General features: G+C 45.1%; 4 protein-coding genes across 33 annotated transcripts in view; 2 read left to right on the top strand and 2 right to left on the bottom strand.

The window, feature by feature from the left end:
* Nucleotides 1-816: 816 nt before the first annotated feature.
* PCF11 (PCF11 cleavage and polyadenylation factor subunit) lies at nt 817-21534 on the top strand. 3 transcript variants are annotated; one of them, XM_028725964.2, is made up of 16 exons: nt 817-1496; nt 5924-6049; nt 7741-7929; nt 8224-8433; nt 9900-10957; nt 11132-11324; nt 11412-11862; nt 12102-13819; nt 14827-14950; nt 15430-15549; nt 16470-16584; nt 17316-17499; nt 18497-18652; nt 19199-19291; nt 19971-20006; nt 20430-21534. In XM_028725964.2, exons 1-16 carry the CDS (start codon nt 1251-1253, stop codon nt 20646-20648), a joined length of 5238 nt encoding a protein of 1745 aa, XP_028581797.2. In that variant the 5' UTR covers nt 817-1250; the 3' UTR covers nt 20649-21534. The 3 variants fall into 3 exon arrangements, with proteins under 3 accessions (XP_028581797.2, XP_028581800.2, XP_028581798.2); XM_028725965.2 differs by having other exon boundaries at nt 818-1496; nt 14827-14935; XM_028725967.2 differs by lacking the exon at nt 8224-8433.
* A 3255-nt stretch (nt 21535-24789) lies between these two features.
* On the top strand, nt 24790-44608 carry ANKRD42 (ankyrin repeat domain 42). The gene is made up of 12 exons (XM_028725968.2): nt 24790-24965; nt 26408-26574; nt 27202-27309; nt 29256-29375; nt 30557-30692; nt 32455-32655; nt 34997-35122; nt 35808-35913; nt 36884-37053; nt 38931-39057; nt 42219-42366; nt 43985-44608. The coding sequence occupies exons 1-12, from the start codon at nt 24941-24943 to the stop codon at nt 44132-44134; spliced, it is 1584 nt and encodes a 527-aa protein (XP_028581801.2). The 5' UTR covers nt 24790-24940; the 3' UTR covers nt 44135-44608.
* Nucleotides 44609-46215: 1607 nt separating this feature from the next.
* On the bottom strand, nt 46216-61190 carry CCDC90B (coiled-coil domain containing 90B). The gene is made up of 9 exons (XM_028725970.2): nt 61035-61190; nt 58514-58633; nt 57956-58059; nt 53170-53271; nt 50626-50667; nt 50438-50509; nt 50277-50330; nt 48894-49008; nt 46216-47697 (listed from the first exon to the last, which is right to left on the bottom strand). The coding sequence occupies exons 1-9, from the start codon at nt 61105-61107 to the stop codon at nt 47642-47644; spliced, it is 738 nt and encodes a 245-aa protein (XP_028581803.2). The 5' UTR covers nt 61108-61190; the 3' UTR covers nt 46216-47641.
* Nucleotides 61191-105514: 44324 nt separating this feature from the next.
* The window catches only part of DLG2 (discs large MAGUK scaffold protein 2), a 901719-nt gene continuing 864324 nt past the window's right edge, over nt 105515-142909 (bottom strand). For 17 of the 28 annotated variants that reach the window (XM_028725975.2, XM_028725977.2, XM_028725973.2 and 14 more), the window contains 8 exons: nt 128695-128794; nt 122164-122205; nt 113904-113954; nt 112274-112375; nt 110632-110804; nt 109928-110037; nt 106928-107019; nt 105515-106662 (listed from right to left, as the gene is read on the bottom strand). In XM_028725975.2, the coding sequence (XP_028581808.2) occupies nt 106556-106662; nt 106928-107019; nt 109928-110037; nt 110632-110804; nt 112274-112375; nt 113904-113954; nt 122164-122205; nt 128695-128794 (777 nt within the window). In that variant the 3' untranslated portion in view covers nt 105515-106555. Of the gene's footprint in view, nt 106663-106927; nt 107020-109927; nt 110038-110631; nt 110805-112273; nt 112376-113903; nt 113955-122163; nt 122206-125975; nt 126022-128694; nt 128795-142909 lie in introns of all 28 variants that reach the window. The other 11 variants (XM_028725979.2, XM_028725981.2, XM_028725990.2 and 8 more) reach the window with 3 other exon arrangements.

The raw sequence follows: 142909 nt of genomic DNA on the forward strand, positions 1-142909 counted from the left end.
GTTTGTCCTTAGGGGAAAATGAAATGTATTTGTGTATCCAAGGGAGTTATCACATTACCAGGACGTATGAATGTCAACAGTAAGATGGCAGCATTAATCTAATTCAGAAATCAATATTCCGTGAAATAATTTGGACTTTATGGAAAGCCTACTTGGGCCTATTTGAAATTACTTTAATTCACTGGTTTTGCATTTGTATGGGTAATGAGTTTACATTGGCTATCAGCAAAAGGCATCCAAAATATTAAGCAGCCTTGACAAAACCTCAGCAAATGCCAGTAACGGTTCCTAGTGTGGTGTTTTCTATACAGTAGTGCGGAATGTAGCCTTGTGACTTTTATTTAGGCCCCAAAAGGCCTTCATTCCCATAGCAACAGTTGAGCAACCGAACGGACCAATAGGAAACGAGGCCTCCTCGCGCGGCCTTTGACCAAACAAGTTTAAGGGACGCCGAGCGGGAGGGGTGAGCGAACCCGCCGACATGCAGGCGGAGAAGAACAAACCATTCCCAACGTCACATTACTACGAGGAGGCGGGGGCTGTATTCGGAAGGCCCAACCAGACGTCAAAAGAGATAAAGAGAGGCGGGACCGCCGCGCCCTCAGCGAATCCGCGGCGCGCGTGGAGAGCCGGGCCAATCGCGTCTCGCCTGGACGCCGCTCAATCAAGCGGCGAGCCGAGGGAGGCGAGGCCCAATCAGAAGGGAGACTCCCTCCTGCTCCAATCAGGATCAGGCTCGGGAGGCAGCGGCGGCCAATGGCGGCTCGGCCAGCGAACAAAAGGCGCTTCCCCGGCGCTTTTGCCCGCCCCCGCCCCCCTCCGGCGCAGTTTTTCGCATGACGCAACGGTTGGAGCCGGAGGAAGAAGGCGTTCGCGAGCCGCGGGAGCCGCCGCCATTTTGTGCGTGCGTTTGTGAGGCGAAGCGGGTGGGCTGAGAGAGAAATAGACGAAGGAAAAGCGGCTTGGCGGAGGAAAACGGCGGCGGCCTGCGAAGCTTCCTGCTTGACGAGGACGCGGCGGCGCGGAGGATGAGCCAGAAGAGGCCGGCAAGGGAGTAGCAGCGGGCACCGGCGACATCGACCAGCCGCAGGGGCGGGAGAGAGGCGCTTAGTGTGTGTGTGAGGGGGGGAGAAAAAGCAAAGAGAGAGTGAGGGGGTCGGCCTGTGTTCCCCCCCTTCCTTTTTCTCTTCTCCGGAGGGGCTCGGCCGTTCCCCCCGCGCGGCCTCTGGCGTGTGGGGGACGAGAGAATAATGTCGGGCGGCGGCGGCTCCAGTAGCAGCAGCTCCAGCAGCAGCTCCAGCGCGGCCTCGGAGGGGCCCGTGGGCGGCGGCGGCGGCAGCAGCAGCGGGGAAGACGCCTGCCGCGACTACCAGTCTTCGCTCGAGGACCTGACCTTCAACAGCAAGCCGCACATCAACATGCTGACCATCCTGGCCGAGGAGAACGTGCAACACGCCAAGGACATCGTCTCGCTGATCGAGGCGCAAGTCGCCAAGGTTTTTATACACTCTACGCCGAATACGCTCTCTCTACCTACCCCCCCACCCCCTCTACCTACCTAGCTACCTACCCGCCCAGGCTCCTGCCATAGCTCTAGGGCCAGATCTCAGCAAAAAACCCAACCCCCACCCCGCAAACAAACACACCGCCATATTATTTTTCTAGACCTCGTGTGTGTGTGTGTCGTGTGTATGAGAGGAAAGAGTTCAGGGATTTTCCCCCCTGGGGTTAGTGGCGAGAATGTGAAGGGGAAGGCATACTAGGGATCAGGCCTAAGGAAGGAAAAGCAGTGGGGGAAGGGGTGGTTGGGTATGTTGCGGGAGGGGAAGGCAGTCAACGGCCTTTGGCGGTTGGGGGGGTACAGCCAACCTTAATAGTATTATTTATTATACTTAGAGAAGGAAAGGTCAGAGGAGGGGTTTTTTTGCGGGAGGGTGAGTTTATTTACTCACGCGCATTTTAAGAGCATATGACGATCCCGTGGTGTTTACTTTAGCCCAAGTACCTCCCTCGAAAAGAGGCTGCGGCAAATAAAAAAAATGGGCTCGAATTTTTTTACAAATAAAAAAGCTGCTTGCTAGGAAGTCGGAGTGGGGAGGGGAAAACCCACGCTAGTATAGGCTAAAAGCAGGTGAACGTGTCAGCCGTAGCTCTTGGGGGATGGGTTATGGTGGGGAGAGCTCTGGATCTAGTCGGATTGGGGGAGCTGCAAGGAAGTACTTGGGGGTAGCAAGAAGGTGGCTTTGGGATTAGGACAGTCTGGGCATTTTGAAATTGTGGCAAGGGGAATCCCTCCCAGCTTTGGGAATAAAGATAGGGCATAGGTTTTGAGGAAGGCAGCATTAGAGAGGTAGGAAAAGATCTAGGTGGAGCTGGATTGAAACAGAAGGAAATATGTTAGCTGAACATAAAGAGGAATATTGATAAATGGGATAGGGATGTGAAAAGACAGTGAAGCATCAGGTACAGCCTTCAGAATATGGGGAAATGAAAGAGTCTGGTAGAGGAAAGTCAGGTGTGTGTTGGGGGGAGTGCCAGCTGTTTATTGGCAGTAGCAGAGGGTGCAAGGAAATCTGGAAGAGCACAGCAAATTTGAATGTAAGGCCTGATTCCCTTCCCTATTCACCTCCTCAAGCAATTCAGGAAATGTTTGTTGGGTTTCACAAGCATGCATAAACGAGGCATACAACATGGCGGCCTGGCAGTGACTGTGCAGCAATAGCCGTGCTTTGCCCTGCAGTTTGTGCCTCCACAAGTAACACGTTTCAAGTTAGCTGTACCATAATATTTTGTCATTTTTCTTAATCGTTTAACAGTAATCAGGCTAAATGAGATAAAGCTTTACAATCAAGGATTCCTTTATATCACATAAGCCCCCTTTATTTTATTCTGTGAAATAGAAGATGTTGGGGTACTCCTGAATTGCTCTGAGTAATAGAGGTATACCAAATTAGAAGGATGCATGTGCCTGTGTGTATGATCCACTCCTTGTTAGAGCAGCCCATTCATTAAGGCAGGGAAACAAGCGTTCCACCCTGTCTGAAGGAACCGCAGCTGCCTGTACAATCCCAACATGGCGCTGGTGTGGCATATGATACAAAAAGAAAGAGTAGATTCCCAATCCAGTCATTTTCTGATAGAAGTCAACTGGCTATATGTGGTTTAGGTTTTATAACACCTTTTCCCTGGGGGGGGGGGGCTTTCAAACCTTATTTTAAATAGCAATAGAGTAACACATCCCTATTCCAGTTAATAATCTCAGTTCTTGCTCATCTTCCTCTCCCTCCCACCTCCCTTGGCTTCTTCTAGGTTACTGGGCTTTTTAATTGCTAATTTAATCAGGGGTTTAAGATGATTTAAAAGTAAAGTAAAATTTAAAGGTCTAGTAGGGAAGGCTGTTTAAAATGTAGGTTGGTTAACTACATCATATTCTCCAGACACTTTCCCATACTTGTGCTTATGTTTTCAGTTTCTCTGTTCATGACTGGAACTACGTAACGCACTATCAATTCCAGTACTGTTATCTTAGAGTGGGGTGAGGGTGGTTACATACCCCTTAAGTGTATTTAAAGATATCTACAACCTGTGCTTCTAATTAGATTTGCCTAGCTGTCATTAGTGGCCAGGATGAAACAAGAGATTTGAGTTCTCTGAAAACCACTTTTGAAGGAAAGTGTTGTCTGGGGACAGTTTCTATTTAGTGTAAACCAGAGTGGTTTTTATTACATTTTTAAATAAATGACTTTGAAATGTGTGACTGGTATTCCTAAAATGTAAATAAAATGTATGAAATATGTATTTGTCTTTTTATTTACCGGGTGTAGTGCAGAATCTGTTTCCAAGTGTTAAATTATTCTACGGCCTGGGTACAATGGAGTTATGAGGAAGGCTCAACCTTTGGTGAAGTCCATCAAAAATACACAGACCCACACATTATCAACACTCATTTATGACGTTTGAAGGAGTGCAGCAAGCATTCTGTTGCAAACTCTGGGCATGGTTTCACTGCAGATAGGCTTGAGGTTAATTTACCTTCAGTTTCTTAGTGGTTTGTGTTGCCTTCCTGCCTTCTGCAACTGCTGGATAATCTCTAACTTGGGTTTGTCTCTACTTGAGGGGTGGACCTCCAACATCTCACTGCGCTTTCTTTTAGAGACTAATGGGTAACTGAAGTATGGTTCGCAAAAGTGGCATTCAATTTGTTAAAAGGTGGGGGTTGCTTCCTAATTCCTAAAACCAGATCCTGTTACAGGCTTGCTGCCTTATTTCACTATAGCTTCACATGTTGTTTTCACACCACGTGTGAGCATATGATGACATATTATACAGATGCAGCAGTTTTGCTGTTCATATTTAAAGATGGAAAATAGAACATAACTTTTGGGAATAAGAACTTTAAAGTCAGCTGTGTTTCCTTGCCAGCTGTCCTTGGAAGCCTGAGGATAACACATACGGGGTTTAAAAAAGGATACAGGTGTCCCATGTGCTTTCCCAAGCCCTATTGTAGCGCGTAAAATCAGATCTCTGTACATAGCCCAGTTTTCATTTCCAAGCTGTTGGGGAGTTAATCCTTACATGCCCTGTATGCCTTGTCTGGTGGTCTTGTGTTTCATATGAAGGCATACTTCCCACCATTATTATTTTGTCACTATGCAATTTGGTAGAGGCCCCACCTGGTTGAAGACTTGCTGGTATAATTCTCCCTTGAAGCAAATTACAGATGAAATGGTTTGCATATCTTTGTGCATAAAAAACTCAAAGCCACACATTTTAAGGGTGCAGATAAATCAAGGGTGGTTCAGGTTTTCTCACAATTTAAAAAATAAGTTGCCAGAGTTTTCTGCAAATTTCTTCACAATTTAGTGGGGAAAATACTAGTTTTAAGGACAGTCAAGGACAATATCATTTGGACAATGGAATTTTTACAGTTATTGCAGACCCTGTGAGTTGCCAGATGTTAAACTGCACAGAAATACTAGCTTTTTTTCTAGAGTAGTTGGGTGGTAAATGGGAATTAAGTTACCCCTGTTGAAACGGAAGACAGTTAATAAGCAATTATCCTTCCCAACAAGTCTTTATAAATACACGTTGATGCTTTCTGGAAGCTTGCTGCCGTTTCCTGATATGGATGAGACATTAACATTCATTTTGAACAGAACTTGAGAAGGCTTCCATTTTCTTTGGACATGCAGCCACAACGGCACACAGTTTGCGCTGCACGGACTTGGGGCCCGTCTTATGTATGGCGAAAAAATCCAACTTGGCTACTTGGGCATTGAAGAGTGTCCAGACTTGAAGACTGCCTTCCGTGCCAGTCTTTGGTTCCAGTTATAATCCCGACTATTCAACACCATAGCTTCATTATGGATTTATACTCTTCTTTTTTTGGCTCGGGTTGGATGGTTTGAATATAGCTTTGAGAGCATCTGAGTCGAATTGCTTCAACTGGTCAGACTTGGTGACATAGCATTTTTTCTGGATTGCAGCAAAGTAACTATTCCAAATATGGCTCACTCAGACATCGATATTCACCATTGGTCCATGCGCTTGGAATCCCCCCTCTTTATGGGACTTGCAAATCTTTTAAGTCCTTCTAGAGATCCCAGCAGAAGCTAGTGTGTGTTTAAATAGAGTATAGTATGGTTGGTTTGGATACCCCTAACCATAACATGGGCCAGTTCTTTCTGCCATTGCAGAGGTTGAGTATCCCCTCCTCTTAAAGAAAAACACTCTACCAAATAGAGCTAAACTCGGGGGGGGGGGCGGTGTTGAGCTTGTTAGCTTATGAAAACAACCTTTTACATAATAATTGTTCCAAAATAAAGATATGGTGGGTTGGGGAATGGTAACTTCTAAATTAAAAGAGAAATCAACATGTTTTTGTTATAACTAAAAGTCTCAAGTTTTCTTCTTATTACTCCAGGCTCCTTCTAATGAGAAACTTCCTGTTATGTACCTTATGGACTCCATTGTCAAGAATGTTGGGAGAGAATATCTTGCTGCGTTTACTAAAAACCTAGTTGCAACATTTGTTAATGTGTTTGAAAAGGTATATATACATATATATGTGCTTTTATAATCGTTTTCAAATTTGTTGCTGTATAAATAAATAACTTGACACTCAGTCTTGGGTTTTCTTGGGTACTAAGTGCAAAGAATGCAGTAGGACCTTTCATATTTAGACTATTCACACTCCAGTTTTATTAAGAAAACAAGGTTTTTAAAAAGTGTAGCAGTACATAGTTGGAAATGTGTAGAGCATATCCAGAGTGAGAAGGCCTGTATTAGAAAACTGCTTGATCTTTAGCTTTGCCATTTATTATAATGCTGAACTTTTCATGCATAAGATATTTTAGCCTTGCAGAGAAATCAGTGACCTTGTGTGTGTTTGCATACACTCTTTTAACACTTCTCGTTTTGATTATACAATAAGTTGTGTTTTCATTCATTTATAGTAGTGTATGCAAACATTAGATACTTAAATGGAACCTGCCTGCCAAGAATTCTGAAAGTTTATATTTTGATAATGAGCACCTTTCATTATCTCACTCCCAGCCTTTTCACTTCTGCAGTCTTTTTATGTTCCACTTTAATTTCTGAGCAATTGCTTGTGGCTGGGATTTCTCAAACTGGGTTGGCCAGAGGATTGGGGTGTTTTTTTTAAAAAAACACAGAATGCATATTTATAATTTTTATGTGAACAGTTTTACATAAATCATTAAAGGAAATAAGAATATGCCACTTGAATTAATTAAGTGTTCCCCAGTGCTGTTTAATAAAGGGTTGGAATTGCTCAAAACAATTGGATTAGTGCTTGCTTCCCTTTATCAAGTTTTGCTTAATCTTAAATCTCTTAATGATATTCATAAAAATTGAGACAAACCCTTGTGAGCCTGTTTAAGCCATACATACTTTCTGACTGGTAGTATGGAGCTTTAGCTGGAGAAGAATTAATATATTTTGAGACAAGATTGAGCTATTTAACAGCCTAATCTTAGGTGTTTTTGCTCAGTCTATCTCAGCTTCAGGATTTGCTTGGGAGTAAGTGCATAAGATTGTAGTATCAATGCAGTAGTCACTGAATTGCCTGTATTGGGTTTATATCTTTACCAGGAATAGTAGATGCAGTATGAAAACATTGGGAAATGAAAATATCTTGGGAATGGCTTGGGAAATGAATATCTGGATATTGTGATATTGAACTTGTTCTGTGAACTGCCTTGATGGTTGAGTTGGGATAATATAAAATGTAAAAATAAAAAGATACCATGGCTGTGTCTATAACAAATGTATATGGTATTGTGCAAATCACAATATGTTGGACCTGGGGGCAAGTACATCACGGTACTGGCAGAAGCTGACTTCTATGTCGAGAAAATGCTCCAATGAGGGTCAAGGAACCCTGCTGAATGGGATAGATTGTGCACAGGGGATTGAAGAAATATGGTGCAGCCCACCTCATTCAGTGTGATTCCCTAACCCCATAGCATTTTAGGGAAATCGGCTGCTGCTAGTTCTGTTAAGTGTGCTTATCTCTTGATCCATCCCGTTACGTGGAGGCCCACAGTCCATTGTTCAGCTGTGTGCACCTGATTTCTGCTAATTTCAGTGGCACTTCAGTACACACAAATGAGCAGGAGTACAGCTTTAGAACACAGTATCTGGTCTTGAGTTGTAGAAAGAAGCATAACAAATGTTTTATTAATGTAACAAGCCATAGAATTGTTCTGTTCTTCTTAGGTGGATGAAAATACTAGGAAAAGTTTATTTAAATTGCGTTCCACGTGGGATGAAATTTTCCCTTTGAAGAAACTCTATGCCCTTGATGTCCGGGTGAATTCAGTAGACCCTGCTTGGCCAATTAAACCGCTACCCCCTAATGTGAATACTTCTAGCATCCATGTGAATCCTAAGTTTTTAAATAAATCGGTAAGTTTCGACAACTAAATGCTGCTTTAAACTATGTTTATATGAGTTTGTGTTCAGGCCTCTGAATTTTGCATGCTTTGAGGTGACAAGGACTGGTAATGGTAGGGATTGTACTTTCAAAACAAAAGGTGAAAGCATTAAACTATGTTAAAAGTCTGACATTGCTTATGCGTTCTAGTTTAAATGTACAATAATGAAGAATTTTAAAATAATGGAACATTTTTAGCTTCGAGTTAACTGCTGGTTGCTTTGCCCCACAAATAAGAACCGTGTTCTTTACCATTTTCTTGGTAGCCTGAGGAACCACCTGCACCTAGCCCTGCAGTCTGTCCTCCTCCTGTGTCCTGTTCTGCTGTGTCCTCTACTCCAGTTGTTCCTGAAATACAAAAGAATTTGACTCAAGAGCAGCTAATAAGACAACAGCTACTAGCAAAACAAAAACAGTTGTTAGAACTTCAACAGAAAAAATTAGAACTGGAACTAGAGCAGACTAAAGCACAGCTGGTGAGTAGGATAGAAATGACTGCTGTAGCATGTCGGCAAGCAAAGCAAAACATGACCAGTGTTTGTCCCTAGCCCATTTCAGTTGTCTTTATTTGGTGGAGCCTTTGTAAGACTATTACATTTCTTCATTTGATTGATCTGTGGGGCAAGCCGCAATACAGATTGTAACCTTGCTTTCATACGCTCAACAAGTTAATAAAAATAGGAATAGGTTTTTTCTACCATGTTTTGAGGTTATCATTAATTTGGACACATGGTTTAGCGCCCTCCACAAAATACACATCAGTCCCAGCCAGCATAGCCAATGGCAAGGGAGGCTGAGAGTTGTAGTGTAGCAACACCTTCATAGAATCATAAGGGTTGGAATGTACCCAAGGGTCATCTAGTCCAACCCCCTTTGATTCAGGAATCTCAGTTAAAGCATCCATGACAGATGGCCATTCAACCTTGAGGGCACAATGTTTACTACCTCTAGTGTCGTGGTAAAACCTATATGTTACACTTGGTCCGTGAATCGCACTTCCGTGTATAGCAAATTCCACACCCCTGGCTGTTGTTTAGTAGAACCCAGGGCTTGAGATTGGGACCATCACATTGTGAGTTTTCTTCCATGCAAGTGAAAAGCATTGACATCAAATACATGACCAAGGGATACCCCACAGGTATTTATTACCGTAGCAAGTGTCACGTATAGACTAGCTCACAAGTAACCACAAAATGGTTTTCTTCCGGAATCAATTTGTGTGTGGTGTCATATTTTGTGATGTGTTAATCTTTCATGGTTTGCTTGCGGTGTAAACCTGCAGCCCTCCAGATGTTGTTGGACTCCCAAGTCTCATCAGCCTCAAGCCAGCATGGCCAATGCTCAGAAATGGTAGGAGTTGTCTCAATATCTGGAGGGCCACATGTTCCCTGCCCTCCCTGTTTTGAAGACAGGATTGCAGAGCATGTTCTAATGCCGTCAAGAGGTTTCTATACTATGTTTATGTCGGCTACAGAAATACCGTTTATGCCCTTTATAATTTATCAAAAAACTAAAATGGTTTAAAAATACGTATATTGGAAATACTGCATAATTTTCCATCATCTTATAAGGTAATGAACGTTTATTGACATACCTTGTAATTATTGACCTTCAGTGAAGGAACCTAAAATTCCCTTACAATCTGAGATAGGAAATGATTAATATATTCTTTGACACATTCACAGACATCATGAGTATTCCAAGAAAATTCTAAAATAGAGAGGCTTATCCAAAAAGCTAGTAACTTATATGCCTTTTATTGCAAGTTCTCTTTTCTAATATGTAGGTGCATTCTTATATATAATTAGAACTCAAGAATTAGTCCATACTTTCAAACCTATCCTTGAATTTTTATGCTGTACAGTAGGTAAGAGAAACATTTAAGGTTTTTTAAGTGCTAGTGTTCTAAATACTTGCTTCTTTTTATTACCTTTTGTTTCAGGCGGTTTCTCTTAGTGGTCAGCAAAGTGGATCCAGCTTGAGTCAAGCATCTGTGAAGCCACATGTTCCACAACCATCTCACATGCCAGTTAAAACTCCTCATCAAGTTTGTCTGCCACCTGAAAAAAGCCGTCTCTCTCCACTCCATGATGTCAAAACGGCCAACAGAGATCCTCGTCTTAATAGAACAAGTCAACATTCTTCCCATTCTAAAGATCAAAGTCATAGGAAAGATTTTACAGTTAGTCCAGTCAATCAGGCTGATCCAAAGGTCAGCAAAACACTACAGGCTGAAAAACAAAGTACATCAAAGCAAGAAAGACAAAAACAGAATGAGAAATCTCAAAAGAAAGAGTTTGATCAATTTGATTCAAAATTGAAGTCTCCATCTCCCTTGCAGAACAAGCTGCTTCATGCTAAAGATACTAGAAACCAAGAAAGTGAGAACACCAGGGTATCTGAAATAAGCAAGAGAGATCCAAGATTGAAAAAACATCTTCTAGAGAAGCCAGATGGTAAAGATGATGATCTGAAAGAAAAGAGGAGATGCATGGAGAGAAAAGACAAAGAAGAGCATAGACCAGTCAGTGGTAGAACCAAAATAATTAATGGCATTGTCCAAAAGCAAGATCCCAATACTGAAGAGTCAGAGAAACAGGTTGGAAAGCTAGGAAGGTCGGGTACCAGGAAAAGGTCACGTTCCCCTAGATCTCGGTCACCATCTTCCCATTCTCCAAAACGAAGAGACCGGAGGTCACCCAAACGACGGCTCAGAAGTCTCTCTCCTGGACCTAAAACTGCAAAGTCTCGTGTGTCGGGACCAAAGCAATCCCACGCAGAGGACTTTGGGCAGGGAATACGGGAAGAAAGGAGCTCTAACAAAAGGAAGCAGGAAGTGAGAGATTCAAGGAGGCCGAAGAAAACTCATGAAGACCGACCGCAGGAAGGAATGAACTTGCATTCTTCAAAAGCAAACTCGGAACCTAAGGAGAATGTGGAGAACTGGTCAAGTTCCAAGTCAAATAAAAGGTGGAAATCTGGTTGGCAAGAAAATAAAAAGTAAGTTGGCATTTATGAGGCAAATTTAATTTGCCATCGTAGGTATAGATCTGAAGTTGCTGCCAAAGAATAACCGTGTTGGTATGATGCTAAAGTAAAAGTGAAATAGTTGTTTTTATCACACTATGTTGGGAGATTTTGTCAAGTTAACATTCTTGCTTCTGTGGATTTCAGCCCCCAGCCAACTGAAGAACACCAAGGACTTTCTAAATCACCTCATCAGAGGCACAGGGACACCTGGGCAACCAGTAGTAAAGGAGTTACATCACCTCGCACACCAAAGCAGCAACATAGATTAAGTGTGGATGCGAATTTGCAGATTCCGAAAGAACTGGACTTGGCGAACAAGAGAGAGTTACTTAAGAAGGTAACATGTATTAACTTTTTATAGATTCACATATTCTTTCCTAACAGCCTTCCAAATTTAACTCTTTAACGTTTTCTCTTGTCACAGGCTAATGAACAACTGTCATCTGGAGAAATAACGCAAGATGAGTTTCTTGTTCTGTGCCATCAGATTCGCCAAATTATCCAGTATCAGGAAGGAAAACACAGGTGCAATGTGTGGGATAGTCCCACAGGTGAAAAGGGAATTTCGAAAAAGAAGCCCCTGTTGTCTGATGCGGATTTAATATATCATGAGCATAAAGCTAAGCTAAAAAGAACGCAAGTTCAGCATTCATTTCAGAGACTCAACATGATGGATCCTGAAGATATTTTACTCGAGAGACACTTGAATGAGACATTTCTTTCTGGAATGGATTGTGAACAAACAAAAAGCAAATCGGGGAGTCAATTCAGTGAAAGATCAAGGCGGCATTCCCCTGTTGGTAGTAACAGACCATATTCTGAAAATTCACCTCATGACAGCCGGAGAAGACACGATGAGTCCAACTCCTCCAAAGGTACAAGGAGCTTTGAGAAAAATATCTCCATTATCTGTATTATAGTTAGGGAAAATCAAGAAACTAAATATTTTCTTGGTTATCAGTAGAAGTGCAGCAAAAATATACTGGAGTTTTCAGGTTTGATAATTTTGGGGAAATACTTCTCACAGTGCTGTAGATTTGCTTTGTATACTACGCTTTCTATACTATACTACTGCCTTCAGGCAGTAACAGTGCTGTTTTGTTTTGTTTTAAAGGTATTCGAGATGAGCGGAGGTCTCCATTCAATGAACATTATAAGAGAGCAAGATACGAAGAACCAGAGAAACAATTTACTGAGAATACAGGATCACGATTTGGGGTTTCGGATGGAAAGCAAAGATTTAGTTCACTGATGGAGGAAAGATCTCATTTTGAGGGCTCCCCTAGACATCCTGGAACAAGGGCAGGTGGAGATGGGCAAGGAACTCACTTTGAAGGGCTGGCTAATGCAAGTTCTAGAATTGAAGGACCACAACCACAGACTAATTTAAGGTTTGAGGGGTCCCTAGGCCAGCCAGCATCTCAGTTTGACGGGCCCCCAGGACAATCTGGAGGAAAAAGTTCTCTGTTCGATGGACCGGCACAGATGGGTGGTGGTCCCTTGAGGTTTGAAGGGCCCTCAGGGCAAGTTGGTGCAGGGACTGCTATACGGTTTGAGAATCCTATGGGACAGCCAGGGGGAGCATTGAGATTTGAGGGGCCCGCAGGCCAGTCGATGAGTGGTATAAGATTTGAAGGGAACCATGGTCAGCCCTCAGGTGGGATAAGGTTTGAAGGACCTCATGGTCAGCCATCTGCTGGGATTAGGTTTGAGGGACCACATGGTCAGTCATCTGGGATCAGGTTCGAGGGACCACACGATCAGCCTTCAGGTACTATGAGGTTTGATGGCCAGCCTTCTGGTGGAATGAGGTTTGAAGGTCCACATGGCCAACCTTCAAGTGGAATAAGGTTTGAAGGGCCTCATGACCGTCCTGTGGGGCCTCATGGTCCCCCAGGAGGTGGAATGAGGTTTGAAGGCCCCCATGGCCAACCTATGGGGCCTCATGGTCAGCCAGCGGCTGGCATGCGATTTGAAGGACCTCATATGCAGCCAATGGGACCTCTTGGCCAGCCAGGAGGCAATTTGCGCTTTGAAGGTCCACATGGACAGCCTATGGGTCCGCATGGGCAGCCAGCAAGATTTGAAGGTCCTCATGGACAGCCTATGGGGCCACATGGGCAGCCTTTAGGGCCACATGGTCAACCAGGTGTTGGTCCCAGATTTGAGGGGCCTCATGGTCAGTCTGGGATTGGTCCCAGGTTTGAGGGGCCTTCAGGCCAGGCTGGAGGTGGACTTAGGTTTGAAGGACCTATTAACCAAACAGGGCCAAGGTTTGATGGTTGTCATTCAAGATTTGATGGTCAACCTGGTCAGCCATCACTTATGCAAAGACTGGATGGATTACATGTGCAACCTGGTCCAAGGTTTGAAATGGGCCCTGCTCAGCAGACACAACCTCGGTTTGATGGTCCTCCGGGTCAGCAGATACCCCAAAGATTTGATGCACCAATACCTCAACGGTTTGAAGATCCTAAACACCAGCAGGCAACGCGATTTGATATTCCTCTTGGTCATCAAGGTCAAAGAATGGAAAATGTAGCTAATCATCCTGCCTCAAGACTCGAAACACCACCTTATGGACAATCTGGCCCTTACAATGAACCTCCCAATCAGCCACCCTATAATGCGCCATCACAAGGAATGCAATTCCAGAGAACTGAGCAAATATTTGATAACCCGCAAGGACCAAACTTCAATGGGCCACCTGGTTCTGGAGCACAGAACTTTCCTAACACTATTAACAGGGCACCGGGACCTTACTATGATGACAAGAATCTTCAGTATGGAAATTTCAGTGGTATGACGGGAAATGTTCAGCAGCCTCAGCAGGTAAGGGGCTTTCAAGACTTAAATTGATCATATACTTGTTCATATATAATATGCTTGTTCTTTTCTGCATGTTCAGTAACAGGAGAGTGCTTCATGTATATGTGTGTGTAGATATAGATATTTGTTCATGGCAGGTAGGGCTAAGTTAGGGTTGCTATTTTAGAAGGTGAAAATGTGGACTCAAAAGTTGGGGGGGTTGCGGGGGGGAGTTCAGTTTTTGTTGTTTTTGGCCAAAGTTATTGAGAGAGAGAGAGAGAGAGAGAGAGTAAGGGGGGAAATCAAATAATGATAGTCAAATTAGTTATTATTACATGTATATCTTAGGTTTCCTCTAAGGAGCTATGGGTGGCATAATCCCCCTTGCCATTTTATCCTCACAAGCAACTCTTGCCTGACACTTAGGCTCAGCTTAACTTAAGTCACCCAGTGATCTTCATAGCAGACTGGGAATTTGAGTCATGGTCTCCCATGCCCTAGTCCAACACTCTTAAGCACCAGCGGGCTTGTATAGCTCTTGGAATTTGAGGTACTTCTTGGACGCACAACGAAAGCCAATATTTTGCTAACGTATTTAACAATATGTATATAATAACATATACAATATATGTATATAATAGAATATACCAGTTAATAGAAAAACCTGTTAAATGGTTTACATAAAATAGTACAAAGTTTTAATTAAAAATACAGATCAAATCAAACTTTAAAAATAAGTAGATGTACTAAAATTTACCAAATAAAGATAAAATGAGCAGTTTTGAAAGAAATACGTAATATTAATATAGATGGAGCACTTTGTCCCAGAAAGTGGGTTGATTTAATCTGGTTTTAGTATTAATGCTTAAAGTTTTATTTTTATACTGTTCACTTCATTGATATTTTACTTCTGTAAAATAGAGTCGTGCTGTGTTGTAACTAAATGCAAAACCAAACACCATTCATTGATTTGGACTTTAACAGTGAAATAGCTGAATATTCTGACTAAAACAGCATTTGCCTCTTGGCAGGTTCCTGTTATGTCGGTAGCATCTACTCAACCTGTACCTTACAATCCAGGGCAGCCTCTCTTAGCAGCTCATGCACAAAATCCTGGAAGCTTTGTCCAAAATCAACCAGGTCAGTATTTAAAGGGTGAGTTGTTGTTTTTTGTCCTTTTACTAAAATGTTTATCAGCTGCCAACGAGGCAGCTGTGGAGAACCTTTGACATTCCAGATGTTCCTGAGCTACAGCTCTCATCATTCCTGACCATTGGCCATGCTTGCCGGGGCTAATGAATGCTGTAGTCCACCAATATCTGGAGAGCCAAATGAGATTTTGCATCAATCCTGAACAAACCTCAGATTTGCCAGGGCTACTTCCCTATTTACTATAACCCCAAAGTTACTCAACTGGAGCCATGACAAAATAATGGTTGGAGTTGAGGAGGGGGAACCAGGTGCAGAACAGTTGCCACTTGGTTAGGGAATGTTATCTACTGTATCTCATGAGCTATATCCTGAAATAAAAGATAAGGAAAGGGAAAGTAAAATGTTTTGGACTGTGAACCATATGATCTTGTTTAAGTCTTAGAGCTATTTGAAAGTAGTGTCATTTTTTGTCCCATTTTTAGGGAACGCTCCGCTTTCCTATCCTGATAATCATCTTGGACAACTTGATGTAAATGAATTATTCTCAAAACTACTTTCTACAGGGATTCTCAAAGTTTTACAGACTGATTCAACTTCAGCTCGTAAGTATAACTTTTACCTTTTTGTTCTGTGAGGAATAGTTAAAATGTTAAAGGCTGTTATGACAGAAGCTGGTATGTATGATACTACATATGTTTTGTCTAAGCATCTTGCAACAGTTAATGGGTTTAATAGCAGCTGCTGTTCAAAATCAGCAGTATTGACCTCCTCCTTTGCTACTCAGAGCTGTCTAGATTGAGAAATAGATCCAGTGTATCCTGTTTTAAAGGCATATAATTGGGAATAGCTTTTGTGTTTTGCTTTTTAAAGTCAAGATACAAAGTTGGAGGAATTGAAAGAAGTTTGCCATGTGTGTTACTAATAAAAATAATAATTTATTTGTACCCCGCACATCAGACTGGGTTGTCCCAGCCACTCTGGGCAGCGTCCAGCATATATAAATACATAGTAAAACATTAAAGCTTGAAAAGCTTCCCTGCCTGCAGATGTTTCCTAAATTTTATATAATTACTCATCTCCTTAACATCTGATGGGAAGGCATTCCACAGGGTGGGCGCCACTACTGAGAAGACTGTCTGCCTGATTCCCTGTAGCTTCACTTCTTGGAGTGTGGGAACTGCCAGAAGGCTGTCAGAGCTGGATCTCGGTGTCCGGGCTGAGTGATGGGGGTGGAGACTCTGAACCTTGCTATAATACAGGGATGGAGAACCTCTGACTTGCGGGTCTGGTTAGGCCTGCCAGACCATTTCATCCCGGCCCCCCTGCTTGGCACCTGGCGTCAGTTGATAGTTGTTTTCTGTGGAGCGCTTTGCACTTCCCCGTCCCCTGTTAACAATACAGTAATCACTAGGGACAGAGAAGTACTGTCGTGTTTTAGACCTGCCTGCTTTAATTTGACAACGATGCAGTTTTGAAAGCACACGCTTTGGCCCAGTACTGACAACGTACCTCATTTGTTTAGAAGTCAGTGAAGTTTCTGCCCAGCCAGCTCCAGAGGAGGAAGAGGAGGATCAAGACCAGACTGAGGATCAAGATGTCCCAGATTTAACTAACTTCGTTATAGAAGAACTAAAACAGTAAGCATATTTGTTGGGGCGGGTGGGTAACACAGAATGTACCTAGGCATGTCATGTTGACTTAAGTAAGCCATTTAACAGTTTTAGATCAAACTGTTGATCTAACTTGAATTTAACTGTGAAAGTCAAATAATTGCTGTTTTAAGGACAGTGAGAGTGCTATATTTATGTGTGTGATAAGTATTAAATATCACTTTGGTATGTCAAGCCTATTAATTAAAGAATTCAGAATTAACCACTGATAGTATCTTGGGATTTATAGGTCTCTGATCTAGATAAAAAGGTTTCAAGGTTTATTGTGGGCCTTTTTAAAGTTGTGTGACAGCGTCTTGATTCCTAATGCAGTTCCATATACTGAAAGTGCTGACTGGCTTCTTCCTGACACATTTATTCTCTCATTCATGGATGTGCATAGCCTGCCTTATTTTCATGAGCTCCCAACCCCAGCTAAATGAACAAGACCTCTTAATTCTTGAATGGGAAAGGTGTCCCAAGTTTTTTCTTAACTTAGGCGGCAGAGTTCTTAGTCCTCCTGCCCTAGAGCCTGTTCCTTAGCATGCAAGTTACTGATTGGTGCTTGTTAAATTAGAAATTATTTTAGCAATCTTCCAACTTGAAAAGTGTTTTGTCTTGTATATTTGCTTAACAGAATTATTTGAAGCTTGCATGACTTTTTCTCCCTAAACTAATTGCCATAATCTGCTGCTAACTAGTTTCTGACTTGTTTTCAGGCGATACGATAGCATTATAAACCGGCTCTATACTGGCATTCAGTGTTACTCTTGTGGAATGAGGTTCACCACTTCACAGACAGATGTATATGCAGACCATTTGGACTGGCACTATCGTCAGAACCGCACGGAAAAGGACGTCAGCCGGAAAGTCACTCACAGAAGATGGTACTACAGCTTAACGGTAAGTGACGGCTCAGTCTGTTTCACCTCAGGGTAGAGAATTAATGTTAAATTTATTGCCTGCCCTGTTCCAAAGGATTCAGGTGCATAACAGTAAAACAAACTACCAAGATTATATGCACTTAAAACAGCATGAGCCTTCAAACACCATCTTAAATTCCCTCTCTGCTTCTGAAAGCTCAGCTTTCTGCAGGCACCGAGTTCCATTTGGGCAGTGCCTCTGCCTCGAAATGTCACCAGATCCCTCACAAATTGTAGTTTCGATCCTTTTTATAAACCTTCCCCTCTTAGATCCTTGAGGGCACCTACTTCCTGTTTTATAGTAGTTGCCTGCCTGTGTTCTGCCTCTGTAGCTTCCTGCTTGGCTTCACACACTTTTCTCCCTATATTGGCTAGTGTGGGAGCAGCGTCACAAGTTTGCCCTCTGGTGGTCAGATGTCACAGTGCCTGCTTCTTAAAGTCTCGTGTTTGCAGATGAGTTTTCAGGAACTTCTTTGCACTTGCAGGGGTTAAATATTAAAACAAAACAAAAAATGGAAATCAGAGATTCCTGTGACTAAGGAAATAGTCATACAGAGATAAATATTCTTCCCTTGCATGCCTGAATTAATTGTGCACAGGTGTTGTACTACTGGTAGACTTTGGCTTAAACAAACGTGAGTGGGTGGACTCTGACATCTGTGCTGCACGTGAGATTTATGAAAAGCTTGTCACTAGGTGAATTGTGCACGCCCTTCAAGTTTAGCGTATTGCTCAAGAAGCTCTGACGGATTGAGGATTTTTAAAATGGTGATGGATTAGTGGTTTTATGTTTTCTTACAAGAGTAAGGATTCGAAAGACTGTACCTTATATGCTGTGATCCTGATCCTAAGAAACAGAACCAGAGAGGATAATTAAAAGATTTGTGCAGAACTGTATTGTGGAAAGTTGGGTGAGCAGAGTAAAAGATAGAACTCGTAGGATCTTAAATTGGCCTTGTCGATATTTTTTTCTTTAGGACTGGATAGAGTTCGAAGAAATAGCTGATTTAGAGGAACGTGCAAAGAGCCAGTTCTTTGAGAAGGTGCATGAAGAAGTTGTGTTGAAAACACAAGAAGCTGCTAAGGAGAAGGAGTTTCAAAGTGTCCCTGCCGGCCCAGCTGGAGCAGATGAGGTAAGCTGCCCCTGCTTCTTGAGACTGGCTTGACTCTGTAGAAATCCTTACTTTTGTTCCTAACTATATTTCCAACATTCTGCATTAGATAAAGATATGAAGTGTGCAAGTGTATTTTATTTTTAAAAATCTACTGCGGAAGATAACTCTTTCTTTGTAGATGCAGGTTTATGGTAAGAAGGATGAGTTGACAGCAAAGCTCTATAAGCTAAATGTGAATTCACCCAAACTTCCTGATCCCCACCCCCAGTTCTTGAGAATCCCTTTTAAAACATTCCTATTTATTCCTCTTAAGGAATTTGGTTGTAGCAGTAATTTCAAAAGCATGACCACTATGGGTTGATACCACTTCATACATTTAAAGAGCAGAATTTCGCAGTCTTAATATATTGATAATAGCAAGGCACAGAATTGTTGCATTTATACTGTACTTGCCTTTTACTTGTCATAACTAAATGAAATTACTCCTCTGGTGAACAGAGAGTAAAAGGACAAGTGCGCTGTTTATGTAAATACTGCTCTTTTAACTGCTTTCCTACATTTCAGAGCTGTGAAATCTGCCAGGAGCAATTTGAACAATATTGGGATGAGGAGGAGGAGGAGTGGCACCTAAAAAATGCCATTCGAGTAGACGAGAAGGTAATGTTGAATATATATTTGGTGGCAGCACCGAGGAAAAACAATGACTTTGACTACCAGGTTTTGGCTAAATAATCTTTCGTTTTGTGACTTAATGAATTTATGACAGCGTAAGCTTTTGTGCATCCGATTAAATGGACTAGTCCACTAAGCTTATGCTACAATAAATTTGTTAGTCTTTCGTGTGCCCAAGACACACTCTTGCTTTTGCTGCAACAAACTAACATAGCTGCCCCTCTAGAAATGGTTAAATGACTGCACTTTTAAAGCAAGCTGTGCCAAACACAGTAAAATACAGTGGTACCTCAGGTTGTGAACTTAATTCATTCCGGAAGTCCTTTCTTAACTTAACATTCCCTACATAGGCTTCTCGCGACCTGGAAGCAGATTGCATTCGTATCCCGGGGCAATGTTCGCAACCTGGAACACCTACTTCCGGGTTTGTGGAGTTCATAACCCGAAGCGTTTGTAAGCAGGACTGTTCATAATTCGAGGTACCACTGTATTAGCAAATGGAGGCCGAAGACTTGAGTTTGTGCAGAAGAACTATAGAGTATTGTGTACAGTGACTTTAGTGAAATTTGTGATTGTATGAAAAAGAAAGTTGCATTTGCTTTGCAGTGTATTCTATGCCTTTTAAAGTATGTAGATATTAAGATTGATTGTCTTCTCTCTCCAGATATACCATCCGTCATGCTACGAAGATTATCAAAATGTAAGTGCATTATTTTCTGTAGGTTTATGTATCAGATCTGCTAAATGTGTTGGTTAGGTTAGTCTTTAGATTGAAAAAAATAGAATGTTGTGTTTTAAATGTGCTGTAAAGCACATTCATTCATGTAAAGAGGAAGATATTCAGACAGGCATCATTATTTCCAAAGTGTGGCAAATAATAAACCAGCTCTTCAAAATAATATTACTTAAAAATAACAATAACAATGAATTTGGGTTTGATGGCTTTAGGTTGCTTTTTAAAAACTCTTCCTTCTTGCTTGAGTTAGATGTATCATCACAAAAAGCATGCCTATTGTGGAAGCAACATTTTACACCTGCCACTTTCAAATCATGTTTTAAAAGCTACCATTGAAATGTTTTGGTAGTGCAAATTAATGTATATGGTGTTAATTTTTACGTACAGACCTCGTCATTTGATTCAACGCCATCTCCTAGCAAGACACCCGTAGAGAACCCGCTAAATATTATGTTGAATATTGTTAAGCAAGAAGTACAGGACTCCTGTAACAGTCCCAAGGTAAAAGAAGAGCCTGAGGATACGCCTGCTGATGATTGTATGGAGGGGAGCTCACCCACATTGGCCGAAATTAAAACAGAGCCTGAAAAGGTTGAGTCAGTTTAAACTAATTTTTTTCTATTCCAGGGAAGAGCTGCTGTGTTCTAGCTGACTCTAGAAGGCAAATAATTTTTATATGAATAAAGTGTTCACTTGGGGCAGGGCCCCAGCTGCTTATTTGGTTAATAAATACATTTTTGTATTTGAATTTCTTATTGCCTGCACAGTGTCAGGTGTCTATTGTGTGGAAGTTCTGTAGAAGGCATACAAAATTTAACAGGAATAGACTGTATATGTAAGGAAAATTGTATGATTTTTTCATTTGTGGAAATGTAAATTATAAATAAAAGATATTTTTGCTATCTATGGAGTGTAATGTTTATGCACACCATCCAATAATAAAAAAGTATTTCGGTTTCGAACGTGTTTTAGATGGAATCGAATTTAGGCTTCAGTGTAAGCCTTGTGCTTAATTAAATTGACTTTTCAGTGGAAATTGGAGATGTGTTTTCTTTTTTCTTGGTGTTGGAAGAAAGTTTGTTAAGGAGAAAACTGCTGTTCCAGAGGATGTTCCTGCAAACATTGGATTGCTTTTCTTAACCTGCATTCACATCCATATGTTTAAAATGAAAGCTTAGGAAGGATACATAACAAAATAACGTTCTTGACTTCGGACACGTGCCAAGATTTCACAGCAAAACCCAGGGTCAGCTTGGGAGCAAAAACAGATTCAGATTTTCCTAATTTTTTCAAGTCATCGAATATACAAGTGCGTAGTACAAACCAAACCAATTTTCTTTGGATTTTACAGAGGAAAAAAAAAACTAATGTACGATTGCTCGGTTGCAACATGGTTAACATTTTTTGTTGGTTTATAACTTGGGTCTAGATAGTAAAGAATTGCCATGAGATGTTAATATTTATTTCGTGTAATAAATTAGAATGAAGCATATACCGGTGTGAATCTCTTTATTTCATGGGTTGCTTTGAGAAAGATTGTAAACATTTGCCTATAACGACACACTGAATGTGAACAGGTGTGTGCCAAATTCACTGGATGTATTTTAACCACTGTTTTGAACATAGAAATGCTTCCAAGTTTCAAAGCCTCAAGGCCTACAACATGATGTAAAAGCTCCTGGAAGTCAGGAACTCCTCTTTTTTTATGAAACAAAAACTTGGAAGTAGCCTAGGGGAGATGGGGAAGAATTTGATTGGTACATTGTTGCTGAAGGAAAGGGACGTACAGTTTCAGCCACATAACTTGCCTTTTTACTTTGCAAGATCTTAGCTTTGACTTGTCCCAGTGACTGAAGAAATTAAATTCCCACTGCTTTGTGCAGATAGTTCAGTTCTGCTGTGTTGTCAGTTACTTAAAGTTTGAAACCTCCAGGAATGGGCAAAGCTAGTCCGTGCCTTGTGAAAGCACCTTTGAATGTGGCTGTTTCAGATAGCCACTAAATCAGGGGTCAGCAACCTTTTTCAGCCGTGGGCCGGTCCACCGTCCCTCACACCATGTGGTGAGCTGGACTATATTTTTTTTGGAGGGGGGGGACAAATTCCTATGCCCCACAAATACCCCAGAGATGCATTTTAAATAAAAGCACACATGCTACTCATGTAAAAGCACCAGGCAGGCTCCACAAATAACTCAGAGATGTATTTTAAATAAAAGGGCACATTCTACTCGTGGAAAAAAACATGCTGATTCCTGAACCGTCCATGGGCCAGCTTGAGAAGGCGATTGGGCCACATCTGGCCCACGGGCCTTAGGTTGCCTACCCCTACACTAAATCTTGCAGTGCTCTAGACTGGTTAAATTCAATTCACTAAGGAGATGTACTGGAATAATCTAGCAGTTTAGATCTTTAAACATTTCTGGCACCACTGCATATAAAAATGGCAATGGGCAGCCACCATGCTAAGAAAGGCATGCTCTCCCCACACACAGGTGTACTGTCAACCTTCAGAGGGAAAATTTGGAAGCGAACTAAAACACATCGCACAAGGATCGGAGGAAATCTCAACAGGGACCCACTGAAATCAGATTAAGTCTTCTCTAAGATCTCCACAAGTTCTTGCTGACCCACTTCGCCAAGGATGAACGATAATGGCTTTTGTTTATTTCTTCTCAAGCCAAGCCACAATTCTGCAATGTAAACAGCCGAATCCTGTTTCCTGAACACGCTTTGCTCAGAAGCTTCAGTTGTAAAAGCCAAAATTGGGTCCTGGTTTTCTTTTATTTACATATTAAAGTGTTTTCATGCTGCTAAACGGTGAAAACATCAGGGTGGTATAAAAAAATACAAAAAAATACAGATAATCATTAAGGTGACTGGTTAATGAAAAACAGCTAAACTGCAAAGTCCTGTTGGTATAAAAAATATTTTAAAGGGATGCCTGAAAGTCAAAAGCAAAGGATAGCAGCTGAACCTCTGCTGAAAGTGTTCCAACGGCATGGACCAGCGACACTAAATGCCCGACTTCCGGCTGAGGCGAGTAGGGCCTCCGTAAGACCGCTAACAGTGCTCCTCTTAAAGTTTCTTGGACCCAAGTTGTTGAGAATACATGGATGCCACTTTATACTCTTAGCACACATGGGGAAGAAGCTGGCTCAGCAGAGCATGAGATTCTTAATCTTGGGGTGGTGAGTTCGAGTCCTACCCTGGGCAAAAGATTCCTGCACTGTAGGGGGTTGGACTAATGACCTTCCAAATCTACAATTCTATGATGCTACAAGCAGGGTTCTGCCATTGGCCTTGGGCAACTGGCAGCCATCTGTGGTTGCCCCTCTCAGGTTTAAGTTTTCGCCAAGTCTCGACTCTTGTGTGTTGGAGGTGACCATCACAGCAATAAGAAGAGGAGAAGAAGAGTTTGGATTTGATATCCCGCCTTTCACTCCCTTTAAGGAGTCTCAAAGCGGCTAACATTCTCCTTTCCCTTCCTCCCCCACAACAAACACCCTGTGAGGTGAGTGGGGCTGAGAGACTTCAAAGAAGTGTGACTGGCCCAAGGTCACCCAGCAGCTGCATGTGGAGGAGCGGAGACGCGAACCCGGTTCCCCAGATTACGAGACTACCGCTCTTAACCACTACACCACACTGGCTCTCGCATAAGGACTAGGAACCTATATATTTTAAAAAGCTGGACTTGTTTGGGGTGCCGACTACAGAGCTCAACACCCAAGAAGGTCTTAGAGGTGACTTAAGAGAGGCATTGGACTTAATCTCACCAAACTGTACCAGTAGAGTTAGTCTTTTAAGTCTCCCATCAACTGACATCAAAAAGGACACAGTCTTGTGGGGTGTAGTAGTTAAAAGAGTGTAGGGCTAGGACTGGCAAGACCCGGGTTCAATTCAGCCATGAACCCTAGGCAGAGCACTCACTCTCACAGGCTTATTTTGAAAATCAAATGGGGGGGGGGAAAGGTGGGGGTGTGAATAAATAAAACGGGGTGTTATTTGCAGTACTAACAGCGTTTTTAATCTCAGAGTTGGGAATGAAGTAATGAAAATAAGCAGAAAAAGACAATATGGGGGGGGGGGGTCATATAAACAACAATTCTGTGGGAGGAGAGCAAGCAAAACTACGTGTTTTGTTTTGGCCTGGGCTGAAAGGTGTCTTTGAACCATGATAAAGCCTCTTACTTGTCCGGACAGAGGATAGGGGAGGAGTTGTGTGAGTGTGTGTTTATGACGCTGACAACATTTGCAAGAACAATTATCTGACCGAAACAAAGCAAAACTAATCGGCTTCGGAGGGCCCCCTGAATTTTGGCACAGGTGCAAAAAAACAACAACCCACCTGCGCATAGCTGTCAACTTTCAGATTTGAAAATAAGGGATCAGCAGCCTCACTTGTCCCGGGGACAGTCTACAGGATATCTAACAATCTGGAATAGCAGCGGGAAGTGGCACAGGAATAAGGGAATTTCCCACACAAAAAAAGGGAAGGTTGACAGCTATGCACCTGCAGAGCTTGTACTAAGGAGTGGTGGAGAAAGGAAGCCCCGTACAGGTGAACCACCTGTGATCATTTGGCTTTTCCCTGTAGGGGTTGAGGCGAGGAAATCGACTTCCTGTCCCTTGACTAGAGAAAGCTATGCTTTTGCTTTGCCTGAGGCTTAGCTGGTGCCAACGGATTCCCTTTCTTGCTCCCCACATCTTCACACACACACACACACACACACCCCACAGCTCCCCTGAGCCTAGGCAGCAGGCCAAGGGAGCATCGCAGGAAGTGTACACTGTCTCCATGGCAACGCTTCTGCAGCAGCAACAGCAAAGGAGCTAGAAAGAGGAGGAAGAAGGAGGCTGAGATAACTGAGGGCTGGGGAGCTCTGCCCTGAACAAAACACCATGCCTGATGAGGGTACCCCAGCGGGTGAGACCTGCCTTGTCTTCCTATATTTTGGGGTGTGGGTGGGCAACAACCCCAAAAGATCTCCTCCTCCACGTCCTGTTTTCCTACTCTGTAGAGGGCTACCCCCTTTTGGTTTCCCAAAAAAATTCCACCTCCTCCTGTCAAGCTCCTCTGAGCATATTCAGAGTGCGTTTCCCCCTCTGTGGATCGATTGGTTCGCTATGTCTCTCTCCCCCCCCTTCAAAACAAACAAACCCTGCTATTAATTACTGCTTTGTTGGCTCTGTTACAGTAGGTTGTAGACAATGTTTGTCCTATTCAGAGGAGGCCCATTGAAGTTAGCCGTGTCCATTAATTTCAGCGCTGAGAAGGACAAACTCTGGATCCACTCCTTGCTTTTCATATTCTCTTTGTTAAGTGACCCTAGAACTCCTAGATGCTGAAGGGCAGTGGAGAAATTCATGAACAAAATAAAAAAATAAATATGTGAGTCAATAATAATGATTTTTTTAAAAAATGGACCATTGGACAAAGTGTGCCAATGGATCTCCAGAACCTGCGGCTTCCAGCAAGAAACTATGTGTGCCTTGAGCATGTACAGAGTGTATCCCAGTGGGGCATACACTTTCCTTTAAATTCTCTAGCATTAGAAAGAAGAAAAAAATCCAGGAAACAAAAAACAACAACACTGTTCTCTTCGCTGCAATTCCACACCACTGATATGGACTCTCCGATGGTGGAGCCTCCTTCCTTGTAGGTTTTTAAGCAGAGGTTGGATGGTCGGCTGCCATGGATGCTTTAGTTGAGATTCCTGCATTGCACGGGGTTGGGATAGATAGCCCTCGGGGTCCCTTCCAACTCTACGATGCTACGATTTTATATCCTTAGTTGTAGGTCCGACAACTGCTGCTACTACTACTGCTACTTAAAATAATAATAATAATAATAATAATAATAACAATAATAATAATAATAATAATAATTTATTATTTATACCCCACCCATCTGGCTGAGTTTTCCCAGCCACTCTGGGCAGCTCCCAATCGAGTGTTAAAAACAATACAGCATTAAATATTAAAAACTTCCCTAAACAGGGCTGCCTTCAGATGTCTTTTAAAAACAAGATAGCTGCTTATTTCCTTGACATCTGAAGGGAGGGCGTTCCACAGGGCGGGCGCCACTACCGAGAAGGCCCTCTGTCTGGTTCCCTGTAACCTCACTTCTCGCAATGAGGGAACCGCCAGAAGGCCCTCGGCGCTGGATCTCAGTGTCCATAACAATATCAGTCACCACCACTACCACCACTTCCATGAATTCTGTTGAAGAATTGAGTCAAAGGAAAGTTGGGCATTCATCATGGCTTGACAACGGCCACCGCTGAATTTTGCCCCATTCTACTGTCTCTCTCCCCGCCCCCCCAACTGTGCTACTAAGTGAGTAGGGGGTCTGTTGCTCTTCTCCAGAAGCTCCGAAGAAGAAGCCCAGGTTCAAGAGCATTCATGATGCAGTCAGAGCTGGGAACGTAGAACAACTTCAGGAGATGGTGAAATGTGGAACGAGCATTAATGAAGTGGATCCGGTCTACAATTTTACACCCTTGCATTGGGCGGCCCATTCTGGGAGCCTGGAGGTAAGAGATTGTCCCAAGTTACTGTGAAGGGAAGAAGGGATATCATTATGCAGTCTCAATTGACCCTACTAAATGTCTGAGAAAACAACAAAGAGACCTATGGCTTTGCCAGGGTAAAGACTGAGGGTGCGTACACATTATGCCTTTAAGGTTAAAGGTTAAGGACCCCTGGACGGTTAAGTCCAGACCAAGGCAACTATGGGGTTGCGGCGCTCATCTCGCTTCAGGCTGAGGGAACCGGCGTTTGTCCACAGACAGCTTTCCGGGTCATGTGGCCAGCATGACTAAACCACTTCTGGCGCAACAGGACACCATGACGGAAACCAGAAACGCCATTTACCGTAGCGGTACCTGTTTATCTTCTTGCACTGGCATGCTTTCGAACTGTTGGTTGGCAGAACAAAGCAACGGGCGCTCACTTCATCACGGGGATTCGAATGGCCAACCTTCTGATTGGAAAGCCCAAGAGGCTCAGTGGTTTAGACCACAGTACCACCCGCGTCCCTTTAAGGCACATTCAGAGCACATTATTTCCTCAAGGAATTCTGGGCACTGTAGTTTAGCCCTTTTGCAGAGCTGCAATGCCCACCATCCCTTACAAGGGTTGCAAATCTGTTGTCCTTGCAGTGCTTTCAGTGGCTGCTCTGGAATGGAGCTGATAAGACGGCGGTGACAGGCCGAGGCTGGACAGCGGCTCACCTTGCTGCCATCAAAGGTCAGGATGCCTGTATGCAGGTAAGCATCTTCGTTCACTCATGATTTAGGCTGGATTCAGACAAGGGGGTTTATAAACCCCTTCTCGTTTCCCATTTGCCACTGTTGTAAGCTCTGGGGTTTTGGTCTCGAGTGGGTGGATAGACAGAAACGCATCTCCCTGTCTCAAAATATAACGCTGTGACGATGGATAGCAGAAGATTCAAGGCAGATTAAAGAGAGGATGGCTTCACACAATTCACACATGGATGTGGTGGTGGCCACTAGATTTGATGGCTTTGTAAGTGGATTCGATTGGGAGTGGGGAATCTCAGGACCAAATGTGGCCCCCCAAGTCTGTCTATCTGGCCCTTGGTACTCTCCCTAGCCTATGGTTACCAGACATCCCCGTTTCCTGGGGACAGTCCCCGGATTTACAAATCTGTCCCCGGAATGTCCCCAGATTTCATTTAATGTCCCCGGATTTATATTTTAAGTGTTGTAGATTTATTAGTAGGGAATGAATGGTGCGTGATTGGTTCAACGGCACAAGACACATCATATGGGGACTTCTGGTGAGGCAAAATGGTGGATGCCACAGCAGCGAGCAACTCCTGAAGCCAGCCAGAGCCAACTGCGCTACCAGGCTGGCTCCGGGCTGCTGAGACTGCTGCTGCCCCCACCACTGCTGAGGGGGAACCGGGGACGCCCGCCGTGTCAACTGGGGCAACTGCTCCCCCCCCCCCCCGTGACCCAAATCGAGCCAGGAGCGGGAACACCGGGCCACCCAGCCAACAGCCCAGCAGTACTCTGGGGCTGACGCAGGGGGAAGGAGGAGAGGAGGAGAAGGAAGAGAGAGAAAGAGGAAGAAGAAAAATGAGGGGAGCCCCGACCTTGCCGTGCCACTGAGGACAAGAGGTAGGAGAGCACCGGGAGGGCAAGGACCACGTGGCTGAGCCCAGGCCCGAGCTGAGCCTACTCCACAGCGGCTAGCACTCCAAGAGAGCAGGTCAGGGCCCAGAGGAAGGCCGCACGACAGAGGAGAATTTGGAAAATTAATAAAATGATATCAAAAAAGAAAAGAAAAAAAAGAACAATATACAGCTACCTAGAATCATAGAATCATAGAGTTGGAAGAGACCACAAGGGCCATCGAGTCCAACCCCCTGCCAAGCAGGAAACACCATCAGAACACTCCTGACATATGGTTGTCAAGCCTCTGCTTAAAGACCTCCAAAGAAGGAGACTCCACCACACTCCTTGGCAGCAAATTCCACTGTCAAACAGCTCTTACTGTCAGGAAGTTCTTCCAAATGTTTAGGTGGAATCTTCTTTCTTGTAGTTTGGATCCATTGCTCCATGTCCGCTTCTCTATCTTGCTTTCTTATGTTGTAAAATGGACAAAGTATATAAGAAAACTCTTGAGAGTCCCATGGACTGCAAGAAGATCAAACATGTCCATTCTTAACAAAATCAGCCCTGAGTGCTCACTGAAAGGACAGATCCTGAAGCTGAGACTCCAATACTTTGGCCACCTCATGAGAAGAGAAGACTCCCTGGAAAAGACCCTGATGTTGGGAAAGATGGAGGGCACAAGGAGAAGGGGACGACAGAGGATGAGATGGTTGGACAGTGTTCTTGAAGCTACCAGCATGAGTTTGACCAAACTGCGGGAGGCAGTGGAAGACAGGAGTGCCTGGTGTGCTCTGGTCCATGGCGCCACGAAGAGTCGGACACAACTAAACGACTAAACAACAACATAAGAAAATAAGAAGCACTTTGCTGGATCAGGCCAATGGCCCATCTAGTCCAGCAACCCATTCTCAGAGTGGCCAATAGGATGCTTATGGGAAGCCCACAAGAGGGGTATTCTTTGGTTACTACTGTATAACATCAAAGTGTCTCTACTAAATGCTATAATTCAGGTTAAGGAATTTGTGTTTCAGGATCAAATCTGAGACTAGGAACTTTGCTTTGTGTATTCACAGTCCCTTCTTCTTCATGGAGTAGATCTTGGAACTCAAGATGACCGAGGCTGCACTCCCGCCCATCTGGCAGCGACCCACGGGCAGTCATACACTTTGCAAACGATTCTGCGGAGTGGAGTAGTAAGAAAAACACTCCTCTTGCCCTTCCCCCGCTCCTCTCCTGAGGATTGCCATGCTTCTATTTCCAGTGACTCACTTATACCTTTCTAGCCTGCTCTTCCTCTAAATGGATCTCAAAGCACTCCAAAAGGTCAATCCTTTCCCCCAAGTTATCTTCAAAACAACCCTGTGAGGTAGATTAGGCTGAGAGATCATGACTGGCCAAAGGCCACTCGTTGGTCTTCATGGCAGAGGGCCAAAGTCAACACGATGCTAACCATGCCACGTCAAATGCCATGGTTGTTTTAAAAATTTTAATAGCCACCAAACAGGAGACCCGATTGTCACTCGAGGAGAGGAAAGAGTTAAGTCTTCTGCCTGTTACTGTGCCCCCAATGAAAATGATCTCTTCTTGTGGCTAAAAGGTGTTACTGGAAATTTTTGCTGGGACCTTGGAAGGTGGGGGTGAAGAGGAGGAAAGGGTTAAGCCTGCTTTACCTAACTTGCAGTCCTGGCGAAAAGTCTGGCCCTCCTTTGTGATTAATAAGAACACCTCAACGGTCAAATCCAGGACACAGTCTTCCAGGCCGCCATCTTCCCGTTTTTCTCTCGCAAGAGAACGGCGGCCATTTTGGATGCCTTGATTTCATGCTGTGGTTTCCCCTTGGGGGGAAAAAGTCCTTTTTTGGGGCACAGCGTCCAAAAATGTGCATTTTGGGGTTCCGCTTAAGATTGCTGCCTTGTAGAAAGTGCTTTTTTGGGGGGCGGGGCGGGTCACAGCAGGAAATTTGGACATCTTGCTTTGGGACTTCCTGAAGGCATTTGGTTGGCCAATATGGGAAGAGGACTAGTGGCCTGCATAGTAATTTTAGGCACATCTATCAAGGCTTTTTAAGGGGGCGTTTTGTCCGGTCTAGCAGGACTCTTATGGTCTCATGCTCTGACCTCGTGGTGGAATGGGCTGTGACAAACTCCACTCTGTTACAAGATTATGGGAAACTCAATGATCTGGGGTCTTCAGTGGCCTGACCACAGTTTTGGGGGCAGGCCTTCCTCTGGAGGCTTAGATGTCAGGCTGAAATTTCCCATTTCTGGGCATGGTGGCATCTTTCATGCCCAAGTTCTTTGAGGTCTACCAACATCCACTTCCCCAACTTAAAATCTGGAGATTTAAAGAATCTTCTTTTCCTCTTCGAAACCAGGACGTCAATGTTTCTGACAAGTACGATTGGAAGCCGATTCACAAGGCTGCTTTTCACGGCCGGCTGGGCTGCGTCCAGCTTCTTCTTAGATGGGGAGCTACTTTAGATGATGTGGACAACAATGGAAATCTTCCAGGTACAGAAAGGTGGGGAAGATGATCATTGTAATGGACTGGGGGATAATGATAAGAGGGGAATCTCTTTGTTACAGAGAAACAGATAGCGAGAATAACCTGGGTCAGTGATGGTGGAAAGTGCAATGTTTCTATGCGTACTTTTTACAAAATTTGGGTCATATCCAATGCTGCCCCTCCACTTGTGCAACAGAATTCCACTTGGGTAATAATCTTTCTCCTTCTCTTCTCAACAACCCACAACAATTCATTTTCTTGTTGTTTGCATCCATTGGTCTCAAGAGACAATGGAGTGCACTTCCGGGGGTGAAGTCAAACTGCTGCATTAGCAGTACTGAAGTGATCTTGCCGGGGCAACAAGCTTGGCCAGTGTGTAGGGAGGTCCTGAGCTGCCCAGACGACAAGACTCCCATTTTGGCCTTGCTGATGTGGTCCAAAGGAAAGCAGTTCCAGACATTTGGCATCAGTTGGGATGCAGGAGTTGCTGGAAGGAGGTGTACAAGGCACTAACCAACCGTCTTAGGGACTTGGCTCCAGATTTGTGTAGGGCTTGATCCTTAGCCTTGTCTTTTGCTGAAGATACCCCACAAGGCAGCAGAGGTTTAGGATCTCCTAGATGGGCTCCCTTCCCAGGTTGATGAGCCTCACCTGCCCCTCATTTCTGCTTGTGCAGAAACTGGCTTCATAACCGTTGAATCTACTATTGGTCTTGTAAACTCCAGAGTCTATCTTTGCATGCATGGGAAGCCCATAACTCCCCGAGTGCTTGAGACCCATCGGCTACCCTCACCTAGTTTAGCCGGCCAGTCAGAGCCGTTTCCTGGTGTGTGGTTATTGTCGCATGCTGATAGCATCCAGGAGCCACAGGTGAGATCTGAGTGCAGGGGACCAAAGGTGGACAAATAACCCCAGAAGGAGCATGATGTGTCCCCCACCACATCCCACATCCTTCCCCTAACATCCCATACACCCCATTCAATTTATAGGTGGATGTTATTGCTGTCACTGGGAAAAATCCCATAAATTGTATCCAAGTGCTGGAGAATATGTTTTCTGTTTGAATATTATTAGTTTGCTGGTCTGTGGGACAAACTACACATAAGGTTAAATGAATTTTTGCATCTAATCTGCAGAACATTGCACCAATATGTTCCTCACTCTACTTTCCACTGAGTAACAGTGCTAATTGTAGTTTTAACTGTCACAGAGGTGTTTGTTTTTGTTTTTGTTTATGTTGAAAGAGAACATTTAACGCTGCTATTTAAAAGGTAAAGGGACCCCTGACCATTAGGTCCAGTCGTGGCCGACTGGGGTTGCGGCGCTCATCTCGCTTTACTGGCCAAGGGAGCCGGCGTACAGCTTCTGGGTCATGTGGCCAGCATGACTAAGCCGCTTCTGGCGAACCAGAGCAGCGCACGGAAACGCCGTTTACCTTCCCGCTGGAGCGGTACCTATTTATCTACTTGCACTTTGACGTGCTTTCGAACTGCTAGGTTGGCAGGAGCAGGGACTGAGTAACGGGAGCTGACCCCGTCGCGGGGATTCGAACCGCCGACCTTCTGATCGGCAAGTCCTAGGCTCTGTGGTTTAACCCACAGCGCCACCCGTGTACCACGCTGCTATTTAGTTGACTGCATTTTTTAAAAAATATGCGGGTTTTTAACTTGTAAAGCACCTTGAGAAGCCTCGCTGCCTAGAAAAGCAGTACAAAATAAGTCTTTTTATGTAAAAATATATTAACAGTCAAAACCATCTTCCTAACAGTTCACCTGGCGGCAATGGAGGGTCACTTGCATTGCTTCAAGTTCCTGGTGAGCAAGATGCCCACACTCCTCCATGCCTTGAAAGCCAGAAACGACCACGGGGACACCCCGGGAGACCTGGCAGAGAGGTTCTACAAGGACAGTGTGGTCAACTATATTGACGATCTGGAGAAGCAGAAAGGCGAATTGCAAAAGGAGGACTGTGAGTACCTGGTCATGAAGGATGGGCCATAGCTCAGCGGTGGAGCATTTGCCTTGCATGCACAAGGTCCCAGGTTCAATCCCTGACAGCCAACACACACACACACACACACACACACACACACACACACACACTTTATATAAACATTATATGTAAGGTCATAATAGCGACAGTAAAAACCTGTCACTGAAATTACTAATCACAGAAGGCCTCCCTAGAAGGAAGGTCTTTACACCATGATGGAAGATCATCAAGGAAGGGGCAAGGGCCAGAATTTCAGAATCTGGTAATGAACACTGAAAAGTCTCTCTTTCTAGTCCCAGTCAACCATGAGGTTTTTTGAATTACAGTGGTACCTCGGGTTAAGAACTTAATTTGTTCTGGAGGTCCGTTCTTAACCTGAAACTCTTCTTAACCTGAGGGACCACTTTAGCTAATGGGGCCTCCCGCTGCCGCCACGTGATTTCTGTTCTTATCCTGAAGCAAAGTTCTTAACCCGAGGTACTATTTCTGGGTTAGAGGAGTCTGTAACCTGAAGCGTCTGTAACCTGAGGTACCACTGTATTATTTTTAGGCCTATTTTATTGATACAGTCGTACCTTGGATCCCAAACGCCTTGCGACTCGAACGTTTTGGCTCCCGAATGCCACAAACCCAGAAGTGGGTGTTCTGGTTTGTGAACGGTCTTTGGAACCCAAACGTCTGGCGCAGCTTCTGTGGCTTCCGATTGAGTGCAGGAAGCTCCTGCAGCCAATCGGAACCCGCGTCTTGGTTGTTGAACGTTTTCGGAAGTCAAATGGACTTCTGGAATGGATTCCGTTCTACAACTAAGGTACAACTGTACTTATCAATACAATACCAAATACAAAGTAATTTTTTTTTAATAATACACTAAAATAAAACAAATACTTTAAAAATCTAATCTAAAAAGGAGCAGGAACAAAGAGAGGGCAAAAGGAAAAAGGAAAAGAAAGGGGGGAAAGAGAAAGAAAATGGGAAAGGATAAAAAGTCTTCTGGTTCTCTGTCAGCTAAATATAGTATTCACTCATTAACTATTCTACTTTCTATAAGCCAATATTTTTTCAGTCTCACAAGTTCATTTTCTCTTTCACGTAAAAGGTCCATTTGAAGTTTCTAATCCTTCATAAATATCAACAATGATTTTTCTCTTAAACACGTTAACTTGATCCTCTCATCTAATAATTTTTATCAACCATTCCTTCCGGGCATTTGGAAGACAAAAGAGGGTTGGCTGAAAGCTCTGAGAAGGGATCCTCGAGACTGTTAGCTCTTGTTATGAATCATCTTCCTCAATTGGTCTTAAGAACCAGAAGTGCCCGGAGTGCAGCCCAGGGCTGGTTCACGACATTTTGCCACCTGAGGCAAATCAGAAAATTGTCGTTTGTTAAGGGTGCTTCAACAAGAGGTGGCCGGAAATAAGGGCCCTTTCTACCCATGGAGATGAGGAGGCTGTCCCATAAGCAGGGGCATGCTGTGATTCCATGGGACTGAGCTTGAATACTAGGCTCAGAACTTGTCTGCAAAGGAGTTTAAAAGAGGAGCAAGTTTCTAGTCCTTCTGCAAAGATGCACTTGGAAGTGGGTGAGTGATGCTCTTGAAGACACAAGCTGGGTCGTTTATCCATTGACCGGGAGGACAAGTCTTCAACGTCCTTCAGTGACTCCCGGTGATTAGCAAATTGAGAATAAATTGAAGTGAAAACTCTTGATTATGTTCTGCAAAGTAAGAGGAAGTATGCAACAAGGTTTCATGCTGGGATGTGACAATACAGTCTCCTCTGAGACTGCTGTGTGTTTGCATTGTGGGTGATTGAATATTAAGAACATAAGAAAGACCTGATAATGTGGGCCAAAGAAAGCCTTCAAACAGGACCTGAGTTCAACTTTCTGGCAAGTGGGATTCAAAGGCACACTACTTCCAACAATGGAGGTAGAATATAGGATTTGTGACTAGCAGCCATTGATTCAGATGTTATTCTAAGCCATATTCACCTTGGAGGCATGATTAAATCACACCCTCCCAGCGAAAACTGATCAACTTGCTTAAGTTGCACAGATCAGAGAATCCAGCCTTTCATGGATTGCCCGGGCTCCATCACCGGGCTTTCTAGAACTCCTTTTTCCAACCTAGTAAAGGTAAAGGGACCCCTGACCATTAGGTCCAGTCGTGGCCGACTGGGGTTGCGGCGTTCATCTCGCTTTATTGGCTGAGGGAGCTTCTGGGTACAGTTTCTGGGTCATGTGGCCAGCATGACTAGTGGAGCTCTTAAACTGCTACTTGGAGGGCTACTACAGCTCCTTCTGTTGTCTCTCTGCATAGATTTAGCATTTCCAGGCCACGATGCTGCTTTCAGAGGGGACGTGGACACGTTAAGAACCTTGCTGGAAAACCGTATCATCACTGTTAATGAGAGGGACGATCAGGGATCCACACTCTTGCACAAAGGTTAGTGGATTTCATATTGCTGTTCTCTTCCTACCGAAATCATTCACTCCTGTTTTCATAGCGGCTGCATTTCTGCCCTTCTTGCATTTAATTTCCCTGTTCTCACTCGCTCACATCCTTCCATGTGTATTAAATGCTTGCCAGTATAGGAGAATGCTTCATGCATCTGGTGACAGGGGCTTGTGGTCTACAAAAAGCTTAAAGGTAAAGGGGACCCCTGACCATTAGGTCCAGTCATGGCCGACTCTGGGGTTGCAGCGCTCATCTCGCTTTACTGGCCGAGCCAGTGTACAGCTTCCAGATCATGTGACCAGCATGACTAAGCCGCTTCTGGCGAACCAGAGCAGCACACAGAAAAGCTGTTTACCTTCCCGCCGGAGCGGTACCTACTTATCTACTTGCACTTTGATGTGCTTTTGAACTGCTAGGTGGGCAGGAGCAGGGACCGAGCAATGGGAGCTCACCTCATCGTGGGGATTCAAACCACTGACCTTCTGATCGGCAAGCCCTAGGCTCTGTGGTTTAGCCCACAGCGCCACCCGCGTCCCTAAAAAGCTTACGATGTAGTAAATTCAAAGTGCCACAACATTCTTTGTCGCTTTGCTGCCACGCAGACGAACATGGCTGCAACCCAAATGGAAATGGCCGCCTTTAACGTTTTATTTCCTCCTCTTTCACCCTGTAGCTGCTGGACAAGGCCATTTGCATGTCCTGGAGTGGCTGATCAACAGGGAAGCAGACTGCAACATTCCCAACGACGCTGGAGAGACACCGAAAGACGTTGCCAAGAGGTGTCCGTTTATAACACTTGGCTGGGGATTCTCTTGGGATTTGTCCTGGCTAATCTGGACTAAATCCCACTGGGCTTCAGTTTGTGCCAAATCACCAGGGTTGATTTAACTCTGCCACATTGAAGATCCAGTTTGCAAAGATCTGCTGGGAGACATGTTCTGGGGGAGCGTGTACACCTTTGGTCCTCACCCTCCACTCAGCTCTCACTTGTGGTTCCTAGAAGCTGTCAGCACGCGACATGCCTGGCATCTTGAGCTAAGGCTGGGAAAGTTATGTGAGTCACTGCCAGCCAGTATAGGCTGTGCTGTGCAGCCAGAAGAACAAAGGGTCTAAACCCTTTAAAGGTAAAGGGACCCCTGACCATTAGGTACAGTCGTGACCGACTCTGGGGTTGCGGTGCTCATCTCGCTTTATTGGCTGAGGGAGCCAGCGTACAGCTTCCGGGTCATGTGGCCAGCATGACTAAGCTGCTTCTGGTGAACCAGAGCAGCGCACAGAAACGCTGTTTACCTTCCCGCCGGAGTGGTACCTATTTATCTACTTGCACTTTGACGTGCTTTCAAACTGCTAGGTTGGCAGGAGCAGGGACCGAGCAATGGGAGCTCACCCCGTCGTAGGGATTCGAACCGCCAACCTTCTGATCGGCAAGCCCTAGGTTCTGTGGTTTAACCCTTTATGATCCTCCAATTCTTCAATCAATTAACTGTGCTATGCTGGTGGGAGGATGTTCTCCAAGTGGTGAACTCTCCTTTGTTGGAGGTTTTTGAACAGAGTTTGGGTGGCCACCTGTGATTCCTGCATTGCAGGGAGTTGGACCACATGACCCCTGGGGTCATCACTGCAATTCTGTGATTCTAAGTGGGAGCTGCCGCTAAACTGGAGGGAGCACAAATTGCCATCAGTGGTGGAAGCCCTGGTTGCTGTCTCGCGTTCCCCAATGACCTCCTAATGGGAATCTGAACTGCGTAGGTTTGCCCAGCTGGCCACTGTGGAGTACCTAAGGCAAAAGATGGGGAACGACTCTGATGAGGAGATTGACGTCGACGACCCACGGTTCTTTGAAAGTCATGGCGTGGAAGGGAGCACCGACAGCAAGAGCGACGTATATAGCAAGAAACAGGACCGAGCAGATAGTCGTGGTGAGTTGTGGACCCTCCTCTCTCTGTTTAGGGGGAAGAAAGGGCTAAGGACAAAAGTGTAGGACACCTGCCCAGCATCAGCTGGCAGGTGGGCAGCCATGTTTGATGGGCCTGTAGCCAGGTTTGTGGCCCTTCTCCTCTCCAGCCTCTGCTTCTGCCTCCGCTTCTGGGCTGCTCTCTGCCACAGTCTCTTCCTGCTCACTAAACACTGTTGCCCCTTTAGCTTCCGACACCTTCTCCTCCCAGTCTGCTCCCTCTGACCACTCATCATCATCCCACCTCCACTCCCCTGGCTCTGAGCCTTCTTCCCCTGGCGGTTCCTTAGCTGGTGCCTGCCACCACTCCTCTGCGTCCAGCCAGTTCATGACAGCTGCACGCAGATGGAAGTTCTGGAGCCCCCTGCCCAAACAGTGTAGGAAGAGCCTTGCTGGATCCAAATAGCCACTACAGCCAATGGCCACTGATAGACCCCTTCTCCCTGCATGGTCTAATAACCCTTCTCTTTCAGAGGTGGTTTTCCTAGCGAAAAGGGACAATGCCTCCAGGTTTGGGCCAGATACCTAGAGAGAACTCGCTAGAACTTAGGGCCACCCAATGAAGCTCAGTGTCGGAAGGTTCAGGACAGACAAAACAATTTCTTCACACAGCGCATGGCTAAGCCATGGGTTTGCGCCCACCAGAAGCAGTGATGGCTATCAACTAGGATGGCTTTAAAAAGAGTATGAAAGCTATCAATGGATGGTAGATACAGTGGCTAAGTTCTCCCTCTGCTGCTTTTTTAAGATACATTTTTATTGGTTTCTTACATATCATTTCCAATAATCATTTAATATACCGTATTTTCTGCACCATAACACTCACTTTTTTCCTCCTAGAAAGTAAGGGAAAATGTCTGTGCGTGTTATGGAGCGAATGCCTGCGGGTGGCGGGGGGGGGGGGATCTGCTGCAGTCGTGAGCAGAGGATCCATGGTTCCCCTTCCTTCCCTCCTCTGCGGTTACAAAGCATGGATCCTCAGGATTTTTGCATTGGGCTACTCCAAACTCACTGTCAGATCACATGTCTGTGGCCACAGCATGAACCACAAAAATCATATATCCACTATTTCATTTAGAATATTTTTTTCTTGTTTTCCTCCTCTAAAAACTACGTGCTTGTTATGGTCTGGTGCGTGTTATAGAGCGAAAAATACGGTAACTTCTTATCTTATACAGTATTTTAGACTTCCGTCAACAATCTCTGAATATTTTCCATTCTTTATCACTTATTCTGCATTTCTTAATTTCTCTCTTACTCTTAATTATCATTAACTAGTAATTCTCTTCATAGTCTTTCTTGCAATATTTCAGATAATCCTCCTTACAGAACTTCTTGCAGTCCTACTAGCGTAATCTGTTCACTACAATTGCTTTTCAAATAGTTCATATATTTACTCCAGTCTTCTAAGAATCTCTGGTCCCACAGGTTTCGAATCCTTCCTGTTAATTTATCTAATTCTGCATAGTCCATTAATTTCACCCGCCGTTCTTTTCGTCGGTAATTCTTTTTGCTTCCATTTTTGTGCCAATAATATTCTTGCTGCCGTCATTGCATATAAAAACAACTTGCAATCCTGTCTATTAATATCATCTCCTACAATGCCAAGTAAAAATGCTTCTGGTTTCTTAATAAATGTACGGTATATTTCAACATCTTTTTAGTTCTCCCTCTGCTGTTGGAGGCAGAAGATCTCTGAATACCAGCTGTGGAGAAGGGTGGAGGGAGAGCGCTGTTGCACTCAGGTGTTGCTTGAAGTTTCGCAGTGAGACCAGAGTGCTAAGTAAGATGGGGTTTTGCCTGGTCCAGCAGGCTCCACTGACGTTCTGTGATCTCTTCCAGAAAGAGCCTATCAGAAAATGGAAGAGCTAAAGAATCTCCTGGAAATCGCCACCAGTGATTACAAGCAGCTGGGAGGGATCACACCTGAGGAGAGGCAGATCAAGATTAAAGAGAGGCAGCTTCTCAGGTAAGAGCTTTGCAACACAGCCTCTGGTTTTCGTGAAACTCTGGTTTTTGTGAAACTCTCGGGGTTCACAGTGCAAAGGGAAGGTGGTTGTGGCGTTTGCCCTCCTATATGTGTGACATCATACTGGGTTCATAGGGAAAAGGTTAACTAATTGTAGAATGACTAACTAATGGGAACCCAGGGGACAGAGTTAACTGTGTATAAGGTTTAAGCACAGAGGTTTTTTAGGGAGTTAGAGTTAAGAGTTGTTGAGAAGACAGTCTGGAGTTAGAAGAAACAGAGAAGATAAGTCTGTGGGTTGGGCTAGTCTGGTGTGAGAGAGTGAGAGAATTTGTTAAGAGGAGTCAGTCAAACAGTTGAGATAATCAGTCAGAAGGTATTAGGAAGGTATAGGCCGGTAAAGAAACTAAAGTTAAGATACTGACAGGAATATTATCTGAGAAACCATAAACTTGTTAATGTTTGTAAAATAAACTTGGTTTTTTTTGGTTCATGTTATGTACTGAAGTTCTCACCCTGGGCCAGCAGGGGGATACTGTAGATAGTTATGCAAATGAAGGATCGAAAGTGATGTTCAGTGATTGGATAGTTTGTATGCAAATGAAGGATCGAAAGTGACGTTCAGTGATTGGATAGTTTTAGAAAGTTGCTACAGTTACGTTGTTCTGGAGCTCTATATAAGCAGGCTGACTGAGCTCCTCAGTTCAGTTCTGTTGTGGCCTCTGAATAAAGAAGAGCTGTTTGAAGAATCGCTGTGTCGTCTGATATGTTCACCCACAACTTAACAGTTCACTTTTAACAACTGACTGGACTCAGTGTTTTACCAGAGTAACTGGTTGGTGGCAGTAGGGAAGTGAGCACAGTGGTGGCACAGGGATCAATAGACTGTTAAACGTCCAGGGACCCTGTGTGATTGCCACAGTGGTGCTGTAACAATCCCCCCGCCCTGCAAAATTTATGCACTTCTTGATTGTTTAAAAAAGGAGACACCTGAACGCCATTTACAAAAATATAAGACAATAAAATCAAGGAGGGGAAAAAATTGCAGCTGTATTTTAAAACATGCAAAAGTTAAAATATGAAAGCTGGTTAAAATCAACTCGACTTTCTAAGCATCTGGGTGGCCTTGTCTAAACAAGAATGTTTTCAGTAGGCACTGAGAATAGTATAGCGAAGGCGCCTACTTGATCTCAATAGGCAGGGAGTTCCAAAGTTAAGGCGCTGCTGCACAAAATGATGAAGGTCTTGCAAAAGCAGAGTGGGTATTAAGCGCTCAACTTGGCACATGTATCAATGGCTCGTGTGGCTTCACCACCATCTGTTTATTTATATGCCACTTTCCCACAAAATGGTGCCCAAGTGCCTCTCGACATTCATAAGGAATGACAATATATAACTAAAAAACAAATGAGAAACAATAACCAGTATGTTGGCATCTCTGGGCATGAATGTGTGTGTTGGAGGAAGGGGACTTTGGAGAGATGGCAGTGCCGAGAGGCCCCGTTTAGCAGATTGCAGGTATTCGTCTGCCCTGTCCCTTGTCGATAGAAATTTTAAGATATTGCTTAAAACTTTGTTGCTTTGCTGCCCTCTGCCGGCTGTTGTGCATTGGAGACCAGCCACACACAACACTTGCTTGCTAAGCTGCCAAGGCTTTGTTGGACGACCAAAAATGGGTTTAATTTCGTGTGGCCAAAGGTCTTTGCCACATAGATTGCTGCATGTCTTCTGCAGCCAGGACAGTGGCTCGTAGGTGCCATTTGGGGTTTTTTGATACCATGCAAGGGGTCACCAATTTTTTTAGTTCCCAGGGCATGTTTGGATTCACGAGTGTGTGCATAGGTGCCACCTACTCTGGTCCTTTTTCACTGACCTGCTTGGGATCAGAATCCTACCCCAAGCATCAGAAAGAGTGCGTATGTATGCATGCATTGTGCACCAGTGGTGGCTGGTGCCCATTGGAACTGGCAAGGCGGAAGGCGGGGAACCCAAATTGCAGATGGAGCCAGTGCCAAAGATTCCGGTTTTGTCCCCATCCTTTTCTTCCTCGCTTTGTTCTACATGGATAGGCAGTGCTACCCTACGGACTGGTTGTAAGCCGCAAAGAGGCAGATGGGGGCTGGCTGAGGGCAGGCTGGTGGAGCAGGGCCCTGTTTTCCCTAACAGATCAACCTCCAACGATACGCACAAACACACACACTCCAATCCTCCAATGGAGCTGGGTAAAAGTAGGATCCAGTGGTGTTACGTTGTGGGTGAACATATCAGACGACACAGCGATTCTTCAAATAGCTCTTGTTTATTCACAGGCCAGAACAGAACTGAACGGTTCAGTCAGCCTGCTTATATAGAGCTCCAGTACAACGCAACTGTAACAATTTTCTAGAACTATCCAATCACTGAATGTCACTTTTGATCCCTTATTTGCATAACTATCTACAGTATCCCCCTGCTGGCCCAGGGTGAGAACTTCAGTACATAACAAGTGGGATCAATCTGAGCCTTGAAAAGGCCATAGAGCTGAAAGAGGAAGTGGGAAAGAGCGCCACTCTTCTGACTTCCTCCTCCAGCTCTATGTACTTTTCAAGAAAGAGAAAAGACAACCACCTGCATCAACTCATGACCAAGGGGAAAATGAGAGAGAGAGGTGGAGCTAAGAGACTTCAGAGAACCAGGGAAGACTTCAAGGGCACCATCGTGCCCACGGGCACAACCTTGGCAGCCCCTGTGCTCCTCAGTGGGTGGAGTGGAAGCAGTATTCATTAGGGTTTCTTAAAATTACATTTATATACCACCTTTTTCTGGTGTACATGGTTTTTCTCTTCCTCCCCATTGCACCCTCGCAAGCGTGTGACGTAGGTTAGGCGAAGAGATGGTGAGGAGATGGTTCAAGGTCACCCAGTGAGCTTCCTGGCTGAGCGGGGATTCGAACCCTGCTCTCCAGTCTTCTCAGCGCCGTCTTGGTTTTCTGCAGGTAAAAGTGGGAGATGGTGGAACTGACTCCCTCAGAAGTTGGTGGGTTTCTCCTTCCTTGGAGGTTTTAAAGCAGAGTTTGAGTAGCCACCTGCCATGGATTCTTTAGATGAGATTCCTGCATTGCCAGGGGTTGGACTATGATGACCCCTGGCGCTCCTTCCAACGCTACAATCCTATGATTCCAGGACCATTGGTGATCTGCAGGAGCAGCTGGAGTACGAGCGGCTACGACGGGAGAAGCTGGAGGCAGAGCTGGATCAGTGCCGGGAAGAGATCGGGAAACTCACAGAGCAGCAGCAGAAACCCCAGATCCCCACACCCGCTATCACAGCAGTGAGTCTCCTTGTGTTGCTCACATTTTTGTTGGAAAATGCAAAGCAAGGCCAACAGAAGCAGACGATGTGTCCCCAAACAGTGGACTTTTGACAGCTAACACCTGTCCTGGACCGAACGTCCGACGCGGTTTCTGCATGAGTGCAGGAAGCTCCTGCAGCCAATCGGAAGCCGCGCCTTGGTTATCCAATGTTTTTGGAAGTCGAACGGACTTCCGGAACGGATTACGTTTGAGAACCAAGGTACAACTCTACAGTGGTACCTCCATTTTTGAATACAATCCGTTCTGGAAGACCGGTCGACTTCTGAAATGTTTGAAAACCGAAAACTCAATATGGAAAACTCAAACAGGAGGCCGCCTAGGAAGTTAGACTTCCGAGGCATGTTCAAAAACCGAAGCATTTACTTCCGTGTTTTCAGCGTTTGAAAAGCAATGAGATAGAGATGTCCGAAAACCGAGGTACCACTGTATTTATCCTGGGTGAAAGAAGGGTGAGGAACCTGTCGGTCACATTAATATGCGGTTGGTCTTCACACCTTATAATAATAATAATTTAATAATAATTTATTATTTATATCCTGCCCATCTGGCTGAGTTTCCCCAGCCACTCTGGGCGCCTCCTAATCAAGTGTTAAAAACAGTACAGCGTTAAATATTAAAAACTTCCCTAAACAGGGCTGCCTTCAGATGTCTTTTAAAGATAGGATAGCTGCTTATTTCCTTCACATCTGAAGGGAGGGTGTTCCACAGGGTGGGTGCCACTACTGAGAAGGCCCTCTGTCTGGTTGCCTGTAACCTCACTTCTCGCAATGAGAGAACCGGCAGAAGGCCCTCGGCGCTGGATCTCAGTGGATCTTATCAACCACAGCCAGGGATGGTAGGATTTGTGACTCTCTGGGTGTAGCCGGACTACAGATTCCCCATCCCTGCCTAGGACTTTCACAGTAGCTGATGGCATACGGCAGTGGTGCTATCTTTCTGTGTGCAGGGAGCCTTTAATCTGTTCCACCATGCCCAGCCCCTTGCAGATTACTTCCCGATCCACAGCCTGAAGCTGCAAAGGTCAAGAAGTGCTTCCACACTTGACAACGCCAGATGTGACAAACCGGCACACCAAAGAAATATTAGAAAAGCAAGTGGCTATTGCTCCTCTGGAAGCTACATACATAAAGGAGGCTTCAATTGCACTATTGTTTACATCCCTAGTTCAATACCCAACCTTGGCCTGTTTCGCCCATGAAAATAAGCCATAGTTAATAAACCATAGAATGGCTTGAATTTTTTGCTGCTCCTCACTCATGGTTCTGGAGCTTTTGGGTGGTGCCTGGTCCTTAACCATAGTTAAGGAGGAAGTCCAAGTTTCCAGGTAACGCTAAGCTATAGTTAATGTTAACAAAGGCTTATATGCCAACCTTGGTCAATGAACGACCTTTACCCATAAACTGAGCTGCTGGGCCACGCTCACCCGTAGTGCAAAGCCATGCTTTAGTAAACCATGGTTTAGTATTGTGTGCAAGGAAGGCAAACTGGTGTGCTTTCCTGATGTTTAAGACCTTCCGTTCTCCCCTCTTCAGTTAGCATGGCAGTGGGTTAACACTTTCAACGTTGCTTCTGCAGGAGGATGGTGATCTGAGCAAAGCGCCCTCCGAATGTGATAAAGCAGCCTCCGACACCAGTAGAGCAGCCCCTGAAGTCGCAAAGGAGAAAAAGAAATTGAAGAAAAAGCCCTTCTGCAGCTCCAGTGGAGTGTTTGTGAGACTGTACTAACAGGAGAGCAAAGGGTCTTCCAGGCCTCTTGCTGGAAAGAGAGGGGAAAGAGTTTGGCTGGAAAATGCAGGTGCTGCCAGAATGAAAGCGCCCCGGTTAACAGTGCTCCATCTAGGCTCTCAGCTATCCAAAGCAAATGCACTTCCTTCCCTGAACTGAAAATATCTTCTCCATCAATTCATCTGGTACAAATGTCAGTTTTCATATGAGCTTAGAGCAGGGATGAAGACCTCCCATGCCCCTCCACAAGTTTTGGACTCCAACTCCCCATCTGCCCTCCCCAAACAACATCCCAGTTGGGGTGATGGGAGTTGTAGTCCAACAATATCTGGAGGGGCACAGGTCTCCCTAGCCACTACCCTAGAGGCACGTGGTAGCAGGCAGGTTGCCATTACAGGAGAAGACCCCACTGAGATGTATTGCTAATTAAGAGACATTAGCACTTCATTAAACTCTCTCTGTTGTTATTGTTTAGTCGTTTAGTCGTGTCCGACTCTTTGTGACCCCATGGACCAGAGCACGTCAGGCACTCCTGTCTTCCACTGCCTCCCGCAGTTTGGTCAAACTCATGCTGGTAGCTTCGAGAACACTATCCAACCATCTCATCCAATGTCGTCCCCTTCTCCTTTCCCAACATCAGGGTCTTTTCCAGGGAGTCTTCTCTTCTCATGAGGTGGCCAAAGTATTGGAGCCTCAGTTTCACGATCTGTCCTTCCAGTGAGCACTCAGGGCTGATTTCCTTAAGAATGGATAGGTTTGATCTTCTTGCAGTCCATGGGACTCTCAAGAGTCTCCTCCAGCACCATAATTCAAATGCATCAATTCTTCTCTCTCTCTTTATGTATATAAAAAATCTAATATCCACCTTATTTCTCAGCCAAGATTCCTAAAGTGGCTCTCAACCACAGAAAGCGGTTCAGTGTTATGCACAGTAATAACATGCACAATAAAGCCAGCTAAACAGACTGAGATCGTTAAGAAAAGTACCCATCACATCCTGCAACTGCTAGAATTCCAGAAAACTGTCATCAATGCTAGCCTATTGCTGAATAAAGCAGTCATCGCCAGTGGTAAATGTTTGAATTGCAGTTCAACAAGATAGCCTGCAAAGACTCTATGCCCCCACAAGAGAGCCCCCAAAATGTAGGCAGCTCTTTTGAACCATTGTATCAGGGATGGGGAACCTGGATGTTGATGGACGCCATGTGTGGTGTAGTGGTTAAGAGCGGTGGACTCGTAATCTGGTGAACCGGGTTCGCTTCTCCACTCCTCCACATGCAGCTGCTAGTCACATTTCTCTGAAGTCTCTCAGCCCCACTCACCTCACAGAGTGTTTGTTGTGGGGGAGGAAGGGAAAGGAGAATATTAACTGCTTTGAGACTCCTTCGGGTCGTGATAAAGCGGGATATCAAATCCAAACTCTTCTTCTTCTTCATCCTCACAAAACATTGGCCGTGCTGGCTGGTGCTGATGGGAGTTGGAGTCCAGCAACAGCCAATGAATGTGACAAGGGTGCTAAGCATCAGGCTCCCTTCCACACCTTGCACACACTCAAGCCCATGCTTGCACTGTGGGCACACACTTACATCATGCCTTACATTGGGATGGGGAACCTGTGGCCCTCCAGATGTTCCTGGACTCCAGTTCCCACCAGCCCCAGACAGCATGGTCAACTCACTTCTGAGTGCGCATTGGTGTGGCCTAGGATGATAATTCAACCCCAGTATTAGGGAAGAATAGGATTCCCCCCCCCCAAAAAAAAAACACAAGAGCTGGAGTTAGAAGCTCCCCTATGCCCCTCCAAAGCTGCTATTTGCATTGCACCAACCTTTGATGGATGCACCAGCCCACACCAGCAGAAAAGGACTTTACAAAATAACTGCAAAATGCAAGCATTCAATGCTGGCAGAATTCTAGCCAGGAAGTGATCCCAGCTGTGGCCTCTTGAGAGCACCAGAAACCCAAACTCAATAAATTTGAGATGTTTAACATCAAAAGCACAACAAGGTTTCAAGCATTCCATAGGGGGAACTGCAGCCTGAGAGAGTTTTACAGAGCTAAAAATTGCAATAGCCAATGTCTTGTGGTTGAGTATGCATTTATTTTTTCCTTTATGTAGAAGAAAAAGTAAAGCTCTATACAGGTCCGCTCCTCTGACATCCAAAATGAGAAATTGAAAGCTAGGTTTTGGGAAGGAGGTGGGAAGACTCTAGCTGCCTGTCAGAGCCCTTGAGCCAATGGGAAGCCAGCCAGCGGCACAGAAGGCAGTCCCTGCTCTGCTCCGCACCGGTTCAGCGAGGTGCACGGGAGCTGACTGAGAGGGCGGCAGGGGTCCATGGGCCCCCATGGGCTGCTTGTGGCCCATAGACCTTAGGTTGCCGACCCCTGGCACAGCGCCTCGCTTACTTGGCTTTGGGAAGGCAGTGCAAGGCCTGGAGGGAGCGTCAAATGTTGGAAGCTGAAGGGGCACAGGCTTTAGTGAGCAGGAAGAAGCTGTGGCAGAGAGCAGTCCGGGCTCAGAGGCCGAAGCAGAGGTTGGAGGACTGGGGCCAGGAGGCAGAGATGAGGCAGGCTGCTGAAGAATCCAGGGGGTTTCCCCCTCCTGCTACGACCAGCTCCCCTCTCCCCTGGTCTCCCAGAACACACAGAGAAATGAAAAGAGGAGAGATTGGTTGTGCGCAGATACCATTTCCAGTTGCTTGGGAAAAAGCCCAGGAGAGAAGGGGACATAGGCAGCTGTGAGGACCTTTGGTCCTCGTAACTGCCTCATTGAGTTGCTACTGGGAAGAGTTGCTAGCATCACTAGGCCTGTGCTGTTTTGGTTTCTTTGAATGAAGAGTTAATGTCACACCACACCAATATTTTTGCTGACCTGCCCCTGACAGTAGGTTCCCCATCATATTGGGTTGCATTTCTCTACTGCTCAGACCAAGAGGAACTAGCGGGATCCACCTCATAGGAACACAGAAAGCTATACCTACTGAGTCAGACTGTTTGGGCCCCATAGCCCAATACTGTCCGCACTGACCGGCAGTGGCTGTTCAAAGTTACAGGCAGGGAGCTTTTTCCAGCCCTAACTGGAGATGTTGAACCTGGAACCTTCTGCATGCAAGGCGGAATCTCTACCGCTGAGCTATAGTCCTTCCACCTGGGAGGGTGTCAGAAAAACATACGTAATGATGACAATGGGCATAGCAATCTCTCCATCAAATAAGCGTCTTCTTTTTTGGTTTTCTTTTTTTAAAAAAATGTCCCACCCATAGATCTTTTGGCTTTGAGTATGTGGGAGCACCAAACCAGCCCCGAGAGATGCAAACTAGGTCAGTTTTGACTCAGACTACTGTGCCTGTAGAGAACACCGCCCCCCCCCCCGGTTATGTGTTTAAAAACCAATACCCAACACAAAAGGCTTTGAAAGAGTCTGCCGGAGATGTTTCAGCCAAGCATGGTGTCGATTCAAATCAGAAAAGCGCTTGTTCTGTCCCTTGTTCCCGGAGGCTGGCTTTTTCATTTCCAGAATCGGTAGAATCCCAGGGCGATGGCAAGACAAGTGAATACAGAGGCTGTAAATAAATACAAAAAGACACACACAGAGAAAAAGAAAAGAATAAGTTTGTGCCAAGCATCTCAAAAGGGTTTAAAGCTACACACAAGTTGCTGTTTTTTGCTACTCACCAAAATATTACAGTGGAGCCTCCATTTTTGAACATACAGTGGTACCTCAGGTTAAGAACTTAATTCGTTTTGGAGGTCCGTTCTTAACCTGAAACCGTTCTTAACCTGAGGTACCACTTTAGCTAATGGGGCCTTCCCGCTGCCGCCGTGCCACTGGCACACGATTTCTGTTCTCATCCTGAGGTAAAGTTCTTAACCTGAGGTACTACTTCCGGGTTAGTGGAGTCTGTAACCAGAAGTGTTTGTAACCCGAGGTACCACTGTAATCCGTTCCGGAAGACCGTTCGACTTCCGAAATGTTTGAAAACCAAAGCATGCATTTCCAGAAGCATTTACTTATGGAAAACTCAATACGGAAGCCGCGTGGCACGTTCAACTTCTGAAAAGCATTTGGAAACTGAAGCAGTTACTTCCGGGTTTTTGGCAGAAACGTTCAGCTTCTGAGACGTTTGAAAACTGAGGTTCAACTGTAAATTGTTCATAGTCTGACTCCTTGCAACATCTCCTGTTAATTAATTGATTAACTGAATGTATACACCGCTTAAAACATTAAAAAGGAACTTGAAACCTCCATAGTGATTTAAGCAGAAGCTCCAAGTGGCTACAGGTAGCTGGCTGGCTTCCCGTAAAGCAGAAGAATAGAATCATGGAACTGCAGAGCTTGAAGGGACACCCAAGGGCCATTTAGTCCAACCCCCTGCAATGCAGCAATCACAGCTAAGCGCTTTCACTGCAAAAACACCAACAAGAAAAGCAACTCCATTTACAAGAAACAATTAAAAGAACATTTTGTATGTTAAAAGCAATTTCAAACCCAATAGAGACTGGGACGAAGATCTCCACCTAAAAGATCTTCAGTGGCTGCCAAAAAGGCAGCAGAGAAGGTGCCTGTCTGATGTGTAATGGGAGGCAGCTCCAAAGGCAGGGGCCACCACAAGAAAGGCCCGGTTCCTACATCATGCAAGATGGGCCTCCTGAGAAGGTAACTGTGTTGGGCTGGGTGCATAAGGGTGGGATAAGACTTTTAGGCATCCTGGCTTTATACTCTTCTGGAACGTGATTTTTCAACAGCCCAGCCACATACCTGCCAAATAACGTATCGTTTCTAGCTTGTTCGATTCCATGAGTGTTTTCAGGGCTGCGATCTCGGCATCGATTTTATTGCTGACTTCCGTAACGGAGCTGTTGGTGCTCGAATCCTAGAAGGGAACAAGGCAAGTGATGCTTTTCATTGGAGATAAGGCCAGAGAGAGAGAGAGAGAGAGAGAGAGAGAGAGAGAGCCTTTTCAGTGTTGGCCCCATTTGTACAATTCCTTCCCCTGCGAAACCCGCCTGGTGCCAACGTTTGTTATCCTTTTCGGGCCAAGCAAAAAAACCACTTTTATCCTCCCTGTCTTTTAAATATATTAAAACAAAACAAAAACATGACATGCCTTTCCCCTTCTGGGCTGTGCTCGCCCTGGTGCAAACTGCCCCCCCTGCAACTGCTTTCAGAAAATAAAAAGTTGCCTCAGGAGCTCCAAAAATGCAGCTGCACCAGGGCCAGGGCCTTTTCAGTGATGGCTCCGACCTGTTGGAATGCTCTGTCCCATGAGACCAGGGCCCTTCAGGATTTCACCTCCTTCTGTCGGGCCTGTAAGACAGAGCTATTCCCCCTGGCCTTTAACTTGAATTCAGCCTTATCTTTTATTTCCCTTCTCTTCTCTTCCCTCCCCCTCTAAGCTCTGAGACCCCACAGCTAATTCTCCCCTGGCCTCCTCGCTGGCCCAAGTAAGACCAATTCAGCCAGCTAGCCCTGGGGATTATCTAATGCTCATTTTCCCTAAATTGATTTTTGAATTTTATTGTTATTCATGTTTTTATACTGTATTTTATGCTGCTTTTATAATTAAGTGTTTTAAATTTGTTGTTAGCCGCCCTGAGCCCGGTTTTTGAACCAGGAAGGGTGGGCTATAAATAAAAATTTATTATTATTTTTATTATTATTATTGCCGGTGGAAGGCAGGGAGGTCGGAAGTGGGTGGTACCCAACTTCTGTCTCCCCCCACATCCTCCTCCCTGCTGAGTTCTTCAAGGGCAACACTGAGACTTAAGGCAGAGGAAGCTGACAGTGAGGAACACCCTCTGGGCTGGATGTGAGTAAGAAAGCAGGAAAGTGGGTCCTGGCTGTGGGCAGACTGAGACTGATGGGGCAGTGGTTTCTTTGTCCTAATGGTCCAGCCTTCACTGGCTCCAAGGTAACATACAGGCTGGTTTTTAGATGGCTCAACGAATGGTCTGGAAGCTTTTGATGCTGGAATTATGCTGAGGTGGCTCAGATCAATGTCTGGATGGGAGACCTCTGGAAACCTGAGAGATTTCAATGGAAGGCACAATTTAAGTGTAAACACACACACACACACACACACACACAGAGAGAGAGAGAGAGAGAGAGAGAGAGAGAGAGAGAGAGACCTCAAAGACTTGCCTTTTTATGAAACTCTGTTGTGGCTTCCATGAGCTTTTTCTCCTGATCTGTGAACTGGAACGTTTTAAAAAGAAAAAGAGCAATATATGAAATTGTCAATTCTCAAAAAAGCTGGAGCCAAGAAAGAAGGAAGGGGTGCAGTAATGAAAATAATTGCCCACCATGTCGGTCACTCTGCTTCTTTCCAAGTTTATGTCCAGCTTGTTTTCAGCTCGGATGTGACTGGTTTCATTCTTAAAAGGAAAGACACCAAAAAGTACCCTTAAAAAGAAGAAGTCCTGAGCGATCGTGGGACCAGAATGTCTCAGAAATTGCATATTGTCCTCCCTCCCACTCCTTGCCCACTTACCATTAGCTGCTGTTTAACTTGATCCAATTCAATCTTCATTTTCTGGGTATCAAGAAAGATTGGGGAGGGGGGAGGGAGAGGAAAATAACCTGGATCAGGAGATGCTTAATTAAGAAAAATGAAAAGTAAAATGCTTATAGCAATGGGTGTGTGTGTGTGAAGATTTGGCAACAACTTTCCATGTTGCGTGGAAGACATCAAATTATGAACGCATAAAGGCAAAACTCATAAGCAAGTCATTGGAATTAAGTCCCATGACAGTGTATATATAGGATGGCTGGCTTCTTGTGACTGTAAGAATATGGGGTAGCATCCAAAGGATAAAACTGATTTAGAGAAGAGAGACAAAATTGATAATCTATTAAGGAAAGGGCCCCGTTTGTTATGGATTGGTGTGATGAAAACAACGAACCATGCATCTTATTAAAGGTAAAGGGACCCCTGACCATTAGGTCCAGTCGTGACCGACTCTGGGGTTGCAGCACTCATCTCGCTTTACTGGCCGAGGGAGCTTCCAGGACATGTGTCCAGCATGACTGAGCCGCTTCTGGCGAACCAGAGCAGCGCACAGAAACGCCGTTTACTTTCCCGCTGAAGCGGTACCTATTTATCTACTTGCACTTTGACATGCTTTCGAACTGCTAGGTTGGAAGGAGCAGGGACCGAGCAATGGGAGCTCACCCCGTCGCGGGGATTCGAACCTCCGACCTTCTGATCGGCAAGTCCTAGGCTCTATGGTTTAACCCGGAACACCATAAAAGCATAAGACCAGTCCCTTCACCAAGAAGAGTGTAACTTGCAAAAGGATCTGTAAAACTGTCACTGCAAACGGAGAGCTTGCATTTTATAACACCTCTTTTGCTATACAGGAATTCCCAATTTAACTTGTGCACATTCAGCTTTATGTGTATGGCAAAAGAAAAAAAAAACCTTAGCCAATTTAAAAGAGTCGGAAAGTAGGTGGAGTTCCTGGAAAAATGACTTTAGCAATCCTACCCGCCATTGAACCCAATAGGTTTTGACCAGTGGAATTTAACCAGTGTGCCGTGGCACTCTAGGGTGCCGCGGGCAACACTGGCCTCTGTCCCTCTTTCTTTCGTTCCTTCCTTCCCTCCCTCCCTCCTCTGATGCCCTCTCCCATCTCTGCCTCCCAAAGCCTTGCATGGCTGTTTGTTGCACCAGCCCTGGCTACAAGCTGTCCAGGGGGTGCTGGTTGCCAGTCCGCCAGCCCTTGCTGTTCTGAATGGACAACAGCAGGCCCCTGTGGGGAAGTGTGAAGAGGCACCTCTCTTTGGTGAAGAGGCCTCGGTCCTGTATACCTGAAGGAGCGTCTCCACCCCCATTGTTCAGCCCGGACACTGAGATCTAGCGCCGAGGGCCTTCTGACGGTTCCCTCGCTGCGAGAAGTGAGGTTACAGGGAACCAGGCAGAGGGCCTTCTCGGTAGTGGCGCCCGCCCTATGGAACGCTCTCCCTTCAGATGTGAAGGAAATAAGCAGCTATCTTATCTTTAAAAGACATCTGAAGGCAGCCCTGTTTAGGGAAGTTTTTCATATTTAATGCTGTATTGTTTTTAAAACTCGATTGGGAGCCGCCCAGAGTGGCTGGGGAAACTCAGCCAGATGGGTGAGGTATAAATAATAAATTATTATCATTATTATTATTTGAGGAGGGGGGAGGGCAGCTCAGTGACCAGGGGTGGCGGCAGCAGCTGCCCAGAGGACTCCCAAGGAGAGGGGAGAGGAGAGGAGGCTGAGGGGACACTCCACAAGGGAGGGCATCCAAAAAAGTGTGAGAGGCTGCCAGCTCTGCAGGCAAGGGGTGACGTTACTGGGCTCCTGAGCCCCACAGGGGTGCCAAAGAAAGAATGTAGTTGGCCCAGAGATGGAAGGAAGGAGAAGCACCAACAAAAGAAGAACGGCAGACGAAACTGATGGAGTATGCAGAGATGGCGAAACTGATGGGGAAGATCCGAAAGCAGGAAGATCAAGTATTTTTAAAAGACTGGATTAATTTTATTTAAAAGACCACTGTAAACACTTAAAATCATGGGCAGGGATGTAATGACACTTGTAATGTGGTATTCATTATGGTAACTATGGACAGACAACAGATGGATAATGGTAAAAGATGCAGAAAATTTAATCTTAAATATAGAACCTGTGGAGGGAGGGAGGGAGGTCCGAAGGTTCAAAAGAAGCTTTTATTTTAACGTTTGAAATGGTTAAAGTTAAAATGTATAAAATTGTGAAAAACCAATAAAAATTTATTTTTAAAAAAAGAGAATGTAGTTGGTCAAGGGAACCGTGGACTCAGAAAGATTGAAACCCTCTGGGTTTTGACTATACTCAAGTTTGGCTTTAGGCACGACCCCCAGAATGTAAGTTGTGGGCTTCCCCTATTATTTGTGATTTCTGAAGAACTAAATGTTGCTAATAAAACACAACAAGGCCAATTGCTGCATTTTCTTTGCAGATGAGCAGCCTTAAGTAACTGAAGAGAAAGGAAGGGTGACAGAGTAAATTGCTTTATTGGAGGAAATTACCTCATTCTCTGCTCTCAAGTTGGCAAACTCACTCTTCTCAAGAATAACCATGTCTTTTCGGATGGAGTCGAGATGAGCCATTAACTGTTGCAGAGTTATTTCCTAAATAGAAAAAAAAAAGACCCACACAGATGCCCCAAGGCTTTTTGAAACACTTCCAATTATTTTCGTAGGGGTAGGGATCTTTGACCCAGAGTTTTCTCGGCAAAGATCACCCATTAACTCGGTTTATAACTTTGGGGGTGGGCAGCCTGCATTTTCTGATTGAGTCCAGGGCTTTGTTGTGCTACAACTCCCATCACCCTCCGTAAGCATAAAAAGCATGATGGGAGTTGTAGTCCAGCAACCTCTGGAAGGCATCCCATTGGCTACCCGTGCTGTAAGACAATATGGAGCTTGAGGGACCATTGGTCTGACTTGAGGACATGGCGGCTTCCCACGTTCCTATGAAATTACCCTGGAAACTGGGAAACCCTTCAGAAGTGGTTGCCAAGGAGACGTCTGGAGCTATGCACTGAAAGTATGCACTGAAAGCAGGACTTTAAATCTCAGGCCTAGACTAAAAGGGTAAAGGGACCCCTGACCATTAGGTCCAGTCGTGGCCGACATGTTGTTGTGGCGCTCATCTCGCTTTATTGGCCGAGGGAGCCGGCGTACAACTTCTGGGTCATATGGCCAGCATGACTAAGCCACTTCTGGCGAACCAGAGCAGAGCACGGAAACACCGTTTACCTTCCCGCTGCAGTGGTACCTATTTATCTACTTGCACTTTTGACGTGCTTTTGAACTGCTAGGTTGGCAGGAGAGGGACCAAGCAACGGGAGCTCACCCCGTCACGGGGATTCGAACCAACGACCTTTTGATTGGCAATTCCTAGGCTCTGTAGTTTAACCCACAGCGCCACCCGTGTCCCTCAGGCCTAGACTACTGGGTGTCAAAAGGCAGGCTGCAGAATGATACACAGCACCACTGCACTTGAAGGGAGCAGGAAGCTCTAGGTCAGTCACGCCACACATGTAAAGCACCATGATACTACTTTGAACAGTCATGGCTTCCCCCAGAGAATTCTGGGAGCTGTAAGGGTGCTGACAGTTGCTAGCAGACCCCTATTCCTCTCAGAGCTACAGTTCCCAGAGCGGTTTAACAATCAATCTCTCTTCACAGGGAGCTCTGGGAACTGTAGCTCTGTGAGGGGGAACAGGGTGTCTCTCCTAACAACCTTCAGCATCCTTGCAAACTACAACTCCCAGAATTATTTTGGGGAAGCCATGACGGCTTTAATGTAAAGTTTGAATGTAGCCTGGTCAATTCAAGCAAGTATTCCTACTTTCTTTCTTGGTTTTATGTATAAAAAAGAAAAAGCACAGCAAGGCCTCACTATTGTTTTCATGACACCGATTGGGAGGTATTCGCCCAACAGGATGTAGAGACTCATACTGAGCAAGTGTTGGACTATATCAGGTTCTGCACTGACAATGTAACACGGAGGCGCCGGATAAAGATCTACCCAAACAGGAAGCCCTGGATGACACGGGAGGTCCAGGGGTTGCTAAAGGCAAGAAACACTGCTTTCAGAAGTGGAAATAAGTCGTTGTACAGCTTAGCTAGAGCGGATTTAAAGAGAGGTATCCGTGTAGCAAAGGAGGCGTATAGACAGCGGCTGGAGAATCATCTACAAAGTAACAACACCAGGCAGGTGTGGCAAGGTGTACAAGAATTAACAGGGTATAAATCCAAGGATTCCCTGGCAGACGAGGGAGGGGCATCCCTCGCAGAGGATTTGAATGCCTTTTTTGCCCGTTTTGAAGTAACATCTGCAGCAACACCTGCTGAGGCTTTACCACCACCACCACCACTCCCTGTGAAGGCCTTGCCACCATCACCATCATCAGTACAAAGGAATGTAGTAGTCTCTGTGGAAAAAGAAGAGATGAGGAAGGTGTTGAAGGGAATCAACCCAAGGAAGGCCACAGGGCCAGATGGGGTAGCTGGAAGGGTATTGAGAGACTGTGCAGATCAACTAGCAGGAGTTTTCACTGGGATCTTAAATCGATCCCTAGCCCAGGCTATTGTTCCATCCTGCCTAAAGTCCTCTACTATCGTTCCAATAGCAAAAAAATCTAACCCGGAAGATCTGAATGACTTTCGTCCAGTAGCACTCACACCTATAATCATGAAGTGCTTTGAAAAGCTGGTACGAAATTATGTCATTGCCTGCCTACCAGAGGGACTGGACACATTCCAATTTGCTTATAAAACGAAAAGATCGACAGAGGACGCTGTGGCGATTGCCCTCCATGCCGTTCTTGCACATTTGGAGCAGCGGGGGGGTTATGCCAGACTGCTTTTTTTAGATTTCAGCTCGGCATTTAATACCATTCTACCACAACGTCTGATGTCTAAACTGGAAGATCTGGGGCTTCCGTTATCACTTTGTGCGTGGATATTGGACTTTTTGTCAGACCGCCCCCAGAGGGTTCGGTTGGGCCCTTATACCTCTAGTATGCTTAGGACTAACACAGGAACACCACAGGGATGTGTACTCAGCCCACTCCTTTATATTCTCTACACATACGATTGTGTCGCTGCTCACCCTAGTAATAGGGTTGTCAAATTTGCAGATGACACAACCGTGATTGGGCTCATCTCTGAAAGGGAGGGTGAAATGGACTATAGAGATGAGGTGGAGCGGCTGACAGAGTGGTGCAGAGCTAACAACTTGCTCATAAATACAAGGAAGACAAAGGAGCTTGTGGTGGACTTCAGGAGACAGAAGAGCAATGTCCAGCCACTTTTGCTTGATGGGGTCTGTGTGGAGAGGGTAACAACGTTCAGATTTTTGGGCATTGAATTACAAGAGGATCTGTCCTGGAGTGTCAACACAAGGGGGCTTGTGAAGAAGGCACAGCAGAGACTGTACTTTTTGAGAATTCTAAGGAAAAACCATCTTCCGCAGAAACTGCTGCTTGCCTTCTATCACTGTGCCATTGAGAGCGTGCTCACCTATGGCTTATGTGTGTGGTATGGAAGCTGTACTACCCGGGACAGGTTGGGGTTGTGCAGAGTTGTTAAGGCAGCAGAGAGCATTGTTGGCTGCCCACTCTCCACCTTAGAGCAGATTTATGCCACAAGGTGCCATAGGAAGGCACTGGACATAGTAAAAGATCCATCGCATCCTGGTCACTGTCTCTTCGAGCTCCTGCCGTCGGGACGGAGATACAGGACGATGAAGACAAGAACAAGCCGTCTTAAGAACAGCTTCTTCTCCAGAGCGATCTCGGCCCTGAATGGGAAGCCTGGACTTTGAAAGTCATCTAATCTTCCTTGCTGTTTTATACTGTATTGTTTTAATTAGTGTTTTTATAGTTGATTTGATTTTGTGTGGAGTGCCCTACCTGGGTGGATGGAGCAGCCAAGTAATTTCGTTGTCCCCGAGAGGGGGCAATGACAATAAAGATATTATTATTATTATTATTATTATTATCAGCTTTCTACCTTCGCTGCTCAAATTTCCCCTCAGACCCTTATTCCTCTCAGAGCTACAGTTCCCAGAGCGGTTGAACAATCAATCCCTCTTCACAGGGAGCTCTGGGAAGTGTAGCTCTGAAAAGGAACAGGGTGTCTCATAAACAACTCTCAGCATCCTTGCAAACTACAGCTCCCAGAATTATTTTGAGGAAGCCATAACAGCTTAAATGCTATGACTGCTTTAACTTTATAGTGTGAATGTAGCCTTCTCAATTCTAGCAAATATTCCATTTTCCCCCCTAAGGAAAAGCACAGAGAGGTCTCACTGTTGGGTTTGGGCCTTTGCTTCTCAAATAACAACAACAATTCCTAAACGAGCACAGCATTCCTTTCTCTGCCATGAATTTTTAAAAATCCCGGTGAAAGCTTCGGAACTGTTGGAACTGCAACCTTGCAGGCCACAGGGCTTCCTAGTTTGGGTTGAGAAATAAATTCATGCTTGTGGAACAACAATGTTTTAGAATTCACGCCTGGCTTTGGGCTCTTGCGAAGTTTCCTCCAAAACTGTCACTCTGTGTCAGAACCCAGGAAGGCACATTCACTTTGGAGTAGTTTGCAAACAAACAGAAAAGCGTTGGCAAACAAAAAGGAAACTTCCAGATCCTTCTACCATGTATGTATTTGGGCAGATCCTAGGAAGCTTTTCTTTAAATGTGCCCAATGTATCAGCGAAATCTGAACAAAAAAGGGACAATGCTGATCTGTTTCTTTTATAACCCCTATTGGGAAGAAGGCAAGATTTCCAGAAACTATATTTTATTCATACAGTGGTGCCCCGCAAGACGAATGCCTCGCAAGACGAAAAACCCGCTAGACAAAAGGGTTTTCCGTTTTTTGAGCTGCTTCACAAGACAAATTTCCCTATGGGCTTGCTTTGCAAGACGAAAAGGGCTTGTGAGTCTTGCGATTTTTTTCCGCTCCCCTCCCTTTTTCTAAGCCACTAAGCCGCTAATCCTTTAATAGCCGATAAGCCGTTAATAGCGCTACTCCACTAAGCCGCTAATAGGGTTGCTTCTCAAGACGAAAAAACCGCTAGACGAAGAGACTCACGGAACGGATTCTTTTCGTCTTGCGAGGCACCACTGTATCTATATCTATTGCAAGAGGCTTGGAGAGTGATGATGACAAGGGAGAGGGACTTCTCTGTTGCAACTCCCTGTTTGCAGAACGCTTTTCCCCTAGCAAGGTCTGCCTGCAGAGCCTTCCCTGACATCTTCTCAGTGCCAGGGCAGGGAATGGGGCAAAGACCTCTTCTCACCTGCTGAGCCTGGGTCACCATATCTTTGTAGACTGTATCCAAGCTGAGAGTGGACAAAGACGTTAACGCCGCCACAATGGTTTCGGCCTGCTCTTTCCCAAACCCTGCAAGGGTAGATAAAAGCGCAACATGTAAAAGAGGGACGTTACCTAAAGGAAAGGTTGGGGAATCTGTGGTCCTCTGGGCATTGTACTACATCTCTCATCTGGCCATGGGCCATGTTGGCTCGAAGGCTTCCCAGAAGAAAATGTGCCCCCCCAGGCTGCAAAAGGCTCCCCCATCTCAGCTCTAGATCAAATATTCCTGCCTTCAGATAAACCTGGGGCAGAGGCAAAACCTGACTTCCATGCTGGAGCCCTTGGCTCAGTTTCTACTGAGAGGTTTGTACCAATTCAGGCTGCAGAAAAGGAGCAGCTGGTGAAACCAATTGCTCCTTCATGCACAAAATATCCCTGCACACAGAAAGCTAGACATTCAGGGAAACTGATTTGAGGAATCCTTGTAGGTTTAAGCACCATTGTTCAATTGTACTGTTGTTTGATCACGCCCATTGCTCACCGTGTGCCTCCAGGTCACGCACTAGATTATGGGTGTCAAAAGTGAGTTTTCTTTGCTCCAGTGGTGTTATTTCGACTCTTCTCATGTCGTATGACTTCACTGGAGCAGTGGCAGCAAAACCTGAATAGAACAAGGAGTTTTAAACCTCTGCTTATATTTCCAAACAGTTTAAGAGCCCAGTGGTGCAATCTTACACGCATTGCCTTGAAAGCAAGTCCTACTGTGTTTGGTAGGACTTACCGTATTTTTCGCTCTATAAGACACACCAGACCACAAGACACACCTAGTTTTTGGAGGAGGAAAAGAAGAAGAAAAAATATTCTGAATCTCAGAAGCTAGAACAGCAAGAGGGATCTCTGCGCAGTGAAAGCAGCAATCCCTCTTGCTGTTCTGGCTTCTGGGATAGCTGCGCAGCCTGCATTCGCTCCATAAGACGCACACACATTTCCCCTTACTTTTTAGGAGGGAAAAAGTGAGTCCTATAGAGCAAAAAATACGGTACTTCCCAAACAGCATCTATAAGATGACAGCTTAAATCTTTTCAGCCCCAGGAATTTTCCAAGCACACGCACCAAAGCATCAATTCCAACATCCTTTAAAAAAAAAAGGTCAGTATACTTTATCCCAAACTTTCCCAAATTTCTGAGAGTTGCCTACAAACTGGAGGCCACCTTGCTTTCAGCATTCAAAACAGCTGAACTTTTAAGAGAAGGAAGTAGTACGATTTTCCAGCAGTTAATTAGCGGGTGAGGCAGCAACACAGGAACCTGCCTTATGCAACATCAGGCAACTGGCCCATTTAGCTCAGTAGTCCTAGAATCACAGAGTTGGAAGGGAACCTCAAGGGTCCTCTAGTCCAACCCCTACAATACAGGAATCTTAACATGCAGTCCCCCATCCAATTTGAAACCATACTGGACCCTGCTTAGCTTTGCAAATGGGCTAGCGGTTTTACTGCTGTACCACACTATTGCCTCTCCTCCATATCGATCCCTACAGCCACAGCAGGCACTATAATTCTACGAGGTGTGCCTCTCCAGCTATTGCCTACACTGACTGGTAGGGCTTCAGACGGGTGTCTTTGCCAGACTTAGTTGGAGATGCCGGGGACTGAACCTTCTGCAAGCAAACGACGTTGCTCTACCGGTGAGCCTATGTCTACTTCCCTACAGTATGCTTTGTACTGGAGATTATTTGCCCGCCTTGCATAGTATGGTCTATGCCATGGGTAGGCAAACTAAGGCCCGGGGGCCAGATCCGGCCCAATCACCTTCTAAATCCGACCTGCAGACGGTCTGGGAATCAGTGTGTTTTTACGTGAGTAGATGTGTCCATTTTTAAAAAATGCACCTCTGGGTTATTTGTGGGGCCTGCCTGGTGTTTTTACATGAGTAGAATGTGTGCTTTTATTTAAAATGCATCTCTGGGTTATTTGTGGGGCATAGGAATTTGTTCCTTCCCTCCCCCCCAAATATAGTCCGGCCCCCCGCAAGGTCTGAGGGACAGTGGACCGGCCCCCTGCTGAAAAAGTTTGCTGACCCCTGGTCTATGCAGTGATGGGTCATGAGGTCAGGGCCAGAGGTAGTGGCCTCTGGATAAAGACTGAGCAAGATGGTAGCGATTTGGAGTGTCCTGGGTCGGCATCAGCTGACCTGCAGCTGCATAGCACTTCAGCCAAGCCCCTCCCCCAAGCAGCTTACAATATAATATTAGACACAGCAAAGCAAAATGGAGAGAAGGAAACAGCGGTGGAGTAAACAGGGAAGCACATATCCGATTAATAGCTGCAGCTTTCCGACAACCGTAGTACAGTGGTACCTCGGGTTACATACGCTTCAGGTTACAGACTCCGCTAACCCAGAAATAGTGCTTCAGGTTAAGAACTTTGCTTCAGGACGAGAACAGAAATCGTGCTCCGGTGGTGCGGCAGCAGCAGGTGGCCCCAATTAGCTAAAGTGGTGCCTCAGGTTAAGAACAGTTTCAGGTTAAGTACGGACCTCCGGAACGAATTAAGTACTTAACCCGAGGTACCACTGTATTATTATTTTTAAAATTAGTATACCACCCTTCAACCGCAGATCCCAGGGGTGGTTCACAGCATAAAAAATACAAGAGAAAAGCACAAATAAAACACGATAAAAACAAATGTGCAAGGCACACACGTTTCCAAATCTAAGTATTTTGGGGAAGGGTCATAGCTCATTTGCTTTGCATGAAGAAGACCCCTTTCTGAGATCCTGGGGAGCAGCTGCCAGCCAGTGTAGGCAACACTGAACTACATGGCCTGACTCTGTGCCAGGCAGCTCCCTGTGCTCCTATCGCCTCTTTTCCTTTTTATTTTATTTTAAGGACAGCACTTCAAAAACACAACGACTTGTGGGTGCGCTGTTGAAAAATGGATCGTGGGAACAGGACGCAGGGCAACACTCAGAAACAAGCCCGACTGGATCCCCTGGCTCTTACTCCCAAGTAAATCCACACAGCCTAAGTGCTGGGCCAGGCGGACCTAGCAGGGAAATACCTCTCTGCGGTGCCGAGGATCCATTGCTCCACCGGACCAGGAGCCTCGCACCTCGCCCTCTAAAGCCCAACATCTTCCTAGCGTCTCCGCGCACGACTCATGGAAAGAGAAGCCGCACTGGGGATTCCCACTTCCGGCCTAGAGCTCAATGGGTTGCTGGGAAATGTAGTTCTTGCTGGGCACATGGGAACTCCTCAGTTGTTCCTCCTCCTGCTGCCTCAATGTCTTCTGGGAAATGTATGCAGCGTAGTTAAACCAGGGGCGTGGAAAGCCACTTGCAGAGCAGAGTGAATGAACCAATGAACGAGGGGACTGTCTTTCTTTATTTTTAATCGCAGACTTTCTTATGCGGTGCCCGTCAGACGTAGAATCATAACAAATAAGCAAAGTAGAACAACAAGGTCACATCTGGGGACATGGGCAGAGCCAGGGTTTTTGTTAGAGAGGGCAGAACCTCAGTTTTGTAGTGATTTTTACTGGTTTAGGAGGACAGCTGCCTCCCCTGCCCCCGCACCTTGGCTACGGGGGGTTTATGTTGGGGTGGGGGCAGGACACCCTGTCACCATCCCCTGCCTGGCTCTGTCAAGCAAATTCGGGATGTCTCAACTTTCAAATTACTTTCTTTTGACTCCAAGTCAAAACCTGTCAACAAAACCTGTCAAAAACTTCAGTCCTTTGGAGACTAGGAAGTTAAATTTTTGCAAAATGTGCAAAAAATAAATAAATTGCAAAATGACAACATGTCTTTTCCCATCTTTTTTAAAGAATCTAAACTAAAACAAAAAGGGACGCGGGTGGCGCTGTGGGTTAAACCACAGAGCCTAGGACTTGACGATCAGAAGGTCGGCGGTTCGAATCCCCGCAACGGGGTGAGCTCCCGTTGTTTGGTCCCTGCTCCTGCCAACCTAGCAGTTCGAAAGCACGTCAAAGTGCTAGTAGATAAATAGGTTCCACTCCGGCGGGAAGGTAAAGAGCTTTTCTGTGTGCTGCTCTGGTTCGCCAGAAGCGGCTTAGTCATGCTGGTCACATGATCTGGAAGCTGTACACCGGCTCCCTCGGCCAGTAAAGCGAGATGAGCGCTGCAACCCCAGAGTCGGCCACGACTGGACCTAATGGTCACCCATTAAAGGTACCCCTACCCGTACGGGCCAGTCGTGTCTGACTCTAGGGTTGCGTGCTCATCTCGCTCAATCGGCCGTGAGCCGGCGCCGTCCGAAGACACTTCCGGCGCTGTCCGAAGACACTTCCGAGTCACATGGCCAGCGTGACAAAGCTGCTCTGGCGAGCCAGCACCAGCGCAGCACACGGAAACGCCGTTTACCTTCCCGCTATAAAGCGGTACCTATTTATCTACTTGCACTTAAGGGTGCTTTCGAACTGCTAGGTGGGCAGGAGCTGGAACCGAACGACGGGAGCTCACCCCGCCGCGGGGATTCGAACCGCCGACCATGCGATTAGCAAGCCCTAGGCACTGAGGTGTTACCCACAGCGCCACCCGCGTCCCATTTACCTTTACCTTAAACTAAAAACAAGTGCTCTTGGATTTGCTGAAAACCTTTTCAGCACGTCCTTTTCAAACTCCTCCCTCTTTTGTTTCCCAATGCAGTTAGATAGAGTGACTCACTTAGGAGGAAAGGTTGCGGCATTTGTTTAGAAAAGGGAAGTAAGAGGTGCCATAACAGGAGTTATGCATTGGCAAGGAGAACATGGAAAGAGAAAAGGTTTTCTCCCTGTTCTCTAACACTAGGACTCAGGGATATCTAGCAAAGCAGAATGTTGGAAGACTCAGGACAGACAAAAAGAAACAAATGGCTAAACTGCGGAATTTGCTCCCACAAGAGGTAGAGAAGTCCACAAACTTGGAGGCCTTTAAAAGAGGATCAAGGCCATAATTTATGCCTGTGGCCATCAGAGGGCAGCAGTCTACCGCAAAAACTTGACAAATGCATGCGATAAATATTAGCCTTTTAGATTTGTCAAGACACTGGGCAGGAGGGAGCACACAACCTAGTATCTCAGGAGGTTTATCTCCCCATCCATCCATATTTGCAATTATCGGAATAACCCTCTGTTTCCTTCTCTGCCCTGTATCCACCTACCCTCAGGCTCTGGTAGGAGCTGTTCTTCAGCGTAGGGATTATTGTTGACAGCCTTCTTGAGACAATGGAGTGTGCCACTGGGGAGACTACTGGAGAATCACAGCACCTGCTGTGGCTGCAGAAACGGGTAACTCCTAACTGCTGCCTCCAGCATTGTTTTTGCTGTCTTAGCAGCACCAGAAGTGGGTTTGCAGGCCTGGGTTGCAGGCCTGGGCAAGTGTGTATGGAGGTCCCGCGCTTCCTAGATGGCTTGGCTATTGTAACCCAAAGGAAATTCAGAGCAAGACGTTTGGCACCAGCTTGGCTGCAGGAGTTGCTGGAAGGAAGGGTACAAGGCGCCATCCAACCATCTTAGGGACTTCGCTTGGTCTTTTCTTTTACCGAAGATATTTCTGCAAGGCAGCAGAGCTTTAGGATGGGCTAGCTTCTCAGGTGGACGAACCCCATTCTGTACCCACATCCTCTGTGCCATGTATAATTTTTTTTAAACTTCTGTGATGTCATCTCTTGCTCACCTTTTCTGTTAAGTTGTGGGTGAACATATCAGACGACACAGCGATTCTTCAGACAGCTCTTGTTTATTCACAGAACTGAGCTGAAGGGTTCAGCCAGCCTGCTTATATAGAGCTCCACTACCACGCAACAGTAACAACTTTCTGTAACTATCCAATCACTGAACGTCACTTTCAATTCCTTATTTGCATATGTGGACCTGAGTGAAAACTATCTACAGTATCCCCCTGCTGGCCCAGGGTGAGAACTTCAGTGCATAACATTTTCTCTAAATGAGGAAGTCCCAAACGCTGCAAACTTTCTTCATAGGCAGGTTTGGGGGAACTCTGAGCTTTACAGAAGAATAAGCAAACACCCCACCAACCAACCAACCAACCAACCAACCAACCAACCAACCCATAACTATGTTTTTATATGTGCTGTAAGCCGCCCAGAGTGGCTAGGGAAACCCAGCCAGATGGGTGGGGTATAAATAAAATAACCATTACAGACGGAAAACCCTAAAACAGCTGGACTGAGCATGATCAGTGACTATAGAATACTGAGTGAAGGCTGAGAGAGGAGAGGAGAGGGGAGAGGAAAGTATCCTGGAAAAGATTATGACTGGCTGGAACCCGGAAGTGGAGCAGGCTCCACTGCAACTTTTTTTTGGCAGGATCCAACTTACCCCGTCAAAATGGCCGCAGTTGTTTGGTTTCTTGCAGATGGGAAGAGTTCTGAGTGGCCTAAAAAGTTGCTAGAAAATTTCGAACAGGGAGCCAGAGAAGATTTCCTTCACCTCCCTCTACCTACTGCTTTAATGCCAACTGCTGAAATGGCCTTGGAAACCCAGGGACGCCATGAATTTTAATGCAAGCTGCAGCCATCTCTGCGCTTCCCTGCCCCCACCCCCAGCCCCAAGCTATGTACTGCAGAAACAGCTTGCTGGCTGTTACTTTCACAGATTTTTCTTTGCCTGAATAGATTATAACAGGATTAAGAACTCCTCCACCCCTCCCTCCTGCAAACCGGTCAACTATTTATGAGCTTGAAATGCAGAGAATAGATTTCCTTACAAGTTCGCGCAAACGCCTCTCAAAAATTTAATTTGACAAATCTCAGGGGCCTGGGGGGAGAGAGGCGCAATTTGCCATTAAGACTGACAGAGAGGGATGCTCTGGAATGGAGCGAATGGCAAGGGAGGCGCATTCTCACTTGGAACATTTCCTGGTCATGCCGCTATCTTCTGACGGTCTCTCCTGTTATCCATGTGCTGCATTTGTTATTATTGGTTACACTTTTATCCCAGCTTTTCTTTCAAGGAGCCCAAGGTAGCACACGTGGTTCTCCACATCCCTGTTCTATCCTGAAAACAACCCTGGGAGGTAGGCTAGGCTGAGAGACAGTAGCTGGGCCCTAGTTCATTCAGTGAGAATCCAGGTCTTGGTCCAATGCTCTAACGCATGGGTAGGCAAACTAAGGCCTGGGGGCCGGATGCGGCCCAATCGCCTTCTAAATCCAGCCCACGGACGGTCAGGGAATCAACTTGTTTTTACATGAGTAGAACGTGTGCTTTTATTTAAAATGCATCTCTGGGTTATTTGTGGGGCATAGGAATTTGTTCTATATAGTCTGGCCCCCCCCACAAGGTCTGAGGGACAGTGGACGAGCCCCCTGCTGAAAAAGCTGAAGGAGCGTCTCCACCCCCATGGTTCTACCCGGACACTGAGGTTCCCTCACTGCGAGAAGCCAAGTTACAGGGAACCAGGCAGAGGGCCTTCTCGGTAGTGGCGCCCTCCCTGTGGAATGCCCTCCCACCAGATGTCAAAGAGAACAACAACTACCAGGCTTTTAGAAGACATCTGAAGGCAGCCCTGTTTCGGGAAGCTTTTAATGTTTGATGTATTATAGTATTTTAATATTCTTTTGGAAGCTGCCCAGAGTGGCTGGGGAAGCCCAGCCAGATGGGCGGGGTATAAATAAATTATTATTATTATTATTATTATTATTATTATTATTATTATTAATAAAAAGTTTGCTGACCCCTGCTCTAACCACTGCACCACACCACCACAGTGCTTTTCAAACTTCCCGTGCAAACCTGCGTTTTACCGACCCTTCTTATTTGCTTCCCAATCATGGCGAGAGGATGACTGTCATGAGCCGGCCAGGAGTCGGCTTCACCTGCTGAGCAGCAGCCTGAAGGAGCAGAAGACAAATTGACTCCACCTGCTGCTGATCAGCCTTCTTCCTCCTCATGAGAAGCAGCTGGCTCCAGCTTTCTTAAACAGGGTTTCCAGCCTCAGGAAACAGCATTCATCATTCCTGAGCATAGAGTACTGCTTCTTGTTTCTGGTGGCCTTGGACCCTTGGCTTTCTTGACCCCCGGATTGTCTGACTACGAGAGCTGAGATACTCCTGGCCTTAGCACTGGACCGGTCTGAAGCATATATATGGACTCTGCCTCCAGGTAAGTACCCCCCTGAGACCTGGCTGGTTGGCTGCCTTCTCCCTCCACTGAGCTCTGCTGCAGCTGGCAGCACAGGACTGTGGCAATGACTGGGACCAATCAGACTGCTCCATTCTGGATCCTGTTGTTCTGGGACCAATCAGACTGCTGCATTCTGGATCTTGTTGTTCTAGGACCAACCAGACTGCTGCATTCTGGATCCTGTTGTTCTAGGACCAATCAGACTGCTGCATTCTGAATCCTATTGTTCTAGGACCAACCAGACTGCTGCATTCCGGATGCTATTCAACTCGGTACATAACATAAGTGATTTCAATGAGTGTGGTGTGGTCACCGCCTCGTATATTTTTCCTGGAACTGAGGACTGCAGCAGCAGCATCCGTGTGTGTGCATGTAAAATCAATATTGTGTGATCTCCACCATTGGGACCAGTCAGAAATAACTAACTTCCATTGCAAACATAAGGTTTTTGAGGGTAGGTGTGCTATGCACCCCCTGGCAACTGTTTTGCATTGCTCCCGCCCTCATTGCTATTTCGTGAATGGGCCCCCCAGCGCACTCTCAAAATTCGACATGTGCCCACTGGCCCGAAAAGATTGGCGGCCCCTGATTTATACGTTGCTGGGATAACTTGTCCTCGACAGCGGAAGACTTTTAAAAGTCGTTGAGATAAAGTACGTGCCTACTCTTCCTTGGCAAACAGCATCCCATAGGAGTGCTTGACAAATTAAAACCCAGCTCGACAAGGCAGGCCAGGATTGCATGTTTACACAGCCTATCTCTTGCCTTTGCACATTGCAGCAAAAAATGAAGCCCGCCAGAACCTTCTGTTTGCATGTTGTGTGCGCCAATGACAGGCTCGTAGAACGTGTGCCTAAAATTCTATGGGGATCTTGGTCCGATTCCACTCGTCAAAACAGTTGAGCTTCCATCCTGCAGTCTGCCGTGACGTGCCTCCATAACGTTTGCAAATGTTACGCCAGACTTTGTTCTGCAGCAGCCTTCTGAGCCTATTCCTAACTATTTGGGGGGCACTTTCTGTGATAGGAGCCACCAGTTCAGTGGCCATGGATGCAACAGACCCCCTAAGATATTCTCCTTGAGCCTGTAGAGTCCCAGTCCCACTGTCCGCTTGGCTGTGAAATGGTGAGAATGGTTACTTTTTCCTCCCTTGAATCTGACGGAGGAAGTTCGAAAAGTGGTGTTCTTCCCCACTTCCCCTTCAGGTCTGTGTTTTTCAAGGTTCAGATTAATTCTACTGGATCTGGCATTTACCCAGATCCCTAGGTTTCTGCATAATAATAATAATAATAATAATAATAATAATTTATTTATACCCCACCCATCTGGCTGGGTTTCCCCAGCCATTCTAGGCGGCTTCCAACAGAATATAAAAATACAATAACCTATTAAACATTAAAAGCTTCCCTAAACCGGGCTGCCTTCAGATGTCTTCTAAAAGTCTGGTAGTTGTTCTCTTTGACATCTGATGGGAGGGCGTTCCACAGGGTGGGCGCCACTACCGAGAAGGCCCTCTGCCTGGTTCCCTGTAACTTGGCTTCTCGCAGCGAGGGAACCGCCAGAAGGCCCTCGGCTCTGGACCTCAGCATCCGGATAGAACGATGGGGGTGGAGACGCTCCTTCAGGTATACTGGGCCAAGGCCGTTTAGGGCTTTAAAGGTCAACACCAACACTTTGAATTGTGCTTGGAAACATACTGGGAGCATAAGCAAGGCTTCTCCACTCCCCGCCTCCAATGGATGTCATACAACTCCCCTTGCCCTGCAGTCTGAAGTGGTTGCCACTGATGAGCAATTTGTCTACAGGAGGGACTCTCCCACATCTTCCGATCCAAAATTCCTAGAAGGATAACAGCACGGTGGGTTGGCTTCTCGTTGGTTGTGCCGCTGCTGCTGCCCAAGAGGCAGTGGGGAAGTTCCGAGGCAGCAGGAAAAGCACTGCAGTCCAATCGCATTGGTGGAACCAATCTGGCTTGCACTGTGAACATGTGTGAACTAGAAAGCTATGATGGGTTGAGGCTGCCTGTTAAGCATGTGCAGAGTGCCTCTGTAGCAGGAGACCGGTGTTATACATTGCACTTTTCTTGTCCGAGGGCAGGACGGCAGCAAACACACAACCCCCTACTACCATTTTCGAAGGAAGCTGCTGTGTTTCCCCCCTTTTTCACTCTGGTACCTATTGATTTTGCAAGGTATAAAGAACCTCTCTCCAGAAAGCTTGAATGGAATAATAACTGGAGGCTTGGCCCTGGCCCCCACTGTGCCCCAATTCCCTTTGCTCGTTACGGCACAATGGCTTTGGAGTTAATGGAATTTTCAATCTCCCCTTTGTAAAGCGCATCTAATTGTCATCTTCTATTTGCTCTGGGAATTGCAGGAGCCATCCCAGGCTAATGCGATTCATAGAGGTCCCTCCTGATCTTCCTGATAAGGCCCGTTTGCCATTGATTAGGTCATGAATATCAAAAGGGAACCATGGCGACTAATTTATAGTAAGGCCACACCAAACCGGGATGAGAAAGTCTCTCGAGCAAAGGGCAGCTGGCAGTTGTGGTAGGCGCAGGATGTGACATGCTGAGCAGCAAACAGGAGTCATTTGTTTCAGGATGTCAGAAGTAGGGAAGGCCAGTAGCTTGGTGGGAGAGCATCTGCTTGGCATGCAGAAGACCCTAGGTGGAATCTGCAGCATTATCAGGGACCGTACTGAGGAAGAATGGTGGGAGCCTCCTTCTCCTGCTGCTCCTGATCAGGATCCTGAATCTTCTCAGGAGCAGGAGGACAGTATAGATTTGGAACAGTGGTTTGCAGAGGGACATAGTTCAGAAGGCAGAAGCTGGGAAGTACTGGGTGGGGAACAGCTAGGAGAAGAAACACTGGAAGAGAGAGGGTTAACAGGCTCACTGTCTCTGGAAAGCGTTCATCCGCTCAGCCCAAGGTCAAGAAGAGCAGATAAGGTGACAGCACAGAAAGCACAGTGGTTATGAGATCAGGATACAATACATGGTAGTGACGTGGGAGACTAGGGAGGAAGTGGGTGGAAACCTTAATTGGGAGCACCTTCATTCCTAAGAAATGGATTCTTTGTTCTCTCGCTCTGATCATTAAAGCTTCTAACTGGTAAGAAGGCTCCTTTCCTTTTGTTCTGCTTATCTACTGCCAAAGCAGGGAGAAAGCCTATTCCCTGAAGCCTTTGGGGGTGAGGTCAAGCTGTTGGAAGGTTATAGTGTCTGCTGTGGCTGTAGAGAGAGACCTGTTTAGTTGCAGCTGGGGCAGATGAAAGCGTCCGGCTGTGCTGCTGCAGATGCTCCATGGCGTTTCTTCTCTCTGTGCTCCTCCCAGTGGTCCTTCCTCCTCTGGTCACTGCAGAGATCACTGGATTTGTCTAATCCTCTTTTAAAACCATTTAGGTTGGCAGCCATCACTGCCTTCTGTGGGAGTGAGTTCCATGGTTAAAACATGCAGTGCATGAAGATGTACATTCTTTTATCTGTCTTGGTTCTTCCAACATTCAGCTTCCGCTCATTGGGTTGGGAATGTCAGCTGCCTGAAACCTTAGACAGACACTGCCAGTCAGTGTAGACGATATTGAGCTAGATGGACCAATGGCCTGACTCAGGAGGAGGAAGCTTCCTTCCAGTGTGGTGTAGTGGTTAAGAGCGGTGGACTCGTAATCTGGTGAACCAGGTTCGCTTCCCCACTCCTCCACATGCAGCTGTTAGGTGACCTTGGGCTAGTCACACTTCTCTGCAGTCTCTCAGCCCCACTCACCTCACTGAGTGTTTGTTGTGGGGGAGGAAAGGAAAGGAGAATGTTAGCCGCTTTGAGACTCCTTCGGGTAGTGATAAAGTTTGATATCAAATCCAAACTCTTCTTCATGTGTGCAACAGATGGTTCAAGATAGCAATCAAGGATTACCGGGTTCCACAGGCAACTAAGTGCCACACCAGAAATCCAAGAGGGTTAAGACATCTTGACAGGGTGGGGGTGTGCGAGGAGAGAAGCTGCAATACAGAAGTTGAAAGCAACCATATCATTCTGCCTGTTGCTTGTTGTGATAAGTTCCCTGTGCATGGAAAAGTTTCCAGGATCCTCAGATCCCCTGAGCGTTTCTTAGAGCCAGACATCCTCAGCTGAGTCTTATTCTGAAGGTGTGAGTACGCTTTTCATCACCAGATCCTGTGTTTGTAAAGCTTTTTCTATAACATGGTGGCCTTTCCCCTCTGTACTTCTCCTAGCTTGCTACCAGGGTTGCAAACCCCAGAGCCTGCTCTTTGCCTTTCTTCCTTCGTTGCACTGAAGCTACAGGCCACTTTTGCACGTGAGTCTCCTTGTCCACTCAGGTTACAGTGGGATGATCTTCCTTATGTCTCTCCACCATTGGAAATCCAACTGGTGGGAAAGGGCCTTCTCTGTGGTGGCCCCCAGACTTTGAGATTCCATTTTGCGTCCTCCTCAATGGCATTTCTCTGCTATGCGAGAACATGAGAAGTTGGGCTCAGCTGAATTGCATCCTTTACATATGGTCACACAAATGCACATTTTTCATGCTGCTCCCTTAGTTAACTTTTTCCTGCATGATGCTGTTTTGTTTGCTGTAAGTTGCCTTGGGCATTATTATGCAATGGAAAGGAGAGGGATAGAAGTGCTTTGAATAAATGTGTGTGTGTGTGTGTGTGCGTACTATAATGAAACAAGCAGTTGCTTTCCACGATGTAAATAGAGAGTGGGGAGCAAAGAGATAAAGCAACTTGACGGGTGATACGCGTTTTGAGCCGCTGCCAGACAGCAAGTGTTGAAACCAATTCTAAAACAGAACAGCTTCTCTTCATCTTGTCATTCTGACAAGTTAGTTGGAGCTTAATGCACTGGGATTATGGGTGTCAGATTGTAGCTTCCCTGGCATGTTTTTCTGATAGCTTTGTCAAAAACATGCTTTCTGGTTTAATTTAGCGACATCAGTTTTGTCGATGAGGAAAGGAAGCTGCAACAGAATGCAGAGGGCACATTCAGAAGTGGGATGCCACCGTGTAGCAACTGCTAAGGTACAACAGGGGGAAAGGGCTGTTGCTCCCTGCTTGTGAACTCCCCAAAGGCAACTGATTGGCTGCTGGACTCGATGGACGCAGCAGATCTCTTCTTAGGGGTAACCTGTGCAAAAGTATAGAGCGGCCTGAGAATTTGAGAACGCAAGTCAGCCCTGATCGTAAAGCCTTCCTTTATTTGTTGTTTAGTCGTTTAGTCGTGTCCGACTCTTCGTCTTCCACTGCCTCCCGCAGTTTGGTCAAACTCACACTGGTAGCTTCGAGAACACTGTCCCACCATCTCGTCCTCTGTCATCCCCTTCTCCTTGTGCCCTCAATCTTTCCCAACATCAGGGTCTTTTCCAGAGAGTCTTCTCTTCTCATGAGATGGCCAGAGTATTGGAGCCTCAGCTTCAGGATCTGTCCTTCCAGTGAGCACTCAGGGCTGATTTCCTTCAGAATGGAGAGGTTTGATCTTCTTGCAGTCCATGGGACTCTCAAGAGTCTCCTCCAGCACCATAATTCAAAATCCTTTATAATTATACGTAAATCTAGCAGAAATAAAATGCCAAACGACTTAGGCATTATAAATGCAGAGTAATTTTTTTTTTTACTGCAGAGAACATAAATGAGATTCTGTATGATTGAGCATGAGGCTGATGAAAATTCCATTCTCTTTGCTGGGGGAAAAAGACCCTTCTTGCCCAATCGATAAAGGATGATTCCTTTGTTCCCTTAAGTCATTAAAAATAAAAACCCTAGCTAAGAGGAAGGTCTCATCAGATTGCTATGGGGAAAAGGGGCATTATAATGGGATGTGTGCTCTATCTGTCTAGGAGTAGTCCCAATTTAGATCTTTTATGAATTACTGTTATGGATCTGCCTCTGCAAGGACTTTGATTTTGTCTGTCCTAGGTCCTGGCTGTACTGTCAATCAGTCACATGGCTGGATTTTCCTCTGTTTCCTCATGTTTTTAAACTGCTTTGAGCAACTAAATATCTTCATATATGCATAAAAATGTAAGGCTGTCATCACACTGCAGTTTGTGTTCCCCAATAGGTGACAGGTTGCCAGGTGGCCCAGATGAGCTGTTTAATGGATGGTGGGGGAAGGTGGCAAACACATCCCTTGCCGATTCTTTCTATATTGCACTTGGGACTTTCCCCAGGCCATTGCTACCCCACCAGCTACAGCCACACCCTGCCCTGCTTCTTACCCTCCTTGAGTGTTTTTTGCCTAGCTAGGAATGTAAACTTGAACTACGAGAATGCCACTTGCTTCCTTAGATGGAGGATAGAAAACAGGAGGTCTCTCTGGGTAAAAATTATCCTATTGGGCAAAGGCATCATGTACATTCCTTGCTCCACCCACTTTTGTCTCTGGCTCCACCCATCACTGACATGTGACTCTCACATCTCACAAGTTGCCCAGAAGGGAATGTGGCCACTGGGCTGAACAGGGATCTTCAGCAGCAATGGAGAAAGCCGCTTGGGGAGCCTGCACGCGCCCAAGCTACCGCGTCTCTCCCAGGCCCCATGGTGAGTGCCACCCGGCATTTTGTTACCCCCCTCTCAGTAGTTACACCCGGAACACACACCGTCATGTGATAGACAAAAATCCCATGACTGCAACCACGGAGCAGGAATTCTAACAGTCCACACTCACCGCACCCCCCTTCCTCTGCCTCTGATCCTCACCCCTGCATTACAATAATCCCCTCCCTATTGGTGGTGATGGAAAATGGAGAGAAGAAGAGAATTTGGATTTGATATCCCACTTTATCACTATCCGAAGGAGTCTCAAAGCAACTAACATTCTCCTTTCCCTTCCTGCCCCACAACAAACACTCTGTGAGGTGAGTGGGGCTGAGAGACTTCAGAGAAGTGTGACTAGCCCAATGTCACCCAGCAGCTGCATGTGGAGGAGCGGAGACGCGAACCCAGTTCACCAGATTACAAGACTACCGCTCTTAACCACTACACCACACTGGATCTCCAGTGAAGGTTTGAAAAAACCAGGGGCAGAAACAACACTTGACTCTTTGGGGCTACCCAAGTATGCAACATGGTTTGCCTTTGTGAACATAGCTTGTAAAAATATGCTCTTCCTGTGTTACTAGGTTTTGGGTGGGAGTCAGGCAAAGACCAAACCAGCCTTGTTGAATTTACCAAAGTACGCACAGCACTGCGGCCTTAGTTAAAAGAAAAGGAGAGGGGGAAAAAATACTACTTTCATAAATGTTTTGTCCTTAATGATGAAATGTCTGGAACTTCTTCAGCGGTGCATTGTGAAATTAGAAATTATGACCGTGAAATCGCTTTTTGTTTTTGATGTGGAAAATCCAGCTTTGACAAAAGAGCTCAGACCTTTGGGAAGTGCCGCTGTGGTCACAGGACAGCAAGTGTGTTCATCCTTATCTGCCATGGGATTTGCATTAAGAGCTGGTGGTCTCGTTTAAAAAATGGGCTGCCTTTTGTCAGTCCAGGTCCCATGTGTTCTGCATGCATTAGGGGCTTGACAATGACTTTAAAGTCCCTTTGTGATTTGGGGCGTTGGGTTTAGTTGCGGGGGGTGTTTCCCCTCTTTCTTAGAAAGCTAGGGGAAAAGCAACAACCCTTCCTTCTTCCATATGGGCCATTGAGGAGGGCCTAGACAGGCCCCTTTGTATCTGTGATGACCATGCAAGTAAAAAAAGACTCCCTCTATGAAATGAGCATGCAGACGTGCCTGCACAGAATTCCTGGCTACCTCTGGTGGCAGGCAAAGTTGCAGCAACTTCCTGGAATTACAATTTTAAATGGAACTTTTGTTTTGTCCCCCCCCCCCCAATTTTTATTGATTTTTTTCAAGAAATAGAAATTAAACAAAGAAAAACAAAGAACAATACATAACACTGTAAACACTCTTATATACAAATTTTCCAAAATGAAAACTAATAAAAAAAGAAAAGGAAAAAGAAAAAGAAAAGATAAAGCAAAAAGACATAAGAAAAGAAAAAATACTTTTCATAACCTGGAGTATTACCAAATTATTGCTTCAAATACTGCAATATATAAATCTTAGTTAAAATATTATAAAAGACTTCCACCGCACTCACCACAGGTCTTAGTTGTCTTGCTCGTATTTACATCTGTACTTCAATCATTTCCCTTCCTTAGATTCTTTCATAATCAATCAAATCTTTATGTTCTCTATATTCTTTACAAGGTTAGTCTAGACACAACCAAACTTTCGTATTTGAGCCCTGCTTGTATAAATAATCATTTAAACATTTCCATTGTTTCTGAATTAAATTTTTTGACTTATGCCTTATTAAATCCATCAATTTTTGCTAATTCCAGGTACTCACAAAGTTTACTTAACTATTCCCCCTTTGTTGGAATATAATTTCCTTTACAATGACTGGCTACCAACATTCTTGCTGCCGTTGTTGTATACAGAAATACGTTGATTTTGTCTTTGGGAATATCCTTATTCAAAATTCCTAATAAATATGCTTTTTGAAGCTCCAAATAAACTCCATGAAAAACATCAACAAAAGCACAGTGATTCCCTGTTCTGATTTCTTGAGAAGGACCCTGGGCTCTGAGATCCACGGAGACTGGCAACTCCATAACCTAAATTTTAAGAGCAGTCCTTGAATAATTGAAGGCCGGAGAAAGCCGGAGAGTCTCATGTTTCCTTGTTTTGGTCAGGTAAATCAAGAGCGCACCAGACCCGAGTACCGTAGAAGTCGCTGCACCTCCATTAACCTCAATAATTCAAAGACCGCGGTTGTTCCTTCTGAAATAACTTTCACATCCCAATGTTTCCCCCCTGGAATGGGAGCCAGTTGTCAAAAGTATCAAAAGGAGAGCAAGTCACAGGTTCTGTAGAAATGGCATGGTGCAGAATGAGGAATATATTTCAGCCTGAGGACTGCATTTCCTTTTGGATAACCTTCTGTGGGCCGCAATCCCACTGAAGGCTAAATAGTGTCCAGGGCAATGGGTGTGACTCCTATATTTGCACATTCCATTCCATTCAGATATAGTAAACCCTTATATAGCAGGTACAATCTTGTGATTTCGTACGTGTTGGTATATTAGGTAACTTATAAAGTTTCAAGTGAGGAACTCTTAATTGTAATCCTTATTCTTTCCTCCGTGTGACAGTTCCCCACCCCCCCTTATGTTTTCCTGTCCATATTTGGTATTATATCCTTCATTCCTACAACTGTTGATGGTTCCCGTCATACCTTGGCAGAAGCGGTTATTGCAGTTTCCAAAAGTCACTGCATTACTTTGTCCTGTGATCTGGTTTCCAGTAAACAAGCCGTCTGAACGGTCTGAATCCAGACTGCAAATAGTTAATCCAAAAGCTTGTATTCCTGCAGCTGGTAAACTCCTTTCCTCCCTGCTGTTGATTTATGGCCAATTGTCCTTATATCAAACACATTATTTGTGGATAACAGAGTTTAGAGAGGACTTTGCTCCATATTTTCAAACTGTAGAATTCTCCCCCCTTCCCTCTCAGTTCCTTTCTCTCACACACGCAGTTTCAGTTTTGTTAAATTCCATATTTATATTCCAATTTCTTCCATCCTGACTTGTACAGATTTTTTTTTTTAACTTGCATTCCGGGGAGTGTTGCCATACCATAAACATAGAGAAAAACCTGATATAAGCAAACCGTGGGCTCCCCTCACTGTCTCCTTCACCAAATGAAATCCCGTCTCAAACCAAACCTTTTAAATACTTGTAGCTATAATAATAATAATAATAATAATATTTGTACCCCGCCCATCTGCCTGGGTTTCCCCAGCCACTCTGGGAGGCTTCCAACAGTGATTAAAAATACATTAAAACATCAATCATTAAGAACTTCCCTGAACAGGGCTGCCTTCAGATGTCTTTTAAATGTCAGGTAGTTGTTTATCTCTTTGACATCTGATGGGAGGGCGTTCCACAGGGCAGGCGCCACTGCCGAGAAGGCCCTCTGCCTGGGCTTCTCACAGTGAGGGAACCCCCAGAAGGCCCCTGGTGCTAGACCTCAGTGTCTGGGCTGAACGATGGGGTTGGAGATTCTCCTTCAGGTATACTGGGCTGAGGCCATCTAGGGCTTTAAAGGTCAGCACCAACACTTTGAATTGTGCTCAGAAACATACTGGGAGCCAATGTAGATCTTTCAAGATCGGTGTTATGTGGTTTCAGTCACCAGTCTGGCTGGGTGGTTTTTGCAGTTTCTTATCTCATCATCTCCAGCACATGACTGTAGTTTACTCCAATTAAAAAACCTGACTACCAGGATAACTTGTGCTTCCAGGAACAGGATTGGGGTGTGTGTGTTGTGGTAGCTGGAGTGCTCCATGCACCCAGTGCATTGCCTGCCCTCTCAATCCATGGGAAAGTGAGTGCCAGACTGCCAGGCAAACCGCAGGTGAGAGCAAGGTCCCTCTTCCAACCAAAGAGGAATGCAGAAAATGCAATTCCCCCATCATTTTCTGATTATTTTCATGGTGTGGGAGAGGCATCCATCCCCTGGTGCACAGGAAACAGGAAGCCAGGAAGTCCTGTGTCACCAAGCTTCAATAATTCTTCAAGAGTGGCAATGAACATGTTCGTTATCAGATATATGTGCATTTGTCGTATCCCCTTTTCAAGCCACCTGGACTGGTGGCCATTGGCACATTTTGTCACAGTGAAAGCTGACAAATCAATTATGCAATGTGTGAAGAAATGCTTTCTTATGTCCACCCTTGATTTCTTGACTACATCTCAGCACACCTCAGGTGATACCAATGAACACTGAGCTGAGATCTACTGCAAACTTTTGCACTCTCAACTTCCATCTCAAGTTACATGAATATGGGGAGCGAGTTCTTTTTTAGATGTCAGTTCCCAGTGATGGGTCCGCGGCTCTCAAAATACGCCTGCAGCTGAAAGCTGCCTTGGTTTGTTTGTCTAGTCTCAGCCGTAGATGTTTTAAACACGGACTTCAGCCTAAAGGTCTCACCCACTCTTCTCCGGCAGAGATTCCTCCCAGTCATGAACTGTGCTTCGTTGTCTGATCAATGAACTCCCTATCCATTAAATGTGGCCTCTACCCATTGACCCCTTAGCTAACATGTCAACATTCTCCTGACAGTTATCTTCAGCAAATATTTTGCAATGACTTAAAGAAATCTTGTTTTCAGTTCTCTCTGCAGCTGTAGTTCCTCCAAGATCTATTCTCCCCCTGTTTCAGTTTTGCTCATGGTGCCTAGATCTTGCAATTATTGTGGTCGTAGTAGGATATGAAGAATCGGCCGAAGCTAAGCATTTCAGAATCCTGTTGATTTTAAGGGGAGAGTTAAGCACTTGCTTAAGACTTCAGTCTTAAGGTCTTTGGGACATGGGTGGCGCTGTGGGTTAAACCACAGAGCCTAGGACTTGCCGATCAGAAGGTCGGCGGTTCGAATCCCCGCGACGGGGTGAGCTCCTGTTGCTCGGTCCCAGCTCCTGCCAACCTAGCAGTTCGAAAGCACCTCAAAGTGCAAGTAGATAAATAGGTACTGCTCCGGCAGGAAGGTAAACGGCATTTCCATCTGCTGCTCTGGTTCGCCAGAAGCGGCTTAGTCACACTGGCCACATGACCCGGAAGCTTTACGCCGGCTCCCTTGGCCAATAAAGGGAGATGAGCGCCGCAACCCCAGAGTCAGTCACGACTGGACCTAATGGTCAGGGGTCCCTTTACATTTACCTTAAGACTTCAGTCAGTATTGTGTTTGTTGTTCAGTTTTTGTATACAGTCATACCTTTGGTTGAAGTAGCTTCGGGTTGAGCATTTTCGAGTTGTGCTCCGTGGCAATCCGGAAGTAATGGAGCGCGTTACTTCCGGGTTTTGCCACTTGCACATGCGCAGATGTTCAAAATAACGTCATGCTCATGCGCGATAGCGGCAAATTGCGACCCAAGCACGCGCAGACCTGGGTTACGTTCGCTTCAGAATGCGAACGGGGCTCCGGAACGGATCCCGTTCGCATCCAGAGGTACCACTGTATAGCCAAATGCTAGCATAAGGAACACAAAGGCAAAAAGCAAAGCTTTTCTCTAAAATCACACATTGCAAATGTTGGGGAAGGCAATGATGGAAAGTTTATTCCCTGGCCTTACAGACGTACCAGCTACTGATGCAGATCTTATCACAGGCTGCTTTCCTGACTATCCCTTGTTTTGTGTTTGGTAACTTCTGTAAATCTTTGGATACATATTTTTTTTCTTAAAAAACTTCTAAAACTCAGCCACATAACCATCTGTCTGTCTTGTGGAATGCAGAGGTGGGGTGGTCACAATCAATACCTGATGCCCCCAAGTGTTTCATCCCTAAAATAACTTTTTTTCTTATTAAAACGTGGTTGTTCCGGTCCCAGTTGATGCTTCCTTAATTCGTTGGGTGTGTGTGGTTTTTGTGTGTGTGTGAGCTCCACCAAGAGAAAGAAATCTACTTTAATTTCATTAGGAAAGAGGAACATATTAACGAGCAGATCACCACAGGACTAAGCAGCTTATTTTGTTAACATCTGAAAAATAATGAGGCTGGAACAGCTTTCCGCACGGTTGATGAATATATTCCACAGGGCTTGATTAATCTATGTAAACCCTGCAGTACTTTTCTTTCAGTCCCGACTTTTACCATTCTGAGCTGTGGTTTTTGGAGCTTGTTAAGTCCCCCCCCCCGCCCCATGATACAGTAATGGCTCTATATAAGAGTAACAGATAGATCTAATTTGAGAGATAATTTTCCCCCAGGGAGTGAGGATTGTGTTTGCCTTCACCTAATTATGATAAATTATCACATGCTAATCATGTTTCATATACCCAGGCAGTGCCTCGCAGCAACCAAGTCCGTTGCTTTTTGGGGTTTCTGGAGAGCATGTTCCGGAATTTTCCAGAAGGCCCTCAATATAGTTACGCACGAGACCTTTTCAGATATTGTGATCGTTGGGTGATCAGGGTTCAAGACTGAAGTGATTCTCTCCCTTGCCTACATGTCTCAATCTTCCAGAATCAGAACACGTGGAAAGGGCTTCATCTCACGCCATAGCTGTCAAGTGTCCTTTATTTGAAGGGACAGTCCCTTATTCCAGCGCCATGTCCAGCTGCTGTCCCTTATTGATGGATGTCCCTTAAATGATGTCCCTTAAATTTCAAAGGAAGCAGCTCCTCTCCCTCCCTCCCTGCCGGCCAGGGAGGAGGGAGGCTCCAACTGTGTTGCTTGGCTGTGTTGCTCACCCAATAAGAAGTCTAAGAACGACTGCGGGGTGGAGCTTGCATGTCTTGTGTGTGGCTAGTTAATGCAAGCTGAGGGGATTTTTGAATGCTGGACGCCATCTTGTTGCATGTGTTGCTGCAAACTTTGCAGTGCAAAGCCAGACCAGGGAGCCATCTTAAGTTGAGGCTGCATAGGCCTTGTGGTACATGTGATTCAGACTGGAGTGCCTGGAACAGGTGAGGCTGCAGGCCCCTTATTTTGGCTGCTGGTCCCTTATTTTCAAGGCTGCTGGTCCCTTATTTTCAAATCTGTAAGGTGACAGCTATGTCTCACGCCTTCCCAAGGATTTATGCAAAAGCACAAACTGCGATGGAGGTGGCCTTCTGGAAAATTCTGGAAAATTCACCCGAAAGCCGTTTTGGGTGCAAAGAAGCTTGACCGGTTTCTTTTTTACTTTTTAATATAATTTTATTGAGAAAAATAAGAATACATACAAATAACACAAATACACCTCAAAACAAATATACATATAATAACATATATTATTTATATTTATATATTCGTAAATATTTATATATTCGTAAATATTATTATTTACGAAAGCAAATAATAACATATAGTCCCTACAAACTCAAACAAGACACCTTACCCACCCCGGTGACCTCCCTCCTCTACCACAGCTTGACTTCCTTAAATCTTGATTTGATTATTTAATTGCATTTCTAAGAATCTTCATCTCTTACAACCATTCCTGATTTCCATTCCTGATTTCATTTTCATCTTTGCTTTACCTTTAATCTATACTTACTAGGCATATATTCATATTCTCACATCTACTTTACTTATTTAATCTATGCATATTAACTTTTTTTTTAAAAGAACAGTATTTTTTGAAGCTTGACCGATTTCATAATAGTCTTGGGTACATTTATGAAGAAGAACGGATGATGGTTCTTCTTGCTTCTTCCCTTTTGGTTTTTGTACCATGTTGACCAGATTATTTTCATTTGCCACTAACCGTGAGAGACCTGGATTAATCGATTAACACCAGATTATTTTTTAAAAAAGGTTAATGGAACACATCTGTGACATGAATTTTCAAAACCTGGGAAGACAATGTCTTTGGGAAACCTACCAGTTCTGGGCAGGTTCATATGGAGAAAAGTGGTCCTTAGGTGGCCTTGACCCATATAATGCTTAAACTTTCCAAACTAGCACTGTGAAGTGGCTCAGTGGAAAAGCACCCGCCTTGCATGCGGAAAGTTCCAGGTTCAATTCTCGGTATCTCCAGTTAGGGCTGAGAAAGTTCCTTTTCTGAAACCTTGGACAGCTGCTGCCAGTCAGTGTACCAGGGGTGCCCAAACTTTTTTCAAAGAGGGCCAGATTTGATGAAGTGAACACACATGAGCTTTTTTTAGGATTGAAGTTGTTGAGCGTTTTTTAGGATTTTACCCTAGGACATATACAGCCACAGGGGCTGGATCACATTGACCGGCGGGCTGGATTAGGCCCCCGAAACAAATTTTGGACATGCCTGGTGCAGTCAATACAGTGGTACCTCTGGTTACATATGCTTCAGGTTACATACGCTTCAGGTTACAGACTCCGCTAACCCAGAAATAGTGCTTCAGGTTAAGAACTTTGCTTCAGGATGAGAACAGAAATCGTGCTCCGGCAGTGCAGTGGCAGCAGGAGACCCCATTAGCTAAAGTGGCGCTTCAGGTTAAGAACAGTTTCAGGTTAAGTACGGACCTCAGGAACGAATTAAGTACTTAGCCCGAGGTACCACTGTACTGTGCTAGATAGACCAATGGTCTTACTCAATGTCAAGATTGCCAACAGTGGGTGCCCAGGGCTGTGGGTGCTATGCAGTGTGCATGGCCCTGCCATTGAAATTTGTGGGTGCCTGGCCTCTTCATGGGGAATTTTGTGGGTGCCCCAGGGAGTTAGTATTTATGCTCAATGTGTGGCAATTTCGTACGTTGTTTGGGCATGGAAACAAACTGGCAACCAGCACAGCTTGGCCAGAACTGGTTCCACAAGACTTCTTGTCCCCTTGAGCATCTACCTTACAAAAGAAACGAATTAAATACACCCCCAAATGTTGTATCGGGCCCAGCCGTTAATAAACCCAGCAGCAAAACAGCCTGCAGTGTGTTCTGTGGAAAGTTTTTCTCGACCCAGTTACTTTGGTTACTTGAGGTAAAGTGAGGTTGACGAAGGACTGCAGAATGGAGGGGGGAAACAGCTTTCAGTGACGTTACTGACCACTAGAGGCTTTGTGGGTCAAGAAACGAAGTGTAAAAAGGAAAGAGAACCAGGGCACAGCTCCTGGGGGGAAACAACAGGCCCGGAAAATCAGATTGTGTGCTGAAATCAAAGCAGCTCCACTCGGTTCTTGTAGGAAAGAACTTTTGCATGGATACGCCTCGCCACCTTTGCCCGTAAAACATCTGTGATCGGTGTTTCGTTGTCAGCTGGGAGACAATATTACTTCAGTCAGGGACAAATAGCACAAGCATATTTTTAAAATGTTATTTCAAGAGACGATCATAATCACCACCAAAACATCTTACTTTCCCCATCGTGGTAGAGAATCTAATCTGAACATACCCCAAATCTTTACAAGTCTCATTTAAAAAAATAAATAAATTATGGATGAGAAAGCTAAATTATAGAGAGGCTGTACGCTTTAATACTCTCTAATACTCTCAAATAGACTGTTACTCTCTAATGCTCCCTCATAGACTGTAATAAACTGCTCCTGTAGTCAGGAACAAATAGCAGAAGTGTATTTTTAAAATGTCATTTCAAGAGATAATTAATTTGACTCCTATTACTGTTATTCTTTTTTTTTTTTTAACTTACTTTTTCAATCATGGTAGGAAATCTAAATTGAATCTGCCTCAAACCATTAAATGTCTCACTTTTTTCTTTAATTTCTGAATGAAATACAGAAGAAAATTATACACAGTCTCTGCTCTTTGTTACTCTATCATAGAGGTTTTTTCTTTGAGGAAGATTATATGTTTTGCAGAAAGAGATTTATGAGGTCCAGTTGAAGGAAGGCAAAACATTGGACACTGTGGCTGTTGGAGAGGAGGAGGCCACCAATTCTAATGCTATGTAATCCACTTTTCAATTTAAAAGTTTTCAAAATGAAATGGCACCATTTTTTTAAAAGGGTTATTTCTAATACTTCCATTCTGGGCTGAACAAGAGCCAACTGCTTTGGTCCACAGTCTTGCCTGTGAGGACATTGGGGACATCTGTTGCCTAGCAACTGCCAACTGGCTGTCAAGGAAGTCTTGCCTCCATCTTGGGCTGAGTTAGCCGTGGTTGCTGAGCCCCCTTCCTTTCCACAGATACCAGTAACTCCTGATACAGATATACACGGCCCTTTTTATGGGGAGGCACCATAGCTACACGATATGTTAATATCTTCTCATTTTGTGGGAGGAGGTAGGACACCCTCCCCATGGCCACCAAAAGAGGATGTTCAGCTCAAAAACAAAACTCAAAGTCAGCGACTTTTCCCCCATATGAGCGTGGGAAAAGATGGAGGGATGGGAGCAAGGACTTCCTCATTCATTTAAACGGCTGGAACAGATTAGGTGTGCATTCTTTTGCACAGGCAGTAATAACAATAATTATACCCCACCCATCTGGCTGGGTTTCCCCAGCCACCCTGGGCGCTTCCAACAAAGTATTAAAAATACAATAAAACATCAAACATTAAAAACTTCCCTAAATAGGGCTGCCTTCAGATGTCTTCTAAAAGTCAGGTAGTTGTTTATTTCCTTGACATCTGATGGGAGGACATTCCACAGGGTGGGCGCCACCACCGAGAAGGCCCTCTGCCTGGTTCCTTGTAACCTCACTTCTCGCAGGGAGGGAATCGCCAGAAGGCCCTCGGAGCTGGACCTCAGTGTCCAGGCTGAACAATGAGTGTGGAGACGCTCCTTCAGGTATACTGGGCCAAGGCCGTTTAGGGCAGGGGTCGGCAAGGTTTACCTCGCCTGGGCCAGTTCACTCCCACAGAGATCACTCCGTGGGCCGGATTTTCGGCACCGCGGAAACGAGTCCGCACTGTAGGACTCATCTAGTGGGCGGCTCGGTTTGGGGGTGGCTCATGGGCTATTTAAATGACCCCTGTGGGCTGCTTGTGGCCCATCGGCCACAGGTTGCCGACCCCTGGTTTAGGGCTTTAAAGGTCAGCACCAATACTTTGAATTGTGCTCAGAAACTTACTGGGAGGCAGTACGTGAGGCAGTTGTGCTTCAAGAGGTCATGTTGGAGCAGAGCTACCAGGCAGCACCTGCTTGGAGGTGGTTCCATATTCCTTGTTACCAGTGCATCTTTGACAATAACAGTGAAATATTCTGTTTGTGGGGACTGTGCTGCTGTTTCTTTGCCAGCATGGTGCATTTGAGGTTAATAGAATATAACTTTTGTCTGGAGAGGCTACAGTTTCCTGTCTGATGCTGTAATACTCCATGCATAAAAAACATTTCCCTGTAGAGCATGAAAAGTGGATGAGGAGAGGGAAGCGTTTTACTCTATAGAGTTTTCGGTTTTATACTACACATAGCCAAAGAGGAGTCAGTCTCCTATGTGAGCTATCCTACATATTGACAAAAAGTTTCCCACACAACTACATATTTGCTACGTGGTGAGAGGAAGCAAAACACACACACACACACACACACACACACACACACACACACCTCTTCTATAAGCTGACCATTTAGAAAGCACCCTTTTCAAATATTTGTATTTAATTGCATTTTAGTTACAACTGTGTATAGGAGTGAACCCTCAGCACAAATCAGCTGGGCACGGGTAGGAAATAAAACCAACCGTAGTTCACTTCCAATTTTATTTCAGAATCTAATACATACAAAATAGAGCTGAGTTTAAATGACTTAGTGGTTTTTCATGCTGAAAGGTTTCTGCCCTTTGCAGCAATTGTTCAGCCAAAAGGGCATGGTGAAATTTATTATAATCCATCAACAAACCAACCAACTAATTAATCGCCTTCAATCTAAATTTCAAGGTGATTTACAATGATACAATAAATCGCCTATGTTTTAAAATAAAATAATAAAAATAAAATATTATTATTATTATTATTATTATTATTATTATTATTATTATTATTATTAATAATAATAAATAAACTGCCAAGATCTAATTCCCGCTGCCCCACCTCACAGCTGGGAAAGCTTGTCATAGCAAGAACATCTTTATAACTACCAGGCAACTATAATATCTCAACAGGGATGTTTCCCTACAAAATGGTGGCAGCCCCACTGAAAGCCCAGCTCTGAGTTACTATGCACTGGGTTCCTGATATTGTTTACTTCTTCATTCAGTTTGCCCTCGGTTGTCCTCTCACACACTTGCCCCCAAGAAACCACCTCTAGCTGACTCTGCAATACTGTGATATCATTTCATCTACCATGTGATCCCTAATAGTCTAGATACCTTCCGGTTAATTCAGGAAGGAGGAAGCAGCCGTCATCATCAGGGGAAGTGTAGTGGCAAAGAAGCACCAGCTGATAGACAAGAGTTAGGCAGGGATGATGGGAGTTGTAGTCCAATTACATCTGGAGAGCCATGGTTTCTCCAGACCTGTCTACACAGAACTAGGGCTTTCCTTCTGCAGCCCCATAAGTGATTGACACACGCCAAGTGCCGGGAAGATTGAGATACATTATGATACTAGCCCATTTTTATCAGTTATGTTCATGGATCACAACATGGGGACATTTTGGGACTTTTAAGTCCATCAAAGCTATAGGGCCACTACTAAAAAGAAGTATTATACTTTCCTTGTGCCCTACCTCAAAATAGCCTGGCTAATTAGGTACCCTTTCTTAGTGTATTGCCACAAACAGAAGACACAAACATCTGTAATGCATAGCAATTTTAAAGGGGATGGGGAAAAAGAAGCTGGGTCGTGCTTTTACTATTATTATTATTATTATTAATGATAATTATAAATAGCCCCTGAGAATTCAAACTGGCACCTGAGAAGTGTGCAGCATGGCAGCCTAGCAATTTCATTTTTATGATTAACATAAATTAATGGGAGAAGATCTGGAAACAGACAGGTCACAGCACCTAGCCAAAAACACCTGGGCAGAGAAATAAGCAGTAGGTGATGTGCACAAGGAAAGGGATGGATTTCTTTCCTCGCAGTTGCCTTGCCAGTCACATCAGTTTCTCATTGAAAAGGCTTCCTGGGCCAAGTTGCCATGGCAACGGAGCATTAATCTGCCAACTCTTCCTCTCTGCTGAGGGTGGGGTGTGTACCACTGGAAGGGCATCCTTTTCTGTGCCTTACCAGATCTCCAATATCAGTCTAAGAGGCATCACTTGTGGGAAATCGGGACAGCTACACCAAGTCCAAACCAGGGGTGCAAGATAATTTTTGATCAATTTTACTTCCTTCCTTTAGAACAGGGGTTCCTAAATTGTGGTTCATGGGCCACCAGTGTTCTGCAAGCCCCATTCAGGTGACCCACGGCATGTTCTCATCCTGTTGTATTTTTAATTGCATCTTTTATCTCTTATGTTGCATTTTGTTGTATTGCAATATGAATTCCTTGGAAATGCAACGCAATGGAATGCAATGTAAGAAATAAAAGAAGAACAATACAATTACACCGAGCACGGCATATTGTGATTGGTTACAACGGGCAGAAAAATCATTAAGTTGTCTGCCAGCACCAATAGCAATTCTCAAGTGGTCCATGGTGGAAAAAACCTTGAGAACCACTGTGCTTTGTGGAATTGAAAAAAATTCTGAGTAAGGGGTGATTTGAATCCCCAGGACAGTGAGGAAAACCAAGTCCTATGAAGAAAAGTTGAAAAGGTTGGATACGTTTAGTCAGGAGAAGAGAAGATTAAGGGGGAGACATGATAGCACTCTTCAAATATCTGAAGGGCAGGACTAGGACCAATGGGTAGGAGTTGCAGGGAAGCAGATTTCAGCTAAATATTTGGAGCTACTTCCTAAAGGCAAAAGCTGTTCAACAGTGGAACAGATTGCATCAAGAGGCATTTCAATGGAGGTGTGATGTAAATCTCTTAGGGAGAGTGCAGTTGCATCCTGTATTTCAGATCCGTATAGTTAAAGCTATGGTTTTCCCAGTAGTGATGTATAGAAGTGAGAACTGGACCATAAAGAAGGCTGATCGCCGAAGAATTGATGCTTTTGAATTATGGTGCTGGAGGAGACTCTTAGGAGTCCCATGGACTGCAAGAAGTTCAAACCGATCCATTCTGAAGGAAATCAGCCCTGAGTGCTCACTGGAAGGACAGAACCTGAAGTTGAGGCTCCAATACTTCGGCCACCTCATGAGAAGAGAAGACTCCCTGGAAAAGTCCCTGATGTTGGGAAAGATGGAGGGCACAAGGAGAAGGGGACGACAGAGGACGAGATGGTTGGATAGTGTTCTCGAAGCTACCAGCATGAGTTTGACCAAACTGTGGGAGGCAGTGGAAGACAGGAGTGCCTGGCGTGCTCTGGTCCATGGGGTCATGAAGAGTCGGACACGACTAAACAACAACAACAACAACAACATTGAATAGAGCATGGGTAGGCAAACTAAGGCCCAGGGCCCGGATCCGGCCCAATTGCCTTCTAGAAGAAGAGAAGAAGAGTTTGGATTTGATATCCCGCTTTATCACTACCTGAAGGAGTTTCAAAGCGGCTAACATTCTCCTTTCCCTTCCTCCCCCACAACAAACACTTTGTGAAGTGAGTGGGGCTGAGAGACTTCAGAGAAGTGTGACTGGCCCAAGGTCACCCAGCAGCTGCACTTGGAGGAGCGGAGACGCAAACCTGGTTCACCAGATTATGAGTCTACCACTCTTAACCACTACACCACACTGGCTGTCTTCTAAATCCAGCCCACGGACGGTCCGGGAATCAGCGTGTTTTTACATGAGTAGAATGTGTCTTTTTATTTAAAATGCATCTCTGGGTTATTTGTGGGGCCTGCCTGGTGTTTTTACATGAGTACAATGTGTGCTTTTATTTAAAATGCATCTCTGGGTGATTTGTGGGGCATAGGAATTTGTTCATATTTTTTCTTCAAAATATCGTCTGGTCCCCCAAAAGGTCTGAGTGACAGTGGATCGGTCCTGTGTTGAAAAAGTTTGTTGACCTCTGAAATAGAGAATTGGATAGGATTAACTACAATGCCCCTTCTGATGCTATTATTCTATGAATCTATAAACTTGACCTGTAATGTCTGGACAAAGTATCCAGATGGATATGCAAGAGAATTGCTGGAATTGAAGAGTTGTGTTCAAGGCCCTCTTCCGTGTGTTGGTCAGATAACTCCACATGTTCCCTCCAACACTTACCAGTAATCATCCTCATTGTCCTCATTGTCAAGAGCTACTGCCTGCCTCTAGATTGAATATGAAACTTTTTGCTTCCTAGGCTTCATAACACAGTCCCCTGCTATTTAAAGAGATTCACTGGGAAAAAAGCTATTCAGGTAGAATGGCTTCAGTTGCTATGAGCGCCACAATCTTGATGATAACCTTTCAGGCAGCTTCAAATCTGCAAATGCCACAGAACAGGCACTCTTTAAAGCACTTAAGGTTGCGAGCTATTGATACAGATTGTGAACAAATGTGCACTGCTTCTAGTGAGAGAAGAAACCGGTAATTTTATTTTAAAGATGAAAGACAGAAAAGTGACCTTCATGTGGAATTCAGAGTGTTGCTTGAAGGTCTTTGAACTTTGTGATAAAGCACCAAATCAACAATGTATTGTGCTTACTCTAATGGCTTTCTAATGGTGCCCATTGTAGCTTAAAATGCTACCTTGAGCACCAGCAGAGATCTGGGGACACCCAGAGTTGCCCCTTCATAGTAGGGAACATTGTTTAAATGTCTCTTTTGCGTGGGCCAATCTGAGCACCCCGTTTCATGCTGCATTCATGGTGATGGAGCTCTTGCAGGTGCCGGTGATCAGGACCACAGACAGCTCACTGAGGTCATTGCAAGATAAAAGATAGAGCCAAGACAAAGGACTGGCCCACATTTGAGCATTATTTAGCAGTAGCCTGGAGCCAATCCTGAGCAGTGTATGTGTTGTTTAAGCTTCGCCTCAGCAGAGGAAAACTGCTTGGGCCTCGGTCCAGTATATCTGAAGGAGCGTTTCCACCCCCATCATTCTGCCCGGACACTGAGGTACAGTGCTGAGGGCCTTCTGGCGGTTCCCTCACTGCGAGAAGCCAAGTTACAGGGAACCAGGCAGAGGGCCTTCTCGGTGGTGGCACCCGCCCTGTGGAACGCCCTCCCATCAGATGTTTAAGAGAACAACAACTACCAGACTTTTAGAAGATATCTGAAGGCAGCCCTGTTTGAAGGTGAAGGACCCCTGACAGTTAAGTCCAGTTGCGAATGACTCTGGGGTTGCGGCGCTCATCTCGCTTTACTGGCTGAAGGAGCTGACGTTTGCCTGCAGACAGTTTTTCCGGGTCATGTGGCCAGCTTTCGAACTGCTAGGTTGGCAGGAGCTGGGACCAAACAATGGGTGCTCACCCCATCACGGGGATTTGAACTGCCAACCTTCTGATCGGCAAGCCCAAGGCTCAGTGGTTTAACCCACAGCGCCACCCACGTCCCTCATGCAGCCCTGTTTAGGGAAGCTTTTAATGTTTGATGTATTATGCTATTTTAATATTTTGTTGGAAGCCGCCCAGAGGGGCTGGGGAAGCCCAGCCAGATGGGCGGGGTATAAATAATAAATTATTATTATTATTATTATTATTTGAACGGGAGGCCCCCAAAACCTCCTCTGTGGCCACCAGACCTAGTCTGTGTGTTTATGTTCTCTTCCCAGTTGCAGGCCATTCATGATACGAGTCCAAAGAGCCGGATGATGTGGGCAGATTTACCTCCTTAGCTGTAGAAAATGTGGGCCATCACTGTTACCTGCCCCGCCTTTTTTCCTTGGATACCTCTGGCGGTTATCTTAAAGCTCCTCCCTTTTTACTCCATGCAGGAAAAGCCTGTGGTGCAGTAGGAAACAAACACACACACACACACATCGGCAAGGAAAGTAGCAAGTGCTGGGTATCTTTGGCAATGAAATAGCCTCAATTCCTCTGCTTCTTTTCACAAAAAACTGAACTCACATAAGATGGTGATAGGGGCGGGGAGCACACACATGGAACGATGTCCTCCACCATACAGGGGTTAACCAATATGAAAGAAATCACAGTGACTACATGGTGTTCTTTCTACCTGTCTTGCTTGGGTTGAAAAGATCTCAGACCCCAGCAAATATAGCAGAAAGTCCCTGAAGGCAAATAGCAAAATGAAAATGTCAAATAGCATTTCACTTGGCCTTTAACATCAAACAACATTTTTCTCCTTGTTTGTGCAGGGGTTTTTGTGTAGTAACAAACCACCAATATTCAAAATGGTTTAGAAGTAGAGCTGGAAATTGTACTGCTATTATTACTATTACTATTACTATTATTATTATTTCATTAATGCTGTTAGTAGCAATAGTAGTATTTATGTAGACCTTGATTGAATGATTTTGGGCTTTATTTTGTGTTTCAGTTATTTATTTATTGTAAACTATCCAGAGAACTTTATGGCATGGGGTGGCATACAAATGTTGTAAACAAAGAAACAAATCAGTTCAACAAAATGAATTCCGATAGGAACAAATGTAATGTCGTACACTTGTTGTTATTTAGTCATTTAGTCGTGTCCAACTCTTTATGACCCCATGGACCAGAGCACGCCAGGCACTCCTGTCTTCCACTGCCTCCCGCAGTTTGGTCAAACTCATGCTGGTAGCTTTGAGAACACTATCCAACCATCTCGTCCTCTGTCGCCCCCTTCTCCTTGTGCCCTCCATCTTTCCCAACATCAGGGTCTTTTCCAGGGAGTCTTCTCTTCTCATGAGGTGGCCAAAGTATTAGAGCCTCAACTTCAGGATCTGTCCTTCCAGTGAGCACTCAGATGTCTTCTAAAAGTTGTGTAGTTCTTTATCTCCTTGACCTCTGATGGGAGAGCATTCCACAGGGAGGGTGCCACTGCCAAGAAGGCTCTCTGCCTGGTTCCCTGTAACTTCACTTCTTGCAGCGAAGGAACTGCTAGAATACCCTTGGAGGAGGACCTCAGTGTCTGGGTTGAATGATGGTGGTAGAGGTGCTCCTTCAGGGGACCAAGGCCATTTAGGGCTTTAAAGGTCAGCACCAACACTTTGAATTGTGCTCGGAAATGTACTGGGAGCCAGTGAAGATCTTTTAGGACCACTGTTATATGGTCCTGGCAGTTGCTCCAAGTCACCAGTCTAGCTGCCACATTTTGGATTAATTGTAGTTTCTGAGTCACCTTCAAAGGTAGCCCCAAGTAGAGCGCATTGCAGTTGTCCAAGTGGGAGATAACTAGAGTATGCACCACTCTGGTGAGACAGTCTGGGGGCAGGTAGGGTCTCAACCAGCGTACCAAATGGAGCTGGTAGACAGCTGTCCTAGACACAGAATTGACCTGGTGCCTGACCATGCCAATCCCTGACACTGGGACTGCATAACATACTCTCACCCAAGGATACTCTCATCTCTAGGATGAAACCATTGTTGCTCCAAGTGCTTGGTTGAGTTCAAAAGAAAAGATGGATAATCTCCAAATTGCAGAATTTATCCATTATCAATTGCTTGCCACCAATGGAGCTGAGATGGGCTATCTCACTTGGGGAGGTGGTGGTTTATGTAGCGTTCCAACGTCTCATCTGAACCTCTGGGTGCAGTCAAATTGCCTGGTTGCATTGCAACAGTTTGCAAATGTTTGCCAATCCCATCAGTGCCAAATGCAGAAATAACAGCTTGCCTTCTGCCTTCTGTGCCGGGAGCAGATGTCTGCTGTTAATCTGGGTTTCATTTCTAGTTGTGAAGGAGAGAAAACTTCCTGGATTGGTTTTGGTCTATGAAGAACAACTATGCTAGAGGTTCCTCAAATTTTGTTCTAGTGGGCACTGATTTACATGATGCTGTGGACAAGTGGAGGAGGACAGGAGGGTAGGATTAGTTTGCGGGAATTTCCTTTGATAATGCTACTAAGGAATCGGAGGTGGAGAGTTACCTTGCTTCCATGCCAACCCTGTTCTCTGGAACTGTCTGTATTCACTCACCTTTTTGGAGTGTGCAGAGACCTCATCACAATTCAGTTGCAATCCAGTAGTCCTCCCTATTTTGCCATATTTGTGATTTATGGATTTATGTCTGGCATGGCAGAGCACTACAGTGGTACCTTGGGTTACAGATGCTTCAGGTTACAGCCTCTGCTAACCCAGAAATAGTACCTCGGGTTGGGAACTTTGCTTCAGGATGAGAACAAAAATCATGTGGTGGCGGCGCGGCAGCAGCAGGAGCCCCATTAGCTAAAGTGGTACCTCAGGTTAAGAACAGCTTCAGGTTAAAAATGGACCTCCAGAACGAATTACCGTATTTTTTGCTCTATAAGACTCACTTTTTCCCTCCTAAAAAGTAAGGGGAAATGTGTGTGCGTCTTATGGAGCGAATGCAGGCTGCTCAGCTATCCCAGAAGCCAGAACAGCAAGAGGGATTGCTGCTTTCACTGGGCAGCGATCCCTCTTGCTGTTCTGGCTTCTGAGATTCAGAATATTTTTTTTTTCTTGTTTTCCTCCTCCAAAAACTAGGTGCGTCTTGTGGTCTGGTGCGTCTTGTAGAGCGAAAAATACGGTAAGTTCTTAACCCAAGGTACCACTGTAAAGGTAAAGGGGGTAAAGGGACCCCTGACCGTTAGGTCCAGTCCCGGATGACTCTGGGGTTGCGACATTCATCTCGCTTTACTGGCCAAGGGAGCCAGCGTACAGCTTCCAGGTCATGTGGCCAGCATGACTAAGCCGCTTCTGGTGAACCAGAGCAGCGCACGGAAACACTGTTTACCTTCCTGCCGGAGCGGTACCTATTTATCTACTTGCACTTTGATGTGCTTTCAAACTGCTATGTGGGCAGGAGCTGGGACAGAGCAACAGGAGCTCACCCTGTCTCGGGGATTCGAACCGCCGACCTTCTGATCGGCATGCCCTAGGCTCAGTGGTTTAGACCACAGTGCCACCTGCGCAAGGCATTACTAAGGCTTTTAAGGGCTTGCTTTAGAAAATGCTTCCTCTTTGCAAGTACAGCCCATTTTATTGCTTCATATATTGTCTCAACTTCCGCACTATTCCTTGGTGTTTTGCGGGGAGGGCGTGCACAGAATACCTTACCCCCTTAGGTATTTAGCATTTGGGGGTACTAAACCTCAGTGCCAACATGTGCACTGGCCATGCTCCTGGCTAATGTTTGGAAGAACCCCAATGAGCATAGAAACATCCCCCTTTGGGCTTTAAATATATGGTGTCCCATGGCCCTTGCCTAACCACCAACTGCTGACCACAACTGAGGTAGGTAATTTGCCCTTCTCACTGTAGGCTAACTGCCCATAACGGTGGCTCCTCTATGCTTCAACTATTTGCTGAGCACTCCACCTTATAACTCAACTATGAAGCACCAGGAAATGTATCCCTGTGCCATTTCTGCAAGTTGCTGGAGGCAGGCTGGTGCTATCACAGAGAAGGATGGTGCTGGTGTGTGGAACTGTGGCGACGAAGCAACTCATCACTTTCTCCATGTGGCCTCCAGGTTGTGGAATGCTCTCATCTCCAAGGTGCGAAGGGCTGGAGCTCAGCAGTAGAGCATCTGCTTTGAATGAAGAAGGTCCTAGGTACTATCGCCAGCATCTCCAAGCAAGACTGGGAGAGATTCTCTGCCTGAGACCCTGGAGAACCACAGCCAGTTAGTGTAGGACATGCTGAGCTAGATGAACTATTGGTCTGATTTAGCATAAGGCAGATTGCTACGTTCCAGTATTGGGATGTGGCTTTTGGGTGCATGGATGTTTTCATGCTCCATTGCTGCATTCCCTGTTTTGCTGCTCTTGTTTTTGGTATTGGGTTTATTTGTTTTGTTCTTTTGACACTGACAAGACCAGCAGTTTCACAACTGGAGGAAATAGCAGCATGGGAGGACTTACACCCCAACTTTGCCAGAGTGTTAAAAACGGTATGTGTTGAAAGATCCCAGGTGACATCTAGAGTGACATGACTTCTATTTTTACATTGTGTGTGTGTGTGTGTGTGTGTGTGTGTGTGTGTATAATAGAATTGTGATGCTGCAATGGTTGTGCCTTCTCAGACTTATAATTCCAGTCCTGCAGAATCTGAGGCCCAAAGGTAGCGATTTCACCAAATTGTACATGCATTGTAACTCACTCTACGCGGGGCTGCCCTTGAAGCTGACCAGAAACTCCAGTGGGTGCAGAATGCTGCGGTGAGGCTCCTTGCCATGGGATCACATTCATTCAGTGCTTTACCAACTGCACTGGCTCCTGGTGGAGTACAAGGTCAGGTTTAAGGTGCTGGTTTTGACCTTTAAAGCCCTATGCAGCCTAGGACCCACGTACCTACGGGACCGCCTATCTTGGTATGTCCCACGGAGGACCTTAAGGTCCACAAATGACAACATTTTGGAAGTCCCAGGTTGCAAGGTGGTTAGATTGGTCTCAACTAGGGCCAGGGTCTTTTCAGTATTGGCCCCGACTTGGTGGAACGCTCTGTCACAAGAGACTAGGGCCCTGTGGGACTTGACATCTTTCCGCAGGGCCTGCAAGACAGAGCTGTTCCGCCTGGCCTTTGGTTTGGACTCAGTCTGACCCTTATGTTGCCCTCCCCTTATGGTCTTGATCTATCGGCTACTTTTAAAATGAGGCTGCATTTTAAATTGCATTTTAACCTGTATTTTAAATTGGTCCCCCCCTCCTATTATGTTTTTACTGTGATTTTATTGGTGTTAGCTGCCCTGAGCCTGGCTCTGGCCAGGGAGGGCGGGGTATAAATAAAATTTATTATTATTATGAGAGAGATAAGTGTCAAATGAGTGCATCAAGTTGTTGGCTTCTTGTTTCACAACAGATGTGAAGAACGGTGTGTGATAAACTTACTACCGTTGGAGTTTGTTAGGGCCGGGAGGGTGCCAGGACCCTTCCCATACCTAACACCCCCCATCCCCACTATTGGAGACTGTATATCTTAGAATACCAGTTGTTGGGGCACCCAGATGTTTAGGGAGAGGGCTGTGGTACCCAGGTCCTGCTTGTGGGATCCACATGGACATCTGGTTGAGAACAGGATGCTGGACTAGATTTGGCCTGACCCAGCAGCCTCCTCTTGTGTTTCTTGTAAGAAATAAAAATTCTCTGACTATTAAGTTTATGTGACCCAAGCTTCTGTCCACTTCCCAGTTATGATGGACTTGCTTATCCCTATTTGAGGTCCTTGATACTGGAGGTGCCAGATACTGAATTTAAGATCTTCTGCCTTCAGAAGTTCTGCTCTGCCAGGGAGGTACAATTCCTACCTTTAAACATGACATCTTATGTCTTATTTTTTTAAAACTATTTTTTTTAATTAAAAATATCTGGTATATTTAAAAAAAATATCTGGATGGAAGTGAGAGCTGGACCACAAAGAAGGCTGATCGCCGAAGAATTGATGCTTTTGAATTGTGGTGCTGGAGGAGACTCTTGAGAGTCCCATGGACTGCAAGAAGATCAAACCTGTAGCGTAGCGTGGGTTGTCAGCACCCGGGGCAAGGCAAGTAATTTGCGCCCCCTAACCCGTGGATTTGCGCCCCCTAACCTATGGATTTGCCCTAACCCCAGATGTTGCGCCCGGTGCGGCCGGCCCCCCCTGCACCCCCCACGCTACGCCACTGGATCAAACGCATCCATTCTGGAGGAAATCAGCCCTGAGTGCTCACTGGAAGGACAGATCCTGAAGCTGAGGCTCCAATACTTTGGCCACCTCATGAGAAGATGGTAACAATCACTGAATCAAATGAGCCCGAGACTGAATAAATAAGCAAGGACACAGCTGTTATGAAACATACATCTTAACTTTTTTCTTCTTCTTCATTCTGTGTGCTTTATTTTTTTTTCATTTTTTTTTACACAAATGGAATGGATGCATTGAGTATTTACACTTAACAGGAGTGAATGCTGTCTAGTGTATTTGTAAACTCCAGTTCCAGTTCAGAGCCACCCCACCCCCGCAACCCCACAAAATTACATCTGAGTTAAGAAACAATCCTGTCAAAGAGAAGGGTGTAAAAAGAAAAAGAAAAGAGAAGTGTCAAGAACAAAGCATACAGCCCATTTGCACTCCGGCATTCAGACCAGTCAAGTTCAGCATACAAAGTCACCCATTTAAAAGGAACTGAGAGAGAGCTGTTGTTACTTTTCCAGGATCCTGCAATGCCATTTGTTTCCAAAGTGATGTTCTGCAGGCAATATACCTTTGTACAACACAGGAACATCGGAAGCTGTCTTATACTAGGCTGGGCTGTTAGTCCATCTAGTACAGCAACTATCTACCTGAGCTATGATCCCTGCAGAAATAAGGCGTGATCCTGATTTCCCCCTTGTGTTTCCTTACGGCTAGGACAAACATTACATTTTGCAACCAGGGGATGATTCCTTGAATAAGTCTTGTGGATATAAATATGTAGGTAGAAATGAGGCATCCCTCTGACTTGTGAGAAAAAAAAGACTGGGCCTTAGCTTTTTTAACCACGTTGTAGCTTTTAAACTGTTTGCCGGGAACCTTTGTGATTCCTCCGGAAATTTTCCAAGGTTGTCTCAAAAGATTTGCAGCCAGGAGAGTGTGCCATTGCAGAACACAAGCACAGGTAGCCTAATGTATCTACAGTTGTTGCATTGTATTACTTTTGAGGATGTTTTAGGGAGTTAGCCTTACCCAGCGTAGAGCCACTGAAATTGACAATGACTAATTTAGGCCCATCAATTTCAGTGGGTCTACTCAGCATGGTCCCTATAAAGTTGTCCCAGGAGTCAAAAGAGAGAACAGGCGTCCTTCTGTGCCCATACATAAAGAGTGTTCTACCTCGGAACTGGTGGACTTATTTCCCTCCCATTGGGATGAATGGGGAATAACCAAGAAAAATGGCGGCAGTCCACCTTCTACGCTTGCTTTCCCTCCTATCTTTATAGTTAAAAGGATTAGAGGTTCACTCGTTTAAAAAGGATGGCTGAATAGTCAAGGAGAGTCCCAGAATATCTAGGTGCAGAGCAGTTTCGCACTGGCCCCCATTGTGTCAATAGTCCTGTACCTCAACAGGAACATCAATAGGGATGGATGAACTTATTTGAGAGAGCTCCCTCCTCCTGCACTGATCTTACTGGTTTCTAAATCCTAGGAATTCATTAAATATCTACACATTTCACTAGATACCCACTGAAAAATGATTTAGTGCAATGGTTCGGGAATCATGGAAAGCGCTTATTTTGACCAACAAAGCCCTGCAAGGCATGGGCTCCCAATTTTAATGGTCTGGCTTTCTGGGGTTATTTGCTGGTGTCCCTTTCTGTCTTGGTTTGGGGTTTTGTTTTTAGGCGCCTCTCGACCCAAACTTGCAGTATTCCTTGGCATCGTCTTAACGAATATATTGTTACAGCTGCTTTTTAGCATTTGAGCTTTTCCTTAGGTAGCTTTCGGACGTCCTTCAGCTCTGGGGGGAGGGAGGAGGGACAATGAACAAATCTAAATAAGTAAACTAATGTGTGGAAGAGTTTAGGGGCTGCATGTGGTGCACTCTCTGTGCACACATGGCAATAGTCAGGCCCAAAGCAACCCACGTGAACTCAAAGTGGAGCACCAGTAGGTCGCAGTGTCCTCTGCAATGTGTTGGGAATGGAGTGGGCAACCTTTTGGCCCTCCAGATGTTGCTGGACCACAACTCCCATCATCCTTGACCATGGGAATGATGCAAGGTGGAGCCCAACACCATCACAGGCCACAGGTTTCCTACCACTGTGTTGGTGACAGATGGATTGGGATGCTTCAGTTGGCTTTTATGCTTTACAAACTGCCTAGAAGCCACCTTAGAAACATTTTGTTGTTGTTGGCATCCATCTGTCTTGAGAGACAATGAAGTGTGCCTTTAGGGGTGAAAAACTACTGTGTTAGCTACATCAAAGTGACCTCCCTGGGGCACAAGTCTGGGCAGTGTAAATAATAATAATAATAATAATAATAATAATAATAATAATAATAATAAATTTTATTTGTACCCCGCCCATCTGGCTGGGCTTTCCCAGCCCCTCTGGGCGGCTTCCAACAAAGATTAAAAATACATTAAAATGTCACAAATTAAAAACTTCCCTGAACAGGGCTGCCTTCAGATGTCTTCTAAATGTCAGGTGGTAGTTTATCTCTTTGACAACTGGTGGGAGGGCGTTCCACAGGGCGGGTGCCACTACTGAGAAGGCCCTCTGCCTGGTTCCTTGTAGCTTTGCTTCTTGCAGTGAGGGAACAGCCAGAAGGCCCTCAGCGCTGGACCTCAGTGTCCGGGCAGAAAGATGGGGGTGGAGACGCTCCTTCAGGTATACTGGGCCGAGGCCGTATAGAGGTCCTGGACTGCCCAGAGGACAAGGCGGAGGAGGAGGAGAAGAGGCTAATGCAGAAAGGATTTCCTTTAATACAGATTGTTTAAGAAGCCAACGTGATAAAGCAGGGGTACCTAATGTGGTACCCTCCGCATCTTGTTAGATTACAACTCCCATGAGCTGCAGCCAGTGTGGCCAAATGTCAGGGAATGATGGGAACTGTAGTCCAGCCACATCTTTAGGGTACATTGGCTACCCCAGGGCAAAAGCATCCCCAGATACCCATCTTTCTTTTAAAGCTCCCACATATTAGTTAAGACGATTTATCCACCCAGCCCAGTATTTTCTACTCTGACTAAGAGTGCCTCTCCAGTGTCTCAAACAGAGACACCTGCTACCAGATTCCTTTATGTAGAGATGCCAGGGACTGAATCAAGGACCTTCTGTATGCAAAACCATGTGGTCTTTCACTGAGCTATGGTTGCCTCCCAGAGAAAGTCCAACAGCCGGCATGGATATTCTGCAATCTCGTTCCAATGGTGAGCCAGATTTCGTAACCATTATTGTTTATATTTATTTAAATTACAGGGTTGAAGTTGCTTCAGGTTGAGCGCTTTCGGGTTGCACTCCACGGCGACACAGAAGTAATGTAACACGTTACTTCCGGGTTTTGCTGCTCACGCAATGCACAGACGGTCAAAATGATGTCACGCGCATGCGCGGAAGCGGCGAATCACAACCCGCGCACGCACAGACGCGGGTTGCGTTTGCTTCAGGATGTGAACAGGGCTCCAGAATGGATCCCATTCGTATCCAGAGGTACCACTGTAAATGCATTTCAATAGAATATTTTGCATTTACGCTTAAACTATTGTTGCTTGCTCGGCAGCTTCAGGAGGGGACAGGATCTCAAACCGTTTTACAGCACTGCCTTTGCACAAGTTGCAGCTCGTTATCCCTTTTAACATATTTGTATCCACAGGAATGACCCCAAAAGCCAGCTTCTGGTGGCAAAATGTCAGATTTGACCTGCCTCTTGAGAGCAGATTTGACCTGTCCACCTTGAGTATAGCATTTATATTTGTGAAACCTTTTCAGCTTTCCCCCCACCCCACAAAGCAATCATAATGCAATTCCAAAGACAGCAATTGTTCTTTTTGCTCTCTCCCACCATCTCATGCCTGTATTTCACCTACCGTTCCTGACTTCCCAACAAGGATTATGAGGCTGTGGTTTGAGATCAGAAAGGAAACAGAACCTCTATTATGTGGTTGTTTCAATTATGCAAATTCCTTGTGTGTCCCACATGGTAGTGGAAGGACGCCCATTGACTACAGTCCCCACCTAAAGAGGTCATGGACAAAACAGGGATGTTTCTTCATATGGGAAGGAGGGTGGTAGAGAAGAGTGAGTGAGAGGAGAAGACAGATATTTTCTGAGAGGGACTCATGGTTTAAGTAGGAACTGAAGGTGAAAGGAAGCGGATGCAATCGTGATGCTGTGACTAAGTCACTCTATGCCTTCTCTCCGTAACCTGGTTCCCTCTAGATGTTTTGCACTGCAGCTCCTGAGGGGGAGGGGTATCAGGGGTGCCAACTGGAATAAAATATTTGGGGGAGGGGCAGGTAAGCCCCATCCTGCATAACTGAGCACAAGACATGGTGTGCGCACACCATTTGAATGTCCATCAACTTTGGGGGACCCCTGTCCCCCTCAAATATTTTATTGGGGTGCCAAAGGGGCCTAGACCCCTAGGAATTGGCTCCTATGATGGGGGCTGTAGTCTAGAAAGAAACATCTGGAGAGCACTAGATTGGGGAAGGCTGCCCTACGCCATGTCACCTTGCTTAGAAAGTACCCTTTTTACTTCTAGGTAAAACAAGCAAACTAGCAGATATAGCTTAGTTAGATTACCCCATATGACTCTGCCTGAATTTTGAGGTCATCACCAGAGACCTCAAATTCGGTGCAGGTCCTTGTCAGTTGTGGCACCAATGTTACGGAACGCCCTCCCAAGGTAGGGCTACCCACCTCTATGTCTGCTTGCTTTTCATCTTCCTTCCAGTGTGCGTCTATGATGACTTTGCCCTGTTATTTCATGGTGCCCCCTCTCAATCCCATGTGCAGAAGCTGACTGACTTATCTGGCAGCCGAGTAGTGCTTCAACACTGGTGACAGGATAGCATCTTCCACAATACCTGAGGCAGCAGGCTGGATGGAGTGGCCCAGGAAAGGCCACGTGGCAACAGAGGGGAATGTCTGAAAACTCAGGAGGAATAGTTGGGGGCTGCTACTACTTCGCTCTGCCTAATGGTAGGGCTGGCTCACTTGACGTTCTTGTATGGCGTTGTGTATTTTAAATGTGTGATCCACATTGCACGCTTTCCTTTGAATGCACGAGTGGGATAAAAGTGGTTTTTCGAGGGGAGGGGGTAATGAAAACCTGTGCCAAAGGTTCATCCCAGTTACAAAGCAGGTTACTGCTTCAGGAGCTGTCAAGACAGGAAGGATCTTGTATACCTGAAGGAGCATCTCCACTCCCCTTCTTCAGCTCCAAAGGCCTCCTGGTGGTTCTCTCATTGTGAGAAGTGAGGTTACAGGGAACCAGGCAGAGGGCCTTCTTGGTAGTCATGTCCACCCTGTGAAATGCCTTCCTGTCAGATGTCAAACAGTTAATCAACTATCTGACTTTTAGAAGACATCTGAAGGCAGCCCTATACAGAGTAAAGAGCCTCACTGTCATCATTTTTTGCTCTTCTACTTCGAACCAAGCGGTTCCCCAAACACTCATTTCTATCCCCCCCCCAAGTGAATTTTTAAAACAGAAGTGGGGGTTGGTGCCTTTTGAAAACCTGGTCATTCTTACTTGAGTAGCTTTTAAATACTATGCAAATATTTGCTTCTCCTGATGCGGAGTTACCTCGGGAAGAAAACCTGCACCATCCGTTTTGCGAGAAAGCTGTTTGAAGTTTGTGAAGTTTGCTCTTGCTAAGCTCCATTAATTCCCCACTAAAAAGCAAAAAAAGGCAGTGCCACCAAAACATACAGATAAACCGATGAATAAATACAAATGGCTCCATCTGAGAGAATTTTACATGTGTAGCAGAATGGTTTTTGGACAGAGAGAAGAAACAACCAAACGAAAATTGTCGGCATGCTGCGGACACGAAGCCATGGTGATTATTATTTTTTTTGGTTCAACCCGGACTGCCGACAGTGCTACAGATTGTGCCAGAAGAAGATAAGAAATAGCACCAGGGAAATGATCTGGCACATTCCCCTAAAGGAGTCAGTATTTGCCATTCCTCCAACCCCCTTCCTCAGACCCTGGGCAGAAAGCATTCCCTCTGGAAAGCGAAGCGCGGCTTGTGGCAGACATTGGCACCGGCAGCGTCCGAGAGGCCTAAGCTCAGTCTCGGGTCATAGGAACATGGGAAGCTGCCTAATATTGAGTCAGATCATTGGTCCAGCTTGCTCAGTATTGTCTACACGGACTGGCAGAGGCCCTCCAGGGTTCCAGGCAGAAGCGTTCCTCCATCGTACTTGGAGATGGCGGGAACTGAACCCAGGACCTTCTGCATGCAAAGCGCATTTTCTACCACTGAGCTAGCGACCTTCACCATGGACTCCCTTCCATCAGCAGCATGCTCATGGTGCCTCTTGTGGCAACTGCCACCCTATGTTATCTTTAGGGCGTTGAAAGGGCTCTTGGCTACTTGCTTTGGCTCGGCAAAACCCCATATTTAAATCGAGGAGGTGGGGAAATGGCAGGCCACAAAGGTTCACAAGTTTAGTAGGACTTAGGGGGGGGAAAACCCCCAAAACATTTATCCTGATGCATTTTGTCCTCTTTATAGGATGTAATTTGATGTTGCGGGGGAAAAAGGAGGGGAAGGAACTCAAGGTGCTACAAAATGACATTTATTATGAATGGAGCTTTTTTAATGTAAAAAAACAATCCTTTAATAAAGGGCATGTTTTTAAGCAACAATTCCAACACAGCAGGGATAGTGTGCTAACTCTACCGCCCTTGGGAAAGGATTTTTTCTGGAACCCATTGGGCTTACAAGAAATGCTATTTTGTAGCACCTCCTTGCTTTTTTTCTTTTGGCCTATGTGTAAGATTGGGCAACACCTCACTCGGATCCAGCCCATGCATGTGGAGGGTTTGCTAGAACACCCTTGCGCTACCCATGCACCCGGCCCTCTGATGTTCTTGGGCATTCATACGGGGCCATAATTTTTCGATATGGCCAATGAGTGTAAAAACCCTAATGTGCACAGACCTAAATTGCACAGCTGGTTACCAGATTCAATTCAGGAAATTGACTTGCGAGAGTTTGACCTACACGTTGTAGTCTGTTCTTGAACTTTAGGGTCCCATATAGATGCCAAGAAACATTGGAGGTACAGCTGTAAAGCTGAGTGAGTGGAGATATGAGTCAGACTGGCTATCATCTGTTCCAGCCCTCAACAGATAATAAAAAGTGAAGTCTTCTTGTCTCAATCATTCCCTCAAGGGTGATTTTGTGGTTAGCTACTTTTTCTTCTCTACTTGTCCATACTCTCGACCACTTTATGGTGTAGAGGAGCTGAGGTTTTGCCAGGAGGTGCTGATGGAATGATTGAGGTGTAGGCCACATTCCCATCAAACGTTTAAATCACCCCAGAGCATCCTGGGAAGTGTAGTTTGTTAAGGGGGCTGAGAGCATTAGGAGACCTCCTGTTCCTCTCATAGAGCTACAATTCGATTGCTAAAACACTTTGTGAATTGTAGCTCTGGGAGAGGAACATGGATCTCCTAACAACTGTAACAGACTACAGCTCCCAGAATTCTTTGGGGGAAGCCATGCTGTTGGTGTCATGTGACTTTCAATGCATGGTGCGAATGCGGCTCTAAAAGGAACACAAAGTTTGTAAGTTATCGAGGCATGAAACAAATGGAAATGCAAATCCTAAGAGGGCCAGCCTTCTTTTGCCGCTTCTCTCGATGATTTTTCTCCCTTCCTCTCTTTCTTTCCTTTTTTTTGCTTAAAAAAAGTGCAATGGCAACTCTAAGCTGGAAGCACACAAACACGCACACACATACGCATACACGCACGCACGCATACACACACACACGGAAAGAGGGAAAAAAGTTACTACAGTAACCAAGGACTGATGGGAAATTGATTGTAGTCAGCCACAGTGGTACTGCCAAACTGGAAAGCACAGCACATGACAGAACAGAACAGAACATTTATCAGTAGGATAGTTCTCTTATAAGGTTACATGCTTAACTGAGAAACAAAACAGAACAAACAGAAAGACCGATGGGAGTGGTGAAAAAACAGAACTGGAAATCAGACAGAAAGATTTTGCACCAGGTCCTTGAGGAGGTGTTCTAGACCTCTCGACCTGAGACAACAACATTTTGCTGATATAAAAAAATGAACAATTGTTCCTAAGGATTTGGACTTCTCTGGATTTCTGCAGAATGATCTCCAAATATCACTAATTTTCAGTTTTTTCCCCTTTTAAGGAAAAACCTCCAAGTTTCTAGCCCTTTTGATTTGGAAAATATTTTGATTGATTTTTCTTTTTTTTTTGCAAGTCTGGAGCTGGCTGGACAGAAGCAAACAGCGCTAAGAGGCGAACACATTTTCTTGTGTCCGTCTTAAGTCGGATGTTAAGGAAAGTTTAGCTGGGCCAGTGTGGCCAAGTGAACACCAAGTCACACGATGAAGGCAAAATGAATTTCGAGTCCTTCACCACGTAGCCTTGGGCAATTCTATTGACTCCTTGACTCCTTGTCTTGCTCGCCCCACCTTCCCTGCACTTCGAAATGGGGAAGATCAATAATGACCCATCTGAGAAGGAGATTGTGAGTACAAGCAAGTCAGAGGTGATAACATTGCACCTCGTGTCTTAGAAAATTCTACATTAGAGATCAGTGACAACCTTGGCCTATAGAATTTCTCACGAGCCCTCGCTTTTTCTTATTTGTATTTCCAGCTAATTCCATCTCCCCAGGCATGCAATTCCATGCACCTATGGGTGCTCCAGTGTACAAGTGGTGCTCCTCTACCCAAAAGAGTATCCTCAGAACTGCCCCATCGATTGGAGGAGCCATAGAGGTCTCTATCAGGAGCTTACATTCCAATCCAGGAGAAATTAGGTACTGTAGTCAGTGGGATTTAAGTGCACAGTGAACCATTCAAACCCCTGTGACAATGTGTCTCTTCTGGATTGCATCATTAGACGAGAATGTTTAAAACAGGAGCTCGTGGTTGAGATTTTAGGTGGAGGAATGGAGATGTTGGTTCTTAAAACGTATGTACAAACTGAAGCATACAATAACGATGCCAAAGAAAAGTGATGTAAAATGATGGACTCCTGCAAACGGATAAGCAGGAGCTGTTTTTAATCCCCGCCCATGCTGAAAAACAAGCCAACAACAAAGATCACCTGGTCTTGAAAGCCAAGTGGCAACAGAAGATACGGTAATTTCCCATTCTTCCTGCTGTGCTAAATAATCCAAACAGCTGCTTGCTAGTACCCAAACGCCAGCCACGTATGGGAGATTCAGGCTGCAATCCTTTACTCACCTGGGAGTAAGCCTCATTGAACTCAACGGGGCTATCTTCTGGTAGGCATGGACAGGGTTGCACTGTCAGTGCTCTGTGCACGCACAGATTGCACATCCCTGACACACTATAGCTGGCTCTTCTTACTCTCCTGCGATTAGAAAACATAGTTTCTAGGTAGCTTCCAGACATGGAATGCTCCACTTGCAACATTACCCCATGTATTGTGGGCCTTGAAACAAACATTTTATCAGTGGTTTGCCAGCAAAAATAAAAATGCACCATTGCTTCTTTTTTTTTGGCAATTTCTCTATCAACAGTTCCCAAGGGAAGAGAGCTTACAATGGCGACTGTCTTAATTAATTATTTTCAAAGCGAAACAGAAGTTGCATTGAGGCCGCTGACATTTTGAGTGCTTCCAGATGGATTATTTTGTTTGTGTGTGTGTGTGTGGAATGGGGCTCCGCATGCAGGCAAGATTTTAGCAGCGCCCACATGGTGTCATTGGCACAACAATGCCATCCCATAATTCCTCCCACTTTTATCCACGTGTACCTTTTCTGGGAGAAACTGAGTAACTCAAAACCCCAAGAACTAAAATTCTCTTTCCGGTAACCTGTTTCCGATATCTCGGCAGCCATTTACAATAGTAACACCCACCTGGCTGCGCACTTTATTTCTGGGGCAGAAATCCATTTTAATTCTTAAGATCTGTTTTCTTTTGTTCTAAGTGCCTCTTTAAGAGTGCAGCGGCGTCTAGAAACTTTATCAGCTAGAATAAAAAGGGAGGAGAACACAACACCTTCAAGGTAGGAAGGTTAAAAAAATAACATCTAGAACTTAAGAAATAAGATTATGAGGAAATCTCCTGGGGAAAATAATGGCATAGTGCAACTCGAAACCGCCCCCCCCCCGACCTTTGCATTTTACAGCCAGCCAAGGGTGAAAAATAGTTCACCTTTCAATTACTTAATCTTTACAAAATATCTCACAAAATATTTTGTCACCTATAGAAATTAGCGCCTATACATCAATATAGATTTCTTTAAATAAATTATTCCATCTGTTAAGTGCCTTCTGTCTTTATATAAATGATAATATAGACAATCAAAATAAAATGTAAAGCTTTTCCCAACTGTATCCCTCACTGTCAAGTTTAAGTACCCTGAACCCCCAAAGTTCTTTTTTTGTTTAAATGCGTGAGTGTTCTGATGTGGAATGAAATTCGTTGCCTGGACCCTCAATGGCATTACAAACCTGTTGAAATTGTGGGTCTGAAGTGGTCAGGGAAAAATAATACTCCCGATTGGTTTCAGAAAAAAACCCCAAAAAACCTGATGTGCATAGTTATACGAAAGTCGAGGTGTAGCAAATACAAATGCGCTATGACCAAAACGAAAAAACAACCAGCCCACCCCAGCAGAAGTCCCTGATCCAACATCCAGAACAAGCTATTCAAGGTCTTTCCAGAGTTTGGTGGAAGATGGATCAGGTCCTATAGGATATTATCCTGCAAGGCGCAGGGCACTCGGCTCCTCGTCCTGTTTAAATACAAGCTTCATCCATGTCCGCTTCAAGCGTCCGCCTTACCCATCGGAGTCAGAGCGATGCTCCTTGCAGGATCGAGCTGTAATATTGAGGTCCAAGGCCTGGAAACGTCTTCTCCAAAGCCATCAATGAACACATTGAGGTGAGCCAAGAATACAGATTGGGGTGGAGGCAGCACTGCCGGCCAGCTTTCTCAGACAGCGGCTCTTCCGCGTCAAAAGTCCATCTCTGCCCAGTGGTGCAATGAGCACACGGCTAGCAGTTTCCTTTTTTTTCTTGTTAATATGGCAAAAGTCTCTCTCTCTTATTTTTGTAAAGGTTTTCTTCTTCTTTTCTCTACCCTTTATGACCAAATCAATGTCCTTCATGGCTTCGAACACTTTGTGTTGTACATTCAGAAAAAAATTCACATTGACTGCAAGAAACGTAAAAGTAACTTTCCCCTCCGCCCCCCCCCCCGGGAAAAATAAAATCACACCCAAAAAAAGCTTCCAAATAAGGTAGGATTAAGTTTTCTTCTAAATGCTCTTCCATTGTGATCAGAGGTGAATTGGCGAACTTATAGCTTCTCCTTGGAAGGAATCCAGATGAAAGGCCCAGATTGTTCTTCAATTACGAGTTTGCATTGGTTATATATATCTTCTAAGGTTTCTCCTTGGACAATAGCTGCAGAAAAGAAATAAAGGTTCTTAACAGTCAATTGGTAAATATTTTGGGTAGTTAGTTAGGGTCTCCACTTCTGCATTTCCCAAAAAGATGGAATGCATCATCCAAAAAAAGGTTGAAAGATTTTGCCTATGCTAATTTATAAGGTTAAATGCATATTTAGAAATATTTACTATGATGTCCATAAGGGAATGTGGCTCTTCCTTGAGCTGAGGGGGAAAAAAGGGTTCTCTAGCCACAGGAAACCTTCCCAAGCAATGCATACCTGTAAAATATTCTCCAAATTCTTGTTCTAATTTCATTGCTCGGTCGTACGTCTTCTTGGCTTGCTCTTCTGTGAAACGTTTATTCATTTCCCTAGAGACACATTGGAGGTAAGGAAGATCCGTCACCATTTCATTAGTCCTTTGCTGCAGCCAAAATAAGCCCCAACAAGTTATCTTAAAAATAAATAACTAAAGTGCCCCCTTTTTTATTCAGAGTGTGGGTGGGGTAGAGTAAATCCTCAAGCCTTCATACAGGCCATGCTGTTAGAGGCTCTGGAACTAAGGCAAAAAGAGTGGCACCTGAAAAACAGAACTCTCCTATAAACTATTAATGTCGTAGGAGCACTAAAATATGTTCATATTAAAAGAGCTTAGTGTAAGGTTAGGCAACATGCTGCTTGCCAGATGTTGTTGGACTCCGTTAACTACAGCCAAAATGGGAGCTGAGTTTCAGTGGCATATGGAGGGCACCATGTTGGCTATCGCTGCAGTAATGATACACCTCAGAAGCAGGTCTCTCTCATTATGCTGCTTAGTCAAAATGAGGACAGACGATATTTCCCATGGCAACACAGCCAGGGCTCAATTTGTCGGAGAGTTCATTTCCCAAACTCATTTCCAATTGGAACATGGACAACAAAAGCTCCCAGCCTGTGCAAACTGCTTTCCCTTCACTACTGTGAATGACCGTCGCACTCTGCTTCCACACATCTGTGACTGGCATGCAGGGCTTCCAGGATGGAGGATATAGATTCCCTTCCAAGCGCCGGTTAATTTTAGGAAATCGGCTGCGGCATGTGTATAAGCAAAGCAGAGAGACATGGAACCATAATCCCAAACTCCGGATGAAACCAGAGACGCATGCCAAAACGAACTGCACAGCGTAAGCCACGTGCGAAGCATGCTGAAAATTACGTGCATGACGATGCATAAGGAATTGGCTAAGAAGTACATGACAACACACATTTGTTACAGTTGACCTAGCTCTTGGGAAGAAGAATCTGCCTGCTGACTGAATTGGGCATGCACCAAATGCGTCTGCGCTAAGGAAGGAGAAAGCTACTCAAAAAATAGTATTTTGTGTGCTCCTGTTTCAGCAACTAAGGGGGTATTCCTATGGCGAGATCCACCAGGATGAACAGCTTAGGGTGCAGGGGATCTCTGGTTTGGCTGACTGATTCCTAGCTCAGCTGGGCTCAGCTAGAATTAAGAACCCAACCCCAGACCTACACTGGCTCCCAGTACGTTTCCGAGCACAATTCAAAGTGTTGGTGCTGACCTTTAAAGCCCTAAACAGCTTTGGTCCAGTATATCTGAAGGAGCGTCTCCACCCCCATCGTTCTACCCGGACACTGAGGTCCAGCTCCGAGGGCCTTCTGGCGGTTCCCTCACTGCAAGACGCCAAGTTACAGGGAACCAGGCAGAGGGCCTTCTTGGTAGTGGCGCCCGCCCTGTAGAACGCCCTCCCACCAGATGTCAAAGAGAACAACACCTACCAGACTTTTAGAAGACATCTGAAGGCAGCCCTGTTTAGGGAAGCTTTTAATGTTTGATGTATTATAGTATTTTAATATTTTTTTGGAAGTGGCCAGAGTGGCTGAGGAAGCCCAGCCAGATGGGCGGGGTATAAATAATAAATTATTATTATTATTATTATTATTATTATTATTATTATTATTATTATTATTATTATATCAGCCGAAGATATGCCCGTTTAACTTGCTCATCCTGGCTCAGCTGGGGCTCAGTCAGTGGAGCCAAAGCTGGATGAGCTGTAAAGGTAAAGCTAAAGGGACCCCTGACCGGTCCAGTCGCGGACGACTCTGGGGTTGCTGTAAATCCCCCAAAGGAGTGTTATGGTAAAATGGCACAGCAGGATTTGCAGCAGGCCCCATGCTGGAGTGTGGGCCTTGGCCCATGCCTGACGATGGTGATGTCTGAAAGCAGCTCTGTAATGCATGTATCATCTAAGTTAGGCTCTGATAAACAGTGGAGACAGTGACTTGTGTATCTCTCTCGTGGGGAGATGCAAATAACAACCGCAGCAACAACAATTTTTATGCCGCCCATCTGACTGGGTTGCCCCAGCCACTCTTGGTGGCTTCCAGTATAATAGAAAGACACCATAAAACATCAAAAGCTAAAAGCTCCCATATCCAGGGCTGCCTTCAGATGCCTTCTAAAAGTCAGATAGTTGTTTAGTTCCTTGACTTCTGATGGGAGGGCGTTCCACAGGGCAGGTGCCACTACCGAGAAGGCCCTCTGCCTGGTTCCCTGTAACTTGGCTTCTCACAGTGAGGGAACTGCCAGAAGGCCCTCAGAGCTGAATGATGGGGGTGGAAACGCTCCTTCATGTATACTGGGCCGAGGCCGTTTAGAGCTTTAAAGGTCAGCACCAACACTTTGAATTGTGCCCGGAAATGTGCTGGGAGCCAGTGTAGATCCTTTAGGACTGGTGTTATATGGTCCCGGCAGCCACTCCTAGTCACCAGCCTGGCAGATGCATCCTGGATTAGTTGTAGTTTCCGAGTCACCTTCAAAAGTAGAGCGCGTTGCAGTAGTCCAAGCAGGAGATAACCAGAGCATGTACTACTCTGGCGCGACAGTGTGCAGGCAGGTAGGGCCTCAGCCGACGTATCAGATGGAGCTGGCAGACAGCCACCCTGGATACAGAATGGACCTGTGCCTCCATGGACAGCTGTGAGTCTAGAATGACTCCTTTAGGGGCACATTTACTCCATTCAGGATCAAGGAGTCCCCCACACCTGCCTGTCTCCTGTCCTCCAGAAACGGTACTTCTGTCTTGAATGATATACACCAATGGAAGAAGTGCAACTCATCCTTCCTGGATTTGAACATAACCAGCAATGCCCAAAGGCAGCTGCACACCAGGAAAGCATGCACCCCATGTTATGCAATGTTCCAAATCCTGGAAATGGCAGGGAGCTGAATTCTGGGTGGCATGGAATATTCCTACTCTCAAGGAGAAAAGTACTCACATCAACGGCTCCCAGGATTTAGGCTTAATGAAGATCGCAATGGGGTACAGCTGCGCGGCTTGTAGTCGCTTGATGGCGTTTCCTGATACATCGAGTATACAGTGTTTGCCCTGTTGGGAGCAGGTGAAGATCTGGTTAACTCTTGCAATGATTTCAGCCAATAAGAAAGCGCCTTGCCCTCTCACATAGGTCTCAGTCTCAGTTTTATTGCGCATAGCCAAAGGCTGCCGCAATGTACACAGAAGCATTCAACAATTAAAAGAAAATATGCTGGATTAATACAAAAAATGTAAAACATTTATATTATCAAGACATTACCTACTCTAAACAGAGCTATAAAAGTACCTTAATATACAGGTTAAGACATTCAACAATAAAATTTGTAGGCTAAAATTGTCACATGGCCACTAATATTATTAAAAAATAATGTTAATTAATACAGTGTGCAATTATATTTGGAGTTTGGTGATAAAGATAGAATATAGCTTGATGTAGTTAGGGTCAAATAAATTCATCTCCTTTACAATTGGTGGCTACCAGAGGTGGTTCACCAGACGGGGTCTTCTTCGTTGCAGTGGAGCTAACACTGGGAGGCATGTCTCATGCCCTCTCTGATGGCGTTGTGGCATTTTGGAGACCTCATCTGCCCACGCCAGTGTTCCCTTGCCTATCTGCCGCAACCTTTGCTACGGGAACAAACTTACCCTTTCTGCCACAAATCTGACAGATTGCACGCTAGTCCCATAAAGATTATCGTTATACTGTCCGGCCTCTATGAATTTGTGCTCTTGGATGTCCTTTTCCATTTGTTCTCTGGAGATGACAAAATGATAATCTCTACCATCCACTTCATAATCGCGCTTTGGCCGAGTTGTATCTAGGGGCGGGGGGGAGAGAGAGAAGATGGAAAACAAAGCAGGATAAAGCTTTCTGTAAGTGCACCAAGACAAAAATGAAATTCGCCAACCCAAAGATATGTCTACATCTTGATTCTCCTCTTCAGATATCAAGGAACAAACACCCATTTCACCACCAGTTTCATGCAGCAGCAACAACAGTATCTCATTTATCTATATCTATATATATATGCCCATCTGGGTTAGCTCAGCTGGTAGAGCATGAGATTCTTAATCTCAGGGCCATGGGTTCAAATCTCACCTTGGGCAAAAGAGTCCTGCATTGCGGGGGTTGGACTAGATGACCCTTGTGGTCCCTTCCAACTCTACAATTCTATGATTCTACCTACATATCTCTATGCTGTAACAGCTCTGACTCCTAGTAAATTAGCAAAATCTGTAAGACGAGTTCAAATTTCATCATATGTGGTGGTCTTGTAAGGTAATCAAAGCATTATGGGAAATGATATATAATGAGAGAAAAAATGTTTAAATTAACTTTTATAAACAAAACCAGAGGCTTTTTAGGCTATTAGCCCAGAGATGGAAAGAAGGCAGCAGGAGAAATAAGAAGCGTACTGTCACAGCTTCAAGTCAGAATTAGTATGTTGGAGAAGCAAACATGGAGGCGAAGTCTATCCATGGCCACTAGCCACAGAAATATCTGCCTGAATGTAGCCAAAAGAGTAAGAGTCACATCAGCAATTCCTCAGGAATTCCATCAGGAAAGGATATTTAGGTATGCAACAACTGCAGCCCATGTTTTGTTAGCCCCAAAACGGAAAGTGAGCGAGGTCCCAACTAAAGAGGACTGGCAATTTAAGTGGACAGAATATGCAAAACTTGCAGATTTAACATACACAATAAGAGAGCAAGAGGAACATATATTTAAAGAAGAGAGGGAAACATCTATTGAATACATGGGAAATAACGGTATACAGCTGAAAATGCTGGCTGCATTAAGATAAATTCAACAGAGTAAATAATTTTTGATGGATGTTAAGGTGGAAAACTGATTTGAATGGTTATAGTATAAAGTTGCCAGATGTCCCCGTTTCCCGGGGACAGTCCCTGGATTTACAGCTTTCTCAGGACAATAAGTGTCCCCAGATTCATTGAAAAAAATCTGGTAACTTGTTGTAGTAAAATATGCAGGGATGTATGATATGTAAAATGAACCATGGAAGGAGAAGAAGGGAAGTCATTGGATACTTTAAAGTTTGTAAAATGTTTATTTTGAAATGTAAAATTGACAACTTAATAAAAATGATTATTATGAAAAAAGAGTCACATCAGCTCCTGTTTTGCCTCTGTCCCCACATACCTATGACATATGCCCCCTGGAAGGTTACCCATGCGGGAATGAGGTTTCTGAAACGGAAAAAGGCCCCCGCCCCAACATTAAGCAGAGAAAAATGGGAGAAGAGGTCTCAGGAAATATAATACTTACGTGGTACACAGGAGCCAAATTTGTCAGGAAATTCAGATATCAAATCATCGTTGATTCGATCTTTCATTGGGCCAAGGATAATAACTGGTCTGGTGTAATTAACTGAAATGCAGAAAGAAAAGGAACATCTTGATGGTGGAAACTTTAAAGCAAATTGCGATGGCAAGTCAACAGCTCATGTTTACCTGTTGGTAGAAATGAATTGGACTGAACACACTCGTGGAGTTAAAAGAAAAGATTTTGCTATGTCCAAAGGGTAAAAAAGGTAAAGGTGAAGGACCCCTGGCTGGTTAAGTCCAGTCAAAGTTGACCACGGCGTGTGACGCCCATCTCGCTTCAGGCCGAGGGAGCAGGCGTTTGTCCACAGACAGCTTTCTGGGTCATATGGCCAGCAGGACTAAACCGCTTCTGGCGCAACAGAACACCGTGGCAGAAACCAGAGCGCATGGAAACACTGTTTACCTTCCCGCCACAGCAGTACCTATTTATCTACTTGCACAGGTGTGCTTTCGAACTGCTAGGTTGGCAGGAGCTGGGATAGAGCAACGGGAGCTCACCCCATTGTGAGGATTCAAAGCACCGACCTTCTGATCGGCAAGCCCAAAAAGCTCAGTGGTTTAGACCACAGCGCCACCTGTGTCCCTGTTTCCAAGCCAAAGGCTACCTGCACAGGTCGGTTGTTAGTAAAACAAAGTGGGAGTTGGGAATGTAAATAATACTATTTAGAGTAAGGAGTCACACCACATAAGCAAAAAGTTCACATGGTACAAGCCAGCTGGGACAGTACCAGAGAATGTAATTCACTCATTCATTTAATAACCCACGCTTCTTCCTGCAGGAGCCCAGGTGGGCAAAGAAAGAAGTGGAAAAAGAAATAAAACATCTGGCAACATCCTAAAAATAATTCCAATATGGATGCAGATTGGGAAGGACCTAAAATTAAAAGGTCTTCAGTAGGTGCCGAGAAGACAATGGGAGGGAATTCTGAAGGGTTGGTTCCACAACAGTTAAGGCCCTGTTCCTGTATCGGGTGGAATGGACAGCCTGATAAGATCTGCAGGAGGATAAGGAATGAAATGATCTTTCAGTTTACCCTGGTCCCAAGCTGTATTGGGCTTTATATACCAAAGCAAGCACACTGCCCAGTAGCTAACTGGCAATTGGTTCAACTCTTCTCACTGGTGATATCATGTCCCAGTGAGCAGCTGAGCTGCTGCAATTTGCACCAGCAGCTTCCAAGGGCAGTCCCACATAATATGTATCTCCTGTCTGAAGTACATGGATGGACTGGGTCACAGAGGCTAAATCTGGGTCACAACGGCAGCAGAAAGAGATAGCAAAGGTATCACATTTTTTAAATGCACCTCCCTACATACAAGTGTCCCATGCCAGTTAGAAAACTACCACAGTGGACTGAACGTGGGCCAAAAGAGCTTTCATCCTGCTCTGCTAGTTTTCTTGTGGCAGGGAGTTTTTGTGCGACATCCCCCTCCCTTTTAGTCTGTGAAGTGGTATGGTCCCCCCTGCCATCTCAGGACTGTACCACCTCATTTTCCTGAATGAATAGATGGAATCTACTGATCATCTGATTGGTCCAAACATGTTTAGTAGAACGTCAGTCTTTGCTTACTTTCCTGCCTTGTTACAGGTTCGTAGGAGAGAATGCAATCTTCTTGCCCTCCTGTGAAAAGAAGAAAAAAGGGGGGTGGGAATCACTGTTGACAAACAGACTTTCTGAAGATGCCCCCCCCCCGTCCCACCCTGTGTGGAGATCAATTTCAGCTCTTGAAGGATGCTCAAACCAGAGTCGTTACAAAATGCGTTCGGAATTCTCCAGTAGTTTAAACTGTCAACGTAACCCAATTATAATTAATCAGCTGTGTCAAAGAAGCTACTTCATTGATTACTAGCAGCTGGGCCAACAGCAGCAAGGCAGAAAATGGATAGATCATTTGTTGCTTGGCAGCAGCCGCTGACTACGGCACCTCTGGAAATTTCACATTTTAAAAAAGGGGTCAGCCCAACGTGATCAGGCAATCAGAAGGAGTGCCGAAGAATCGACGTTCGATGTACTTAAGGTTTGGTCGGCTCACCCAGCTCTGAATCAGAAAGGAGCACCAGACACAGGGTGGAGGTAGCCATTGGAAGGAGACCTGAAAAATTGCTGCATAACTTCAGAGCAGTGGAAGGACAGGAGGCCTTGAAGCTGGAGACTGTTCTGATTATGTGTTGCAGTGAGTGGAGAGCCTTTGTACACACAGATGCCCTGTATGAATGCCAGAGTTCCTGAAGGATCATAGTTAAATTGTGGGGTCCGGTGTGTGTAAGTGGTCTGAGGTTCAATCCATTGCATCTTCCATTACAAGGTTCAGGGAGTGGGTGATGGGGAAGTTTTTTCTCTGCCTGAGATCCTGGAGGGATCCTGCCAGTCAGAGTAGACAATGCTAGTCTAGATGGACAGGTTATCTGATTTGGCACAAGGCACCTTTCCAGATTCTTTCCATGAGTTGGCTGACGAGGGGTCTTTGGGAGAAAACCCTATAACAGGAAACATTCAACATGCACTATCTAAATCATGCTACGTATTACTTTTCATAGCCAAATTTGAAGTATAAATTATGGAAGTTGTAGCAGTTGGCTTGGTAGCGTGCATGGAAATTTACTGATAAGCACATTCTTTTCCGACTGCAGAAAGGCGTGCGCTCTCTAACAACAGAATCAACATTTGGGAAGGTGCATTAAAAATGCATTGCAAGCAATTCAGACATTTGCTTTTAATCGTTTAGTTTAGTTCAAACACACACACTCAGCTTGTTTCATTATCGCCCAATTAGTTTTGTCAGGCAATTATGGCCAATTGAGCAATTAGGCTAAATAGACGCAGGAACGATTGAGCAATTGATGTCAGTTCCTTTGTACTTTTAATTGAATGCATTTGATGAATGAAGTGTGTGCGCGCATGTGAGTGTAGTGGGAACGTTACTGGTCACAATTTTGAACAATTTTATCTGGGCAACTTAGTTTTAAAGAATGAAAACTTTTCTAAAGTGTAATCCTAACTTGTGGGTCTACCAGACAGTGGAATTTCTTCACCAATGAAAGATAAGCTGTCAGCCTGTTTGTGTGTGTGTGTTCACCATGGAGAACCCTGACATTCCTGCAGGAATCTCGACAGGTGTACATCTCCTACCTGCCAGAGGTAGGCTCTAAAATACATTATTCCAGGGGTATTCTGGGGGAGGGTAACCAGAGGCAGCTTTGTTCCTCAAAGAGGTCTCAGGATCAGGCCCTTCAACTCTACCAGGCTGGAACTGGCATGGTTAATCCTCCCACTGTAGAAACCAGTAGGGAGGGAATTAAATAATAATAAAAAGAATGGTCAGGCTTCTTTATAGGGAAAACCCACCCCCTGCCCTGTCTGGAATCCTGGAGACATCTGCCTGTAAGTGTAGACCAGGCATCCTAAACTTGGCCCTCCAGCTGTTTTGGGACTACGACTCCCATCATCCATAGCTAACAGGACCAGTGGTCAGGGATGATGGGAATTGTAGTCCCAAAACAGCTGGAGGGCTGAGTTTGGGGGTGCCTGGTGTAGACCATACTTGAGCTTGACAGACCAATGGTTTGACTCAGAATAATGCTATACTGTTCTCCGCCTCTAACAGAAGGGAAACAAACAGGGAGAGGTCAGAAAGCGAACACCTCTAGGAAGGCAATGATACCAAAAGGAGATGAAGGCGGTAATGCCTCTGGAGACTATCAACGTGGCCACTTGGCGCTGATCTCATTGCACCACTGGCACCAAGTAAACATGCTGGGGAGGCTCACCAGAAAACGAATATTCCCTGGCTCTGGTTCAGACCCTTTCTTGAGAGGAAAGGAGAGATCTTTAGCAAGGCAGGCTCAGTAAGCAGCCTTTATGCTCAGGCTGGGTGACAAGAGAGGTACGACCAGTTGGGTTAGAACAGCGGTTCTCAACCTGTGGGTCCCCAGATGTTGTTGGACTACAACTCCCATCATCCCTGAGCTCTGGCCTTGCTAACTAGGGGTGATGGGAGTTGTAGTTCAACAACATCTGGGGTCCCACAGGTTGAGAAAGGCTGGGTTAGAAGAAGCCGTTCAAGCTTTCGGAGTCCAAGATTGGGGCAAGGAGTTCCAAACTGCATAGAAACAATGGAGTTGTCCCAATGGGTTGGCATGCCCACCCACCAAGCTTTTAAAGATGGGGCCATGGGAGCTTACTCGGGAGACTCTTGTGCCTTGCAAGACTGTCAAGTGTGCAGGTGCTCGTTGCATTGGGGAGGATGTGTCAGATCCCAGTGACTGGAGTGCTGCTGGGTCCCAGACAACTAGGTTATGCCCTCCCCATCTGACTCTGGTTCCTCCACTCCTAGTGATGGTTGCTGCCCTCCTGGATTCTGTGCTCCTCCTCCTGGGAAGGAAGAGGGGAGGTGGGAGTCCTGCTTCTCCAGCCAGAGCAGTCGTTTCTGTGCTCCTCCTCCTGGGAAGGAAGAGGGGAGGTGGGAGTCCTGCTTCTCCAGCCAGAGCAGTCGTTTCCTGGAGGAGTGAAGTACCTGCCTCCTCCAAACTCTGTTTCCCTGTCTCCATCACCCCTGATGTCATTTCCTGTTCCTCTTCCTTGTCTGTCAGCCTACCACTCCATGCCTGAGCCTGGTGACACCTCAGGACTCATGATAGACTCCTTGAGGCTGGAGCCGACCCTGTACATGATGCCTGGTGGTTATGCAAAATAAAAATAAAAATGCAGATGGTACCATCCGTCATTTGCCCAGGTTGGGACGGATTAATCTGTCAATGTCCATTTTTCTTGGTTTCTCATTTTTCAATTCAGTTTGCCCCATTTCCACAACAGCTTGTAATGTTTTGGGAAAAAAGTCTGTGTCAAAATCCATGTACCTTTCAATGTGCATTTCTCTTAATTTTTGCGAGCCAATTTCCTAAATGCAATGCATTTCTCTGTGTTATGTTCAGTAACATGCACTTTTTAAAGCAGGATTTCCCTGAATATTTGCTTTTTCATACACGCACATACACAGATATATTTGGTTGGAGACCTGCATTGCAAAATTCAGAGAGTGCGAATTTCAAAGAGAAGCTGCGTTTCAGTCTGCAGATGAGTCCAGGAAGTGCAAATTAAGTACCGTATTTTTCGCTCTATAACACGCACCTGACCATAACACGCACATCGTTTTTAGAGGAGGAAAACAAGGGAAAAAACATTCTGAATGAAACAGTGGATGTATCATTTTTGTGCTTCATGCTGTGGCCACAGACATGTGATCTGATGGTGAATTTGGGGTGACCCAATGCAAAGATCCTGAGAATCCCTGTGGATCCATGCTTTGTAATCACATTTTTGCACCATTGCAGCCCCAGGCAACAGTGGGTGCGTGCTTTTTTTGGTGCAGGCTGTAGCCATGGACATGCTATGTTATCTGATGGTGAATTTGGGGTGACCCAATGCAAAGATCCTGAGGATCCATGTGGATCCATGCTTTTTAACCATGTTTTTGCACCATTGCAGCCCCAGGCAACAGTGGGTGCGTGATTTTTTTGGTGCAGGCTGTAGCCATGGACATGCTATGTGATCTGATGGTGAATTTGGGGTGACCCAATGCAAAGATCCTGAGAATCCCTGTGGATCCATGCTTTGTAACCACATTTTTGCACCATTGCAGCCCCAGGCAACAGTGGGTGCGTGCTTTTTTTGGTGCAGGCTGTAGCTATGGACATGCTATGTGATCTGATGGTGAATTTGGGGTGACCCAATGCAAAGATCCTGAGAATCCCTGTGGATCCATGCTTTGTAACCACATTTTTGCACCATTGCAGCCCCAGGCAACAGTGGGTGCGTGCTTTTTTTGGTGCAGGCTATAGCCATGGACATGCTATGTGATCTGATGGTGAATTTGGGGTGACCCAATGCAAAGATCCTGAGAATCCCTGTGGATCCATGCTTTGTAACCACATTTTTGCACCATTGCAGCCCCAGGCAACAGTGGGTGCGTGCTTTTTTTGGTGCAGGCTGTAGCCATGGACATGCTATGTGATCTGATGGTGAATTTGGGGTGACCCAATGCAAAGATCCTGAGGATCCATGTTGATCTATGCTTTGTAACCACATTTTAAGTGGGGAGCGAAGGAAAAACAAAGAAGGGACATGAGAGGGCAGAGAAGCAGCTGGCTAAGAATGCTGGAGAGGGATTTAACCAGTGGGAGGAAAGAAAGGCAAAAGTTCCCCCCCAAGCCAGCCATCTCTCTCTCTCTCTCTCTCTCTCTCTCTCTCTCCCTCCCCCCTCTTTCTCCCTCTCCCTCCCCCACTCTCCCTCTCCCTCCCCCACTCTCTCTCCCTCTCCCCCAGCAGCACCAGAGCACAGAGAGGAATTAGAAAGAGCGACACTCTGCTTGCCTGGAGGGGAGGGGCTTTCCCTGCTCTTTGTTCCGTTTCAGCAATCACAGCAACGAAACAGAGGAGGGTGGGCAGTAAGACCCTGAGGCAGAATGCAGGAAAGCTGCCACTTCCTCTTTTCAGGTTTCCCTTCTCCATGACTCGTGGTTTGACTTTTGCTTGATTTTTTGGCTCCAGGGACCACACATTCGCTCTATAACACGCACAGATATTTCCCCTTCCTTTTTAGGAGAAAAAATCTGCGTGTTATAGAGCGAAAAATACGGTAAGTTCCTGTTGAAATATGAACTGAACACATTTCTCCCCTATCTTTAGCTTCTGGCCACTGCTTTGCAAGTCAATTAATGTTAGTTCAGATTATGTCAATGTAACCTGTCAAAATATCTTGTTTAGCTGGAAGAAAGTAGAGTAGATTACTATTCTGACTATTTACAGAGGGTATGAAACCCATGGTTATTTCAGTGTATACTGAGAGAGATGCTCCATGCTTCATTCACACACACACACACACACACACACACACACACACACACACACTTGACAAATGGCTTGTAAATGTTAAGGAAACAGCAGAAGAAAACGGGGAATGATTGCAACGTTTTTCTTTCTGGAAATACAGTTGTGCAGCTCCCATTCAGATTGCACCAACAAAGTCTACTCATAATTTGATGGACGGCTTGTTGGATAGGGTACCCAGGAGGCCAGGGATTTCAGAGAGAGCTCTGCCAATCAGAATTCAGGCCTGTTTTGAACATGCACTGGTCTGATGTGGTCCCTTGCTCCAATTTCTTTCAAGAAAATTTAGGTTCAATTCGAGTTAATCAAGTGCCTTTGCTTTTAAATGCTGAATCACAGATTGTTCCCAATGCCTCAAAGGAGTTGATTTTAGAGGAGAACACCATTAATCTGTGCGTTGTATCGAATGTTCTCCATATTCAGAGCAAACCCATTGAAGGTGATGGTCAGGACTGGTTAAGATTCCTGTCATCCCTGCCCAATGGCCATGATGGCTGGGCCTGATGGGAATAGTAATATACCAATACCTGGAGGACATATATTGGCTATGCCTGTAACTAGTTACCCTCCAGAGTTTCAGATGGGAGTTGTTCTCAGCCCTACATGGAGATGCCATGGTTTGAACCAGGGATATTTTACATTCAAAGCCAAGCCTATTATGACCGCAATCCTAAACACATTTATTAGGAAGTAAGCCCCACTGAATTCAGTTGAACTTATTTCTGAGTAAACACAGCATTGTGCCGTAAATGAAATTTCCCACCACCAGGGTGGTGGTAAGAGAAAGTAATAGCTGTGCCCGACTTAGGTCCATTAATTTTGATGGACCTACTCTGAGTAAAACTGAGTTGGACACAACCCCATGCAAGCGGAAAATCACAGGTTCAACCCCTAACACATCTGGTTCAATGGCCAGGTAGCAGGGTGATGTGAAATAATTTTGCCAACCAGAATGGACAAAACGAGGCTATTTGGACAAACGGTGTGGCCTGATTTAAGGCAACTTTCTGTATTCCTCTCCATCTACCCCTGCCAGTTCCTAATCAGGTAGCATCCTGGTTTTGAGGGCACTTTTGAAATGCACAAGTGCCAAGCCCTGCCTCCTCTAAATCGTAGTCAAATGATGCTCCCTGCAGCCAACAGAGCTGTCACAAAAGTTTAAGGAAGGCAGGCCCACGTTTTGGTCCCTGAAATCTGAACACTGTGTTTGGGTACCAGCAAGAAGGGAGGGCTGTTTCAAATGGGGAGAGCACTTTTGCACTCACAGTGGGTCAGTTAACCAGAAGGTTGCTGTTAACTAGAAGGTTGGTGGTTTGAGCCCACCCAAGGGGGTTAGACTAGATGACCCCTGAGGTCCCTTCCAACTCTACAATTCTATGACTTCCCATAGGCATCTGGTTGCCTAAGGTGAAGACAGACTTCTGGACTAGATGGGCTTTTGGTCTGATCCAGCAGGGCTTTTTTAAACTGTTACATATGAATGGATCTGTCAGTCTTGATTTCTCTCATTTTTTTCATTGTTTTAGAGACTTCAATTCGGTTCTCCACACATCTGAGCAACTTGCTTACAGACAACGACACCCTAGTGCATTTCAGTGTGAATCTCTCTTAATAAATAAGTGTCAGGCAAGCAATTCCCACAATGCCATGCATTTTTGTCTGTTATTTTCACCAATAGGTGCGCCTGTGTGCACACTTTTCCCCGATGCCATGCGCTTCCCTGCACATTATTTGGTTGCAGAACTGCACTGCAAAATTCATAGAAGTGCAATTTTCAAAGGGCACCTGAGTTTCGGTTTGCGTTTTGGTTCGTCGTGTGCGAATTAGGCACTTTCTCATAAAAATGCAAACAAAAGGGAAATTCTCCCCTTTCCCTGATCAGTGTTGGAAAATAAATGCTAAATCTAAAAGGTTCCTGGACTTGATCCAGCAGGACTTTTCTTACATATCGACTGAACCACTTTCTTGGAAGGCAACATTTGGATCACAAGAAGCTGCCAATTTATCATGGGAGGAAAACATTGTCTGGAAAGGACACATCAAACCAGGCCATGTCTGTTTTAGAGCTACATCCCAGTATTTGCACCTCATTCATGACATCCATTCAAAGCACTCTTATACCATTTTAATTGGCATGGCTTCCCAAAAGGATCCTGGAAACTGTAGTTAATATACGGTCCTGTTAAAAGGCAAAGGTACCCCTGGCAATTAAGTCCAGTCGCGAACAACCTTGGGGTTGCAGCGCTCATCTCACTTTAAAGGCTGAGGGAGCCAGTGTTTGTCCGCTTCTGCGGACAGTTTTTCCAGATCATGTGGCCAGCATGACTAAGCCACTTCTGGCAACACCTGAGCAGCGCACGGAAACGCCGTTTACCTTCCCGCCGGAGCAGTACCTATTTATCTACTTGCACTTTGACGTGCTTTTGCACTGCTAGGTTGGCAGGAGCTGGGACTGAACAATGGGAGCTCACCCCGTCACGGGGATTCGAACCACCGACCTTTCGATCAGCAAGCCCAAGCAGCACAGTGGTTTAACCCATAGCGCCACCCGCGTCCCACGGTACTGTTAGGAGGCCCTCATTCCCCTCACAGAGCTACAGTTCCCAGAGCTCCCCAAGAAGGGGGATTTATGAACCTTTCTGGGAATGTTAGCTCTAACAATTCTCAGCACTCTTAGCAAACTACATTTCCCAGGATGCATTGGGAAATTAAAACAGTATCGTGCTTCAAATGAACAGTGTGGATGTGGTTTGATTTCTGTTTGCACCTGGTAACAAATCAAGCCATTTGCACCAATAATAAAAAGTGACAAGGTATTATAGATGTATTTTTTAAAGTTTGAAGGGGGAGGGTGAGGGTGGGGGCAGGAGAATAGAGAAGAAACGGAACCACCACAGGCAAGCCAAAGTAAAAAAGGAGACCCAAACGAAATCTGTTAACTTACTGTAACTACTTTCGCTATCGCTGGCATTAGAAGAAAGGTGTTCTGCAAGAACAGGACAGCAAATTAAAAGGACATATCCAAGCACCAGAATGTCAAGGAACCTCCCCGGTCATGCAAAAGGTGGAGGGTGCAGAGTGGGAGTCAAAAGAACCAGAGCAGCCAGATAGTCCCCGAGTACCAATAAAGTGAAGGCCAAAGGCATTAACTCTTGTGCTGAGGAGGAGGGGTGTGCCAATTCTATTTATCTCTTTGCAATGGTCTGCTTTCGAACTGCTAGGTTGGCAGGAGCTGGGACAGAGCAACGGGAGCTCACCCCGTCATGGGGATTCGAACCGCCGACCTTCTGATAGGCAAGCCCAAGAGGCTCAGTGGTTTAGACCACAGTGCCACCTGCATCCCTACCAGTCAATGTAGCCAATACTGAGCTAGATGGACCAATGGGTCTTACTCAACAGAAGACAGGCTCCTATTTTCCTATGGATCACGATTTCCCAAACTTGGGTCTCCAGCTGTTTTTGGGCTACAATTTCCACCATCCCTGAATATTCTAGCTAGGAATGATGGGAGTTGTAGTCCAAAAACAGCTGGAAACCCAAGTATGGGGAACATGGCTATGCGTGCATGAGGCTTCCATTCCCTGAACCCGGTGATGCTCTTTCAGTATAGATGAAGACCCACGTGAAACATGGCACTCATACTTATTGTTCATGCAGTGGCTAGTAGTCTACTGCTTTGTACACCACAATTTTCCCTTTCTCTTTGGAAAAGCAGTGTTGGGAGGCAGTGCTAAAGCAGCAATGATGAGAAAGGAGCCTTAATCCACTGACGAGGAATCTACAGCCCTCCAGAGGCCTTTGGACTTCCCGTCAGTCCCAGCCAGTTAATGGCCAGGGGTTTGGGAGTTGTAGAGTAACAACATCTGGAGAGCCACAGGCTCCCCATCCCTGCCTCAACCCCTTTGTAACTCATGCTGGTTGGATTTGGTTTGTCCTCCGCTTTGGATTCCCCTTCCCCCTTTGAAATGCTGTGCAAATAAATCACAGGCCATTAGTCTGAGCCCAGACCATTAGTCATTTCAAGCCCAGTACTGACCGCTCCAAAATGGCAGCGATTCTCCAGGGTCTTTTTTTGTTAGCCTGCTGCCTACATTTTTTTTCCCCACTGGAGAAGCCTGGGCTTGAACCCGTGGCTAATCAGCATGCAATGCATTTGTTCCGCCAGTGAAATATGACCCCTGGGAGACAGCCTTGCAGCCTTGGAATTAAAGAGGAATTGCTTGGTCAGCAGCTTCAGGAAAGGGAAGGCTGAATTAGATGGGTCTTCCCCAGATCCAGCATATAAGGTGGTCCTTATAAATTTGGGATGAAGTCTTCTGAGGCCATGAGGTGGGCTTTGGACAGAACATCTGATCTTCCATTGGGATTGACTGTTGCTACACACAAGGCTTTAAACCCTGGTGAGGAGTATCAGATCTGGAGGTCAAATATGGCCTCCAAGTCTTTCTGTCTGCCCCAGGCAACTGGTTCCGCTTCACAACCTGAGTTTTTGTCTGTCTGGAAGGTATCCTTGAACTCTGATCATGCCTCTTGCTTGACACAGAGGTGGTGTGTGTATGTGTGTAGAAGAAGAAGAAGAAGAGTTTGGATTTCATATCCCGCTTTATCACTACCCCAAGGAGTCTCAAAGCGGCTAACAATCTCCTTTCCCTTCCTCCCCCACAACAAACACTCTGTGAGGTGAGTGGGGCTGAGAGACTTCAAAGAAGTGTGACTAGCCCAAGGTCACCCAGCAGCTGCATGTGGAGGAGCGGGGAAGCGAACCTGGTTCACCAGATTACAAGTCTATCGCTCTTAACCACTACACCACACTGGCTCTCCAGTAGAAACTAGCTTACTGCACAAAGGCAAAATTTGCATCATTTGCTCCACCCACCTTTGTCTGTGGCCCCACCCACACCTGAAGGGAACACATCCCATAGTTTTAAAAAGGCTCCCCAACCCTCCTTTACAAAACCCAATGGATTTTTTTATTCTTAGAGGACTGTATGAGGAATGCGGTTTTCACCCCGCACTGCATTCACAGAGAGAATCTCCACTCAGGAATAAAAAGCGAGAGAGCCCATCTATATTTTGCCCAGCTTTCATGTACTCGCCTGCTGATTCTTGCTAATTCCCCTCTAAATTACTGAAATTTGGATAGCGGCATGAGTTGGTCTATCAATGAGAAATGCCCTTTCCTCGGCAACCGAACCTCTCAGCTCCACAAGAGATAATGCGCCCCTCCTTTCACAGGGAAAGTCGACCATCAGGTGGGGTTAACTGATGTTCAGGAAGATACTCAGCAAGAAAGGAAACCCCAAGGGTTGCATCAGGTTGTGCACACAAGCATACATTCCTGTAATGAAAAGCGCATTCATAGCAGTTGGGCAATGGAGGCAGCGCTGGAGTTTTTGCTTTTTCCGGCATGAACATGTGCATTGGGAAAAAAGAATGGGAAAACTCCGTAGAAAGTAGGCAGCCATTACGCATATCAAGTGAGGTCGTTGCAAGGTTAAGAGTGATGCAGGGGCAGTCAGGAAAATCCTCAATGTTTTTTTACTACATTTTTAAGAAATCCATTCCAACCTCTATCGTTTTCTCTTACTTATTCACCGTAAGGTTGAGGGCCACACAGGATCTGAATGGGAGCCTTTCCCCATGCATATAGTTAATGCAAATATCCTATCTGGATCAGTGCGTCTGTGAGGGGAGCAGTTAAAGTCCCCAACTCCACACCCTTCCCGCCACCAGGATCCCTACCCAGATAGGTCCTCCTGCACTTCCAATCTATTTAATTTGATTTATTCATGATTCATTTAACAAAATTTAGATACTTGTTAATTTTTATGTAAAAGCTCTACGCAGTTTACATAAAATAGTTTAAAATGGAAAGGGTATAAAAAGTAGGAGTATAAAGTATATGCAGTTGTACCTTGGATCCTGAACTCCCTGGAAAATGGACGTTTTGGCTCCTGAACGCTGCAAACCTGGATTGTTCCGGTTTGCAAATGTTCTTTTGCAACCCAAACGTCCAAGGGGGATTACGCGGCTTCTGATTGGCTGCAGGAGCTTGCAGGATTTGGTTTACAAACGTTTTGGAAGTCGAACGGACTTCCGGAATGGATTCTGTTCAACTTCCATGGTCCGACTGTATCGCAAAAATAACCATAGAAACCAGGAGACTTTAAAAACAAGCCAATGTAAGCAAGTACATATAACAAAATTGCACATCTGGGCAGACTTGCTGAAAGAAAATGGTTTTTAGTAGGCATCAAAAGCGTGCAAGGAGAAAAGAAGTAATTATACTTCTTTTCTTATAAAAGGCAGTGACCCTTTTGATCAACCCTGACCAGATCATCTTTGAGACAGCTGTAGGAACCCAGTGGGAGGGGAGGGAGGGGTTAAAAACAACTGGTGTAAACCCCCCCAAAAAACCTGTCAGGAAAGGATCAATGGTGCATTATTTGTAAACCAAAAAAAGTGTTATTTACAGACTTAGACATACCTGTTTCATATGCTGTATGCTATTAATATTGTCATGCAGAACGAAACAAAACAAACAAACCAATGGAAACTTATTTCACCCAGTGCATTCAAAGCTGGGGAATGAAATTAAAACAAAATAAAAATAAAAATCTAATCTTGTGCATGCCAGGGGTGGGAGGTCCTTGGGGAAAGAACAAAAGCCAAACTAAAAAGGAAACCAAAATTATTTAAAAGAAAGAAAGAAAGAAAAAAAGACTGGGGTGACAGTGACCATTCCTGGGAACTTACTCAGAGTCTTTGTTCCATAACCGTCGTCACCTAATCCGGGGATGTCCTGCACGGGAGTTTCCCCAGAGAGAGCAATGAAAGAAAAGAACAGCCGCAGAAGAGGAAGGAAGAAGTCAGTGGCGTTGAAATGGATACTACCATGACTGACCATGCAGATCACACAGTCTGGATTCCTTCGCTTTTGGGAAATGACTCCTGCCCTCAAATTCAAAGGGCCTTAGGAAGCCATATGGTAAGGCAATCTATTTCAGTGAAAGGAAGAAAGCATACAGGTGCTTAAGGAAGCTGTAGGACAAGGGATGAGGAACCTATGACTCTCCAGGTGTTTCTGGAGCACAAGCCCTGTCATCCCTCATCACTGGCCATGCAGGCTGGAGCTGACAGGAGATGGAGTCTATCAACATCTGGAAAGCCATTGTATCCCCATCCCTGATGTAGAAAAGTAGCTCAGATGAAGATAGTGTGCCTGGCAAACCAGGCAAGCAGTCAGCGAGTGATGCTGGAAGAGCAGCGCCATGGTCCTTGTGTTCTGGACCACATTGCCTGAGTTCAGGAGCACCCGTGGTTCTGGACAGCTCATTGGTTTTAAACTATGAGTGACACATGTTGGAAACATATGAATTGGCCTACAGACTCAGTATGCAAGCCAGACGACGCAAATCCCTTTGCCGATTAAAAAAACAGAGTGTAAGGTGGTTTGGCACATCATTCATAATTCTGACTTGGTTCACATGACACGACATGTCAAGCGATGGTTTGGCAAGCCCATGCTCTTCCCTGGTTCTTTTTACTGCCGTGTTGTTCTTCACCAACTCCAAGTTTGTTCTAACTCAAGGTTTATTCTTGGCTACGGTTGGCAATTAGTGAGGAGGGAGCAGCTTAACTAGGAGCCAAATCCTGGTTTAGCTCAGCACAGTATAGAAGCAAGGAGGATCTTGATGGAGCAAAGAAAGCTTCTGAGGTCTTGCTAAACCATAGTTTGGTTTACCGTGTCACGTGAACCAGCCCATTGTTGCAAATATTAGGAGACACAAAAAAGTAACTGCAGCAAATTTTCTTTAAAAATACACAGCTTCCACCTCTCCCAATTTAATCTAATCTAAGAATGGGATTTTAAAACTTGCTATCTTGTCCCACCTTACCCTTCAGCATCAATGCATTCATTTAAAATATAGAACTCCATTTGGCAAAACAACACTAAAATGTTTTAATTTGTACATAAGGATCCATTCAGGCAACCAAAAGTGGTTGAGGATCAAACTAGTCTTTAAAAAAGGAAAAGAAATAAAAGGTATTAAGAGTTCCCCTCATTGTCATATTCAGTTTGGCACAGATTTCCTGATTTCTGCTGAATGATTTTAGACTCCTTAGTTACTGATTTCCCACTTCTGCTTAATCATTCGAAGTGGCACTCGTGGATCTCAATCACATGCCCATCTAGCTAGGTTTCCCCAGCCACTCTGGGGAGCTCCCAACAGAATATTAAAAGCACGATAAAACATCAAACATTAGAAACCTCCGTAAACAGGGCTGCCTTCAGATGTCTTCTAAAAGTCAGATAGTTGTTTAGTTCCTTGACATCTGATGGGAGGGCGTTCCACAGGGCAGGTGCCACCACTGAGAAGGTCCTCTGCTTGGTTCCCTGTAACCTCACTTCTCGCAGGGAGGGAACCACTAGAAGGCCCTCGGAGGTGGACCTCAGTGTCTGGGCTGAACAATGGGGGTGGAGACGCTCCTTCAGGTCTACTGGGTCAAGGCTATTTAGGGCTTTAAAGGTCAGCACCAACACTTTGAATTGTGCTTGGAAATGTACTGGGATCCAATGTAGGTCTTTCAGGACTGGTGTTATGTGGTCTCGGTGGCCACTCCCAGTCACCAGTTTAGCTGCTACATTCTGGATTAATTGTAGTTTACAGGTCACCTTCAAAGGTAGCCCCACACAGAGCACATTGCAATAGTCTAAGACTCTTTCCCCTTAACCTGAAATGCTGGGAAGCGACCTAGACTGTGTTACCATGATGTGCCTTCCATTTCACATGCAGGTCAAACCACCACACATGCTCTTTGGAAAAGCAAAAAAACAGGCAATGGGATTTGTATTCTGCAGCTTGCACACCGAATACATGGGAGGTAAGGAGATTCCTTTACACTAGTTGAGATCACTGGTCCACCCAGCTCAGACTCACATTGGCAGTGGCTCTACTGGGTTTCAGGCAGCGGTTTGCCCCACCTGTACCTGGAGATGCCAAGGACCAAACCTGGGGACCTTCTGCACGTGGAGAAGATGCATGAAATCTTCATTGTTTCTTATACGAGTCATTCGGAGTTTAAAACCAGTGAGCTGGCTAGAAACATAGGTGGTTCCAAGTCCACCAGAAGGAAGCAAAAAAGGAAAAGCAATATCTGAGCACTTGTTGCTTTCTCCTTAGCAAAAAATTGAAGATGGGCAATTTAAGCAAGTGTGAATATGGCTGGAACACAAGCTTTAAATTAAGCAACAGAGAAGAATTCTCCAACCAGCGGTGGAAGCTTTGGATATTCCAAAGGAGAAAGGAATCCAGACTGCCATCTTGCATTGGTCACAGTAGTAATGCCTCCTCACCTGTCCTGACCCTGACGTTTGTTTGCCTAGGTGTGTCGGTGTGCTCAGAGTGTAGGGTACCAGTGTCATGCGCGGCTCTTGCACCGTGACATCGTCTCCTCTAAGCGTTTTACTTACGTTCCGGGTCACTCGTTTCCTGCTCACTCAGCTCCTTGTTCTTGTAGAATGGGAATTTTCGTGAAAAGATGAAGTTCTTTTTACGCCTGTCATTGAATGACTGTGAAGGAGAAAAGGCATGGGGGCAAAAACAAGGACGTCTAATTGTTGTCACACTCATGCTGACAAAACAACTAGTTTGTAAAAGTGGAAAAACAACTGCAGTGACTCTGCTCAATTTTCTTTTGGGGTAAAGCAAAACAGTTAAAAAAGGAACCACCACCCTGAAGATTTGGTGCTTGAAGAAAAGGAAAAAAAGATAAACGCAAAATTGGTTTGATTATTGATGGCTGGCTATTGATTATTTGATTATTAATTGGTTAAGTCTGCCTTATGAAGCAAACTTTGTGCTACAAATTAACGTTTGTTATATTTGATGAACGGTTTGGGCAGTATACAAACACCCCCCCCCCTATATATAGGTCCTGCAAATGGCAAGAACCATTTAAAACTAGGCATCTATCTTCCCTTTCTGAAATGATCCTTGCGCCTCATATTACAACAATATAATTATACTATTACTCTATAGTATTTTTCAGTGCAGTTGTTTCATAGTACTACATTGTTGTTTTTGTAGTAGCAGTAGTTGTTACTAATAATAATAATATAAGTAAAAATCCGAAAAGAGAGTGGTTCCTTCGTAATGATAGTTTTTACTCATTTTCAAATTGATGAAACTAGCAATTAATTAATCAATCAGCTGAAAGTCACATGATTAACCACCTGTGGTTCCTTTAAACTGAGCGAGACTAAAAAACTTATACAAATAAAAGAAAAAATATTCTGCATGATGTGCCCGTCCAATTTTCTCACTTCAACTGAAATAAAGGTTTGGCTTTCAATTTGGAATCCAATATGGTTAAGGACTGATAAGATAATGCATTGTCCATTCCTGAAGGTTGGACAAAGCTAGAAAAAGTACAAAGTGTCCAATTAGAGGACGACTCCAGATTTGTAAGTATTTGCTTGCGTCACAAAAGTTTCATGCCACTTTTACATTCCAAGCATATTTGAAATTTAGTAACGGGAAACAAAGGGTGGGGAAAAAATAACATACACGGAAACCTATGAATGGCTTCTTAGCGCCACAGATATCTGGATTTGAAATAATGTGAGCCTCATGCAGAAATTAATATGCAAATCATGCAGACACAAAAGAAAAGCAGATGAAATATAAATATAAGTGGTTCTGAAAGTAAACTGGTTGCAGGAGTAGGCAGAGCATGCAAACATCAGTTGAATGGTGAATAGAATCTAATGGAAACAAAAATGTGTGCCTCTTTTGCTTCTAGGTTATTTTTTTATCCTAGTGATCATTTCTTTCAAATTAAACATCATAAGATGAGATATCTTTGTTCGGATTCTGGATATATCTATATCATCTACATCTCTATTTATATCTGTCTCCAGCATATTGCAGACATCTTTCAAGTATACAAAGACAACAAGTCTAAAATTGGCAGCCTATATATCATTTCACTTGCGGAAACAATTAAAATGTTGAATCACTGTACGAGCATGCCATTATTTACTGAGACATTGTATCACACTCATCATATCATTTCACAATTCAATTTGTACCTATGTTATCCACACCCCTCAAGAACCCACAGACCAAACATGAAAAGGAATTAATCTATAAATTATCTTAATTTTAGGACAGTGCAGAAAATGCCTGGTTTATCTTTGAGACCAGAAGCTACCAGTGGTGATTAAGATGGAATGCCCAATGGCCCTTCTTCAGAGAGCCTTGTGAAATGTAACCCTCAGTAATTGCTGCACCTGGATTTTTAGTCCGTGGAAGTGTTCATGAACACACTTTTGCAAAATGGCAATAAGTCTGTGGTTCTGACACTCAGACCAATAACCTAGCAATTATTGTTTCCTGTTTCTGAAACTGTAAAGATGGGTACTGTAACATGAAGCAGCCTCTGAATAGCTCTGCAAAAGCAGAATATGGTGGATCGCTACCTGGAGAAAAATGAACATTGGGAGAAGACAGGACCAGTGCATTTTCACCTGTACAGGTGTGTGTGTGTGTGTGTGTGTGTGTTCATCAACTTATTTTGATTTTCCTCAAATTATTAATGGTCTGTCAGTGGGCATCTGCTTACATGGGTAGGGTAGTTACTAGGTATATGGACTGTCCAATCTTGCCACAATATACACGTTGTGAAAAAAATGACGTTGAGACCATAACTGTACCACTAAATTCCTGATCTGCCATCCCTACTGACATTCACTAAACGTGTACTAAACATTCTGATATTGTTCTGGTCAAACTGTCCACACATTGTGCAGGGCATCTGAAGAGAGGTGCCTTCAAGTGACCCCATGTATTTTTATTTATATTTATTGTGAGTATATTATTATCTATCTAACAAATTAGGAAACAGTAGCATTGAAAAATATCCTGTTTATGTTTGGCCTCCATTGTGTATTGTCTTATTTACATATTATATTTCTATTTAATACTGTTGTTGAATTATATTCCCAGGGAAACTCACTGTTTGTTTTCTGGACTTTCAGTGGGTCCTACTTTGAGTAGGAGTAGCATTGGATACAGCCCTTGTATTTTGAGTAAGCATGGAGGAACAACTGAAGTTACCAGCCAGCTAATATGTGAACCTGCTCCACTACCTACTAAAAAAATCTCCATTCTGTGATATCAAGTCTCTGGTGGCCCAATTCATACATGCACATCTCCACTAGCCAACACAGTTATCAAGTGAAAACTATGTAGGGCTGAATGATCTGGAGAAACAAGGCTTGCAGGTGTTATATGTTGTTCACAGAACCCCATTCAGGAACACCTTGGTTTTGCAAAAGCTGAAGCTCTACCTTGGTGATAGGTGGAAACAACTATATAAATAGGCTTGTTAAAAATAGCAGAGGGAAAAAAAGTTCTCCTACTAGAATAACACCGCTTCATTTCTGCAAGTTCGTAACCATAGGTACTGACCTGCTGTGCTGAACAGAAGGGGTACATATTCAAGTCCTGATTGGGCGTTATGTCTGAACAGGAAATTAAAGTCAGGTGGAACCCAGGTAGCATCCTGGTAGCATCCTGGCCCAGTCCTCAAGGTTCTTGCAGGTGCTGGCCCCAGGAAAGGCCTGAAGAGTGCTATCTAAACATCTAACAATCTGCTCCCACAAAAGTTATTGATGGCCACCAGCTTGGATGGCTTGAAAAGCGGGTTTGAAAATTCATGGCGAATAAGGATATCATTGTTAGTTTCTGTTTGCCACTGTGCAGCTGCTTAGAGTCACAAGACTCTGTTTACATTCCAGAGACATTCCAGGCTGTTGGAAGTCTCATGGGAGACAGGAGACGGTTGTGATGTTACTGGTTTCCTGTTCCTTTGTTTGTTTCAGTTGCTCTCTGCTCTCACAGAGAGAGGATGTTTATTTCTTTTCTGTCTGCGTAGTAAGAAATAAAGCATAGCGATGTAGCCATAAATCTCATCACTTCTGCTGCTTTGATACTCTGCTGAATGGGGAATGTGCCTGAAGGCTCATCAGAGGCTCAGGTCGTTAATTATCATCGGAGGCGATTCTGAAGGACTCGACCAGAGGAGGATGAGCTTTATTAGCTTGGTCGTAGCGGAGGTTCTGACAATCATTGTACCACTACTGTCAGAGGAAGTATGCCTCTGGATATCAGTTACTGAGAAGCACAGTTGGGGTGAGCGCTGTGTGGCTCAAGTCTTGCTTGTGGGTTTCTCACAGGCATCTGGTTGGCATAAGAACAGAAGGAGAGACTGCTGGATCAGACCAATGTCCCCTCTAACCCAGCACCCTGTTCTTACAGCGGCCAACCAGGTGCCTGTGGAAAACCAGCAGGCAGGATTCGAGCAACAGAGCCCTCTCTCTTCCTGTGGTTTCCAGCAACTGCTGCCTCCAATTGTGGAAGCGCAGCATAGCCCTCATTAGACATTTTTAATCATTAGAGGCTGCATGGACACTTATTACGGATGATGTAGCAGAGACATCACCTTGCCAACAATGGTCCGTATAGTTAAAGCTATGGTTTCCCCAGTAGTGATGTATGGAAGTGAGAGCTGGACCATGAAGAAAGCTGATCGGTGAAGAATTGATGCTTTTGAATTATGGTGCTGGAGGAGACTCTTGAGAGTCCCATGGACTGCAAGAAGATCAAACCTCTCCATTCTGAAGGAAATCAGCCCTGAGTGCTCACTGGAAGGACAGATCCTGAAGCTGAGGCTCCAATACTTTGGCCACCTCATGAGAAGAGAAGACTCCCTGGAAAAGACCCTGATGTTGGGAAAGATGGAGGGCACAAGGAGAAGGGGACGACAGAGGACGAGATGGCTGGACAGTGTTCTTGAAGCTACCAGCATGAGTTTGACCAAACTGCAGGAGGCAGTGGAAGACAGGAGTGCCTGGCGTGCTCTGGGCCATGGGGTCACGAAGAGTCGGACACGACTAAACGACTAAACAACAACAGCAGCAGTGGAATTCCTGCACCAGGAAAGGGCTGGACTTGATGACTTTTGGGGTCTTTTGCAACTCTATGACTCCGTGGTTTTACCCCACTTGTTGGCATAAATGAATTTGCGGTACAAAAGACAACATAAGTCCTTTCCCCTTACGTTTAGAAAACTCAGCTTTTCCAAAACTGCCTCGTCTTCTTTTATGTGACTGAAAATGTCGACTTCCTGAATCTAATTGCTTTCATGTTGTGACAGACATTGAAACAGAAGCAGTGGCACCATCACCTTCATCATTATAATAATCACCACGCAATGTTTGTGTAGGACTCGCAAGGTTCAAACTGCTTTGCACATGCCTTATCTAGTTGTCATTCCAAGCTAAGTGCAATCCTATGCTCACTTATCTGAAAGGAGCCTCACTGAAAACAGTAAGAATTACCTGTGAGTAGACTTACAAAGGCTGGGTCCTTGAAAAGACTGGGTATTACCTCCGAATAAACTGATGGGCCTTTTCAGAAGATGGTATTAATCTGCATCAAATACAATCTATCAAATTGATGCATTTCTGCTGAAGTAACGAATGAAGTGTGCATATGCATACAGGTGGTTACAACACGGTTTTCAGAACTTTAAAAATGGGGTTTGACGAACAACACGTTTGTTTATTCTTTTACTATGTGAATTTATCTTAAACTCTGTTTGGAACTTGAGTAGGTTTCAAAAAGAAGTTAAATAAGGCTTTGTAGTTGGGCTATGCTGGACTCTTCTGTGATCATCCTGGGAGCTGTTCACATTTTTACTTTCTGGAGGAAGACCTGCTGTGTGAAATTTCCAGATTCTGTTTCTAAGTCAATGGCTCAACCTTCTAAAAAATAAAAATTCGCTGAGCCGTCACAACAGGTCATGCAAAAGGCATTTCTGCAGCTAGTGAGACTTCTGAGTGAAACAGCAAGCTATAATTTGGAAAGGAAATACCTTCTGGAAGTGGGGGTAGGTGGGTGGGGGAAGGATGGCTGACCTGAGAACAGCTTGTCCTTGACAGTGCAACTTACTCCAATGTGTGGAAGAAAAATGGTAGGAAGGGCTGCTGAGAGAAAAAATATCGCTAAACCCAAATGATGGAAACCATGGAGAGGGGGTGGAGGAAAATCCCAAGAGGTTTAAAATTTAGTGCCAGCGCCTCCGCCTGCTTCGCAGAAGCAACCCACACCTGACCCGCGTGCTTCAGCAGATACCTACTTTGTTTGATTCCAGCTTCAGTGCTGCTTTAGATATTATGCATTCTGCTTGGAGTCTTACACGCTCCAATATTTGACACTTCCATTATTCTCTACTAGCTAGCGAATGCTTCTCCTATTTTAAAGCAGCAACTAAATTTAGAAGGCGGGGAACATTCTCTCACACAAACACACGTGACAAATACTCAAGGATGTCGCAACAACCATGGCTGCAGCTTTAGGATTTGCAAGGGCTGGCGTGGGGTCAGGCAGGCTGAGGGCATGTAGCAGGTTGCACGGGGTTGTGTAAAGTGCTGTGTGTGCCTTGAAATATGGGGTGTGTGTGTGTGTGTGTCCCAATCATTTGTAATCCTAAACACATCGACTAGGAAGTAATCCCAATTAGACACCATAAGGGATGGACAGACTTGTCAATCTCAGTTTTCTTGGTTTCTCTCATTTTTCCAGTTCAGTGTGGTTCATTATTATTATTTTTTAAGCCTCATAAAAATCTGTTCACATTTTAGTACTGATTTCTTCCAATAAAACACATTTTTTGCAATTTGCAGTTTTGACTAATAGTAAAAAAAAATGCTAGCAATTTCTCCTAATATGATATATATTTGTTATCTTCAATAATATATGCACTTCTGTGCACATTATTTGGCTGGGGAACAGCATTTTAAAATTTGGAGATCTGTTTCAGTTCAGACAGTGTTTCACAATGTGCAGATTTGGTAGGTTCACCTTTAAACTTGAATTGGGTAGACTTTCTCACCCAATAACTAACACTGGCAAGCAGCCGTCAGAAGGTGGCCGAGAAGACTCTATATAAGACTGCTTCCTATGTTCCAGTTTTTGGTTTGAGACCTGCACCACAAAATTCAGAGATGCATGAATTTCAAAGGATATCTCTGTTTTGCTTGACATATTGTTTCTGGAAGTGTGCGCCAAATTTCTCCTCCTTCCTTACACACTCTATCTTCTACTGCCAACCCATGAATTGATGGAAACAGGACAGTGTTCTAGACAGACCTTTGATGTGGTCTGGTAAGACAGCTCTTTTGCAAAAGTTCAGGGCTCTGAGTAGCAGCTGCAACCTACTTAGGAGAGCACCAACTCAGGCTGATCAGTCCTGGCCTGCACTGTTCCTTTGTACAGAATGGTACTGGTTTTTATTTTATTTTTTGCTTCATGTTGCCTGCTGTTAGAGCATCCACATCCCATAGTTCTCATTGTACCACGGAGGCCACTTGCTGAAAACATCTGAGTGCAAAACATGTCAGGGTTTTCAATGGAATGAAAGGAACTGGCAAACAAGAGCTTTTCTGAACAGGGAAAACAGCAGTTTTCAGTTGAAAGAACAGCGTGAAATTGGGCTGGAGAGTACGTCTTTACAAAGTGAATAGTAATTCCTGCTCTGCAGGGAAACTTGGGAACAATTGTTCTTTGACTGAGGAAAGGTTACAGCAGTTGGGGCTCTTTTAGTTTAGGAGAAAGTTGAGTAAGAGGGGACATCACAGAACTCAGTAAGGTTACTCGTAGTGTGGGGAATGTCCCCACAAAGAGAATTTCCCCCAGCAAGAATATTATTGGCCCAAAAATGGAAGCAAGAAGAGTTACCGTCGATTGAAGAATGGAGGATGAAGTTAATGGACTATGCAGAATTAGATAAACTAACAGGAAGGATTCGAAACCGGCGAGACCAGAAATTCACGGAAGACTGGAGTAAATTTATGGGCTATTTGAAAAGTAATTGTGAAAAGCAGATGACATTTGTAGGGTTGCAAGAAGTTTTGTGAGGAGTATTATTAGAAGTATTGTAAAAATGGACAAGGGGGAGGATGATTTGTTAAGAGATGTAAAGGCAATATAAAGTTAAGAAATGCATAAGAAGCGGTTAAAATGGTGGATCATCAGAGGTGCTGATGGAAGTCCAAAAAGATTGTATAAGTGATAAGTTTTGTGGTACATTTTATAATTTATATGTTAAAATTAATAAAAAAATATTATTAAAAAAAAGAGAATTTCCCCCATCTCTCTCATAATACGAGAACCCACTGGACCACCCAATGTGGATTTACGCAATTTAGGATGGACCAGAGGAGCCAATTCTTTGCACTGCGCATCATTGAACTGTGGGATTCACTTTCGAGAATGTGGTGATGGCCGCCAAGTCGGATGGCTTCAAAAGGGGATTAGGCAGAATTCAGGGAGGAATACACTGATGGGGGCTGCTACTTATAATGGCCGCATCCTGCTTGCAAGGTCACAGGCATCATGCCTCAGACCACCAGTTTCTGGGGGAAAGGAGTGGGAGAGGGTCAATGTGCTCTTCTTTGGCTTGTGGGCTTCCCAGTGGTATCTTGCTGGCTACTGTGGAAAGCTTAAAGATCGATGGCCCAGGTATGGGGAAGTGTTATCAACCCAAGGGCCACATTTCCTTCTGGGCAGCTTAAAGAGGGCCACATACCAGTGGTGGGTAGAGCAACAAATATGAATGGAAAATTTGCCCAATGGGCTGGTTTTGATGTACCTTCACACTGCCCTATCTAACCTCCATTCAGGTTCAGAAAGAGAAGGCCATGGGGTCTGAGGTTCCCCAATCCTGCCTTAGTACTTCATGTGCAAGGTGTTGTGTAGGGCTCTCTTCAGGTGTTTATGTTATTAAAACTTCTATATTCCACACCGTTCCAGTATAAAACACTACCCAGGAGGACTTACAACAGAAAAGATCTCAAAAAACCTCCCAGGTGCTAAAAGCAGCCTCTTGATGGTCCCATCACCCTCAGAAGCTTGGGTGGTGGTGATGAGATGAGATGAGAGAGGGCCTTCTCTGTGGTAGCCCCCAAGTCTTTCAACTCTCTCCCCACAGAGGTTCATCTGTCAACTTCGGCTTCCGGATAATGCTGAAGATGCACCTTTCCCCCTTGGCATTTGACACTTGAGATGCCTATTTCTGTCCCAACTTATTTTTGTAATTCAAAGTTGTTTTAAACTGCTTTTAAAAAAACATGTTGTGTTGTAATTTTTGCAACCCACCCTGGAACTTGAAGGTGTGGGGTGGGGTAATAAATAAATCATCATAATAATCATGGCAATACAAAATTAAAACAATTCCAACCAGACCACTGATCTAGCAGGACACTTATATCTTGATTGAAGCTTTAAAGCTTGATTGAAGCTTTAAAAACTACTTCAAAATGGTCCCCAGTCCCAGATGCATAGCTCTATCCTTAAGTGCAGGTATAAAGGTAAATGGACTCCTGACCATTATGTCCAGTTGTGACCGACTCTGGGGTTGCGGCGTTCATCTCGCTTTATTGGCCGAGGGAGCCGGCGTACAGTTTCCGGGTCATGTGGCCAGCATGACTAAGCCGCTTCTGGCAAACCAGAGCAGCGCACGGAAACGTCGTTTACCTTCCTGCTGAAGTGGTACCTATTTATCTACTTGCACCTTGACGTGCTTTCGAACTGCTAGGTTGGTGTGTGTGTGTGTGTGTGTGTGTGTGTGTGTGTGTGTGTATAGGCACAAATGGTCCCCTTATCTGAACTAGGATCCAGTAGTGTGTGTGTATCTATTGATCTATTTGTAGGCCTGATTTAATGGGGTCTTTGACCTGCAATAAAAGGCATGGGGAACCAGTTCAGATATTACTGGACTACATCTTCCATCAACCCTGACCATTGGCTATGCTTGCTGGCATGATGAGAGCTGGAGTCATACAATACCTGGAGGACCGTAGGATCTGATGTATTTCAAAACTGCTACAAATCTCTCCCCCCATTGATGCAATACAAGTCTCTTGTCATTTCCTCACATCATTCTTCCACAGTGCTTTCGTATATTTCCCCCGCTGTCTGCCACCCTACAGATGTCACGCTTCCTTCAAAATACAGCCTCCCCTGGAAGCTGAAAGGGCACACGGCATCAATCAAGCCCGGATTGCTCACTGCTGAAGGGTGTTCTTGAATGATGAACAGAACCTAGCAATTGCTAACATCACCTTTCAAGTCCTCCCTTTGACTTAAAGGGCAAAATGTTGATGGATTAATCTTTCCCCTCGCCTTCAGATGATGCGAAACTCATTGCACCGCTGGTAAAGGTAAGACAAAAGGAAGTGAGAATACTAGAGCAATGACTAAATCATTTTCTTTGGCTAGGAACTATTCCGGGATAGGGATAGGCTTGCCACTGCAACTCATGCATTGGTAAGCCCAAGACTGGACTACTGCAGTGTGTTCTACATGGAGCTGCCCTCAAGGCTGATCCAGAAGATCCAGCTAGTGTAAAATGCAACTCTTAATTACACAGCTCTTAAAGTTTTTGCACTGGCTGCCAGTAAGGTACCGAATTTAGTATCAGTAAGGTGCCAGATTTAAGGTTTTGGTTCAAATCTATGAAAGCCTTAACAACTTGGGACTAGGTTACCTGAAGGAGGAAAGCACTTTCCCCCTTACTGCCCTACTTGGTCACTTATGATTTCACAATGATGCTCTTCTTGGGGGTGTTGCCACCTATGGAGGTTCATTTAGCAGCAGCTAGCAGGGGGAGAAGGGACGTGGGTGGCGCTGTGGGTTAAACCACAGAGCCTAGGACTTGCTGATCAGAAGGTCGGCGGTTGGAATCCCCGCGACAGGGTGAACTCCCATTGTTCGGTCCCTGCTCCTGCCAACCTAGCAGTTCGAAAGCATGTCAAAGTGCAAGTAGATAAATAGGTACCGCTCCGGCGGGAAGGTAAACAGCGTTTCCTTGCGCTGCTCTGGTTGGCCAGAAGCGGTTTAGTCCTGCTGGCCACATGACCTGGAAGCTGTACGCTGGCTCCCTTGGCCAATAAAGCGAGTTGAGCACTGCAACCCCAGAGTCAGCCACGACTGGACCTAATGGTCAGGGGTCCCTTTACCTTTACCTTAGCAGGGGGAGACTTTTCTGTGGTGGCACCATCTGCATGAAATCACTTCTCCTCTGAGCCTAGGGAGGCAGCAACATGTTGCCACTCACGAAAGGTGCTCAGAATGAACAAACTGGGGTTAACCAATTCACTGAATGAATGCAAAAGTATCTGAATTACACCTGAAAGTCGCTCCTGTAATTGCTGGGTGGAACGTTGGGCAATTTTAAATGCAATTCAATTTTAATTTTAGTTCAGTTATGTATAGGGGTTTCACTGCACTTCACTCTGTGTTTGATTGTTGGCATTGCATTTATCATTTATCATTTCTCACTCTCTGTTGTTTAAGCCTAAATATCACAATTGCTGGGACGAATAAATAAAGCAATTGCTCACATTACACTGCATATGTGTTTTTATGTTTTCTCAGTCTTAAGCATATTTTATGCTTTAGCAGAGTAGCTTGTATAATTCTGAACCCCCCCCCCAAGGAAGCAATGACTTTGTGAATGAAATGCAACTTTGAAACAGTATGGAAGTAGTTCCTTGGAGGGGGTGAACTTGAGCCTGAAATGCTTATTAAAAACGTATTTACACTCCCAGGCATTTGTGGACACTTAAATTCCATGGGCTGGTTGTGGTGTGTGTATGTGTGTGTGTGTGTGTGTGTGTGTGTGTGTGTGTGTGCGTGTGCGCATGCGCCATTAACTGTAGTTTATTTGTATTGCAGTTTTCATGCTTGATTACTGCATTTCAAAATTTGCTGTACGTTGCCCTGAAACTCCATGTGAACGGCAGCATAAAAGCTTTAATAAGTGAAACAATCCTTTTAGGATAACGTACGTTTTCAGAAATGGAAAAAAAAACTTGTGCTTTTCATTCAAGTAGGTTGGTTCCCTGAGTGTGGCAGGGTGTGCAGTTGGAACTGCAGGCACAGATTGTTGCTAGGGCTGGCAAAGGATGAAAATAATGAAATCGGTTCAGAACGAAGGTTTGTGATGCAGGTTCGGAGCACAAAGGCAAGCCGAGGTGGTTAAAAAGGACAAGACGGGAGGGAGAGGAGAGCGTGCAAGGTTCAAAGGGCAGGTTGCTGGGAGATTGAGAACCGTGCCTGATGTCACAAAGCTGGAAAGGGCAGCCCAAAAGGATTGCGTGGTTGGAGAAACTCCTTGTGAGCTGGAAAGCTCACAAGCGCTGGTGGCTTGTTAGTTTAGAGAGAAGGCAAGGAAGAGGATTCAAGGTGTATATAAAATGAAGTGGCTGGAAAAGAGTTTTGCTCCTTCTCAAACTGCTAGGAGCTGGGGTTATCCAATGAAGCTGAAGTTGTGCGAGATTCGGGGCAGACAAAAGGACGTGCTCCTTCACAGTTAAATTGCAGCGTTTGCTACCACAGCAGGTAGTGATGGCTGCTAGCTGTTGTTGTTGTTTAGTCATGTCTGACTCTTCGTGACCTCATGGACCAGAGCACGCCAGGCCCTCCTGTCTTTCACTGCCTCCTGCAGTTTGGTCAGACTCATGTTTGTAGCTTCGAGAACACTGTCCCACCATCTCATCCTCCGTCGTCCCCTTCTCCTTGTGCCCTCCATCTTTCCCAACATCAGGGTCTTTTCCAGGGAGTCTTCTCTTCTCATGAGGTGGCCAAAGTATTGGAGCCTCAGCTTCAGGATCTGTCCTTCCAGTGAGCACTCAGGGCTGATTTCCTTCAGAATGAATGTGTTTGATCTTCTTGCAGTCCATGGGACTCTCAAGAGTCTCCTCCAGCACCATAATTCAAAAGCATCAATTCTTCGGCGATCAGCCTTCTTTATGGTCCAGCTCTCACTTCCATACATCACTACTAGGAAAACCATAGCTTTAACTATACGGACCTTTGTTGGCAAGGTGATGTCTCTGCTAAGATGGGTCAAATTCATGGAGGACAAAGCTACTCGTTGCAATGGCTACATTCTACATTGGTTACACGGTCGGAGGTATTGTGCCTCTGAATACCACTTGCTGTTGTTCTCAGGTTCTGATTTTTTGCTTTCCACAGGCATCTGGACAGCCCCAAGATGCTGGATTAGATGGGCTTTTAACCTGATCTAGCACAGCTCCTTTTAAGTCCTTGTGAGCAAAATACACTAGACAGCATCCATTTCCAATGAAGTCCCCCTCCACTTTTAAAATAATTTTTATTTCCACATCTGTACAAGGGTCATATTACTCTGGAGACACTACCTATTTGTTTGGATATTGAAATCTTGCGCACCAGTAATGAGGAAAGTGGAAATTGAAATGATCAGACAAGTGTGGTGCTATTAAATGCGCCGAATTAAAAGGCTTAATAGGTAGCTTCAAAGTGATAATTTCAGGTTTCCTTTCCCGCTTGATGAAATTACACCTGCTATTTATACCACTGGCTCTCGGCTTTCTTGCTCCTTCCTTTAAAAATAAAAATAAAAATCATCATCTAGGGGCCAGAATATCTAATTGGATTGATATTATTATCTGAGCTTTCAAGTCACCTGGGAGCGGGGTAATCTTTTCTCACAGCATCCAGCATTTAAACATTTCTTGAACGTTTTGAACATGCCTAAATTGGGAAGGATGGGAAGAGTGTGCATAAGAAAGAGAACATCTTTTTTAAAAAGTGGTGAAGAGGACAAAAGGAATGAACAATGACATTTTCTGAAGACAGAACTACACATCCCTCCCTTCTTCTCATTTTGCATTTCATTAGCAGGGCTCAACAGGTGGGGCCTGTAACGAAGTGTTGTGGCATGTAAGACTCTTGTTCGGGATTACAGCCAGCTGCGCCATTTCCCAGAATCCTCTATTCTTCCCCACCTGCTCAGTTTCCGCCATTTTATGCCTCTTTCCATCCAGCTGTTGGGGGAGTTGGTGTGCTTTCAGAATCCTGCCTGATCAGGAACTCCTCTGAGAAAAAGGCAAGGAGTGCTGCCAAGCAGGGGCGAATAACTTCTCCGGGGTGCCAAATGCCTCTCTGAACTCTTCTGAACTCCTTCCCCAGACCTGCTTAGAGTCAGCAAGTTTGTGGCCTCGTGTACCTTCAGATCATAGTAAAGGTAAAGGGACCCCTGACCATTAGGTTCAGTCGTGGCTGACTCTGGGGTTGCAGCGCTCATCTCGCTTTACTGGCTGAGGGAGCCGGCGTACAGCTTCCGGGTTATGTGGCCAGCATGACTAAGCCACTTCTGGCGAACCAGAGCAGCGCACGGAAACGCCATTTACCTTCCCGCCGGAGTGGTACCTATTTATCTACTTGCACTTTGACGTGCTTTTGAACTGCTGGGTTGGCAGGAGCAGGGACTGAGCAACGGGAGCTCACCCCGTCGTGGGGATTCGAACTGCCAACCTTCTGATCGGCAAGTCCTAGGCTCTGTGGTTTAACCCACAGCGCCACCCGTGTCCCACCTTCAGATCATATCCTGGTCCAAAGCAACAAGTCTCTCTCCTTCCTCCTTGCATGTCACTGCCCTTGCATGTCATGTTCTCAGTCTCTGGGAGCTAAGCCTTATGAGGAACGTTTGAGGGAGTTGGATAGGTTCAGCCTTGGAGAAGACTGAGAAGTGATAAGAAAGCAATCTTCAAATATCTGAAGTGCTGTCATATG

Source organism: Podarcis muralis, chromosome 4 (assembly GCF_964188315.1).
Source record: "Podarcis muralis chromosome 4, rPodMur119.hap1.1, whole genome shotgun sequence".
NCBI lineage: Eukaryota > Metazoa > Chordata > Lepidosauria > Squamata > Lacertidae > Podarcis > Podarcis muralis.

Coding starts and splice junctions, on each gene's coding strand:
- CCDC90B (XM_028725970.2), bottom strand. CDS start 61,107: ATGTTGGGCTTTAGAGGGCGAGGTGCGAGGCTCCTGGTCCGGTGGAGC. Junction 50,668..53,169: donor ACTTGAGAGCAGAGAATGAG/GTAATTTCCTCC, acceptor CTTGATACCCAG/AAAATGAAGATTGAATTGGA. Junction 50,510..50,625: donor AAGTTAAACAGCAGCTAATG/GTAAGTGGGCAA, acceptor TTTCCTTTTAAG/AATGAAACCAGTCACATCCG.
- ANKRD42 (XM_028725968.2), top strand. CDS start 24,941: ATGCCTGATGAGGGTACCCCAGCGG. Junction 24,966..26,407: donor TGATGAGGGTACCCCAGCGG/GTGAGACCTGCC, acceptor GCTCTTCTCCAG/AAGCTCCGAAGAAGAAGCCC. Junction 35,123..35,807: donor ATCCACACTCTTGCACAAAG/GTTAGTGGATTT, acceptor TTCACCCTGTAG/CTGCTGGACAAGGCCATTTG.
- PCF11 (XM_028725964.2), top strand. CDS start 1,251: ATGTCGGGCGGCGGCGGCTCCAGTAGCAGCAGCTCCAGCAGCAGCTCC. Junction 7,930..8,223: donor CTAAGTTTTTAAATAAATCG/GTAAGTTTCGAC, acceptor TTTTCTTGGTAG/CCTGAGGAACCACCTGCACC. Junction 16,585..17,315: donor GTTATAGAAGAACTAAAACA/GTAAGCATATTT, acceptor ACTTGTTTTCAG/GCGATACGATAGCATTATAA.